Source organism: Brachycentrus maculatus, unplaced genomic scaffold (assembly GCF_059751285.1).
Source record: "Brachycentrus maculatus isolate JH-2025_06_01 unplaced genomic scaffold, ASM5975128v1 h1tg000029l, whole genome shotgun sequence".
Taxonomy (NCBI): domain Eukaryota; kingdom Metazoa; phylum Arthropoda; class Insecta; order Trichoptera; family Brachycentridae; genus Brachycentrus; species Brachycentrus maculatus.
This window is the reverse complement of record NW_028280783.1, coordinates 1540667-1684845: the sequence shown is the minus strand read 5'-3', so window position 1 is coordinate 1684845 and position 144179 is coordinate 1540667. Positions and strand designations below refer to the sequence as shown.

At 31.3% G+C, this 144179-nt stretch overlaps 8 protein-coding genes across 10 annotated transcripts in view; 3 read left to right on the top strand and 5 right to left on the bottom strand.

Moving 5' to 3' along the window:
* LOC148312930 (sodium-coupled monocarboxylate transporter 2-like) overlaps positions 1–5277 on the bottom strand; it is a 46767-nt gene extending 41490 nt beyond the window's left edge. Inside the window, exon 1 of the mRNA XM_088271731.1 lies at positions 4803–5277. Coding sequence (XP_088127857.1) covers positions 4803–5002 — 200 coding nt within the window. The 5' untranslated portion in view covers positions 5003–5277. The remainder of the gene's footprint in view (positions 1–4802) is intronic.
* A 22801-nt stretch (positions 5278–28078) lies between these two features.
* Positions 28079–71565, bottom strand: Hk (potassium voltage-gated channel subfamily A regulatory beta subunit hyperkinetic). Of its 2 annotated transcripts, none has more exons than XM_088271950.1 (20): positions 71421–71565; positions 70695–70892; positions 69036–69133; positions 66097–66201; positions 59410–59541; positions 58676–58799; positions 55746–55839; positions 39447–39514; positions 38152–38382; positions 31670–31766; positions 31453–31580; positions 31291–31370; positions 31057–31189; positions 30836–30978; positions 30660–30759; positions 30463–30578; positions 30239–30378; positions 30004–30157; positions 29545–29641; positions 28079–29455 (listed from the first exon to the last, which is right to left on the bottom strand). In XM_088271950.1, exons 3-18 carry the CDS (start codon positions 69060–69062, stop codon positions 30064–30066), a joined length of 1812 nt encoding a protein of 603 aa, XP_088128076.1. In that variant the 5' UTR covers positions 69063–69133; positions 70695–70892; positions 71421–71565; the 3' UTR covers positions 28079–29455; positions 29545–29641; positions 30004–30063. The 2 variants fall into 2 exon arrangements, with proteins under 2 accessions (XP_088128076.1, XP_088128084.1); XM_088271958.1 differs by having other exon boundaries at positions 30845–30978.
* Positions 71566–74415: 2850 nt separating this feature from the next.
* LOC148312928 (prostamide/prostaglandin F synthase-like) lies at positions 74416–81344 on the top strand. Its single transcript, XM_088271937.1, has 7 exons — positions 74416–74530; positions 74616–74690; positions 77558–77653; positions 77800–77908; positions 78061–78189; positions 79563–79696; positions 81086–81344. The coding sequence occupies exons 2-7, from the start codon at positions 74637–74639 to the stop codon at positions 81173–81175; spliced, it is 612 nt and encodes a 203-aa protein (XP_088128063.1). The 5' UTR covers positions 74416–74530; positions 74616–74636; the 3' UTR covers positions 81176–81344.
* A 4286-nt stretch (positions 81345–85630) lies between these two features.
* On the bottom strand, positions 85631–96180 carry LOC148312927 (transmembrane protein 26). Its single transcript, XM_088271790.1, has 6 exons — positions 95987–96180; positions 90873–90990; positions 90173–90329; positions 88249–88432; positions 86335–86494; positions 85631–85876 (listed from the first exon to the last, which is right to left on the bottom strand). The coding sequence occupies exons 1-6, from the start codon at positions 96178–96180 to the stop codon at positions 85631–85633; spliced, it is 1059 nt and encodes a 352-aa protein (XP_088127916.1).
* A 1339-nt stretch (positions 96181–97519) lies between these two features.
* Positions 97520–99692, top strand: Sdhaf3 (Succinate dehydrogenase assembly factor 3). Its single transcript, XM_088271924.1, has 2 exons — positions 97520–97917; positions 99024–99692. Exons 1-2 carry the CDS (start codon positions 97750–97752, stop codon positions 99198–99200), a joined length of 345 nt encoding a protein of 114 aa, XP_088128050.1. The 5' UTR covers positions 97520–97749; the 3' UTR covers positions 99201–99692.
* Positions 99693–102076: 2384 nt separating this feature from the next.
* Positions 102077–114268, bottom strand: LOC148312925 (protein GPR107). Its single transcript, XM_088271720.1, has 13 exons — positions 114168–114268; positions 113943–114055; positions 113746–113856; positions 113254–113408; positions 111602–111729; positions 111317–111438; positions 110095–110187; positions 108695–108978; positions 105996–106113; positions 105365–105495; positions 104532–104673; positions 103129–103280; positions 102077–102525 (listed from the first exon to the last, which is right to left on the bottom strand). The coding sequence occupies exons 2-13, from the start codon at positions 114024–114026 to the stop codon at positions 102414–102416; spliced, it is 1632 nt and encodes a 543-aa protein (XP_088127846.1). The 5' UTR covers positions 114027–114055; positions 114168–114268; the 3' UTR covers positions 102077–102413.
* A 1101-nt stretch (positions 114269–115369) lies between these two features.
* LOC148312924 (putative sodium-dependent multivitamin transporter) lies at positions 115370–136929 on the top strand. Of its 2 annotated transcripts, XR_015838648.1 has the most exons (13): positions 115370–115643; positions 117668–117797; positions 118661–118882; positions 121272–121428; positions 122196–122379; positions 122997–123093; positions 123918–124018; positions 124913–125132; positions 129199–129423; positions 130272–130453; positions 132428–132725; positions 134021–134204; positions 135544–136929. XR_015838648.1 is itself a non-coding variant. In XM_088271703.1 (12 exons), the coding sequence occupies exons 2-12, from the start codon at positions 117678–117680 to the stop codon at positions 135574–135576; spliced, it is 1839 nt and encodes a 612-aa protein (XP_088127829.1). In that variant the 5' UTR covers positions 115452–115643; positions 117668–117677; the 3' UTR covers positions 135577–135711. The 2 variants fall into 2 exon arrangements, 1 of the variants encoding a protein (XP_088127829.1); XM_088271703.1 differs by lacking the exon at positions 134021–134204 and having other exon boundaries at positions 115452–115643; positions 135544–135711.
* A 4059-nt stretch (positions 136930–140988) lies between these two features.
* The window catches only part of LOC148312923 (fibroblast growth factor 1-like), a 7009-nt gene continuing 3818 nt past the window's right edge, over positions 140989–144179 (bottom strand). Inside the window, exon 4 of the mRNA XM_088271911.1 lies at positions 140989–143351. Within this exon, the coding sequence (XP_088128037.1) occupies positions 143166–143351 (186 nt within the window). The 3' untranslated portion in view covers positions 140989–143165. The remainder of the gene's footprint in view (positions 143352–144179) is intronic.

The window sequence follows — 144179 nt, the reverse complement described above, 5'->3', positions numbered from 1 at the left end:
TTTTTAAAGGGTTTCTTTTAAAGGTTTTTTAAAGCCTAAAGGATAGGGATGACGAACCTTTTTTAGCATGAGTGCCAATTTTTTTTTTTAATTTAAACAATAATTATTTTTTGATAACTCATCAAAGATGAAGAAGAATATGGGAGTCTGGGCATTTACGGGGCTGACGACCGTCATGGGCTGGTTTAAGTGATCACTTTACCAATTCTACCCATTATTGACAACCACACTACTTAAATTCTTGGAAGTTCTATATATGTGAACCAACTTTGAAACATTATTCTTGAATCACTAGAACTTCACTAGAGACATCTATTGGTGAGATGAAAAGAAGCTTTTTATTGAGCGGAAACTCTTTTATTAGTATGTGAGGTTCGAATCCTGGATTATAATCACACACATGAGAAACGCCAGAAAATGCCATTTTCATTTTTATAATTTAGCTTACAATTTGACCAGATTATTATTATTAACAACATTTTGAGTGTGTCCAAATACTTTTGATAAAGTAACTCCTGTAATTGGAGATAATCTAGATTTTGTGAACAAGTATTTGGACACATTCAAAATGTTGTTAATATACAATAATATTTCGCGTGCCTCATGCCATGGAAATAAAAATGCATGAAATGTTTGTGTAACTTCAGACTTATGCATTTTTTCGATGCATTAATGCATCAAAAAAAATAAAAAAAGTATTCATAATGGCAAAATAAAATAAAATTAAAAATAATCAAAAAAATAAAACCTTTTAAATTTCATTATTAGCAAGATTTTCGTTGTTGGATGGTATATGACATTTTTTCTATCGGGTTCGTAGCTGGTAGCTATTAATATAATACAAGAAGTAGTATTTTCGTCTGCCAGTCTACTTCTTATTCCTGATTTAATATCGAAATTGAAATATCAATTTTATGTAATAAAAATGGTTTTGATTTTTTTTTTTAAATCACTTTTAGTGTTTCGCTTTATTCAGTTTCAGAATAATCATTAAATCATCAGGTCATTAAAATAAAATAATTACGGTTTAACAATGGCATAACAAAAAAAAAAGTGTTTTTAAAAGTCGTATTACGCAAGTGAACGATGAATGATAAGGAGAGATACGACGCTATGAATTATATATAAAAATTATAATTCATACCGTCGTCGTAAGAGAAAGTGATCAACTGACAAAACGTAAAATGTTCAGGAGGGCCATTTAAGTCACTTTTGCTTGGCAAGAAAATAAACATCAATGCAGTTAGTCATTTTTAACAAGTCAATATATTATACTTCCAAGTATAAAATCGCTTTGGGATTTTTTCAGGGCAATATTAAGCGACATAACGCTATTATCGTAAAATATTACCTCAAGCGCGCTTACACAGATGTGGATTATGATATGAAAATGATAATGATACACACACACACACATATATATATATATATATATATATATATATATATATATATATATATATATATATATATATATATATATATATATATATATATATATATATATATATATATGTGTGTGTGTGTGTGTATGCACATTGGCCATTCTCTAGCCCAAGAAGAGCGAGAAGAAAGAAAGAAGAAAGAAGAAAGATTGACGTACCACGCCATTTGCAAAAAAAATATATAGCATCTTTAGATAAGGTGAATTATTTTGTACCACCCTGTATAAAGTTACATACATACATATGTACATGCGCATTGCAACCCGAGATTACAACACGGCCGTCGTTAAACACAATGCTTTATTTGGCCACTCTACAGATGACCGGAACACATCCATTAGCTAAAGATCGTGTCAGTTATTATCTATTTTGCAATAGCTTATTATTCTATTCACACATGGTACTCTCAACCGCCCGGGACCTGGTTTTAATGCATCGTTAGTGCTATGCTTTCTTTAGCAGAATATGACATTATTTCAAAGACTTACTTATTTATCTATTTTTTGACATCTCGACATAAATGAAGAAGAACATGGAAGCTGAGCATTTACGGGGCTTACGACCGTCATACGTTGGTTTTAGTGATTACTTTCAAACCCTTATCCGCACCCGATTGTGCATAGGGCACTGCATCATATAAAAGCAGTGTTATCTTGGTCATTAACACATGAAGGAAAGGTGATAAGCCATCCGTCCAGGGTAATATTGTTGAGTGAAAAAATTACTTATATTTATTTGATCCCCCTAGGAATCGAACCAGGGACTTCTAGTACGATAGCCATGCGTGCTGACTATAACACCACAGAGGCGGACAAATCACGTTATTACGTGATCAACCGATCATTTTATACACGTGTTACATTCGCCAATTCTACCTATCTATATTATCTATGATTGACAACCACACAACTCAAATTCTAGGATGTTCTATATGTATGATATTTTAGAACATTGTACAAGAATAACTAGAATTTTCACTGCTGACATCTATTGGTGAGACGAGTAATCTTTTTTTACTAAGCAGAAACTCTTATATTTATATGTGGGGTCCGAATCCTGGATTGTAATCACATACATGATAAACGCCAGAAAATATTATTTTCATTATTATTAATTTAGTTTATAATTCGATAATTTTCTTAAATAACTACCTTCAATTTTAAATATTAAAATAAAACACTTGTGTACGACAATTTTAGAGATTATCCATGGAATAACGTCCAAATTTGATCAGGTTTATTTTAAGAAACAATGGAATAAATGATTTCTGTTTAATCTGTGTAAAAGTTTTTTCAAGATGGAAAAAATTAATGGCGTATAAAAGCTGCTTATTTTCAAGAATATAATTTTTATTTCAGGAATTATTTGGCTTTCTTCATTTTTTGCAATTCATTGTGTAACGGTTTTCATTATAATATTTTGTACATAACTTCGTGTTACACATGTACAAAAAGCAAAACTGTAAAAACTTACCGAGACAATTTATTTTATCTTGGCAAATGTCATTTAAAAGTCTCCGGAGTTTGTACTCGTAGGGTTTCAAATTTAATTGTAATTTTACGATTTTTGTATTATTTATGAATAAATGAAAAATCTGTACATCAAAAAGCAAACTTCAGAATAATTGGAAGTTGTGTAAAATCCTTTACAAAATAAATTATTCAGTTTTCGCAATATGCTCGTGACAAACTACCATTTTATCAACAATATACGAGTATGTTAATTTATAATTACAGACAAACCATATATGTATGTGTGCTTTGGAAATTGTCAAAGAAGTTTTTTTTATATATATTAACATCCAAAAAATACGCACTTATCTCTAACTCCTTTCAACAACTTCATAATTCAAAAATCGTAATTTTTTAGTTGTGCATGTTTTCTGAATGCCCAGAAAATGTACTATAATATATTCTGGCAAAAGCGGCATATTTGAAACTTAATATTTACCCGCTACAGGGCAGAAAGTGTTGTTTTTACATTTTGAAGAAAGGGTATTATTAAATAACTTTTTATAATATGCTAAATATTTTTCAAATGTAGAAAAAACATTCAGGTTTTACCTAAAAAGATCTGTTGCACAATCAATCAAATCAAGTTTTTTTTTTTTTATATATGACGTTGTTGAAAGGAATGAGCAATATATTTTATGTATATAAACATGATCAATAACACACTTCAGTTATTGAATTGTACATTTTCCAAGATGTATAAAATATGAATAAATATTACAATTCATATGAATAAAAATGTGTAACAAATATTAAAACATTGGTTAAATATTATATTCTTCTTTTTCTAACCCTTATCTGCACCCTATGGTGCATAGGTGCATCGTATTGAAGATTTGATATCTTGATTGTTTCTTACATTTTCATGTAAGAAACGATCAAGAGATCGAGAAACGTCTGCCTTCGCAAGGTGATCAATCCTACGCTCCAGGTATCAATATTAGGTAATCAAAAACATTGATTCAAAGGGGGGGCGGGGGGTTGGGAATCGATCCCGGGGCTCCGAACACGGTAGCTAAATGCTCTAATCATCACACTGAGGGGTCAGATTAGATTATTGCATTTGAAAAACCTCATGGCTAAGAGAAACAAAGATTTATTAATAATGATTGCCAGTGCCCTTTACTATGACCTAAACATAAAACACACAGGCCAAGCCTTTGTGGGTTTTTTTGTATTTATATTTTATTATTATTAATATTTTTTTGTATTTGAATTTATGTCATGTTTGTTTAATGAAAAATAATTTTAAAAATAGAAAAAAAGTCCTTTAGTCATTCCGATAGCATAATATTGATTTTCACAAGTTTTTTTTAAACATTTAAAGCTTTTCCTTTTTTTTAATTGCCTAACGTCCAAGTGAATCTGAAATCTAGCTACGGCTTATGATACACCACTTATCATGACCTTACTCGGGCTTCAACTTTTTAAGTTTTATAGCCTATGCGTACTCGTGAGTGGATTTCCTCTTTATGTTTAAAGTTAAAATAATTTCATGTAAATCATGAGTGAAAATTTTTAACAAAAACACTCGCTAGAGACATGAGTACAGTAAACATAATAGCAGTAAAGCTATAAGCATTCGCTAAACCCCGGAATAAAACTAATATATGAATTGTAGTACATACATCTAAGAACGCTAAACATACACAAATGTATAAAGGACGATAGAAAATTAGATTTGATTTATTCAAATATGTACACATGCTGCAAAAAATCAAAACGAAGTCCGTAATAAAAACGACTTGATTTATCAAATGAACAGTAGGGCTGAGAAGAAAAAAACAACATGCAATACGTTTACAATGAAAAAGGTTTTAAGTTTTTTGTGTTTTGGTTGACTTACCTCGCGATTAAGGACATAGATATTGGAAATATTCCCATCTTCTTTCCACCCATGAGATACTCCTGAGTAGTATTTTGTTTTTCTTTGGCAAAAAAAGCGAAATAGACACCGATCATAGCGGAAAGAAACAGCATCACACCGAATACTAAATAGTCCAGTAAATCAAAATATTTTTGCTCCACAATCGTTTCCGGATCCATGTTGAATGGATGCTTTAAAAAACTTAATGAGGGGAAATATGACTTATGTAGTTTGAGAACAATTATATCATTTAAGCAAATTCCATTTTTTCATCTGCCTTTTTTCTTTTTTAGGTAGAATAATGCTTTTGACGTAACGATACAAATTAACAAGGTTGATTTTCATATTAATTTACTTTGGGACTATTTGAGAATGTATTATGAGCTACTTTAAGTGTAGACGTTTTCTCTCGAGAACAGTTTAGAGTTATCTATTCCATGGTTGAGATGGTACTGAATCTGAACGCTTTTTGTCATCTGCAATAAGAATAACGTAAGTGGACAAAACGTGAATAATTGGCAATTACGAATACGGTTCTGATTCGATCTGCGTAACTCTTTGTCGCAGATTTACCACGAGATGATTCAATTTAACAGTGTGCACTCGCACATCTCTTGAATGACATGAAACATATGTATTCATGTAAGTAATATCTCTTACTTTGCTTTATTCAACGAGTAGATTAGTTAATTAGTAAATCTAAATTTATAAAAATGTCTCGTCTGTTGTTTGTTTGTAGGGGAGGGTGGGGCGTGTTGTGACGGGGGCAGGTTGTGACAATCCATTTAAAATTTGCGCTACATGATTTAGTGTCACCTGCATAGTTTTATTTTGTGTGAATCCCTTACCGTCGGTTGGTTTTTCAGTCGTTTTGTTAGGGACAAATATATAAAACCAAAGTATTGTTGGTAAAGAATCATTTATTTTATTTTAAAAACTAATACTTTGATTATATTAAAGGATTTACAACAATATTTTTTTGTAATTAACTCACAACGCGCCCCACCCTTCCCTACTTGATGCATTGCTAAACTAAGCTTAGGAAATGTTTGAAACTTTCAAAATATCTTTATTACATCCTCGCGGAGGTAACTGTATTAAAACAATCACATGACAATACGTGAAAAGTATTTAAACCATAAAAAAAACTCCGTACGAAACTGTAAGCATGTGGGAGTTTAAAATGTCATATTTAATAAATGAATGCTTTTCCATTGTCAACTTTAGGTGAGAGATCCATGCTTTTCACATGGACAACTGTATGTAGTCTGCTCACGCGTTGGAAAACCTTCTGATTTATTTGTGTACGCACCAGATAGAAAAACAAACAAAAAAACATAGGGTATCCAAAAGCACTACAATAAATAAAAACACATACGGCCGATTGTCACCGTCAAATTTAGGTAAGAAAAACTTACCTAAGCTCATCGCTTCTGATTGGCTTCGGCCTCTCCTCAAGTCCAACTTATTCAATTTGAAGGCGAGAGGCTCCCGACGAGGGGCTTCCATAAACTAAAAAGTTTTTTTTAGTGGCATTGCAGCGCATGCCGGGTACACGCTAGTTTATAAATATTTTTTCACAAATATATATTTGCGCTCTTAATTCGGCGCCTACCATTGTATGAAAAATTTCCTTTCAAGAAATATACAACATTACTCAATTATTAACTATTTGTTAATCTTCCTTTGTTTTTTTTTTTAGTTTATTCTGTAATACTATTTAAAACCATGTAAAATTTTACTTGGAATTTAATTTTTCAATTTTTTTCATTTGCTTTTTTTCATTGAACTTGAATGCAAAAAGTGGTGCGTGAGGCATAACAAAAATCGGATTGATGCTGCCTTAACGCGATGATCAAATAAAGACAATTTATTATATTACCCAATCCCTTATTTATGCCTTAATTAACCAGCTGCTTGACATATCGCTCACTCCTTTCAAGAACGTCATAAATCAAAATTTGTCAATTTTCAGTTGTGCATATTTTCGGAATGCCCAGAAAATGTACTATATCCCAGCAAAAGCGGCATATTTTTAACTTAATATTTACCCGCTACAGGGCAGAAAGCGTTGTTTTTGCATTTCGAAGAAAAGGTACCTAATGTTTAATTTTTTTGAAATATAATATATATTTTTCAAATGGAGAAAAAAACTTCAGGCTCTACCTAAAAAGATCTGTTGCATAGTAAAAAGTTCAATAAGTGGCTTGATATTTATTTTTAATACATTTTTTTATATTTTTAAACTTTAAAACGTTCTTTGAAAAATCAAGTATTTTGATTTATGACGTTCTTGAAAGGAGTGAGCGACATTTAACATTTTATCCAGTCAGTCAATGAACGAAAAAAATACTTAATGGAAAGATATTTGTGTTAAATTATATTTACTCTTTAATAGATTTATATTATCCACTGACACTTCGTGATGGAATTGCATTTTTAATTTATTATTAGATTAAAACCAATATTTTTAGCTTTTCCACTTTTTTATTTGACCAGCGACCGGGTTTCGTCGTTACCGACATCATCAGACTGGTCTGATTGTTTAATTTGAATGTTTAATTTTTTTGAAATATAATATATATTTTTCAAATGGAGAAAAAAACTTCAGGCTCTACCTAAAAAGATCTGTTGCATAGTAAAAAGTTCAATAAGTGGCTTGATATTTATTTTTAATACATTTTTTTATATTTTTAAACTTTAAAACGTTCTTTGAAAAATCAAGTATTTTGATTTATGACGTTCTTGAAAGGAGTGAGCGACATTTAACATTTTATCCAGTCAGTCAATGAACGAAAAAAATACTTAATGGAAAGATATTTGTGTTAAATTATATTTACTCTTTAATAGATTTATATTATCCACTGACACTTCGTGATGGAATTGCATTTTTAATTTATTATTAGATTAAAACCAATATTTTTAGCTTTTCCACTTTTTTATTTGACCAGCGACCGGGTTTCGTCGTTACCGACATCATCAGACTGGTCTGATGATGTCGGTAACGACGAAACCCGGTCGCTGGTCAAATAAAAAAGTGGAAAAGCTAAAAATATTGGTTTTAATCTAATAATAAATTTACTCTTTATTTCTTTAAACGTGATTCTTACCTTATATTTTTTTTAATATGTCTATTTACTGTACCTTTTATTGCTCATTTATTTTGTATTATATTATATTTTATTTTATTGCTTTTCATTCCATTTTGCCCTGTGTTTTCGTATTGGTTACTATTTTATCTGTTTTTCATTATTGTTAATCTTAATCTCATGTCCCAAAATGAGTAATGGAAATTACTCATCAGGAATTAATACATATGTTATTTGTGTATGTAATATGTTTAAATAAATAAATAAATATCAGTCCTGACCTTTAAATTGTATGCTCTATAATGGGTTACAGATATCGTGTGTAAGTAAACGAGGTCGACATGTAGAAAATTATTGTTAAATGGAATATACGTACAGTCAATGATAGGCCGTTTATACATTATATATTTTCTTACCCTTTCCGCACCTAATGGTGCATAGGGCACTGCATCGTATTGCCGGAGTGTTATACTTAGCAGTTAGCTATACTTACGTGGGTGCAACCTTGAGTACCTACCCTAAATATTTCAGATATTGTATTTTTCGTACTTACCATTTCCATGTAGTACAGCAGTTAACCGTCATCGTGTTTCTAAGAATAGGTAAGTTACACTTAGTACGTGTATGCAACCTCGAGTACCCAAAATATTTCAGATTTCCTATTTTTTCTACTTACCATTTATTTACCTTCCATTTCCATGCACTACAACAGTTATCCGTCATCGTGTTTCCAAGAATAGTTGAGTTGTTACACTTAGTGCGTGTATGCAACCTCGAGTACCCGAGTTATTGCTTTTTTTTCTACTTACCATTTACTTCCATTTTCTTTGTCATAGCCTGGTTTGAGTGATCACTTTACACATGTATAACATTTACCATTTCTACCCATGATTGACAACCACACTACTCAAATTATTAGAATTTTTATTCGAAGCAGTGCTTGAATCACTAGAATTTCACTAGAGACATCTATGTTGAGATGAAAGAAACTTTCGATTGAGCAATCTATACAATATGCTCCATAAAAATTATCTGCTCAATAAATAGCTTCTTACATCTAACCATAGATGTCTCTAGTGATTCAAGCACTATGTTTCGAATATGAACCATTTAAAAAATATATAAGATCCAAAAATTTAAGTAGTTTGGTTTTCAATCATAATTAGAATTGGTGAATGTTACACGTGTGTAAAGTGATCACTCAAAACAGACAGTGATGATCGTAAGCCCCGTAAATATCCCTACTCCCATATTCTTCATAATGTATGTTGAGATGTTAAAAAAATATAGAAAATTACTGCTTAAGTAAACAATCTCTTGGATTAGGGGGGAGGTAAAGGAAAAAAATACCAGCGTGTTTTATTTTTTCTGTTTATTTTATGCATAGGTAAAAGTGTTGTTACATGTGATAATAGTAAATGTAAGAAGTTGATACAATTAGTTTTAGAAAAATGTGTTATCTATTGTAAACTATCTCAAAGCAATTTATATATATATATATATATATATATATATATATATATATATATATATATATATATATATATATATATATATATATATATATATATATATATATATATATATATATATATTTATATACTTATAAACAAATACGAAAGTATCCAATTGAAGCTCAGAATGAGGAGAAAGTTTTAACACTCTAAAGCAGCGGTCAGGTTTCCTTTTCAGTTTTTGGAGAAATATAATTACTTAAAAATTTGGACTTTTTGATGTAACAGCAATTTAAATAGTCTTCAGCGTTTAATCGATTTCTAAATTGTTTAAATTGGTAAAAATACTAACACGTTTATAAAATAGCAAACTAGATTTTTTTATCCTTTTACCCCAAAAAATCAGTTTTACCCCATTTGGGGTAATTTACCCCGGTTCCCCGACCGCTGGTCTAAAGTGACTGTTGAAGCGAGAAATTCGTTAGGCGAATATTTTAGTATTAAATTAATATTTTTGATTTAGCATTTCATAAATAAGTTGTACTCGTACATGAATAAATACTTTGAGGCCAACTAATTAAAGCAAATGGACACTTTCTATTTGTTATCAAATGCCAAACATATGATCAGAAAAACTCATTAATCGGTAAAGTAAGTTAGCTTTGAGGGTCTACAATCTAATTCTAATAAGTTAGTAATCCCTGATGTGTGTATAGGGAATATATGTGTGCGAGTATGTTATTTACCAACTGACTATTTGGTGAAAACCAATTCATTCGATTCGATATATCGAATTTGTTATTTTGGGGGACTGGAAAACGACACGTCTAGAATTAATCAAGGTTATCCAATGACACCCTCAAAATGTCGTTACTTCCGATTTCGGTCACGTAAAATAACAAAACAGCCATTGAAATCATTCACTTTATATTAAACTCCTGACTCACATAGAAAATATACGGGTTGTATTTTAACCGAATTCGTTAGTTCGATAGATTGGTGAACATTCTGTTTATTAATATGCCGTATAGAAAGTACTTTTTATGGTGCGTCTTTTTAATTCAAATGCTATTCAATTGGAGAAAAGTTCAAATTTGCAACTAAATTTTAGCGCAGACGACTAAAATTCAAGCTAGAAAATATGGATGATCAAGTCATAACTTTGAACTTACTCAAACACAGCACACCCAATGTATATAAACGTTTGTACGAAAAAAGGAGAATCAACCCCATTATCAAACGAGTTTTATTAACAATGTAAAAATAAGGTTCTTTGAAATCGATTAAACCTAAATTTACACGGTAATATTACACTGGCTAAATTTTTAATGAAATAAATAATGTTTATTATTGATGATACAAATATTTTTCATCATGATTTAAATTATGTACTTTAGTTGTTTAACGCAGTGCAATACAAGAGTTTATATAAGTAATAAGAAGTAATTTTTGTAATTGTAACTCAAATTTTATTTCTATAAATATAATTGATTTCGATTTCATTGCGACTGTCAAAAAACATTAAGTGAAAACAGACTATTTTACTGACCAAAACTAGAAAATGGTACAGACTGTTAAGTTACTTATAGTAACGAAATTTTTTTAAATTGTGTATCATCCAATAAATAATCTTGATTTTAGTTTATGTTCTCTGTCAGCAATGGAACGATGTCGTACATCACGAATTAAATAATTGCACAAATAAAAGCATATTTTAAATGTACACACATTTATGTCACATAACATTAAATAAATAAATAAAAAACGCAATATATATAGGTGTAGCATACTGCAAATAACTCGACACTGGCTTACACTCTAAAAGGGTGAAAGCCCATTAAAAAATAACATACTGCAAAAAAATGTATTCTAGCTATTAAGCAAAATCCTTAACTAAAGTTTTTTTGTCATCCAAATAACTTTTTCTTAAATCTTTCCAAATTAACATTTTATTTTACATATACAAATAAATTTTCTTTTTGAAAAAAATATATGTAGGTACTTATTTATAAAATAAAATTCCTTTTTTAAAAAAAAAAACATAAAATACAAAGTAGTCCAGTTGTATACGTTTTAAGCATGTATTACATTAGGTATTTATTACCACATTAAAATTAGGTACGTAATATTACACAATATAATTCCTGGTAATTTTATTTTGTTAATAACACATAAGAATAATGTAACACCTTAATAAATATATAAATACCAAAATATAGAACATTAGCATTAGTTTATAAATTAATAATAACATCTTATTTTTTTTTATTATTTTTTGACATCTCATCAAAGATGAAGAAGAATATGGAAGTCTGGGCATTTACGGGGCTTACGACCGTCATAGGCTGGTTTGAGTGATCACTTTACACACGTGTAACATTCACCAATTCTACCCATTATTGACAACCACACTACTCAAATTCTTGGAAGTTCTATATATATGTACCAATTTAGAAACCTTGTTCATGAATCACTAAAACTTCACTAGAGACATCTATTGGTGAGATGTAAAGAAACTTTTTATTAAGCAGAAACTCTTATATTAGTATGTGAGATCCGAATCCCGGATTATAAAAATTAATAAAATTAATTAATAAAAAGCTTCTTTACATCTCACCAATAGATGTCTCTAGTGAAGTTTTAGTGATTTATGAACAAGGTTTCTAAATTGGTACATATATATAGAACTTCCAAGAATTTGAGTAGTGTGGTTGTCAATAATGGGTAGAATTGGTGAATGTTACACGTGTGTAAAGTGATCACTCAAACCAGCCTATGACGGTCGTAAGCCCCGTAAATGCCCAGACTTCCATATTCTTCTTCATCTTTGATGAGATGTCAAAAAATAATATGAACATAACTCCTGTAATTGGAGATAATCCAGATTTTGTGAACAAGTATTTGGACACACTCAAAATGTTGTAAATAATAACATCCATTAAAAACACATACTTAGTACTTGGACATACAACGGATTTACTTAAATACATTAAGAACAGACCTCAGTAAAATTACCACTGCTACAAAATAATTATAATAAATAATTCTGTGAACATTTGCAGATAATGAAATTTATGAACGCAACAACCTTCTTATACAGGTTGAAGTTTTTACTAAAATAAAATATTTTCATAAAAAATGTAAGAAATCGTATTTTGGAAATTAATACATATTAAAACTATATTATTTCGAGAAATAACATTTATTACTGTAACCCTGAAGAGGGCAACAGGTTGTTGCCGAAACTAGTTGGTTAAATAAAAATGTGAGTGGATCAGAACACAAAGTATTTTTATTTCTTGAAATAATATATCAATATGATCCACAAAGTTAATGCTTTCAATATTCAAAACATAAAAAAACTATTCATTAAAAAATATCAAAAATATTCTTGAACATTTTACTTCGTGGCATGAATGAATCTCTATTGTAGACAAAGTCTTAAGCATAATTGATTAATTTTACGAAATTATTAAAACATAATGATGGCTGTGGTATAGATTAATTGATTTATGTAAGTACGTATGTATGTATGTTTTCAGTAGGCGACCGTTTGTATATTTGGGAGGATAAAATAATGTACATATATAATAATAAAAAAACCCTTATCCGCACCCAAGGGTGCATAGGGCACTGCAACAAATAAACGCAGTGTTATCTTGATCGTTTACACATGAAGGAAAGGTGATCAGCCCTCCGCTTCAGGTACCAGTCCAGGGTAATAAAGAATAAATATTACAGTGAAAAAAATCACTTGTATTTATTTTACCCCCCTTGGGAATCGAACCCGGGACCTCCAGAACTGTAGCCGAGCGTGCTGACCATTACACTACGGAGGCGGACTAGAATGTACATATAGGCTTAACTTATATAATATTAAAAAATTTCGAATTTCGAACAAAATTTGCACCCCTACGCAATGTTCCATACCATGAGGAAAAAGTTGCTACAAATAAACGGTGTAATTATATGAAGAAAAAAAATATGTTTAATGTGCTCGTTCCATTTAGCCCTTACAGTGTCAAACCGCTTTTTACTAAAATGGATTGTTTTGTGCAAACGATAATACGCATATACTATGTAATAATAATATGTTTCTTTAAAGAGTCTTTACGCTGAACCAGCCACTGATTTCAGTCATTCAAGCCTCCAAGTTTACGGAAATATAATCGATAAAGTTTTGCAGCATATTAAATTTGATTACAATAATAATAAACATGGTGAATGACAGTTCCAAAATCTCTTAAAATCTCTTAAAACATTTTGTAATGCCATTCAATGCACTTATGACAAAAACAACAATGTTAAAAAATACAGTCAATTCGTTATGTAACATTGTTTTCGTTATAGAAATCCAGAAGTCGTAACAAGATACATTGTCCAAATTATATAACGTGCGATGTGCAAAACCGCGTATGCAATATTTTACAACATTTTGAGTGTGTCCAAATACTTGTTCACAAAATCTGGATTATCTCCAATTACAGGAGTTATTTTCATATTATTTTTTGACATCTTATCAAAGATGAAGAAGAATATAAAAATAATATGAAAATAACTCCTGTAATTGGAGATAATCCAGATTTTGTGAACAAGTATTTGGACACACTCAAAATGTTGTAAATAAATTATCTGGTCAAATTATAAGCTTAATAATAAAAATGAAAATGGTATTTTCTGGCGTTTCTCATGTGTGTGATTATAATCCGGGATTCGGATCTCACATACTAATATAAGAGTTTCTGCTTAGTAAAAAGCTTCTTTACATCTCACCAATAGATGTCTCTAGTGAAGTTTTAGTGATTCATGAACAAGGTTTCTAAATTGGTTCATATAAATAGAACTTCCAAGAATTTGAGTAGTGTGGTTGTCAATAATGGGTAGAATTGGTGAATGTTACACATGTGTAAAGTGATCACTTAAACCAGCCTATGACGGTCGTAAGCCCCGTAAATGCCCAGACTTCCATATTCTTCTTCATCTTTGATGAGATGTCAAAAAATAATATGCAATATTTTAGTGAATTAAAACCGCAACGCGCAACTGCAATGAAACGATCTGCTACAACTGCGAGCATACGAGGTTTGCATCCATATTGTTCCTTTGGTATCTGGGCATAAATCTGATGCGGAGCGCAAAGTGTTGCACGCTCGCGGGCGTACCTACTGCGAACGCAGAGCGCGACTTGTTCGCGAGGGAAGTGGGTAAGCGGCTTAAGGCCCAGTATTCGATAAGTCGCAACTTAATTTTCTCTAAATTCAGCTAATATTTTACGTAAATGTTATTTTTCTTTATTTTTGTATGGAAAAAATTAATTTTTTCTTCGAAATAATAATATGGTTTTGAAAGGAAAAGAGTCATTAAAAGGTTAGGAGGACGAGGAAGATATCCTAAAAAAAAAAATAAAAACAAATATTCAATACACAAAAAATCGGGTATAGAAAGATGTTATCTTAAATTCATGACATTAGAATTCCTTAAATGAATTTTACTAAAAAATTATATACACTAAATACGACATTACAATTTGGTACGATGTATTATAGTATAGCAACCCTACTCTAATACATTTTTTCATAATCAAACTGAAGACGAATATTTGCAAAGAAAATCACAACTAGCCCTTATAATGTGGGTAATGAGAACATAATTCGGACGGAGAAGGATAAGGGTAAGGGTATGTTTTCAGCTGTTGTGTTACGATTGTCACATTTTGTGGGACACATAATATAGATTAGTGGAAGACGGTGGACACAAATGAAAGATTAGCGAATGAATTCGCTTAGAAAACTATTTAGCGAATTCATTCGCTAAATAGTTTTCGAGCACAATGATGCGTTCTAGCGTTATTTGTTTGGAAATTAAAAAAATATGTTTACCTACAAAAGTTTTAGTGTGTCAAAATACTTGTTCACAAATTTGGATTATTCCCAATTAGGAGTTAATATTTACATATTTCCCTAATTAAGAGGTATTTTTTTTTACATATTTCCCTTATTATGAGTTTATTTTAAACACATTTCCCCAATTAGGAGTTTTTTTACATATTTCCCCAATTCAAAGATTTTTACATATTTCCCCAATTATGAGTTATTTTTTACATATTTCCCCAATTAGAAGTTTTTTTTACATATTTCCCCAATTAGGAGTTATTTTTTACATTTGTACAAAATAACTCCTAATAAAAGTATTTGGAAACACTCAAAATGTTGTAAATAAATTAACCGGTCAAATTATAACCTAAAATAAAAAAAATGTTTTCAAGCGTTTCTCAAGTATGTGAACATAATCCAGTATTAGGACCTCACATAAAAATGAAAGAGTCTCTGCTTAATAAATGCTTTCCTCATCCCACCATTGATGTCTTAAGTGAACTCACGCATACCGTGTTACGAGTTGGATTGATATATCTAGAAGTTTCATGAGTTTGAGTTGTGGAGAATGTGGTTGTTGATTTGAACATATTTTTAAAAAATCCTTCAAATTAAGATTGAATAACTCGACACTGGCTATAACACCCAAGATGGGTGAAAAGCCATTAAAAAGAAGAAGAAGAAATTAATATTGTATTTAAGTAAAAAAAAATGTTTTAGTATGTAACACATACTAAATTCTTACTTAATCTGAGCAATTTGATCATAGCATAAATTGTTTACAATTCAATATATAAAAACGGTCGGAGTAGGGAGCAAACTAATGCATTGCCGATATTAAACAGTAATAAAAAAACGTGATGTGAAAAATATGTAGTTAACATATATATATATATATATATATATATATATATATATATATATATATATATATATATATATATATATATATATATATATATATATATATATATATATATATATATATATATATATATATATATATATATATATATATATATATATATATATATATATATATATATATATATATATATATATATATATATATATATATATATATATATATATATATATATATATATATATATATATATATATATATATATATATATATATATATATATATATATATATATATATATATATATATATATATATATATATATATATATATATTACTACTTGTAGGTAATTGAAAACGGCTTACATATCATTATTTACACATCATAAATATATGTCACTATACAAATCCAATTACTTCCAATTATATTAACGTCTGTAAATACATTCGAAGACAAATATGTACATATCAGTGATAAGTTTACATACAAATGGTGATTATTCGTAATTCCGAATAAAAATCATATTACCATTATAGGTTTCCTCAGAACGTTTGACGATTTGCATTTTTACCTCACACCTACTGATATTCTGCACACATCAACTGTGGAGGTCCTCAACAAAAAATTACATTTCCAATATAGCACAAAAAAACCTTGAAATGCAAATCTGTTCTGTTTACTGTATTCTATCGAAATCATAATTAAAGTTGCGACCAAACGTGACCAATCCTGTGTTAAACCAATATGAAATCATTAAATCGCACCAAATCGTAAAAATTTTAAAAGATAGAATTCCTAATTACTCAAATAAATCATTTATACTGGACATATAACGCTTTGGTATATAACCTGTTATTTTGTATTCTTCACACTCTTTACTTTATTATAAAGACGCACGATTTCAAAGTATTAAACGTACTATCTACAATGTATACTTTTACTTTCATTTCTTTACTCTATCAAAGGATTAAACGTACTATTTACATAATATCTTTACTCTACTCCATACCGTCTACTGCCTAGGGCTACTGTCTACATCACTATTTTCTCTGGTGAACACTTTCATTTGAATGTTTACCTTACACCTACTCATATTATCTACACTTCAACTATCACTTTGAATTCTTGTCTCTATTTTATATGATAAAGCTATGATTAAAATTTACATATTTTATACTCGCCCAGGCGCGTGCCGCTCATACATACTGCGTGTGCTCCGCTTCCTACGATTTTTTTTTGTAAACAACGTATACCTATTTCTGGTATCAACCATTAGATAGCTAATCAACTTCAAAGGATGAAGAAATGTTTGTTTATAGTCATACGGTTAATAGTATTTATTTAGACAGTCTTAACACCGCGGTTGAGTTTCGACTATGTGCTTTACTCTCTACTCTCTACCCACTACCATCTACCCTTTACTCTCTACCCTCTACTCTCTACTCTCTACCCTCTTCCCTCTACCATCTACCTTCTACTCTCTACTCTCTTTCCTCTACTTTCTACTCTCTACCCTCTATCCTCTACCATCTACCCTCTACTCTATACCCTCTACTCTCTACCCTCTACCCTCTCCCCTTTCCCCTCTGCCCTCTACTCTCTACCCTCTACCCTATACCATTTACCCTCTACTCTCTACCCTCTACTCTCTACTCTCTACCCTCTACCCTCTACCATCTACCCTCTACTCTTCACCCTCTACTCTCTACTTTCTACCCTCTACCCTCTACCCTCTCCCCTCTCCCCTCTACCCTCTACTCTCTACCCTCTACCATCTACCCTCTACTCTCTACCCTCTACTCTCTACCCTCTACTCTCTACTCTCTACCCTCTACCCTCTCCCCTCTCCCCTCTACCCTCTACTCTCTACCCTCTACCCTCTACCATTTACCATTTACCCTCTACTCTCTACTCTCTACCCCTACTCTCTACTCTCTACCGTCTACTCTCTCTTTTCTACCCTCTACCATCTACCCTCTACTCTATACCCTCTACTCTCTACTCTCTATCCTCTACCCTCTACCCTCTACCCTCTACTCTCTACCCTCTACTCTCTACTCTCTACCCTCTACCCACTCCCCTCTCCCCTCTACCCTCTACTCTCTACCCTCTACCCTCTACCATTTACCCTCTACTCTCTACTCTCTACCCTCTACTCTCTACTCTCTACCCTCTACCCTCTACCATCTACCCTCTACCCCCTTCTCTCTACCCTCTACTCTCTACCCTCTACCCTCTATTCTCTACCCTCTACTCTCTACTCTCTACCCTCTACCCTCTACCATTTACCCTATACTCTCTACTCTCTACCATCTACCCTCTACTCTCTACCCTCTACCATCTACCCTTTACTCTTTACCCTCTACTCTACTTCTACCCTCTACTCTCTACCCTCTACTCTCTACCCTCTACCATCTACCCTCTACTCTCTCCTCTCTACCCTCTACTCTCTAATCTCTACCCTCTACCCTCTTCTTTCTACCCTCTACCATCTACCCTCTACTCTCTACTCTCTACCCTCTACCCTCTACTCTCTACTCTCTACCCTCTACTCTCTTCTTTCTACCCTCTACCATCTACCCTCTACTCTCTACTCTCTACTCTCTACTCTCTACTCTCTACTCTCTACCCTCTACCCTCTATTCTCTACCCTCTACTCTCTACTTTCTAACCTCTACCATCTACCATCTACTCTCTATTCTCTACCCTCTCCCCTCTACCATCTACCCTCTACTCTCTACTCTTTACCATCTACCCTCTACTTCCAACTCTATAGCATCTACCATCTACTATTGACTCTCTGCTCTCTTTTCTCTTTTCTATACTATCTATTCTCTACTCTCTACTCCCTACTCTGGACTTTGTACTCTCTTCTCTCTACTCTTTCTCTTTACTCTTTCTCTCTACTATATATTGTCCACTCTCTTGTCTCTACTCTCTACTCTCTACTCTATACTCTCTACCCTCTACCCTAGACCCGTTATCCTCCACCTTCTACCCTCTACCCTCTACTCGTTACGCTCCACGCTCTATCATCTATCCTGTACTCTGGACTTTCTACTTTCTACTCTCTATTCTCTACTCTCTATTCCCTTCTCTCTAATATATATATATATGCTTGTTATACGCGTCATGTTGTAAAGGATTGCACCGCCTACTTTCGTCATACTCTCTACCACCCATACCATGCATGGGCGGTAGGTACGCACCTAGCCAGGTATGATTTGCACCCCTTGAATTTTTTTTTTAAATAACGTATACCTATTTCTGGTATCAGCCAGTCAATAGGCAATCCCCTGCAAAGAACGTTGAAATGTTTGCTTATAGTCACATGGTTCAAAGTATTTATTATGACGCTTTTAACACTGCTGTTGAAATCTGAATGTGTGCTTTATTTCCTATCATTTATACCTCTGAAGCGAAATAAGTATATGTTGTTGTTTTTTATTACTTTTTATCTGCACACTCGCAGCACGCCCCTTCTCTCGACATTTTTCTATGCTGCACGAATGCTTTCTTTATTTTCACTTCTCTCTACTCCACTACACTTTGCTCTCCACTCTCCACTCTCTACTTCGTATACCTAATTTTATAGACGTATATATAGATATATACACAGATATTTGCATTTAACATGCAACTGTTTTCATTGGAAAAACCTGTTGAATGTTTATTACAGATATAAATTATTTAAACATTGAATGAAAATTAAATTATTAAAAATACAAATTGATCTAACGTAGTAAATTCATATAATCGATGTAAGAATAACGAATGCCAAATATTCAATCGGATAAATAAAACGCCTTAGTTATTCACGCGCTACTGAGAATCTACTTATTTTGGTTTTGAGTGGTTATTTATCATTTAAATTTTTAGTGGTTAAATAAAAGTAAAATCAAGTATATGGAAAAAATAACCGCTTAAAAAATTGTGAGACGTAAGATTATTTTAGTAATACAAAGATATTTACATTATTTTTCAAATATTTGTAGACACATATATTTACATACTGTAGGGGTCACGATTCAAGACACTTTTATTTTTTACAATCATTTACGTTCCGAAACAAATTGCATTATCCTTACAAATTATGTACATTTTGGTAGGCAATTTGTTAGTTCATTTTTAAATTTAATTAAGCATATGAATAAGACAAATTGAAGATTAGAGTACTTCCTGCCAATAACCCAACTGGATTTGAACGTCCGTTGTATTGAGAAACTTATTATGTTCTCGATATCTATTGTAACATTTCTTTATTAATTTTACTTTTTTTTTTGTGGAAGAACAGATTTATTTGAAAGTGAATTGACAGAGAATACGGTTTTATTATGTTTTTAAAATCATTTATTATTATAAAATGAATAACATGGTTCATCCAGACTGTTTATTTTCTAGTGAATACAAACGTATGGCATAAAGACGTGAAAGCTTACGATTTGAAAAAATTGAAGAATAATTATAATCCAAGGCATCAAATCACTAGTGAGAACGTTTTTGTGAAGAAAGTACTTGGAAGTGTTTTGAATTTGAATAGGATCCAAAACATCACATCACTGCGAAAGAAGAAAATTGAAAATGAGTCGATTCATTCAATGCAGAAGCACCTTTAGAAATAATATCGAATGACTCCTGGATATCAGGGAAACCAACATAAGTGCGATGACGATTCACCGAAAACTCTTTGAAAAATACGTGAACAACAAACCTGAGAAAAATATCTAAGGATTATACTATAGTCGTCCTATTACAATTTTTTTTGCAAAAATATGGATGATGCAGAAAAATCTAAATAAAATAAAACTCAATGAAGTAATATCACATGTTAGATGCTTAAAATAATGAAATTGAGAAATTTTGTCAAGTTAGATGAATAATGCTGAAGTTGAACACAAAATTATTTGTGTATAAATTACTTTGAATTTATTTTCAAGTTTTATAACCTTCACTTTCTTTATTTCTATGATTGATTACTAATAAATTTCACTAAAAATATGTATTGAAATTGAAATACGGATATAAATACGAAATTAAATTTGAATATTTTTTTATAATTAAAATGTAATATAAAGTACTTAATTATGCATTTTAAATGGGCGATTTTCCTACTGTTTCCGATTTTCACGTAATAATATAAAAAGCATCTAGAATTGTGACCACCACTGTATATATGTACAACACAATTTACGACAAGTTTTATTAATATCATATATACTGTATGGAATTACTAGTCCGTAGTATCGATTACCAAGTTATGATTCTATTGCAAATCATGGACATGGATTATCGTGTGAAATTATTTGCTATTAAGGCAAAGGGAATGCGCAAAACAACCTTTCGTAACGAGAACTGATCTCATCTCGTGTGGTTGCTTATAAAATGTAACCAAATAATTAACTAACACCAATGAACCTATTATTGTTTATATATTTTAACGCTAATTGTAAGAAAAATAAGAGTACGTGGAAATAATTAACGATTGGAGATGTTGTACAACCCACGGTATCGCAGAAATCCGGTGAATTGCCGAGATTACATTTGTCCAAGAAGGTCGTTTGTAACCACAAACATGATTACATTTTGAAATTGAATTTTTGGTGAAATACAACGTTAGTGATTCGAATAGTTAGGAGGATACCGGGATCGATCATCGTATTAGGCTCGAGGGTGGCTCTTTATGTAATAATATGACACCAATTTACGACACAAATTATGGATACTATACATTTGGGCTATAAAAATATCTTCTTAAGTTAAACACTCAGTATATATAGACAAACTATTTTAAATTGAACTCCTGAGTCAGGTGCCTGTCAGAATTTTGAACGATTTGTTTACTAACGCGACGACGCTCTTATTGGAAATAAAAGCGCACCTGTTAGTAACCTCCCCGTCAATATATTCTGGATAAAATCCGCTAATTAAAGCTTAAAAATATCTATAAAAACCAAATACGTATATTATTATTATAATTGCTATCAAAGTTTATCTTAGCACATACCACATAATTTGTGAACTGTATTAACAAATCCCCTCGATTACCTAACTTCTTGAAAACTCTCATTTAAATACAATGCGTTTTACTTATAACTTATTCCATCTTTATCCAAAACGAGTGTAAAATGGAAATATTAGAAAACGAAAAACAAAAAAACAACAACAAAAACACCACCCGAATCATCAACATGGAGCAAGGAGCTGAGTCGAGCGGGATAGTGCTTTTGTGTTGTTTATCGTTTGAAAGGCAAAAGCTAAATTATTGTTTTATAATTTTGTTTTAGAAACACAAAATTATATTATTGCGTGCCAAATATCGCAGATAATATATAAAGATACGTAACTCGAGATCTGTATCTTTATAGACAAATATGTTATGAATATAAACAAATCTTTTCATTGTGAAAATAAAGATTTATGTTCGTAACAAGTGTGTCGATATATAAAAAGATCGTTAGAAGTGGAATGAGTTACTTGTTAATATTGGTGTCTTTATACGGAAAAGAGTATTATTGTTCTAACGGAAAGTACATTAATGCAAAAATTTTATTTAAATATGAATTTGTAATCGAATCAAACATTTCAATACCTTCAACATAAAATAAACAAAAAAATTAATTTAAATTACCGAAATGAAATTCGTATTATTATTAATTATATCTACCTAGATCTAAAAACTATCTACTTAAATGTCTGAAAGCGAGACTATATGTACATCTTATATCTTTTGATATATACATCTTATGATAAACGCGTAAGCGAGATTATATTTAATGTTTTTGTTTTTGTTTTAAGCGTATGAATTTTTCGCATTTCCACGGAACTCTTTATTTGGCCATTAAAATATTTTACTGGAGCTTTTTTCGATGATCGTGATTAATTTTAGATTGTTTTAAATCATCCGTGCCCGAGTATATTGTATATCTACAGTGTGATTTTTATATATAATGTAATGAGTAATGAACCCAAAAATATCACCTACGATACCCCATGTTTTATTGCATGTACATACATACGTCACGTTTGTCAGTACTTTGTTTTCATTGTCTCTTGATGATGTGTTATCCTTCACAAAGTTTATAAATTTGCTGATTTTTACGTTATTTGGTTCCTTGTTCATTTTAACCAACATTTTTAACCGTCTATTTCTTTTATATCATTTTTGTTTAACATTTTAATGGATTTGTCCATAAATGATTTTGATTTCCTTCCTACGATAGATGTGTAGACGCTTATGTGTATTTACATATTGTTTCGAGTAGTTTTCATGCGAGTTTTGAATTTATTCCGTTGAGAGCGAGAATTATAACTGTCAAAAGGTTAGATTATAAATGGCATAAAGATGCTAACATTCACTGGGTGCAACGATAAAGAAAAAAATCATGTGCTTCAAGGACATAATTTCTAAAGCAGTGCATTTTTACTATTTCTACCACCATCACGCCGTTTCCACGTAAGGGCAGACGGAGAAAATGAAATGACATACACAGATGTATACCTGACACACAGTCCTTGCTTTCTAGCTTCTATGCATCTAATCATACAAACATTCCTAGGTCACATCAAGACATTCTTAGCCGTCTTTTCGTTTTCAAACTTAGTGATTTTAACCATTATGTCGAATATGATATGTAGCGACATATCATATTCATATCATAAAGCGTTATATGATTAAGCATCCTGATGTTTACATTATTACGGTATTTTTAAATTCTTATTTTTTAACCCCGATCGATTTTTCATACGTTCATCTAATTTAAAATCATTCATTCTGCTCTCATCCTTCTCCTTCCGACCATATTTTACTTATCTTCCATAAGTATTACTCGTCGATTACTGATGGTTTACCTTTAATTACATACAAACTTCTTAAAACAATCACTTTTTTCAATATATAATTGACGATTTTCTACATTCAGTACTCTTCCAATCCATTTTTTCATCTCTTGTATAAATTCTTTCACTCGTTCCAGACACTCGTTCACTCACTTTCTTATCAGTGTTCAAATACTTACGAAGTATTTTAAATTATTACTAAAGGCTCTTTATATTTTTTTCACACTGATTCCCATGTTTTATACCTCCAGCGTCTATTTTCTATATATGTGCAATTAAATTATTAGAATATCACAGTTCTTTTGAATGAACTAGTTATTGGTTTGTATGTCAGCAGTGTATTACTACCTCTTGTGGGATAATATGTTAAAACTAATATGTCTATGCTGGTTTTCAAAGCTTCAAATCATTGGCTATCTAGACATTTACATGAGTCCATAAATTTATGAGTTACTAAATACCATATTGGGGATCCAGGATTATGCGAGTAATTAATATATGTTTTTTAAATACCCAATAAAACGTTTTTAATTTCGTCGGTGTTAGCATTTCTTGGGCTTTTATTTTACAATACTTTAAATATTTCAATGTACTATGTAATGTAATGTAATGTACTAATGAATGTATTTGTTTCGTTCGATAATTTGGAATATTTCAAAGATTTCGGATCCCCTCTATAAAATATCCGGATGCATCACTGCCTCGAAAATACAACTTAGCTATATTGCAGCTTGAATTTTAAATTCACTTCCGATTTCATAGTGGTGACATTAGTTACCATGTTATTAAATCAAAAAAGATTTCCTTCGTTCTTGAAATAAATATTTTTATGCGTATTTTTATCTTACGTATAATATCCAAATGGATCAGATAGGATAAATTTGAAGTAAAATTAAGTATTTATTTTATTACTTTGGTGAAAGGTGTCGTATGCAAAAAGGATGCAATTTTGTTGTTATTTTGAAGAAAAAAAAACTGAAATTATGAAACTTATGTATTATATTTACAATTTTAGTTATTCTTAACTAGGACCCGTTAAACCGATGAGAATATATACATAGTTAAGATTAGATACAAGTTTAAAAAAAATTAAGACATGAGTAAAAATATGTACAGTAATTACATACGCACGCCATCAATGTTCTTCTTCTAACCCTTATCCGCACCCAAGGCACATGGGGACTTATCTTGATCGTTACTTACATGAAGGCAAGGTGATCACACCTGCGCTTCAGGTACCAGTCCAGGGTAATATTAAATAAATATTAAAGTGTAAAATCACTTATATTTATTTTCACCCCTCCCCCCTTGGAGATCGTTAATCAATCTACGCGCCAGGTTTACCATCAATCTACTCGTCAGGATTCATGAGCCAATCGAATATTAAACACAATTAATATCCACCCTAATCACAACTTTTAAATCCACTTAGAGTACATATGATTTTCTAAAATGATTTCACAGTATAAGATAACGATCGTTTGCACAAAATAAACCCGTAATATGTGAAAAATAAGAACAACCTATTTTGTTTAAAATGAATTATTGTTTTCTTTTTTTCTTCTTCATCCGAATGAGTCGGTAATTTTGTAATGTTACCAAACCGTAAATTAGCAAGTACATTTGAAATATTGTTTGTATTGTATAATTAACTGATACAATTCAAACATGTCAATAAGCGCTGAATGTACATACATACATACATAATATTAAAACATTGTAAATCTTTGTTAAAAATATCCCACGAACTTTCAGTTTTTCAGGAGTACAGAAAAATGTGAATATTGTGTATTCATTTAATTATTTTGATATTCTCGTTTTAAGGTTATCTATTGAGAAAATATTAGGTTTGCTGCTGTTTCTACTTGAATCTTATCTTATTACTTTTTTTAAATACAGTTTTTACAGCGAACTCTCTCCCTGAACTCGAGTCGTACTATTGGGGAGGTAATTCATTGCCAAATATATTATGTTGATACGCTACGAGAAAATTATTTCACAGCAAAAAAGATGCAGTTAAAATAATTTTTTTGCACGCCTTAAAATTTGGATTTTCTTGAACTAACTCGTTTTGTTATATTAACAACAATCTGTCTGTTATTCCTTTAATACGAGTAAAAATAATTTAATTTCAAATAAAACTTGGTATCAAAATGAACCGTCTGTGATATTACATTTATACATTTTGTTAATATTTATGAGTAATAAATTTATAATTGAAACACTCAAATATTTTGCAGGAAGAAACCTAAATAATTTGAGATAACAACTGAAAAACAAATTGCATGCCATGAAAATAATTCTGCAATAATATGTGCCCAATATTTTCAACTGATTTCCATAAGTACCATACATAACATATCAAATAATTAAAGTAATACACATATTAGTACAATTAGAATTTGAGAGAAACTTTTATTATATGTATCTCTCTTCAAAATTAAACTTTTATTTCTTCTTAAGTAAACAATCGTACGTAAAAAAAACTCGGTAACATGAAGTTTCCCCTTAAAAGAAACACATTCGAAATATATTTGAAATAAAATACGTATTTTACAGTGTACTTTATACATATGTGTATTTTGAAATTATGTTCGATAAATAATTCAAAATATACATACACGTGACTAAGAATCTTAAACTATTTAATATAAATAAAATTTTATACATTACGAATTATACAATATTTTTATTAACATTATTGGTAATCATTTTAATATTATATATTAGTAATATTAATTATGTTCTCGTGTTGCTGAGAAAAGCGTACAAAAACCTGAATAAAAACTGTAAATTGAAAAAAACCTACACAATAATTTAATAATTAATGTTAAGTTATTTTCGATGGTGCTTTGGAAAATATTTACATATTTTTAAATGTTTATAAATTCTAAAATACAGTTTGCTTTTAGTTTTAAAATCATGTAAAAATAAAAATAAACTGTAAAAAAAAAAGTTTCTTGAATTGTGTGTTATCAAAATCAAGAAAAAACATTAATGTCTGAATTATCTAGGACGATTAAAAAATATATCCTTTCATATTTGATACATTTATAAATCATGATTTTACACGACTGTGCTTTTTTAGCAAGTATTATGATAAAATTTATTAAAAGATTTTAATTTTAATATATAACCTTATTATTTTACAATTTCAGATCTTAAAAAATGTTTATTTACTTCTTACTATCTTATACTCATAAACCTTCCTAATGTAGCTAAATTTGGATAAATAGAATAGCAATTTCATTTAAATGTGTATAGAGAGAATACCTATTGCATCTAAACATGGATAAAGAGAATACCTTTTGCCTCTAAATGTGGATAAAGAGAATATCTATTGCCTCTAAACGTGGAAGAGAATATCTATTGCCTCTAAACTTGGATAAAGAGAATACCTATTGCATCTTAATGTGGATAAAGAGAATACCTTTTGCCTCTAAATGTGGATAAATAGAATACCTAATGCATCTAAATGTGGATAAAGAGAATACCTATTGCATAATTACCAGTAACTAGATACAGTGGAACCTCGCAATTTTTCTGTCTCTGATTTTCATTCATCCAACTTTATAATTTCGGCTATAATTCATGGGATTTTAATCAAGTTTGTGGGAACATGGTGCCAAGTCAGTGAAAAATTTTAGGTTTTTTTAGATAAAAAAAATGTTTAGAATCTGGCACATTTTTTAAATTTAAAATTGGCTAACGTCAACCAACTTATAACACCTCCCTTCTTCTCCATCCCTTCACTTACATCATCAGCTCTCCTCAGATACTTATGTATTTGTAAATTTATTACTGTTAAAAAACAAACAATGGGTATTATTTTATGATTTTTTTATTGGAAATTTGTTACTCGTAACTCGGCCAATCTCAGCGGACCAATTTTATACGTTACATATAGCTGGATTCCACTGTATATCGTAATAAAAGCATTGATATAATTCGTTCTGTTTTTTACACAAAAATGTTTTGATAAAACTACATAATTGTTTTATACATCAGAGGTATATACATCAAAGTCCCAATCATCCTAACTTTGTGCTTTTATTAAATAACTGTCCCCTGCAAAAAAGCTTACACGAGAGAAAAAATTTACATGAGAGCTTTTCAAAAATGTCGATGCTATAAATATTTTTTTTTGTGGTAATGATATAAAAATAAGTTTTTTTTAAACGTAGTTAAGCTTTTTTACTGTAAGAAATATTAAATAACTGGTATACTGATAACCTGAAATTCAAATTTATCAGGAATATATTTTATTCTAGAAATTTCCCTTTTATCTAACAATAGAGAATTATAAATTCTAAAAGCTTCTATAAGCTATAACTCTACAAGCTTAATCTGATTTTGGAACTAATGAAAATAATTTATGTTTTGAATTAAGTCTTTTTTGCAAGAGACATGAAACTTACTTATTTCTAAAACAAATCTAAGACATGAAAAATTGGACCTCGTACAAAATAGGCCCTTTAGTGTTAAGTAGACCATTTACAGTATTGAAGTTGACAATTTGTAGTTTATCGAACTAGTTGGGACTCAAAGACAAATGCTATAATTGTCTGTATAATAATTTTACATAATTTAGACGATAAATAAAGTAGTAAATTTAAATATATAAAAGACAAACCTCTAATTCCATTCTCGTTCCGTTCACGCGTTAGAAGTTGCATCGCCAACTGTAGGACAGCTGCAGTAGCATGCGCCGTGTGCCGTGAAGCTTTGGCGTAGGGGACGAATTCAATCACAACTTAACACTATCAACCAGTTCATGAAGCACTATCGTAACTCACTTTACGAGTCCCAAGCGTGAGGGAAACCCAACTCACTAAGCGTTCAGTTGTCGCGGGTACTTGAATAGCGCGGCAGTGGAGATGAAAAATCCTCATTTAAATAAAAAACTGTATGAATCAACGGTGCAGTTTATCGCGGGTGGAATACAAATCTCGCACAGAGTCCGGAGAGATTTAAACCCTTCACTGCATGACTTTTTTGCATGACTGAATGACTGCATTGAGAGTTCGTCTTCGAGAGACGAGTGAAGTTATTATTTTGGCGCTCATAGCGCGTCTTTTGGCTAAATTATGAACTTTATACGTGAATTATGAATGAATCTAATCAGTAACGACAAAGAATGGTTGCTTATATTTTTAAAGACCATTTTAACACTAACTTTTGGGTATGTAACAAATTTAATACACTATGCAGTGAAGGGTTAATGAAGCGATTTCGTGTCGCGGTGAAGTTATCGATTTCCAGCTATGCGGGCAAGCCGGAGGGTTGCAGCACCCGTAGGCAGGGTCGGGGGCGCTCACACGTCGCAAGGGCTGGCTAGGTCGGGGCGCGAGATGCGGCGGTCCTTGAGGATCTGGCCGGAGAGGGAGCGCTGCAAGGAGCCGGAGCGCACGTTGGTGGCGGTCTCGGACTTGGACTTCTTCACCTTGCTGCCGCCCGCGACGGGCGTCTTCCCCTTCCCGGACGGCTGCGTTCCCTCGGCCGGTGACACTTTCCCTGTGGAAACGAACCCACGATTTAGCCAATCACTTTCAAACGTGCAAATAACTAACTATCTTATACTACTGTTGATATTTCTAATGTACCTTTCTCGATATCTGTATTTGACGAAGCTTTGCGACAAACGACAACTCCTGCGTTGTTGAGAAAATACTGAGTTTTTTCTTTGTTGGCTGCTGATTCCTGAAAACAAAAATTATTTTAGGCTAACAGTTTTAACAGCTAAAAGTTTTGTTACTTTTTTATCGTACCGCACAACTTATTTATTTTAAAAACATATTACATACATAAGTCATATATACATTTAATATTCCCGATGAGTAATTTCTATTTCTCATTTTGGGACACGGGATTAAGGTTAACAAGACAGGAACACAAATAATAAAGTGTTTTTTTAAATAACCAAAACTAATACTAATACATGGAAAAATATGAAAACAATAAACAGGTATAATAAATAGGCACAATAAGCATATTTAAAAGAAAAATGAGAAAATATAACAAATGAGGAAATATGACAAATGAGAAAATATAAAGAAACTTACTTTTGCTTTTTTTTCTGAGGATTTTTGCGAGGCGGTATCTCCACTGCCGCGCCACCACAGTCACTGGATCTCACAAAAGGCATTGGTCTTCTGCTCCTTGGGGGTCTCGGCGTTCAGCTCGGCGGTGCTGTCTTCGGCCAATCCATCCTTCGGGCTAGAAAAACATGTTGGTAAAATATATGCGCTAACAAAATAGTGATTTTTATAAATATCGTTTAAGATTTTTCTCGCTTACCTGTCACCTCTAGTTAAGGCGGGGCTTCCTCCGGCTTGTCCTCTCAGAGCCAGGGTTGATACCATCGGAGGCCTCTGTGGCTTGTTATCAATGATCCGTTCGATTTCCGCCATTATAGCCGGCGAGAGTTGGGGAAGAATCTGAAATAAAGAATACAAAATGAGAGTTAAAACTATTCATGTTCCTCGCTGGTTGTAATGCTGATGGAATAAATCAATTCTTACTTGTAGCGAGTGTATATTTTCGTAGAGTTGCTCTACAGTAACGGCTCCTAGAAGTAAGCAATGAACGGACTCGTTTTTCAGACACCATGCGATCGCTAATTGTGATACCGTGCAATCTGAAAAAAATGTAATTTGAGTTAATAAGTACTATAGATGCACAAAAATACGAGAATCCCATTTGAAGTCAATCAACTCACTGAGTCCAGCAGCCAATTCTGAAATATCTCGAAGTTTCTCAGCATGGCGTCTGGTCTCATCATTATTTGTTCCTCTTTCTCGGTTAGCGGCAGCGCATGTCTGTAAAGGTGATTAGTTTTATTTTTGGGCATATGATGAAATAAATTAATATTATTTTTAAATAAAATTATTTTACTTCATCTACCTCTCCAGCTGTTTCATCTTCCGCCCAACTGAATGAACTATATTTTCGATTGAATCGAGATTTAGCGAATATACTTGGAACATCTTCGCGGCATAGTCCTTTTCCGGTTGTTATAGCAGACCATACCATCAATCCTAAAAACACATTAAGTTGTTAATGAAATACATAAATATATAAACGATACAATAATACGAAGTATGTATGTAACTTACCAACTCCGATTTTGTTGTAAAGTTCCGGCATATACAGTTCTGACTTTTCCCTACAAAACATATGATATTCCGTTTGTTCTACGATGGGCGTTATACAGTTGAACTGACGGCAGTTCGTATAAGCTTCCATTACCTGAAAAGATCAATAATCGCTTCTGTACTTGCTCGCTGTAATATGTATGAAAGAACTACTATTTCAAATGACGTTTTGTCGGAATATCTTAATAATCGTACCTCAGCGGGAGACCACCTCGCTGTTCCCCAGTACATTGCCCAACCTTTATTGATTATGTGATTCATTGCTCTGACAACCTCTGGAAAGTAAATAAAAGTATGTTGATATCACGCCCAAAGAATTGCAGCAAAGTGAAGATTTTTTTTAGTACGCTACTTTACCTTCCATTGGGCACATGTGATCAACTTTGTGCAGAATCACAATATCGATATAATCAACTTGAAGTCTTTCCAGAGAAGCACGAACGCTTTCTATGATGTGCTTGCGAGATAGACCCCTCTCATCAGACCTTAAGGGGAAAGATATAAATGAAAAACTACGTATTATGATTGCACCATCTCTATTATATGTTCATTTAAAATATTCATCATCTCTTACTTGGTGCTCCAATAGATTTTAGTTGTAATTATAATGCTGGCTCTTTTGTAGTTCCGTCTCTGGAGAATTTTTCCTAATTCAGTTTCCGCTCGAGTGCCTAGAAGGTTAACAAGATTCGAGACCGAAGTTCGTAAGAATTGCGATAAGCAAGTGCTCCCTCATATATACATATATATATATATATATATATATATATATATATATATATATATATATATATATATATATATATATATATATATATATATATATATATATAACAAAGAAATAGCGATAAAATATACTAAAGAAACAGAAACACGGACATTAGTAGTTAGTTCATAACCCATTAATGTGATGCTAATTATAGCCTTATAGAACGCTCGACAGGGGAAAGGCGGACAGATCTATGATATTGGAGAATCGTGGCGAGGCACAGAGGGATGGCGTTGGTTATTGAGTAAGGGTTTGGTTGGATAGGCATCGTGGGACTTTCAGTAAAACCTCGATATGACGGACTAATTGAGGGGAGGGGGTGTCCATAAAAGCCGAAAGTTAGTTTTATGTAAATAGGTTTAAAATAATTTTTTTTTTATAAACTATGAACACTAAATACAATGTTCATATAAATAAACAATACAAAACAGAAACAAAATTCTATTTATTGTCTTCGGAACTCGTTGTGAAGTGACGTTGCTGTTTAATATCGACGCGCTTGCTTTCGGTTATTACTTGCGTGCCTTGAAAAAGGAATCAAGTTTTGGTTACGCTTCAAGTTTGCATTTTTTATACGCAACTGTCTAAAATTACGAAAATGCGTACATTGTTTATTGACGGGATTTTTGTCTTTTATACACAAAGTTCGTTAAATAGAGGTCCGTTTTATCGAAGTTTTACTGGACTATTAGCTAGATTATTTCCAATTTGATTAAAACTTTCGCAAACATAAAGATCAATTCTTAAAACATATTTAAATGTTGATTTTTACATTTTCATTTCAACGCATCCGCGTCTTGTGCTCCTTGATGATCGACTAATATCAGTTGTTTAAAAGAATCTTAAAAAATAAAATGAAATTGAGAGATTTAATGTGTTAGAGAAAGATAAAGAGAGAGAGAGACAGAGAGTATCTCAAAAGAAATGCAACAATGTACAAAAAAGTTATTTTTATTGCACAAAAAAATCAGTGTATTAAATATTTGCAAACACAGATTTTGTCATTGATTGGTGCTTAAATTCGGAATTCTGATATTAATAGATTGTGATATCTAAAATATGGGATGTATGGATTGTGATGTTATTCGAAATTTTCGAGATAACGAGAAAAAAAATTGCACATTTAGTAGTTTCGGATTGGGTTTTTGATTCCTTGGGTTTGTAATTTATGTACAGACCAAAATTTTCACGAAGATACTTATGTTCTTCAACCCTACCAAGAGCATCGACGATGAAACACTCAATGGAACTGATCATGGGGTACTCGCGGAAATGCACCACAGAAGCTCTAAAGCTTAGCAAAAAACAAATTAGGATCCTAACCAGGACCTTGACAGGACACTGCAGACTGAGGAAACACTTGACGAAAATTGGACTACATGACTCCCCAGTATGCAGATTTTGTATGGAGGATAACGAAACGCCAATCCACACTCTCTATAATTGTTACGCACTCGCTCGCGAACGAAGTCACATCCTTGGAGGACCTCTACTGGACGCTCCAAGGTGAAGCTCCTACCACCAAGACAGGTCGTGAGTTACATGACACACGTAGGTCTTAGCAGTAACCTGTGATACAGAGGGAGGTCACAATAGACCTAATATAGTCGCAGTGACATAAGGGATGCAAGATCCCTTGACCTAAAAAAAAGGGCATCGATAATGTAACGAAATGCGTCCAACAAACGTGACGCGATCTTGAAATTTCACTATCTATATTGTCCAATTATCGATTATCGAATTGTCGCCTAAGAAGTTTCACATCAAAAAGGTTTGGTCATGCGAAAAGTGATATTCTTGAATCGATCAATAGAAAACTAAATATCATCACATGATAATGAGATAATTCATGAAATATCACGTGTGCGGTTATAAATTATCATTGAATAACGAATAACGAGATAAGAGGCAAGGCAAAGTAAAAGGCAAGATACAGGGGGTAGAACTCATCCTGATCCCTATTTGTGAATTCCAATGTTTTGTGAATGCAGGTAATAGAAAACTTTCGTTTTATTCAAAGCGTTAAAATCGATATTGGCATCGCTGTGAGTACTAATAAAAATTCATCACTATGACCATCTTTACGCGATGAAATCGAAGTGCATTTTAAATGGAACGTAGTGCATTTTAAATTAGTAAACTCTCGTCGTAGTTTATTCATTTAAAATGCACTTCACCTGCTTAACTTGCTAGACAGGTGCGATGCATTTAAAAATGTATATACTATGTTACGTGTAACATTTTTGAATCTCGGCAGCAATATTAGCCTATGTATTGTGATACTCTTCATAAATAATAATGGACAATAAAGGCAGCTTTACATTGAGTCGATAACTTAACAGAAGAATTTTGTCATAATTACGTCTTTTTGACTTTTCTGGTATTAAAGAGAAAGTAGTTTATTCAATTATGTAAAAACATACCGATTTCTGGATACATAAATTAAACTAGTTTTTATATATTTTGTTTTAAATCTGCAGACGACATTTTTCATTATTGACATTTAATAATTTTATTTTTCTTAGATCTGTTTCTTCCCCCTCCCTCCTCTTTATTGTGGTTATTACTTGACACATTTTAGTTTAATGGTAAAAAGTACACGGTGTTTCAAAATCACTCCTTTCAAGAACGCCATGAATCATAAATCGTCAATTTTCAGTAGTGCATGTTTTCGGAATACCCAGAAAATGTACTATATTCCAGCAAAAGCAGCATATTTTAAACTTAATATTTACCCGCTACAGGGCAGATAGTGTTGTTTTTGCATTTTTAAGAATAGGTATTGTTTTTTTTAATATACTTACTTAATATTTTCAAATGGAGAAAAAACCTCCAGGTTTTACCTAAAAAGATGTGTTGCAGTAAAAAGTTCAATAAGTGGCTTGATATTTATTTTTAATGTATTGTGTTACATTTTTCAACTTTAAAAACGTTCTCTTGAAAATCAAGTTTTTTTATTTAGGACGTTCTTGAAAGGAGTGAGCGATATATACGTTGGTAACGCCTAGATTATCTGTTGCTTTTATTTATTATTCATCACGTGCACCTGCGAGTTTTCCACCCTTAGAGTAATGGCGACACGAATGTTTCCATTTTGATCACGCTTATTGGACTCGAGAGGGAATATCGAACTCAAATTATAATGCGTGTCTCGTAACTTAAGGCTTGGCATTCGTTGAGTCGCAACTTATTTTTTTCCGAATCCAGGTAACATTTTACGCAATTGATTTTTTTCTTAAAACACCGTTTTTGCATTGACAAAAATAAGTTTTTCTTCGAAATAACTATATGGTATTGAAAAAAAAACAGTTGTTGAAAGGTAGTGTAAGTTTTTATAAAAAGAAAAAAAGGAAAAAAATAAAAAAATATTTTTTTCTATAAACATTTTAAAATAACAAAATATCCAAAATACATTCTTTAAATAATCGGGCGTGAACAGACGTGAATTCTCTGGTGGTCTCGATGGAATGATTTTTGTGTTGGCGAATATCTCCTTAAAGGCTTGACAGATGACCGGCCTGCATCCCGTAATCAAATAACCCATTGAAATAGGAAGCTACTCTTTAAACTAGACATATAAGGTAAAAGTAACGTCGTACCAAAGTACGACAAATCGTCACACAGCAAATTACGAAGTCACACTTTTTTCAGGAAGTCCTCGTTTTTTGTTTTCTTAAATTAGGCAGCGTCAAATCCGTTATATCTCCCTTATTTCTCTACATATTTGAATAACAATTATACCAAGTGTCTTGTGATTTTCCATATAAATTTCTTAGCTAATAAAAACGACTGTTGAATTATTTCCACTATTTTTTTAACGAATTAAAGCTATGCATATTATAATTTAGATTTATTATGGTATCACTTTATAGTTCACCTGTAAAAATCAAAACACAAACTAATTTACAATTTTGAATAAATAAGTGTTCATCAGTAATAAAATAAAATTTTGGTTTCGACACAGATATTGTATTTTGAAAATTCGCAATTTTTATATTTCTGGCTGGACGCAGAATCATAGAATAATAAAATTTCGCATTTGCATTTATACCTCACATTCGCATAAACATGTAATGTTTTTTTGCTCTACAAGTGGTGTATTGTGCTATGTTATAATAATGCTAAATACTCGCCATTAGAATAACGTTACACGCAAATATGTAAAACGTATATCATACTTTAAATTCATATTGTGACCGTAAAACGGCAATAAATCAATATCAATAGTCTAACCCTTTGGTTACAAGGACTTTTGGGAAAACTACGATTTCAACAAAAATATTTCATAAACCAAATGTGTTCGATAATTTATGAACACTCTATGCCATTGTTTTACGTAAAGCGCGGTGAAAATATCTCTCGGATTTTATTGAACTAAATGTATACAACATCATAAAAAATCACTAACTAAATGGGTGTCGGGTTGTGGTCCCGTAGTTAGTGTCGCGGACTCTTGAGTCAGAGTTTCTCGGTTCGAACCCACTCTACCACAATTTGATACCTATTTTTAATAATGAGCCGCTTAGGCTCACAGAAATAGTATGAAATTATAATATTTTTGTAAATAATGAAAACAAATATTTCTCATAAAAAAAAAGATTAACAGGTAAATGCTGCTCGCTTAATGTCCACCTCCTTTTTACGTCGTACGCATATCTCTGGAGATCAAACGTCTCAACGACACAGTTGGCGACATCCGGTGTTGAAAGAAATAGTGTTGGGGTGAATGTTATTAACATTTTTATTTTTTTATTTTTTTAGGTATGCAGTATTTGTATTATATTTGTATCAATTTATTGCATATATTTTTTTAACCTTGACAAGTAAAAATGTATCCTCTTGAATTATATCACATAACTTACTTTTCACGGAAAAAATTGGTTTAATGTGCTTTGATTTTTCTCGTTTCTCTTAAAGTATTTTTGTAATATTACAACTAATTGTTAAACATAACTGATCAATAATTTTCATTTTAGATGTAAAACTTATTGATCAAAAAAAAAAGCGAATCGAAAAATTTTGAACAACCCTGAAGGAATCCCTAACACACCATCTAAAATGTACCTGATACTTTTATAAATCATGACGTTAGATCCGACAGATTATTGTTTTTATCCCTAGAGTACCGAATGCCGGTATGATTTTGGTAACCAAAGGGTTAACATATTTTGTTGTACGCAATAATATTTAAATTAAGATTTTTCATTGGTAATTTTTTAGTATTGTTCATATTGTTATTTATATACCGAATATTTATAATTTGATACCGATAGTAATGTTTAAAATTAAATACTATTAAGTAAATAATTTATTTTTACATACAAAAAAGTGTCGCAATCATCAAATTCGCTTTTATAAAATAAACTGAATTATTAATATCATATAAAATTATTGGATTTTCTAGCTAAGAGCATGTTTTACTTTATCTGTGTTGTAATCAGGAAGGATAAACTAGTGTGGGCCAATCAAGGACATCTTATCATATTTGCTCATTGAGAGAAAACTACGTAAAAGTCCTCGAGAAAAGAGAAAGTAAAAGTCCTCTAGAAACTGTTGACTATCGACAATAGGCCTTCCGTTCTACCAGAAGAAGGTTCGGTATTTTGTGCCCTAGCTTAGTTTATAGTACCCCTTCTTGTGAGAGTTCCTTATGTAAGAAAACCGTATTGTCGAAATTGTGTTGTCGTCCAGTTTCATCATTACCAGCATGCATTATACATAGAGCCAATGGTGGATAACTTCTTGTTATTCTAATTGAATTGGTATGGAAAAATTATGAAGCCTTTTTTAAGTGGATCTACCCCCAAATACCTTAACTCAGCCTTGTGAAAAGCATAAAAAATGCTTTTAGAAATTTGAACGAGTAATGCGATCGTAGCTTTGTATGTTATTATTCTGTTATATTCATATCGTAGTCGTACAGGAGAAAGTGACCAACTAACAAGATATAAATAGTTCAGGAGGGCCATTTAAGTAATTTTTGTTTGGCAAGAAAATAAACATCAATGCAGTTTGTCATATTTAACAAGTCAATATATTATACTTCCAAGTTTAAAATCCTTTGGGATTTTTTCAGGGCAATATTAAGCTAGTAAGATATCAAATAGTCAATGATCACGTTTTTGTAAACATATGCACTTGGTCACTTTCCCCTGTACGACTACGATATATAAGTCATTTATAAGTCGTCATCGACTTCTTCAAATTCAAACTCCGCATGACCCTCTATCTATTGAATTAAATTCTCTCGGAGGCTCCCAACAAAAAATATAAGGCGGAATAATTACCTGAATGAGCCTCAGACAGGTCGATAACGTTGATGCCGATATCCAAAGCCTTGGTCACAATGTCTATGGAGGTTTGCTCTGGAACGCCCGCTCCGAACATGGCCCATGTTGCCAGACCAACATTGGTCACGCGAAGACCACACTTGCCTAGGTTCTTGAATCGAAGCCCCGGAGTTCCTGCCGAGTGCATTGTGAGGTGGTTTTCGATGTAAGTCGATCCGAGGCGATTAGCTAAGAAGGAATTTTAAATTATTCGCGAGATATCGAAAAGTAAGTTAAATTATTTATTTCGTACTGTTTTTGAATAATTTTTTTACTTTAATATTTTAACGGTTTTAACCCATCGGCCTATCAGCCGCCAACCGTTGGCGGTAGGTATGTTTTTTTGCAAATCAGCGCCGTTTAAGCCACGCTCCATTCGTGGTAGTTCATATTATAAAGATACTTTCGTGTGATATCTACAAATCAGTAAAGAAAGCTTTTTGTAATGCATTATTTCTTATAATTTTAATACAAATTTACTGACGACACTTGACCAAAGATATCCCTGTAAAGATAGAATTATCCTTTTGATGGAAATATCAACTCAAATCGGTGAGAAATCAAAACTTTACTAATCTAATTAAACTAAACTAATCCCAGGAGTAATATTTTATTGAGTTATTTTTTCAAGTTTTCATGTTAATTTTTCACATTTCTGATATAGACACACGATAAAATACGTGCATACTAGTTATATGTACCATATTTATTGGTAAAACAGTGAAAGTTATAATTTTATGAGATAGTTTATTTTTATAACTCGGTTGAATTCGCCGTTGACGCCGCAGCCACGCGCGCGGTGTCATTGGTCGGCTGTTGGACCACGCACTAAACATTTGATGTTACCTTTTTCTGCATTAAAGATTATTTCTATGTTTGTTCTCGTTTTATCAGGTGCAAAATATTAGCGCCTCCTTGTTTGACAACCCATATCACCTCCCCTCCGGGCGGGGCAACTTTCTTACTTGCGGGGATACATTCAATTAGTGTTTTTATATACATGTTTTGTAAAAAAACTGATATGCGGATGGGTTAATAAATTCTAATAATATTACATTACATTTCTTTGCTGGTTTTTACTAGTTTCGATTTGTTTACTACTCGGATTCTTTTTATCAATAAATAATTGTGTTATACTACACTCGGGAAAGATTCCTTTCGGATTCTTTAAAACACGATACGATGGTTTGTTGTAATTATTAGTGACCGTAGGCATCGAGATACCGAGAACGTTAAGAGAAGGGTCGACTTACCTTGATCTAGCATCTGTTGGGAAGTGGCGCTGAAGTCATCCATGCAGTCGAGCGATGCGATAGGCGCCCTGCAACTTGAAAATGTAAACCAATGAGGCGAATGCAGTGCTACCAATTAGTGGTGCTTTTCTCCATAGTAGGCCATGTGCTTCTGTGCTCATTGCGAATATTCAATGTGTTTTCAGAGAAATTGTTAAACTTTCTCTTGGTGAGTTACAAAATAACGTCAAATATACTCAATATGGCCAAAATATATCATTGATTTTAAAAGCATACATTTGCCGTTTTACTGTGAGAATTTCAAAGAGAAGCGTAATTTCAACGAGAATAATATTTTGTTTAAAAACATCTAACGGTAACGTTGTGCGAAGCAAGCATCTTTGTTCCAGTTACTTAGTGTTTAGTATATCGATCGATGTTCAATAGTACAACACATGTACCGATTGGTGTTTGGCGCAATAAATAAAATATTAAAAAGTACTTAACACTATTTTAGAGATATAAATATTTATTCAATAAATACCATTTTGTTGATGTTTATACACAATAATTACTAAAAACGAAAACTTCACCAAACTTGACCGAGGCGCGATGAAACGTCGTGTTTCGGTATCGGTTCCGAACTAACTCTGACAATGTCAACCCTAGGACCTCCTAAACACTGAGTGTCGAACAATCGATTCCCTTTAATCATTTCTAGCCCAACATGAAAACAACTACATCCAGGGGTGGACTGCCAATTTTATAACAAGGGGCTCGTGGGTAGAGGGGGGAGGTGTATTAGTGTAACTATCCAAAATACATAATAATTAAAAATAATAAAAAATACTTAATATGCATATCAAACGACAAAATATAGATATAACTTATTTTTAACGGTAGAAAATTCTGATAGCTGTAATTTAATCTAGAGAATTTAATCTGTAGAATATTTCTGATGGCTTTAATTTAGAGAATATATTTCCTCTCAATTTAACAAGGGGCTAGCCGGCCCAAGTCAATTTAACAAGGGGCTCGCGTGAGCCCCTCTGATCCACTTGCAGCCCACCACTGACTACATCAATAGTACATCTATGTTCTAGATCTAGCATCGAGAACCGTTTTAATGAGGATTTAAATGTTACACAACAAAATATATCGAGATATTTAAAACTTTTATAATACACAATTTTTTAACATACAACTTTTTAAATGATTTACAAGTTACTATTTTACACGAGATAACGGATCCTTAGAAGATGTGTCGCAATGTATTATTTTTATAAATATTTATTTTACCAGAAACCCATTTTATAAATAAAATTAATTTTCAAAATTAAATCCAAAATGTAAAAAAAAAGATTACCGTTATTCGATTTTTGTTAACGTAACACTATCTAGAACCCATTAAATAAAAATAAAATGGTTGTTTTATTTTTTCCTTCATGTTTATATAAATGTATATATATATATATATATATATATATATATATATATATATATATATATATATATATATATATATATATATATATATATATATATATATATATATATATATATATATATATATATATGTATATTTGTATGTATGTACAAATAATTATGAGAAGAGTTTGTAGTATAATAAAAATGTATTAAATTTGCGAATAATGCTAAGTCGCGATCCCGTTTGAACATCAAATACCATCATATTCACATGTTGAGAAATGCTTTATTTTATGTTTTAATTATGTATCCAATAGTACCTTAGCTGAATACCATAAAACGTTTTTAAAACTATTTGTGAAAATTAACAAAACGTAAATTTTCTTGTTGCTTTAGTGAAAAAATAATTTTTATTTTTATTTCTTATTCGTACTTATCGGTAGGTATTCAATTGATTACCATGCAAAAGATATAAATTTTTATATAGACACTGATGTGATGGATTCGAAAAGTTATTTTTTTCTTATTTATATGTATTTTAGGTATTTAGGTGTAGTTGCGGAATATAAACCAATAAATACTTAGAAACCATTTTAAATATTCACTGTGTAATACAATTAGACTAAGAAGAATGTACATATGTATTATGTGAGTACATCTTTAAATGAAACGGTAGAAAAAAGAAAAAAGTGATTTTGTGCAAAATGAATACCTGCTAGAAATAATTTATGAATGCTAAGCCATCTATCTACTCTACGAATGAGATGAATATTATGTAATAATATGTAAGTTGCGGCACTATACAAATTGAAATAATTCGCTATGAAACAGAATTTACATATGTATGCATCAGTCATGCACTATACTTAGGATCTACACATACATATGTAATGGTATCTACATTTGGTTATACATGAGCTCGAGGTATAATAAGTAACGAGAGAAGACAAATAATGGATTAGAAATAATCGTACATGGTTCTGAAATCATAATATATTCACAAAACAGTGTTACATGACTGGGGTTACTATCGTTAGCTCTGGGACTGAATAACGGACAATCGAAATAACAATAGCAGTACAGAAACACTGTTTATTGAATCACAATACATCATAATACTGAGACATCGAAGATAAGAAGGCGGATGATAACATAACGTAGAATTCTTCATGTCTTCAAAATAATGTGATTTTCGTCCGCGTCATGTCCGATCGGCTTATCCCGTTCCGAGATGAGAACAAAATATAGACAAGAGAGGTTCCGTCCAGAGGTAGAGGTGAACCGAAAATGGTGAAAAGCTAAACCGTGGTGCAATATTGAGGTAGGTATGCAGTTACCGATAGATGGTAGGCACGGGGTTGGAGTCTTCGCTCGTGTTGTCGGCGTTGTCGGCGGCCTGCGGGCCCAGGCAGGCGGCGGCGGCGGGCGGCGCGGGCGCGGCGGCCGCCACGTGGTTGCACACTACTACTTGCGACATCTTGCGGTGCACGCCCTGGCTGTGGAGGCCCGAAGTGGTCGGAGAAGTGTTCAGACAGACGTTTAGCATACCCGCGCCCGGATCTTCTGTCTTCTCGCGGTGCTCCTCCTCAGTGCGAGGAAACGCGGTACGAGCGACTCGCCGAACGACACGTGATCGCTGCCATTACCGTAGGATTCGAATAAGTCGGGTTTCAAATTGGTCGGATTTCGTCAAAAGTTATATAGGAAAATAAAATCAAATAATAATTACGATGAACAGCCTCCAGTCTGAAATGAAACAAAACAAAAAAGAAAAGAATATATATGTACATTTTATAGATCTGTCAAATCATAACTGCTTTCGGTAATGCTGACTTCTAGAACGAGGAAAGCGTAATAATCGTTTCTGTAATTGTTTCGTTCTTAATCTTCTTAAGTACACAGATAAGAGTTTTCTAGGAAGTGTGAATGAACATGATGTCTATGTTTATCTAAATCAAACAAGTGCATATATATATAAAGAATGAGCAGTGTGAGGAAAAAAATCTAAAATGAAAGATCTCAAGAATCTTAGTTTCTATACTACGTTGATTAATGTATGAGGAACTAAACTGGGCTGATTAAAAAAATATAATAATCATTTTAGATAAGGTCTGCAGAAGAGTACGCAAAAATACATCTGGTAATAGTTTTGATTATATATGGTATAAATTTTACTGACGACGTTTCTATCAAAAAGCTCAGAAACCAAACTCCATGTGAGTTGGTCCAAATATACAGTACAGAGACGCAACGCTTGTACGTATACGCATAAGACATTAAATATTCGTGATTCCCCATCTCTCACACATAGCACAATACCAATACCCAAACATACGTTTGTAAGGGGTTGATAGGGTTGGTCTCAACGCTGATGGAGTTGGGAAAAACAGCGTTTATTTCATTAAAACCTTACTTTCTTAAACAGACCTACAAACTAAATATCGATTGCCTATCGATCACTACATACATTCATGCATCTCCTCTTACGTATCCGCCGATTATCCCATTTAAAGTCTTTTTACTCACAAACTAAAATTAATTTCTCAAATCACTATATATTACAGACAATTAGTTATTTATTTTCTTCCTTTGATTACTAGTTTCACACAATGAACAAATTAAAGAAATAAATGAAAAACCAAATAGATTTAATGTCTTCTGTCGTGTTTAATAGACTGACCACGGTTCAATGAAGAAAAATTGTCAGATTTCTATCCGGCACAGGAAGGAAAAGGGGCCAAATGATGATTTTACCACACATACGAAATTTGATTAACATCGCCAATCATGTTTTGCCTCCAGATCAAAATTAAAATGTTTTTTTTTGTTTGTTTTTTTTTTAATTGAGTAATTAATCATGCTTTAAACAGTTAAAAAAAAATTAGAAGTAAGTGAAATAAAACAGAGTAATACTTTTTTATAACAACAAAGAATTTGCAAAAATGACACGTATTTTCTAGTAATTTGTGTGAAGAATTATAATACATCGCTCACTCCTTTCAAGAACGTCATTAATAAATAAACAAATGATTTTTCAGGAGAACGTTTTTATGTTTAAAAATATAATACAATGTATTGAACATTTTACTGTTTAGGTAAAACCTAAAGGTTTTTTCTCCATTTGAAAAATTTAGTATATTAAAAAAAAAATTAAACAATACTTTTCTTCAAAATGCAAAAACAACACTTTCTACCCTGTAGTGGGTAAACATTAAATAAAAAATATATTTCGAAAACATGCACAACTGAAAATTGACGATTTTTGATTTATGTCGTTCTCGAAAGGAGTGAGCGATATATAAAAAATTGTCGTGGCAATAAATCTGGATTCAAATTTCTTATTTTTTTGTGAAGGCGTCTTTTTCCGATTTTCAACATAATATGACTGAAGCCTCCGTAACAGTTTTCCAGCCCTTTCAACTGGTTGAGTGTGACGTGGGAGGTGCAAAATTGACCATTTTCCTACTGCTTTCATTTGACAAATTGTTGGATACCTTCGTCAAATATCAATTTCAATGTTGGTAGTTCTGTTATATTCTCCTACCATTAATAAAATCAATGTAAGATGATGCTTAAACGTAATTGGATCGTGTTATGCAGAAACCACCCAATCCACAATTTGCAAAATTTGCTTTGGTGAATGCTACTTCATCAATAATATTTTTTTAATTTTTTCAAAGGCCAACTTAGATTATGCATTATTTTTAAAGATTTTTTTTCTAACCCACAACCAGTAAATCCATGAAAAAAAATGCTTAAATATGAAGCTTTCAGCATTTTTCACATTAAAATTATATTTACATACATTAAAATATTGCCGAAAAAATCGATGTTATTTGATTTTTTTATTTTGCTGAATCCATCCAACCAATAAAATACCAAACTTTTACGTTATTGACAAAATAATCAAAATGTTCAAAATAACACACAGTAAACAATACTTATGTATGGTAATATGGACACAAACCTAACTTCTACCATTTAACATAGAGATCTTATATTTTATATAATTTTTTTGACATCTCATCAAATATGAAGAAGAGTAAGGAATTCTGGGTATTTACGGGGTTGACGACCATTATAGGCTGGTTTAAGTGATCACTTTACACACGTGTAACATTCACCAATTCTACCCATTATTGACAACCACACTACTCAAATTCTTGGAAGTTCTATATATATATGAACCAATTTAAAAACCTTGTTCTTGAATTACTAGAACTTCACTAGAGACATCTATTGGTGAGATGAAAAGAAGCTTTTTATTGAGCAGAAACTCTTTTATTAGTATGTGAGTTTTAAAGATGCAGAAGAATATGAATTTATTATAGTTATCATAAGTCTTCACACAAATTACTAGAAAATACGTGGCATTTTTGTAAATTTTTCATTATTATAAATAAATATAACTCTTTTTATTTCAATTACTTCTAATTTTTTAAACTGTTTTAAGCCTCACTTATTACTCAATTAAAAAAAAAAACATTAAAAAACATTTTATTATTCTAAAAACATTCAAATGCAATTTCCCAGCTTGCCAATTTGTGGGTTGGATGGTTTCTGCATAACATGGTCCAATTAATGTTGTAGACTTTCGAAACGCGACGAGCTGCTGGTTCACTAATTCAGACCAATACATTTTCAGGGTGTAAGAAGTAACTCCTTTGTCCAAAGTCCTTTGAATTACCGAACCTACATATTTTGGTTATCAGTTCTTTTGATAAATAAGTTTAAATAGATGTTGATCTCCGTCTTTATGAGAAGAAAAGTACAGCTTCGTTGAGGGGAAAACCTCAACGACATTCTAAGCAAGAAGTATTGATTATTCAGAAGCAGATTCCATTGTGATATTCAAAGGTAGAAATTGATTGGCACGAGTCAGACGGGTGTGAGATGCTTGTGATTTGTTTCACAAATCCTTTAGAAATGTTTATATAGAAACCGCCACAGTTATTCTTTATTAATAATTTTGGTATGTATCGATCTTGAGCGCAACACATAGGTTACCGTAGAACAGGGCTACTTGAACTTGGATGTGTTACTTCTTGTTGTTGCCCAGTACAAAAAGTATTTAGATCGTGGTATCGATCGAAGTATCGTGACAATAAGTGTCACCTGTCAGGGAAACGATGAATCATGTCGATACGTTCATTATTGTAGACCAAACACAGATTAATTTTTTTTTTGTACTGGGCTCATGTAACATATCAAAATTCAAGTAGCCCCGTTCTACGGTACACTGTTAATATTAATTTAAACGGAGCAACGGGTTTATTATTGATTTATTTAACAGATTATTTTATTTTATATTATATGCTCTTTTACTCGTTTATACGGGACAGCTGAAATGGAAACTTTTGATTACATTTCTTTAATTTTAGAAATGACGATGTCCTCTATTTCGTTAAATGTTGGTTCATTGTAAATTTTATTAACACGTTTTACTTTATACCGGTTTCACACAAGTATTTTCATTGAATCTTCGGAGTTTGGTAATATGGTGTATTTAATATTACTCAAATTACCAAACTATCGGTATTTTCACTTTGTGCGAGTACAATCCATGCCAAAAATGATAAAAAAGAGCACAACATAATTTTCAGTTTTACTAGCCCGAACTACACGTATACTGGAAACGTGTGCTTTAAGTTCTTTCACATATGGCTCACTCCTTTCAAGAACGTCATAAATCAAAATACTTGATTTTTCAGGAGAACGATTTTAAAGTTTAAAAATATAACACAATGTATTAAAAATAAATATCAAGCCACTTATTGAACTTTTTACTGTGCAACAGATCTTTTTAGGTAAAACCTGAAGGTTTTTTCTACATTTGAAAAATATTTAATTTATTTATAAAAATAATTAAACAACACATTTTCTTCAAAATGCAAAAACAATAATTTCTGCCCTGTAGCGGGTAAATATTAAGTTAAAAATATGCCTCTTTTGCTGGGATATAGTACATTTTCTGGGCATTCCGAAAACATGCACAACTGAAAATTGACGATTTTTGATTTATGACGTTCTTGAAAGGAGTGAGCGATATGGCTCACTCCTTTCAACAACGTCATATATCAAACCCGTCAATTTTCAGTTGTGCATGTCTTCAGAATGCCCAGAAAATGTACTGTATCCCAGCAAAAGCGGGATATTTTTAACTTAATATTTATCCGCTACAGGACAGAAAGTGTTGTTTTTGCATTTGGAAGAAAAGGTATTGTTTAATTATTTTTTTTAATATACTAAATATTAATTTATTATTAGATTAAAACCAATATTTTTAGCTTATCCACTTTTTTATTTGACCAGCGACCGGGTTTCGTCGCTGGTCAAATAAAAAAGTGGATAAGCTAAAAATATTGGTTTTAATCTAATAATAAATTAAAAATGCAATTCCATCACGAAGTGTCAGTGGGTAATATAAATCTATTAAAAAATACTAAATACTTTTCGAATGGAGAAAAACATTCAGGTTTTACCTAAAAAGATCTGTTGCACAGTAAAAAGTTCAATAAGTGGCTTGATATTTATTTTTAATACATTGTGTTATATTTTTAAACTTAAAAAACGTTCTCCTGAAAAATCAAGTTTTTTGATTTATGATGTTCTTGAAAGGAGTGAGCGATATACTAGCGTTCCTCGACTTGATCCACCCACCCATTAAATACCCTTACCTAAACTAAAAATCATGGCATATGCATGAAAAGTCACGTTTAATAATTAGAATCAAAACTGGAACTTACCTTGAAAACCACATAAAATGAAACATCGACATCAATCCGGAAACAGATAAACGGAATGATTTTATAAATGTATAATCTGCATATGTTATTTAAGAACCGTTTGGCATCTTTTTATTGCTGTGTCCATTAATAAATCTAATAAAAATGAAACCACCAAAATATCATAAAATATTTCATCGATAAAATTAAGAAAGGTGTGTTGAGATGGTTTGGACATGTAGAGCGAATGAGTGAGGAAAGAACGGTAAAACACATTTATGGGGAGAATGTAATTGGAAAAAAGGAGCAATGGAAGACCGAGAAAAACATGACACGATCAGGTATGCCAAATACTTGAAAGTGGTCAAGTTAGGAGTCGTAACAATCGGCGGGTACGTATGAGGTGCGTGAACGTGGAAGAGGCGAAGAATGTTTGCAAAGACAGAGTGGTGTAGCGTTCTATTCTCTCTGCCTACCCCTGCGGGGAAGCGGCGTGATGGTTAGTTAGTTAAAATGAAAACGGCCTACCCCAGATTTAACCCATCACTGAAAGATCGAAGTAAATGTCACTGAACATCAACCTTTTTAAAAAATGTATCGTTATAAATTAGAAAACACATGTCCCTTTGTTCAAAATTTGAAATCTCTTAAAGTAATTCACCGAATGCTTTTTTTAAGTACCGCAACTGGTAAAAATAAACGTGATAGTTAAAAACATAATATTTGAAAAGCAGATTTTTTTACAGTAATGGCAGCCCCATCTGTTGACCTTAACAGTAATACACGCAATACTAAACATCGCTCATGGCGAACAGGTTTGCTTTTTAACATCTGCTGAAGTGTTGTTTTTTATATTATAGTTCATTAGTGTTATATAATTTTTAAAGTTTTCCATTGCTTCACCAAGCATTATGAATTTAATCATATTATAAATGAGCGTTTCTTAATAATAAATATTTTTTCATTTAACCTAACTGAGCCATAGCAACGCTTGGTATCATAAATGGTATGGTAGTTATAAAGAAATCCCTCTCTCCTTATTTAAATATTACTCATAAAAATTTAAATTTTTGTTACGAAAGACACATTGATTTTTCAATTCACTATTTTAAAATCAGCAAAGTATTCATAGAAATGAAACCGCTGAATATTTTAAGTGAGATCTCGCGCAACTGCGCGAGTCAGTTAAAGCATCACCGCTCGACGAAAGAGTAAATGCATACATTAGAAAATAAGAAATAAATTTAAATTTTATTTCTCACTTTACTTTAAATATACAGTAAAATATCAAATTTATTCTAAGGGGTACATTACAACCGGTAGGTACTTTATATTAGGTAGGTACATTAAGAACAGTGCTTTAATTATTCAATTTTCTTCAATGAATTTTATGACATGTTTTGAATATTGAAATTCAAAATTAAAACAAATTCAAAATTAATTTGAAAGTCATAAATTAAACCCTGAAGAGGGCAACAGGTTGTTGTCGAAACTAGTTGGTTGATAAAAATGTGAGTGGATCAAAAAACAAAGTCTTTTTATTTCTCAAAATAATTTTATGACAGTTCAAATCAAAATGGCGAATGCCATACATTAAGAAATACCTATGAAAATTTTTAATCGAGGATTGGGAATTAGAAAAGATTTTTTTTAAATTTCATGAACACAGTTATCTTCTTTTTTTAAGGTCAAGCTCGCAAATTTTTACTTAAATCGGGTGAGAGGTATAGAATCCTTTAAAAGATATATCATACATATAAACAAACATTGATTTTTATGGATATAGAATATTAATAATATATATTTTTTTTACACATATTTAAGCTTTGTCGTTACCTAACAGACTGGTGTTCATATTAATTGGAAATTTTATTATGTTTAACAACGGCTGTGACGTTCGCTTTGGAATATTTGACAGATGGGTATTGAAAATATGACTGTTTGACGGTAGGATACAGTGGGGTGGTGTTTTAGTACCTATGGATAGACTTTTTGTATCAAACTAAAAAGTCAATGTAAATAAGCCCAACGGAGTCCCTTCTTGTAATAAAATCGAGATTTATTTGCAGTGCGTCGTAACGTAACGTAACGTCGTAACGTTGCTCGCTGAATATACGAATGCTCGCATCGTAACGTGTTACGTTACGACGAAACGGCCCCACCTTTAGAGTATATCGAACATTAAAGACGAATCGATTACGGAAGACCATTTGTGACGCCTACATTCAAAATCCATCAGATCTATGTGAGTCGATTTTACAAAAAATGCTAAATTCTCCGTGTAACATTTATGTTTCAAAGGCCAAAGATCTTAATTTTTGACCACTCTCTGATTAGCCGATATGGATCAGGGCAAGTTTCATGAATATAGTGGAATTTGAAATACAACGCTATTGTTGAGTATTTTTTAACAGGGTTTTCAAGTACATAAATATTTTAAACAATAAAACCCACAGTTGGCATTCCGATAAAAAAATTCTTTTAAAATCTTATAAAATTGAATCTGATGGATTTTGAAAGTAGGCGACACATTTGGCGTTGCCGGTTTAACGCTTTTGGTTTTGGCAGAAAACAAGTCCTTTTTTTAAATACCGTTTATGTAGTTTATGTATAAATATAATATATGTGTCAATAAGGTTTCTTGTAGGTTTGACATATGTTATAATCAACGCATACCTAAATTGACATAAAAAACATACAGCGAAGCAGTTTTTTCTGTGGTATTTTTGACAAATTTCGTGTCGAAATAAGGTCATGTTCAGGAATTTATGCTTTGCCATGCCGAGAAATCTGCTGCCGAATTGAATAGAATTCGCGTGGCGACCTACGCCGACAATGCCCCATCGGAAATGACTTGACGATATCGGTTCAAGGCAATTTTGACTTGAACCATCCGAAACGGAAAATCAGCCAAAAAAGTTAGAGGACATCGAATTACAAGCTCTTTTGGACGAGCACAACATCTAATAGGAAAAAAGGCTCACTATGCAACTAGATTCGCTCGGATATTTCCGAGTGCCTGCTTTATCAAAAGATTCAGAGGAACGGAAAATGGGTGCCTCACGAATTGCACGAACGGCAGCATGAACGACATCGCAACCAAAAGGAAAGCGTTTTTTGTATTGAATTGTTAATGGCAACGGTAGGCGGATATTTTTGAAGAATCCTAAAGGGCATGAAGTCGTGGGTTGACATCGTCCACCAGACCGAGTCGTTTCGAAAAAAAACATTGCTTTGAGTTTGGTGGGATCATAAGGACTAATCATATCGACTTTCCTTCGCAACTACTTAGAGACACTCAACTGGGAGGTCCTACCCCACCAACTTGGCCTTTTCCGACTACCGATTAGCACAGCAGCACTTAGATTCGTAAGAAGACATCCGAAAATGCCTTTTGCCTCAAAAATCGAGGTCTTTTTTTTGGCAAGGTATCCGTAACTTGTCAAAAAGATTATGCAAATGTGTAGCTAGCGAGGGCCAATAAATTTAATAAACCATTTACATGCATGATAATGCTTGTATTTTCTTCTACCGTAATCACTCCATAAAAGTCGAGCATTAGCTTTACAACACTTCCACCTGTATCGTTCGCTACATTGATCAACTATTCGCTATTTTTGGCTTCAGAAAATAAGTCATAAAAGTTTTAATGCGGCTGTTTTGGCGTTATGTCGCTTTGGCGCCAAACGTTTTAGCGCAGGCAATGTAAGATAAAATAAATTATTTTTCAATAGAGATTTTGCTATTTAATCCTTATTTTTTTAAATAAAGTTTTAGCTCCACGAATCTAAAGCATTTAACGACTATCGTCGTCGTATGTGTTTTTTTTATTTTAGATCATCAATGACAAAATGAACAGTGTACAAGATGGGAAATATTAAAATTATGATATGGGGCATCTCTCGCTCATTCCCTTCAATAACGTCATAAATAAAAAATCATTAATTTTCAGTTGTGCATGTTTTCGGAATGTCCAGAAAATGTACTATATCCTAGCAAATGAAACATATTTTTAACTTAATATTTACCAGCTACAGAATAGAAAGTGTTGTTTTTGCATTTTGAAGAAAATGGATTGTTTAATTATTTTTTTAAATATACTAAATATTTTTCAAATGGAGAAAAAAACCTTCAGGTTTTACTTAAAAAGATCTGTTGCACAGTAAAACGTTCAATAAGTGGCTTGATATTTATTTTTAATAAATTGTATTATATTTTTAAACTTTAAAAACGTTCTCCTGAAAAATCATGTTTTTTGATTTATGACGTTCTTGAAACGAGTGAGCGATATGTCAAAATTTTCAAAAAAGCTTTACTATTCACCGCTAGATATTATTTTTGTGTTATGCTTATAATCTGTTAAAACATACATTAAACAGTTAATAATCCGTTAATCTTGTCAGTTGCTAGTAATTGACACCGCAAATGAATACTTTACCTACTCTGTACAGTATAAGGAATAACCACTTATCAACTATGCTGTTTCTTAATATTGCCCCTCCCTACGCATTAAATTATTTATGGAAGGTACTGTAGTGAGTGTTTACTTGTCTATCATAGCTGTAACAACTACACTTGTGTATTTCTAAATTAGAAAATGGCGTCAATCGTGAATATAAAATAGTACAGAATTGAATAAATTACGCCGGGCATCATATTCAAATTAGAATAGGCAGTATTATAAATTCACACATATTAAAGTTATTTCTCTTATCAGAATTTTCGTAAGTGTATAAATTTATACATAATGTGATATTAAAGGAAATAAGCATAATGTACATTTTTACACAGTTAGATCCAGGTACAACTCTTCAGAAATATCAGTGTAATTTTGTCTCTCATATAATACTATTCGAATTAACATTGTGATTCATTATATAAATCGGTATACATCCATCACTAAGTTACGTTTCTGCATAGTTGGTATTGAGAAGTGTTAGAATTCAATCCACAACTTTATCGACCAACAGTTTAAGAAACCATATGTTTCCATCTCGCTAAACTTACCGAATATGTTCTTCCTTCAGAGATTAGTATATAACATGCGGTGAAAGGTTGACCAGAACAGTGTTCAATAAATACTGACTGCATTTATCCTAACCAGATCATTTGTAAACATCAATATGACTGTAGAGAGACTGGACAAAAAAGATAAGATTTTTTAAATATTCATATCGGTTTGAGGAGATGGTGGTAAAAATTCATTTACAGATAATTTGAATGACATGGTATACAAATATATATATATATATATATATATATATATATATATATATATATATATATATATATATATATATATATATATATATATATATATATATATATATATATATATATATATATATATATATATATATATATATATATATATATATATATATATATATATATATATATATATATATATATATAATAAAAAGAGTAATATTTTTTAAAAAATATATATGGCTGAATAAAGTATTCTTTACGTGTTTTTTTAATCTGTTTACGACTCTTGTTGATTTATCCTTATTCCTGTTACATGTCCACTTTTGTTTATTTTTCTATGTACATTTATTGCGGCAAAATGTGAAATATATTTTTTTTTTACATAATATGTAATTTTATCCGGAAAGTAATTTTCTTTGCTATATATGCATACTTATAAGGACTCTGATTATTGATCTTTTATTGCGAGCTTAAAAATATCTTAACATTTATATGAAAATTAATTTTGTTATTTTATTTTTCATGTGTAAAAAACGTTATTGAAAAATGGAAAGTAAAACAACATTTTACAATGATTTTTTTTAAAATATGAGTAAAATTGAATGAAAAAGCAAAGTACTTTGTAATGTAAAAATAAAAATAATTTGTTATATTGCTCAGACGCATTCTAATAAAATACGGAAGAAGCAAAATATTATTCGCTTGAAATGAGTTTATTCCCCAGCATATGTAATCGTGACGGTTTATAGTTAAATGTACGTACAATATATTTCGTAATTTCATGATTTTTTGTTTTCAGGGGTGCTAGAGTATTATAGGGTGTATTAATTGCCACAAATTTAGTTTTGGAATATTCACCGTATGGTTGAGAAAGAAATATAGTTGGATTATTACATCTTTCCTCGTTTCGCACATGCGGCCTCTGAGCAATATTATATAGGGCATGGAACAGCATTAACCTAGAAATCAAACACAAACTGTTACGACTGCAAAAAAAAAGAAAAAATAAATGCTCCTACCTTTCCAGATGGTCCCAGCGCCTCGAGCAGCAAACGTTTTCACTCAAAAAAATATTTTTTCAAGGGATGAAAAACCAAGAATGGGATTATGACAAAATAATTGGGGTAAATTTACGCGGTTGCGCAGATTTCGACGGTGCGCGTAGTGTCTTGTCGCAGTGAGAAAGAAAAATGTTTATGGATACCGGGATGTCAGGATTAATAAGGATGATAAAGGGAATCTGGTGGTGGAAAATTGGAAGGTACCAGTTGGGGGAACCCTGCAAGCGTCTGCCTCAATGGTCGACACCGGAGACTGTTACCGCCGGAGCGAGTCGCAGCGCCTTTTCTACGCTCGGCAGTCGCGCCAATACTAGCGCCGACGTGTACGGACATGGGGATTCTCGAAGGGAGGCTTGCAACCCTAGCGAAGGGGTGAAATATAATAGTCACCCCAGATCCTTTTCTTCTTGATTGTTGATCAATATTTAATAATTTCTTACAAATACAGATGTATAATAATCATGTAATATATCATTTAAAATAAAGACCGAAAGAACAATAAAAAGCTCTCATAAAAGTAAATAATTTCAAACCCCAATTCGACTGACACACAATATAATAACTTAAACGTACCTAACAATAAAGCATTTTGAGATAACATTTTTGTTAATTGTTTTAAAATGAAAACCCCGCAAATAACGACTGAAATTTTACTGCTAAATGAAAGTCAACGGTCATTCCCAGGTTTTGGACAAAGGTAACAGGAATACAGTCAACAAAATACACTAACACAGAGAATCGCCCACGCAGCAGGAAGAGCGTCTGCGCAAGGCGCACTGGCGCAAAAGGGTCCAAGTAAAATGTCAAAACATTTTCATAGGGGGGGGAGTTTTCCGCAGACGATCGATTCAAACCGTTGAGTTTAAAAATGTTTAATAACAAAGCACTTTTTGTGTAATATCCCATATCGTTCGGACACAAACCGTACATAAGACGTAGTAGAGTGAAGGCATTATTGGAATTGAAGATGTTTAATACAAGTATATAATTCCTTATCTACGGAGCTCTTGCGTCTAATGATAGCTTGAGAAACACAAGTTTTTAAATTCCTAATTGAATACATAATACCGGATAAAATATAATTATTCACCGAAATCGAAAAATGTGTAATTTTATGCAAAAATTTGGTTAATATAACAAGATACATTGCCCATAAAGCGCTATATTTTAAACCATACTCAATTTCTGCGGATGCGTGGTGTAATGATAAGCACATTTTACTACCGTGCTGGAGGTTCCAGGTTCGATTCCCAGGGGGAGAGTGAAAATAAATGTAAGCGATGTTATTTTTCATATTTTAAATTTTTCAGCGACAAACATCCTTCTACGTTTTTTCATGATATCGGGACAATTTTAGCATAAAGCGACTTGGGATTATTCCAGCGACATGCAAGATTATTATAGAAAGACCCATTTGCCTCATAGCTGGACCAAAACCCCCCCAAAGACCGGTGCTGGATCTGAGATGCCTTAATTATTCAAATAATTTTCACAATGCGATAATGAATAGGTCATACATTAAACCATAGAAAATAAAAAAATATGGATAAAATTTTAATCGAACAACGTTTTAAAGGTTTTTTTTCATTAACAAAAAGTTTTTTCTACCTACATATGTACAATATATATATATATGTATATATATATATATATATATATATATATATATATATATATATATATATATATATATATATATATATATATATATATATATATAAATAAATATATATATATATATATATATATACATATATATATATATATATATATATATATATATATATATATATATATATATATATATATATATATATATATATATATATATATATATATATATATATATATATATATATATATATATATATATGTAGGTACAAACTTGCTCTCACCCTGGATACGTTGGAACTCGTCTCATATCCCGTGGACGATCACCAACTAAGATTTCAGGATAAATTGGCTGAATGCATTCTGTAGGAGAATCTCCTGTAATGAAAATAATACAAAATTCTGAGCAAATAATGTTTCCAAGCATTATATACTATTGTACATAACATACAAAAAGAGACACGTTTCCAGATTTCACTGCATGAATCAAGCATTGTAAAAAAAACTTATCAGTGGTAAAAACTCAGTTCTGTGAAGTATTTGGACACACTCAAAATTTTGTAAAAATAACAAGTCAAATTATAAGCTGCATAAAATTGAAAATCATGTTTTTAGGCGTTTGCCAGTATCTGAAAATAATCCTGGGTTGAGATCTTGCGTATTTCAAAAAGTTTCTTTGCTAATTAAAAGCTTTCTCAATCCAACATAGATGGCTCTTGCGAACTTATTTGAGATTAATATGAAGGATTTCCAAAAATTTGAGTAGTGTGGTTGTCAATGAGAAGAATAATGTATTTTTTCACCAATTCTCAATCCAACATAGATGGCTCTTGTGAACTCATTTGAGATTAATATGTAGGAGTTTAGTAGTGTGGTTGTCAATCATGAGTAGAATAATGAATTTTGCACTTGTGTAAAGTTCATCACTTAACCAGACTTTTACAGGTCAAACTTTCATTTTATCTTTCATCTTTGTTGAGATGTCTTAAAAATGTTTTAAAAATTCCTTCGCGGAGAAAACCCAGATTTGTGAAAAAGTACTCGTATTTGATACAAGCACCCTTAGCTTTCGTTACGGTTGTGTTTTCAACGTACACATTCAAATTATCGAAAAAGTTCGTTAATTCAGATAACAACTACAGAAAAGGTAATTTGTACGCAATTCAAACTGTCCGAAACACATTGTACCCTTTTTAAGGAAAATGTCGGCCCCATACTGAGACGTAATGATAGTCTATAATTATAAAATTGTAAGATAATCTCTCCAAATCTATTAGCTTTCCTTAAAAAAATCAATATGCCCGCGCTTTAAAACGTAACAGTCCACTGGACATATTAAACATATAATATGTCTCAACAGGAACGCAGCATCTTTTTTTTCGATGGGAATACGGAAGTCTGAGATTTCAGAGGGCTTACTACTTGGCATTGAGTGACTTTAGCTACTACTTTATACACTGTGTACTGTTTATCATTCGCCATGGAAAAAAATAAAGCCTGCACTCGTTTACGAGTGATTTGGGCTCTAACAAACCAAATACATTGTAATAACAATAAATAAAGGATGTAAGAGGAGATAGAGAGAAGAGGAAAAAATAACAATAAAGAACTGTCAAGGAAAATATAAAAAAAAAACTAACGATCTACATTAATTAAATAATATTAAAATGAGCACAGTAAAAAATATTGTTACTTCAATTATAACTTTGAAATGAGGATCGTATATAAATATACACACACACGCACATATGTGTATATATATATATATATATATATATATATAGGGTCCGCCATCTAAAGTTTTTTTTTTCAACTAGTGCTTATTTCGTGAATGGTAACACTTAGCTCATGTCTGATTTGACAGATAATTAGTTTTATCTTTCCGCTGAGCGAATATGGTTGTGTATACGCTTGAACAACGCTGGGAAATATTGCGACATTACTTTGAAAATCATGGTAATGTTGCAGAATGTGTGCGAAAATTGCGTACGGTTTTTGGAAGAAGAGAAGCACCGTCAGCTCCGTATGTTCGTTATCTTGTGAAAAAAGTGAAAGAAACTGGCATCCTCATCGATAAACCAAAGCGTGAAAAGCCAAAAACAGTGCGTACACCCGAGAATATCGATGTTGTGGCAGAAAGTGTGCGTGAAGCGCCATCAACATCAATTCACCGTCGTTCTCAACAATTGAACATTTCGGAGACATCATTGAGACGAATTTTGCATAAAGACCTTGGTATGACGCCATACAAAGTCCAATTGGTTCAGGAGTTGAAGCCAACTGACCATCCAATGCGTTTTCGCTTCGCTGAGTGGGCCTGCGATCGACTTACAGAAGATGCCGATTTTGCCAAAAAAATCATCTTTTCGGATGAAGCTCATTTTGATCTTGGCGGGTATGTAAACAAGCAAAATTGTCGTATTTGGGGCACAGAAAACCCGCACGCATACATTGAAAAGCCGGTACACCCAAAACGAGTCACTGTTTGGTGCGGATTTTGGTCCAGAGGCATAATTGGGCCATTTTTCTTTGAAAATGAGCAAGGAGTGGCCGTTACAGTCAATGGCGATCGTTATCGGGCCATGTTGAACGGATTTTTGTTCACAAAAATTGAAGAGGAGGATATTGGCAACATTTGGTTTCAACAGGACGGCGCTACGTGCCACACAGCCGAAGTTTTTTAGTTTTTTTTTTATACCATTTTCAAAAAAAAAAAGTTATTTGGCGGACCCTTTATATATATATATATATATATATATATATATATATATATATATATATATATATATATATATATATATATATATATATATATATATATATATATATATATATAAATATACATACACACACATACACATATAAACACATATATTTCATAAACTTTAAACAAAGTTTTTCTGTCGGCTGCCAGCTCCCTTGCATCCTCCAAAGTGATATCCGCGTCCCGAAGTTCTGACGAGAACTGCCGACGAATTGTCAGCAGTAGTCGTCCTGGGCGGCGCGAGCCTGACGCCTTGTAAAAGAGGCAAGCTTGATGGCGGCTCTCGGGAGGCATGCGGAGTACATTTCCGAGCCAACTGAATCGCATTTTCTTGACGACAGTTGTGATTGCTTATCTCTTCATTCCTCACATAGTCAAACCACCGCACGCCTAAAATTCTTCGTGGAGAACTGACATTTGAAAAGTTGTTATTTAATTAATTAATGTTACCTGGTATTGAATCACAACACATCGTTGGCTCTCCCCCATCGGGTGTGTAATCACTGTTACCAACCCCAATGGACCAGTTTGAGAAGGTTTTTGAATCAGCCGTACTGCTATTGACGAGAGGCATCTGTAAAATACATTTTTTCTTTAAATTAAGTTTTAGCGTAATTTACGATAGAATGCAACCCGACGTGTGGACACTGCTATGGGTCACAGTCATGTTTAAATTTATATTACGTTGGTGATGGTGATGCTGGTGAAAAATGTTTTCTTAGAAAATTATTTGATTGGCAAATGTTTATTTACATTGTGGTCCATACTGAGAGATGGGGACTTTTAGGGGGATCTTCACTTCTAGGCTCCTATGAAGTACTTATACCAAAAATCTGTTTTCAATTCAAGTAAACGTTTATGATAATTTGAGACGTTTATTAACTTAACACTCAATAAAACAAGAATTCATACTTTATGAGAATTTAATCTTTTGATAAAAAAAAAAATTGTATGCATTAAAGTATCCTTAAGACCACTACTTTTTATGCGAATAATAATGCTTTTAAAGGTTCATCCACTCGTTAGTTTTATTATTCACCTATCGATGAAAACAACTGTAGTTTTCGAAACTAGTCGTCTGTAATGAAATACAATTTAATAAGTGATAGTATGCAAACGTTTAATTTTGAAAATATTTAAAAAAAATTAAATGGTAGGAAAACAATATTTTTTAAATTGGTTACCTCTTCGTGCTGTTCGCGTTCGCAGGCCTGACTATCTCTTCTACCTCCCTGATTCAGAGAACCACTGGAAGACCAGCTCCGCCTGTGTAACTGTTGTGCAGAGCCAGAAGTATGCATGCCAGACGTCCCCACCTGCATACATTTTTGCACATGATGATCATCTGTATACTTTAATTTTTCTTCTTAAATCAAACACTTGTGTTATACCACTTTTTGAGTTTTATTTTATGACACACGACTAGTTTCGAAAACTACAGCTGTTTTCATCGACAGGTGAATAGTGAAACTAACGAGCACAAAAAATATTCAGGTATATATAGACGTTGGTAGGGTAATAAATAAATGGTTAAGGAATGGAAATTTTCGTAAAAGGAAACAGATAATATTTTAAATAGCATCAATTAACGTTTTACAAGAATTGACTTTTGATGTATTTCTATGATCCTAAAAAAAATTAATACATAAAAATGTTAGTTCTGATGAAACGTTAATTAATAAAGTGGTTTTTCAAAATATGTCACCATTATTATCGATATTTATTTTTACAAAAAGTCCCGTTGTTTAACACCCCCCCCCCTCTATTTATTACCCTACCAATCTCTTTATTTACCTGAATTTTTATATCGTTAGTTTTACTATTCACCTGTCGATAAAAATAACTGAAGTTTTCGAAACTAGTCGTGTGTAATGAAACTAGTCGTGTGATATTTATTTTTACAAAAAGTCTCGTTGTTTAACACCCCCCCCCTCTATTTATTACCGTACCAATCTCTTTATTTACCTGAATTTTTATATCGTTAGTTTTACTATTCACCTGTCGATAAAAATAACTGAAGTTTTCGAAACTAGTCGTGTGTAATGAAATAAAACTCGATAAGTGGTATTATACAAGTGTTTAATTTTTTTTAAACAACGTCACACCAAAAAGTTAATCCCGAATCAATCAATAATACTTTATTTATAAATGCAATGTGTTTTACATCCTTAATTTAGAGAAAAATCATAATTGATCCAGAAAAATTCACAATATAAATAGTATAATTACAGTTTTTGGGTTCAGAAACTTTTATAATTTAAAAATCAGTTAAGTAAGGTGAAGTTGAGTTATGTAAAGTTAGGTTAAATTTTTTTATGTATGGTTAACTTTTGTTAGGTTAGGTTAGGTAATGTAAGGTTAGGTTAGGGTAAGTTTTGTAAGGTTAAGTTGATGAAAATTCGGTTTATGTTAAGAAGAAGTTTATCTAGATAACATTATAGAATTCATGGTGTATTTATTTAAATACATTCACAGTCATCCGGAGTGGACGTATTCGCTGCGCAATGCTCAATAAAAGTAACATTTAGGAGTTTTTCCCGTTTTTTTTAAATCACATTTTCAAATGGTGTACGGAGTGCGTGGAAGTTTTTGGTATCCTAAGGGAAGGATAATTAACTATAACCTACCTATGAGTATTTCAATGCTTTAGAATTAGTACATAAACCCTGAGGATGACAAGGTTCTTGTGGAAACCGGTTGGAAAAAGTGGTTAAAACAAAGTTGTTTTATTTTGTAGTGAGTAAAATGTGCCAGTAAGTATCTGCGAAAAAGATTTCAAAAAATTATTTATAAATGGTCATTTTCGTAAAATACTGCTTTATATTTTGTTGCTTAACACAATAATATTGAAATTTGTATCGTTGTAGGCTTAAAAATTCTTTCATTAATTGATTCGGCAGTCACTTTGTGGTAATCTTTCCATTTTAAATTTAATTTTCAGCGGGGTTTTTACATAATATAATTTTAATTAAATTAATTACAAAAACGTTACAATAAAAAAGAGCCAATGTATCAGACGCATAATTTTAATGTAAACATTTTAAACATAAATTTAAATAAAAATGGTTGAATGATCGATTTTAGTACAATAAAGAAAAACAGGTAAAGTATCCAACGGTGAAATGTTAGGCTGAACAAGGGACAATTGAAAAAATTAGGAAGAGTTCTTTAAGGTGGTATGGACATGTGGAGCGAATGGATAACGAGAGAAAGACTAAGAAAATATATGTGGCTTATGTGAGCGGGAAAACAGAACGATGACGACCGAAAAATACTTGGAACGATCAGATCAATCTGAACCTAAAATGTGGTGTCAAAAGTATGCGTAATTGGAGGGCATATGACTAGATGTCGCTCACTCCTTTCAAGGACGTCGTAAATCAAAAATCGTCAATTTTCAATTGTGCATGTTTTCGGAATGCCCAAAAAATGTACTATATCCCCGTAAAAGAGGCATATTTTTAATTTAATCTTTACCCGCTACAGGGCAGAAAGTGTTGTTTTTGCATTTTGAAGAAAACGTATTGTTTAATTTTTTTAAAAATATACTAAATATTTTTTAAATGGAGAAAAAACCTTAAGGTTTTATATTAAAAGATCTGTTACATAGTAAAAAGATAATTTTTTTAATACAGTGTATTATATTTTTTAACTTTCGTTCTCCTGAAAAATTCAACTTTTTTGATTTATGACGTTCTTGAAAGGAGTGAGCGATGTATGTATGGACGTGAAGGAGGCGAGGTGGCCTTATATCATACTTTTATAGAGATAAACAATATGCTTACGATAATGTACTAACGAAAACTGATATTCATACCATAAGAGTATGGTATTTGAATTTACACACGTCTCCATTTTCGATCTTCGATCCAATGGGAAGAAACCGACGTAAAATAGACTCGTTTTACTGCTGAAAAAGCTAGGCAGAGAAAATTGATCGCCACACCAATCTGTCTTTCCACACAATCTTTGCCTCTTCCACATTCATGCATCTCCGATTCGCTATAAATAAGATAATACATAAATACACATACTGTTTAAGTGATTAGACAATTCTTTTTCAATTATTCCGATAGAATTGGTAAAACCTTGAATGTGAAATGTTGTTTAATATACTGTCAATAACAGAGATTATTCTCTGAATGTCTTGTAATTGAAAATATTTCCCTTGATAAATACAATCGTTATGTCCTATGGAATGAATTTTCTCATAAACAAGTTTATAGGCTTTCAATATTTGGGTCGTCTGAAAATAAATATAAATAATGGCTGGTACACACAGATAAATGTCCTCCCGAATGAATGCATGTGGTAAATGATCGTTTATTTTCAGAATTGCATCCTGGCAGTACAAGAAATCAGTAAAATATCATACATTTAAGAATTCGTTAATATGTTAGGATTCCCACGTATATTATGATTCACATGCAAGGCTGCTAATATTTACATTCAATGCAAGGCTGAGATAAGCATTATCGATAAAACACTCTCCTTACCACACATTGTTTACTTTGTGTAATACCACTTTTTTTAAAACTTATTCGTGACTACCAGTTTCGAAATAATTTTATTTTAATGACCTGATGATGGAATGATTTTCCAAAACCAGTAGTAAGGAATAAGTGTTTATAAAAGTGGTATTACACAAACTAAACAACGGATGATAAAGAGACTGTTTTATTACCATACAACAAAGTTATCAATGCTTTTTATATACAAAATACATTATCGATTAAATTAAGAAAGGTGTATTTGAAAAGATGGTTTGAACATGTGGAATGTATGAGTGAGGAAAAAATGGTTAAACAAATTTATGTGGCCTATTTAGTTAGAAAAAGAAGCAGAGGAAGACCGAGGAGAACTTGGCACAATCAGGTATGTCAAATACTTGAAAGCGGCTGGGTCAGGAGTAAAAATGATTGGTGGGTATGTATGAGGAGATGCATGAATATGGAAGAAGCGAAGAATGTTTGCAAAGACGGGGAGGTATGGCGTTCTTTTCTTTCTGCCTACCCCTGCGGGGAAGCGGCGTTGAAGTTGGTTGGTTGGTTATTATTATTATTTACTGTCTGTTTACATAATAAACGAATCGCTGACTGCTGTCTGAACTTCTAGATTTGAGACTTTGCAAGTCGCTCACTCCTTACAATTTCATAAATCAAAAAACTTGATTTTTCAGGAGAACGTTTTTAAAGTTTAAAAATATAATACAATGTATTAAAAATAAATATCAAGTCACTTACTGAACTTTTTACTGTGCAACAGATCTTTTCGGTAAAACCTGAAGGTTTTTTCTCCATTTGAAAAATATTCAGTATATTTAAAAAAAATAATTAAAAATTCCCTTTCTTTAAAATACAAAAACAACACTTTCTGCCCTGTAGCGTGTAAATATTAAGTTAAAAATATGCCTCTTTTTCTGGGATATAGTACATTTTCTGGGACATTCCGAAAACATGCATAACTGAAAATTGACGATTTTTGATTTATGACGTTCTTGAAAGGAGTAAGTGAAGTGGGCTCGACATTCGTCTGTGTGTACCAGCCATAAGAAATGGAAATTTAGCCTTATTTATCCTACCAAAGTGTATCGGTCTCTCAGAAATATTTATTAACTGCCTTTTCGGATACAACCCCTCTAGACTTCTCTCTCAAATATTGTTATTCAACCTCAAGGAGTAGGAATAATTGAAATAATTGGCTTACTATATACAAGGTGTCCCATAATCCAATGTATTTCTTTCAAGGAATGTTAGGCCAGCTTATGACTCACCAAAAAATAAAAATATGACCTCAGTAAAAGTGCGTTAGTTTTCTAGATATTTCCACTTTTATGAATTTCCCGAACATCCACGCCTTAGATCAGTTTTATGAGTGCCACTTTTTAAAAATTTCATATTTTAAGATTCTAATTTATGTTTCACAATACTGAATAACTATTCTGTTGATCACAGTCCAAAAAATTACCAATACTGGCTTGCCTTGGTGGAAAAAAAATAATGCCCGGGCAATGATTTTATAATAAATCCTTAGATAACTTTGACACTTCACCCTAAAAAAATATATGACGCTAACCTGGCAATTTATTTTTAAAAAATTGTTTAATGTTATTTTATACAGTATGGCATTTACTTTGTTTTACTTTAGAAAAAAATATTACTTTTTTAATGCAAAATGAGCTAATTTTATAATTATTTAATTTATTAGGAATTCCGATGTAAACAATTGCTTTGGTTTAATAAAGTGAAAAGTGTTTATTTTAAATTAAATAATTTTTTTGTTTTATTGTGAAACATAATTTAGAATGCCAAAATATGAAATTATGAAGAAGTGGCACTCAAAAAACTGATCTAAGGCGAATAAATTTTCGCGAAATTCATAAAAGTAGAAATATCTCAAAAACTTAGGCACGTTTACTGATGTCATATTTTCATTTTTGGGTGAGTCATAAGCTGGCCTAACTCCCCTTAAAAGGAATACGTTAGATTATGGGACAACCTGTATAAACATAACTTCTAAGAACACGCTATGTCCTCAGGGTAACATTCCTTTCATTCTTGCTAGGAATTGTAATGTACGTTATTATTAAAACACCCGAGGGACTTTTAATGACAAATGTGATTTCTCAATACAAAATTATTTGTCTTTTATTTACTTATTACTGATTTATCTTGTAATCATTATTTACGTAATGAGAAAAGTTATAAGTTAAACTACATTTTGAAGAAAATTGTCAATTCAAAATTGTTCTCTAAAAAACTCTTAAAATATATCTGTGGAAATTTTGTTCTTGTATTTGAAATTATTATTATGAGGAATACCAGGAAGAAAAAATAATAGTTGCATATCTGTACTCGTAATAATTTTTTTATTTAAAATCTGCCAAGTTGTAGTCTCTTATGGAAAAATAAAGGATACCACAAACTTTTATAAAATGCTGTCCATAAAACGTCACTAAAAACACACTTTTTTAATAGTGCTATGTGTAATTTATTAATACAAGACGATTTGGTGAATTAGGGCTCAGATATCATTTCATTAATTGATTTGGCAGTCACTTTGCGTTAAAATCAATCTATTTTTAATTAAAGTTTTACTTATTATTTTTTGACATCTCATCAAAGATGAAGAAGAATATGGAAGTCTGGGCATTTACGGGGCTGACGACCACCGTCATAGGCTGGTTTAAGTGATCACTTTAAACATGTGTAACATTCACCAATTCTATCCATTATTGAGAAACACACTACTCAAATTCTTGGAAGTTCTATTTACATGAACCAATTTTAAAACATTGTTCTTGAATCACTAGAACTTCACTATAGACATCTATTGGTGAGATGAAAACAAGCTTATTATTAAGCAAAAACTCTTTTATTAGTATCTATGTGAATTCCGAATCCTGGATTATAATCACATACATGAGAAACGCCAGAAAATATCATTTTCATTTTTATCATCAAAGCTTATAATTTGACCAGATAATTTATTTACAACATTTTGAGTGTGTCAAAATACTTGTTCACAAATCTAGATTTTCTCCAATTATAGGAGTATTTTTCACATTATTTTTTGACAACTCATCATTTTGATGAGATGTCAAAAATCAATATGAAAAATACTCCTATAATTGGAGATATCTTGATTTGTGAACAAGTATTCGGCACACTCAAAATGTTGTAAAGTTTAACTAAGTAAATACCTTCGATGCTTTCTGCATCATTTTCAAACACCGCCACCGTATGTATGGAATGCATCGAAACACGTGTCACTGTAGAAATAGTGGTATTTACTTAATAAAACTTAAATTAAAAACAAAGATATCATAAGGTAAGGTTTTTAGTAGGTATGTAAGCCTGAAGGCAACTTACCTCCCTTTCGAATTCTTCCTGTTCCTTTTCGATTTGCCTCTGGTATAGCAACTCCCTGTCGAGTTCTTGGTCCTGGAGGTTTTCTTGCGCCAGTCTAACTTTTTCCTTGATAGTAACAAAAAAATATATAAACCTCAATATCTCGATCGTCTGTGATTTCACAAACGCAGTTGACATACTGGTATGAAACTAATCATTTTCACATTTGTATGGATTCTCAGCAGGGGTATACAACAATGACAACACGGACTTTGTTCTTCACATTATTTAGCAGGTAAAAACATGTAATTTCTTTGCGAACAGAATACTTCATTTCCTACATTTTGAGTGTGTCCAAATACTTGTTCACAAATCTGGATTATCTCCAATCATAGGAGTTATTTATCATATTAATTTTTGACATCTCAACAAAGATGAAGAAGAATATGGAAGTCTCGGCAATGTTGGCTCAATAAAAAAAGAATAAATCAATTCCAACATTTTGAGTGTGTCCGAATACTTGCTCACAAATCTACATTATCTCCAATTACAGGAGCTATTTATCAAATTAATTTTTGACATCTCAACAAAGATGAAGAAGAATATGGAAGTCTGGGCAATGTTGACTCAGTAAAAAGCTTCTTTCATCTCACCAATAGGTGTCTCTAGTGAAATTCTATTGATTCAATTACAATGTTTCGAAATGGTATCATATGTATAGAACTTCCAAGAATTTGAGTAGTGTGGTTGTCAATCTTGGGTAGAATTGGTGAATGTTGCACGTGTGTAAAGTCATCACTTAAACCAGCATATGACGTCGTAAGCCCCGTAAATGCCCAGTCTTCCATATTCTTCTTCAACTTTGTTGAGATTCAAAAAAATAATATGAGAATAATTCATATTTCTTCGTCTTACCCTTATCTCTAGTCAATGGTCATAGGGCACTGCATCGTACTGACGTAGTGCTATCGATCATAAATTATATGAAGGCATGGTGATCAATCGCTTAAGTTGCCAGTCCAGGGTAGCATCAAATAAATATTAGAGTGAAAACACTTACATTTAATTTGACCCCCTGGGAACGAACCGGGAACTTACTAGAATGGTAGCCAGATGAGCTAACCGTCGCACTACAGAGACGGATAAAATAATAATTAGCGTCTTATATCCTTAACCTTATCAGGATTTTTTTCAAACATTAAATAAATTAAATAAATCCCTCGCATTGAATTCCAAATATCATACTCGTACTTACGTCAAGTAATGTCAGAGGGTCTATGGTAATATTCACTTTTGTTTTAAATTTTACGTGTTACATTTATTCATTCACATATAGAAGCTTATAGCGCCTTTTATAACAATATGGCGTGATAAAATATTTGATATAATTTATACATGAATCAGGATTCTCACCGACACGATACACGTGGCTCGAGTCGAGACTACAAAATCACACGTTAGGAAGGAGAAGCCATACATATATATTAGAATGACTTGCAAGTAGTGCCAAACGTATGTGCCTTGTTTTATTTTACACTTTGTAATATACAGTGGAACCTCTCATAACTTATACTTACTTAACTGAATCTTACTCGTTAAGCGAAACATTTTTTTGGTCAGCACTCTCGGCTACCATTCTGGAGGTCCCGGGTTCGATTCCCAAGGGGGGGGCAAATAAATATACCTGATTGTTTCACTCTAATATTTATTCAATATTATTCTGGACTGGAACCTGAAGCTGAGGGCTTATCACCTTTCCTTCATGTGTTAACAATCGCGTTTATATGATGCAGTACCCTATGCACCATTAGGTTTGAAGATGAAGAATAAATAAAGACATTTTTGTACAATTCAAACGGCAAAAAAAATATTTTTTAGATATTCAATCACTTGTGAAGCTAGCTTAGTATTTTCAAAGATTAAGGTACCAATTCTAAACTTAACTTCTCAATATCTAAATGATATGTTTTTGCATATTCGCGACATTGTCTCAACGATATATATATATATATATATATATATATATATATATATATATATATATATATATATAAATATATATATATATATATATATATATATATATATATATATATATATATATATATATATATATATATATATATATATATATATATATATATATATATATATATATATATATATATATATATATATATATATATATATATATATATATATATATATATATATATATATATATATATATATGTATATATATTTATATATATATATATATATATATATATATATATATATATATATATATATATATATATATATATATATATATATATATATATATATATATAATATATATATATATATATATATATATATATATATATATATATATATATATATATATATATATATATATATATATATATATTTATATATATATATATATATACATATATATTTATATATATATATATATATATATATATATATATATATATATATATATATATATATATATATATATATATATATATATATATATATATATATATATATATATATTTATATATATATATATATATATATATATATATATATATATATATATATATATATATATATATATATATATATATTTATATATATATTTATATATATATACATATATATTTATATATATATATATATATATTTATATATATATATATATATATATATATATATATATATATATATATATATATATATATGTATATATATATAAAAATTCTAAATACACATTAAGTGAGAAAAGTTTTCAAAATATAAAGCGAAATTTACGTTTTACAAAATGTAGCAAATTAAGAAAACAACTGGGACTTCGTGACGCATTTTTAAAACCAAGACGTATTAATTGGCTTATGCAGTGATTTAACAGCGAATTAAATATAAAAGTTTTAGAAATTTCAATGATGTTTCGTTATTTTTCAACAAACCTTTTTAACTTGGACCTCATGTTCCATTTGCTGTTGCTCGATTTCTTCTTCTGTGAGTGGAGCATCGCCCTCCTCCGTCCCAGAACTTGGCTTACACGCTTGAACAAAATGAATGACACAATGTCATATAATGTTTTTTTTCTTCTTTATTTTAAATTCTTTTGCATTTCACAATATATAAAAAAAAACTAACTAACTAACCATCAGGCCGCTTCCCGCAGGGGTAGGCAGAGAGAATTGAGCGCCACACCACTCCGTCCTTGCAAACATTCTTCGCCTCTTCCACGTTCATGCATCTCTTCATACATACCCGCCGATTGTTACGACTCCTAACCTGACCACTTTCAAGTATTTGGCATACCTGATCGTGCCATGTTTTTCTCGGTCTTCCTCTGCTTCTTTTCCCGCTAACATTCGCCTCATAAATTTGTTTTACCGTTCTTTCTTCACTCATTCGTTCTACATGTCCAAACCATCTCAACACACCTTTCTTAATTTTATCGATAATGCTTATCTCAGCTTTGCATTCCTTCCTTATTTCACTTATATAAAAAGTATCTTTGTTGTCTTATGGCGATTCATTCTCGTCTGAACTTCGGTACGCGGACCTGACTTGGAAGGTTGCAAAGGTGCTGGTAGACGACAGAACAGCCTGGATGCAGCTTGTGGACTCCATATACTTCACGCTGGGAGCAGATATGGATTTGTGGTTAATGATTTACTTGTTTTAATTTAAAATGAATTATTATCTTCTTAAACTATATAACATAAAACCAGTTTTTTATTTGTATTTTTTTTCTCCAACCGGTTTCGAAAAGAACCTTGTCCTCATCAGGGCGAAACATGTAATGTTTAACCCTGATGATGACAAGGTTCTTGTCAAAACCAGTTGGAGAAAAAATGTAGCAATAAAAAAGTGGTAAAAAACAAAGTTGTTTTATTTTATAAAGTTTACAAAATGTGCCACAAAGTATGTGCGAAAAACATTCAAGGTACCTATTATTATTACTATTTTTCTTTTGAACTTGTATGTATATATTTGTGCGAGTATATATACATTTACTGTCTAATTTTATTATTTTTCGAGGAAAAGCTGATTTTTATTTTCTTATATATTATATTATGCCATCATATATGTGGGAACCTTTATTTATTATGTGATAGAGATTTACACTCAGAAAAAATAGCGGACTGATTCTATAATAGATCAACCTATCATATCCAATAAAATCAGATCCTAGAAAGGCACATAGTTCGAATCTCTTTTATTTATAATAATCCGAAAAATAAATAATGTCACGCATTATTTTTATTTCCCAAATTCGCATGCCAAAAAACATCAGTTCAGTTGGCAGCATATTGAATCATCCTTGCGCATAGCTTTTTCTTGATATATTTCCAACGATAATATATTAATTTTTGTTCCAGAGTTGTACGCCAGCTAATCATAATATATAAGTGCAAGGTTCAAAATGGGACTCGGAAAATGATTATTTTTGAGCACGTAATAATGACTCTTGGAAACGTCACGATTTATCTGTATTTCCAATATATTAAATAAATTGGAAAAACCTTTCGCCCTTCCGAAATGAAGCCTTTGAGAGTATTAAGCAAACCGGATTATTTTGGATTTAAAAACAATGAAAAAATATATATTACCTGCTGACGGAGGTGGGTACGATATCCAAAACTGGTGAGCCAGTTTTATTGTTTAATTTTCACTTTGAATGAACTTTTTTAAATTGTCACTCATGTCACACAACGATAATTCAACAACTACAATATATTTTTAATTTATAAAATAAATTATTTCTTGTCATGCAGTGAGGAAGGAAAATTGATTATTACGCCTTGATCCTGTGAAATAATAATCTACATTTATACAACAATAACGCAATTTATATAGAGAAAACCTGATGGAAAGCGCCCGCTCAAGGGAAATTTCTCAGCGCGCCCGCTGGAAATTGATTACACATAACTAGCTACCGTTTTATTATATGATTGTCATTATTATTTTGTTCTTTTTGTGTCTGTTACTAATATATAAAACGTAATTTTCAAGATTTGTTATGTATTAAAGTGTCTACAAATAGAAAATTAAAAAATGGACTCGTAAATTTGTTGGAATGTTATCCATGTACCATATGTATGTACTAATGTACCAGAATGGTACGAATTTGTATGAATTATCACTAGTGTATGTTTGACGCTAAAATACAATCAGAAACTTCAAAACGGAGAGAGAAAAAAACGAAATATATATATATATAATAAAACGCTAAACACTCTTCACTTCATTATATACAAGTATAAATGTAGAATATAACACAGTAATAAAATAAAATATATAACATAAATTAGACTGTATTATTATGACGTATTTACTTTATTATTATTATGATGTGTTCATATTAACGAAACATCGCACTGTTCGCGGTATACTGATATATAATTCAGTGTCAAAATTAGATTATTCTAAATCTGTGAGTGCTTTTTCGTCACTAGTTTAATCTGAAGATATTTCACTACTATCCCACGAGTACGTGGAATGTCAGTAGAAGCCCGAGGTGGTTATTATTAGATTTTAGAATGCTTTCTCGATCCATTATTCCCATTATACTACAATCTCAACGTTCAAACAGCGCGTTTTTCGAAATACACGCATCTATTTATTATATTTTCATCATTCGCATAGTAAAAATTTTTAATTTGCAGTAATGTGTCCTCACCGGGTTTTTCCATACCGAGTTAGTTTCTTGTATTAGTTAATTGTATATCATGAGTCATGGATGTCATATCATGCAATCATGGATGACATGGCCGAATGACACGACCTGTTTCGTTTCTACCCCTTTCATGTCTGGTAAAAACCGATATTTCATGCCTTTTGGATAATGAGAGTAGATTGTAGAACTTGTCATATGGCCAAACGCAGTATATGTTTTATTTGCTTCTAGGTTTTAGATTTTGTGGTTATATTAATGTTTTCATTCATTCATCGCGTTTCTATTATTTTTCTGTCGTTTAATTAAAAGTGTATTTTTTTAATTAAAACGTAAGGCTTGTTTTACTGAATAGTATTGTAGTTTGATTGTTTGAGTTGTAATTCATTAAATATTTCCTCTTTGGAATTGTATTTTAAGATTTTGAGAATCGCATACTTTCATAGTGGGTTTTATAAAACATTAACACTACCACCTTGGACTGACATTTTTAAAGTTATGTTATGTTTAAATAATAACATAAATCACCTTACAATAATAATTCACGATCTAACTTTTCAGTAACCAGTTACCTCTTTTATAGAGTGTGACTTTTCATTTTTCGATAAGGAATATCCAGAATAAGATTTAATTAAAATAATTTGTTAAAATTCACGTCAGGCTAACTACTCTATTCACGATGATTTTAGTTCAGTTCCAAAAAAAACAGCAATTATTTTTTTCGCATTTTTATTACTTAATTTGATAACGTTATAATGGATTTTAGTGAGCATAACAAGCTTCAATTTTCATTCGTTAATCGTTTATTTTTCAATATTTTATATATAGATATACAAAACAGGGAATTTTCTAATAAGTTTTCCTAGCAGAATTACTAAAAAAATCGATGTATTAAAAAAAACATTTTATATTTTTTTTTTATTAATATAATAATATTAGTAATATTAAGAAAATTAAAGTTATGCATATCTATATAAATAAAAAAAAACACATTCTTTTGTTCGAAATCTTAAATCTCCTTTAAGGTATTGGCTGATTGCTTTTCAATTTGAATAAAATGCTGCATTCGAATACGTGCTATGCTACAATATATAAATAAAAGTGGAATAATTTTTTTTTTTTTAATTTGTAATAATATTTTTATCGTAATGTCAGTAGCACCTGTTGAAAGTTACAACAACACACGCAATATTTAATATTGATAATAGCAGACAGCGAAGTTAGTGACAAATGCTGTCACTTATACCATTTTCACTGTTTTCGATTGCATTTTCGTTTAATACATTATATTTCACATACATACAAGTATAGTGAAATTATTATAAGTGCTTTCTATTTTATTTTTTCCATTCAACCAGACTGAGCCACAACAACGCGTGACCAGGCACAACTAATTTATATTAAATTATACATATGTATTTACTTTCTTAACAATGCTGCCTTCAATCTGTAACGTGCTGAAATATGGATACAGAACTGTATGTAAGTAACTTCGACTGCGTTGTTTTTACTGTACTAATATTAACAACTTCAAAAGATATGTATTGAATGCCTGGTGTGTTTTATTTTTTATGTTTTCTAATTTTACTTTTCGGACTTGTCCATTGACGACCAAAAATCTATAAAAATATCGGTACCTGACTTCTAATAATCTCAAATATTTTAGAAATGTCACCGGTGTCTAATAAAAATAATATTTTGTAAATGAGTAACAAATTTTCTTCTATAGGCATGTAAGTAAGTACCGACAAGGTTTTAGTTCCTAAATTATATGTGGAGCCTGGCAACACTACATTACCATAGAAAATATAGGATGACCATAGACTAAATACAGTGCACATGGTCTGCTCTTTCATAAGACGAGAATGAGCTCGTTCTCCCACTGATGACGTAACGTTTCACCCTTTCAAATCGACAAAAAGAGAGCCTTTAGAGCTTTATGTTTGTTGTTTTTTTATGGGGAATTCAGGTAGCATGTTTTCGATTTTTATTTAGTTTGTTTTAAGTAAAACACACTTATTTTATTTTAATGCCAAATCATGCCATTTTAACAATAAAAATTCTGTAATATTAATAATATATATTTGTTTTAGTAAGCAGCAACTGGTAATTTGACACAAGCGCAGAAATGTGCATTGCATTAGTTTTATTTCCACACGATTTGAGGCTTTAACCCTCCCTTCACGGTGTTGTGTACCTTGTACACATTGCTTCTAATAACCATAATATCTCAATAATTATAGTAAATACAAGGCTAAGATTTCAAAGCATATTGTTTTATCATAATAGATATGTTAAAATCTATTAGACCATTATCATGTTTAACATATTCATAGAAAAATTAATTGGGAAAAAATTATGAGAAGGTATTTTTTTGCCTTCCGAACTTCTAATATTTTAAAAGATTTTAACGCACTCATCGTTACTATGTATTTACTTAATAAAATTTTAACACTTCGAAAAAAAATACTTTTCAATGTATTTTTCAATGTATTTTCGTAAAAATCACTAAATAGCCGGTTTTACAACATTGTTGTGTAATTGCGGATCGTCGTACCTACTGTTATTTGGAACTCCGCTTTCTACCATAAAGCTTTTCTATCATTATTATTATTTATTATCTTTGCATTATAAAACGTCAAACTCGGTGCAGCAGCGTTCTCAGTCCTCGAGTCTTTTTCTAGTGTATCGTGTTTAAGCGTCCTTCTTTGCATCTTTAAATTCCTTCGATATTTCGTGTTACTGATCATCGCTATTTAAGAAACTAAACAGGTTACTTGTTTTATAATATATTTATCATAATAAATAAAACAGTTTTATTTTCCAGACGTTTTTAATTGTTTGTTTTATATTTCAGCTATTCTGTAGAGATTTTAAAATGGACATCACCAAAATTGCCGCAAATCAACTCAAACCGATCATTGCAGGGAAGGTAAATAAAAAAAATTATCTTAATAAATATATTATTCGTAACCTAGACTATAATTTCAGGTTATTTGTGGTTAGTCATTCCTGCCAGTCATGAATTTTCGTGTATTTACATAACATTATTGAGCTATTTGTAGTTTTTCTGTAACATGACAACAACATAAATGACCGTTTAAATTTTTTGCTTTTATTTCATTTCGGTTAAGTTTATGTTTTGAATTATAGAAATTAAATTTTAATAATTTTTTTTTTAATATTTTTCTACGCGTTCTGCCGCCATCGTATACGATGGCGGCAGAACACGTGCCCCTATAGGGCAAGATGATAATTAAAATATTCTATATTTTACTCTTTATTTGACAAATGAAAATATATAAATCGATGATATCAAGGGGGAAAAACTTCTCTGCACCAGAATTCAAAGCTACTATTATTTATTTATCTGGGATTACAAAAATGCTTTACTCATCTAAACTGCTCGTATATGAAATGAGAAATTTACAAATCCCTGTTATGAAATTACAACTTCTCCTTTGCCCTTACTTCTCGGCAGTATGGTGTGTAATAGAACTGTATAAATCTTACAAAACGCTGTGTCAAGTGGAAATTAAGATTACCGCAACAAATATAAACAAGCGCAGTGTTCTTCCGTATAATTCTAGAATAAAACAAGTAGAATATCTGCAAACAGAAAAAGGATAGTATTTTTGTACTTTGAACAGCCATCGTATCTTCATAGCAATCATTCTCCCTTTGTTCGTCCAAAATAAATTATATACGACTGAAGATGTCTTTCAGTATGATAACTTATTAACTTTTAATATAAACATAATGCATTTGATTTATTTTGTTTCACTACACATATATATTTTTACTTTTCCCTGTCACATGTATAGTTTGCTGTTGGCAGTTATGTATTCTAAGCTAGCCATATGTATAATTTCAGTCTTCATTTGCCACTAATAAACAAACTTATTAATATCAAGTATTAATTTTCTTTATGATGACACTATTCAATGTTGAAGATATGTATTATTTTGTTATCTTTTATTACATAATTATACGACTATGTATTCAGCTTATCTTCTCATTCTTTGTTTATCATAACCAACTCTCAAATAAATTAATAAAATGGTACATATACATAGTATTTAGATATTTTTGTTTTATGATTAATAATTATTAATAATATACTATTTTATTTTGATTACATAAAATTTAACAGTCATTCTTTCCGCTTGTAAACGACTAAGATAATAAATATTTGGCTTACATTTAAACTGATGTAAATTATTTTATTAGGTTATTTTCACAAGCTACCAAATTGTTTGGCAAATAAATGAGTCCAATATATTTTGAAAAGTCTTCAAATATGTACTGCTTTATTTGTTTATTCTGCTTTACATTACTGTATACTCGTATCCATTGAAACACATGTTAAATAAATACGTGTCGCTCGCTCCTTTCAATAACGTCATATATCAAAAAACTTGATTTTTCAGGATATCGTTTTTAAAGTTTAAAAATATAATAAAATGTATTAAAAATAAATATTAAGCCACTTATTGAACTTTTTACTATGCAACAGATCTTTTTAGGTAAAACCTGAATGTTTTTTCTTCATTTGATAATATTTAGTATATTTAAAAAAATAATTAAACTACTGTTATAGGGTATTTAATCCCTTTTTCAAAATGCAAAAATAACACTTTCTGCCCTGTAGCGGGTAAATATTATGTTAAAAATATGCCGCTTTTGCTGAGATTTAGTACTTTTTCTGGGCATTCCGAAAACAAGCATAACTGAAAATTGACGATTTTTTATATATGATGTTGTTGAAAGGAGTTAGCGATGTATGTCTATATTTTGTAATAATATTTCATGTACAGAATTTCCACATAAATAATTGTCGGCAGCAAACATTGTACTGAAATAGTAGAGTTTATAATCTAAAGAACTCTCTATAAAGAAATTAGTTGGAAAAGTTTGAGGGAATGGTGATATATAAATTAGGCGTTAGCTGTGTGTTATCCATCCATATAATGAAAATAATCCTTAACTATAAAAGTAATTAGTTGATATTTGCTGGTTGTCAAAAAAAAATAGCATGGTTTTTCACAGATACTTTTCAATTCTATTTAACATTATTTTTCTTGGTCTTTCGTTTTTCCAAACTTACTTAATTTTTTCATTCCGGCGCTACAAACATACATATATCTAAACCCTGCCGCCATAAAGGCGGCATGCACAGTTTTCCCTACTTTTGGAGGGCCCCCGCAATGGCGCCAAGAAAATAAAGTTGCAATACTCAATATTTTGGATAACTTTTAAATAAAACTAAACCAATATCATATTAGTACAATCAAATACTAAGAAGTCTCGGAATTTGATTGAGTTGGTGGTACGCACATACCAAAAAACTTTCCAGTGCAAAAGGTCAACTTCACTCTTTGATATCAGTTATCACCCCCTCAAAACTGGAATATGAAACATTGATTGTAGGAAGTACACAAAGTTAAATTATCAATATTATAGTTCTTATCTAAATAGTTAAATATGTTATCTATTGGTTAATAATACTCTATTTAGATGAGATAATTAAATTGAACAAATATAAATAACTTAAAAATATGCCAGAGTTTACTATGAGTACTCCGAGATTTTGTTTTAGAAGATTACGTTTATCATAAAATTCATTTTCAAAAGATTACAAATGTGATCCATTATCAGAAATAATAGACTTATTTTTTCCATGCTTTTCTTGGATTTAAAAATAAACTCTATTTTTGTCACAGCTTATTATTTATTGGATATGAGTCTACTGGTTTTAGATTAAATAATTTTCAACATATTTCCCAAATTAATTTGCAGACTGCGTCCCTCGGAGAGCTGTGGAATAATGAATCATGTGTAGTGATATTCTTTCGTCGATGGGGCTGTACTTTCTGCCGCCTATGGGCTAAGGAGGTAAGTGACGCCTCTTCCCTTTTTGCTAATATTATCAATATCTAACTGCTCATTCCGCAATTTTGATTACTATGCTTTGAGTAAATTTTTATTCAATTTTAACACATAATTTTATCTTATAATTGATATTTTTGTTTATAATTTAGGTATCGGAGATCGCACCAATTCTGAAAAAACATAATGTCAAGTTGGTGGGTATCGGTTTTGAAGATCTTGGTGCTGATGAATTCAATGAAGGAAAGTTCTTTGATGGAGGTATGTATTTAATTTTTTTTTAAATTAACAAATCAAATAATTTGAATAGTAAATTCGCTTTATTATTTCATAGAAATTTATTTTTTCATACTAGGGGTACTAAAATATTGTATTGCTTATTTAAACATTAATACACGCTTACATTCTTTCAGATCTCTACATAAGCTCGGAAAAAAATACATACAATCTGTTGGGATTCAAAAGGTTTACATTCTTATCAGTCATGGCATCTTTACTCTGGAAGGAATCCAGAGATGCTATGTCAAAATCAAAAAAATTAGGTAAGCCAGTTTTATCTACACAATTTTATAACAAATTCTTTTTTGCATTTTTATTATTATTGAAGTATTTAATCATAAAGCGAATTACTAAAAAACATGTCCACCTACAGTATTGTAATTAACACATTGTTTGCGGGAAATGCTTAAAAGCGTCTTTTACACACTGTTAGTAGAACGGGAGATGCTAATAAGCGTTCTATTTGCTTACTTTTGGTGGAGCGCGGGATCGGGTTTGCGGTTCTAGTGATTAGTATATGACCAGTGATGCGATTCAAAATTTTCAAGAACCTGTTCGCTCTTTAGGTACTACCCCTACCCTCCTATAAAAAAATCGTTTTTACATTTATTCATTTATTTGTTTTTTATTCTTCACATAAACAGAACATTCATATAGCAACTGAGAATGCTCAATCCTCATACATACCCGCCAATTCTTCCAACTCATCATCTAACCACTTTTAAGAAATGTGTTATTAAAATCAAAATAGTTTTTTTCACCTCCTGATTAACCTATTAACAGCGTTAACTTTGTTCCTGAGAGACAGACGCACATGCGCGGCGGTTTTTCGCCGTTTTTTAAATGATTACTTTTATCACGTATTTAGTTAATAAATGATTTATTTTCCTAAACAAAAACGCTCAATGGGATTCATTGTGCCTTTTTGGTACTCTATAATACACTTGTGTCACATTATTCTTGAAATATATCGTAATATAAACAAATAAAATCGTAACATAAATAAGTCAAAGCACGCATCGTGTGTCACTCTTACCCACTGGCGATGCGCAGCGTCGAGAGTGAGACAGATATAGGGCATGATTATGGAGCGGACTAATTATCGACCTCAAGAAAAATCAGGGATCTGTTCTTTTAATTATCCTTGTGATGTTACAAATTATTAGTCAGATATTTCAACAGATGTCATAAGGCCAAGAATTGACGTATTATTTTATCCAAAGTTCCACACCATGAAAATATCCCTCCAAGTTGAACTGAGGTTCGAAACTTGGAGCAAAGTAAAAACACATACGCTTATGTCAGCCGCGTATGGGGCATGTTTTGTGAAAATACATACGGTTATGCGAGCCGCGTGGATCCGGTTAAAATCAGTTGTTTCTAAATACATCTTAATATTGCAGATTTAATAGTAATTTAGTGACACAACTTCTATCACCTCGACAGTTCTTTGATTTTTCAACAAATTTTTAATGCCCATTGTCCATTTAGAAAAAAATTACTTTGTGACATCAGGACATTAAATGACTTCATAAATTATATTTTTAGGCGAGCCCGCAAGCATTCATACACCCCAGGTCACTACTCCGTTCTTTTAAATCAGCACTAAGTAATTTTATTATTTATTTATTTTCAGGGCTTGGCGGAAACGTAAAGGGAGATGGCTTACAAAATGGCGGAGCATTGATAGTTGGAAAAGGTGGAAACCTTTTAACCCACTTTGTCCAAAATGGACCTGCAGAGCATTTGTCTAATACGGCCATATTAAAGGTATTATAATAAGGTTTTTGATCAATGAGAAATTAATGTTTTACTTAGTAAATACCACTATTTCTTAAAATCTACTGTGACACGTGTTTCGATGCATTCCGCATCATTTTCAAACATGTGACACGTGTTTCGATGCATTCCGCATCATTTTCAAACACGTGACACGTGTTTTGATGCATTCCGCATCATTTTCAAACACGTGACACGTGTTTCGATGCATTCCGCATCATACAGTGTTTGAAAATGATGCGGAATGCATCGAAACACGTGTCACAGTAGAGTTTAAGAAATAGCGGTATTTACTAAGTAAAACATTAATTAAAAATGGATAGATTTTACCACAAAGTGACTGCCGAATCAATTAATGAAATTAATGAGAAGTTTACTTTCGCACCAATAGCTAAGTAATGTGACAATATTACTTTATTTGATTCCTAGTTACTACATAATATATAAAATAGGTTCACAACGGTGTGCTGGTACCGACACTAATGTATGGAAGTGAAACATGGAACTGGCAAAGGAAGGATGAAAGCAGAGTGAACGCTGTTGAAATGCGCTCCCTTAGACGAATGTGTGGAAAATCATTGCATGACAGAATTAAAAACAAAGATATGAGAAAGGAATGTAAGGCTGAATAATGAATAATTGACAAGATTAGGAAGAGTTCTTTACGGTGGTATGGACATGTGGAGCGAATGGATAACGAGAGAATGACTAAGAAAATATATGTGGCGAATGTGAGAGGGTAAACAGAACGAGGCCGACCGAAAAAGACTTGGCACGATCAGATCAATCAGAACCTAAAATCTGGCGGTGTCAAAAGTCTGCGTAATCGGAGGGCATGTATGACTAGATGCATGGATGTGAATGAGGCGAGGAGTCTATGTCAGGACAGGAGAGTGTGGCGTTCCATCCTTTATGCTAACTATATGTATAATTTTGTTTTTAACTATATGTATAACTTCCGCCTTCGCCTCCGTAGTGTAATGGTCAGCACGCTCGGCTATCGTTCTGGAGGACCCGGGTTCGATTCCCATGGGGGGTAAGAATAAATATGAGTGATTTTTTCACTGTAATATTTATTCAATATTACCCTGGACTGGTACTTGAAGCGGATGGCTGATCACCTTTCCTTCATGTGTAAACGATCAAGATAACACTGCGTTTATATGCCGCAGTGCCCTATGCACCATTAAGGTGCGGATAAGGGTTTTATTATTATTATTATTATATGTATAATTATCAAATCCCGTCGCCAGCAGTCCGCATGCGTCAAAAACACTGGTATAAAATATGTTAATAACTGTAGAAAGCAGACATTGAGGATTTATGGTTATTACCTACCAATAGGCATATTGAATTAAATTTTGTCAAATTTATTTGCAGGCCTTAAACTTAGAGAGTGAGCTGATCAATATTGCTAAAAATGAAGAAGCAGACGTAGTGAATTCGGAAGGAGAATGTAAAAGGACTTAAGCACACATCTTTATTGTATAATTATACTTCTAAATTTTTTTTTAATATCTTAAAGAACAAATTTTAATATTTATTTTGTATTCATATCTTTGTTGAAGTTAATAGAATTTATGCCATATATTGTGTAATTAAATATTAAAATCGTTAAATATAAAAAACAATGAAAAAATTGTGTTTTATTTTATATTACATTTTTTACACCTTTACATTGAAAGCATTCACCAATACACAGTCCCAGATTTCTGTCACAAGTTATATAGATTATCAAATTTCCTTTCAACAGCTAGGAATTATCCGGTTGAAATACACAGTCTGTGTGTTTTTTTCTTGTGGATTGTGGTATTGGAAATGCATTTTTTCCTCAAGTCTTTGCTCGCTATCACTTGTGGATTCTTATCCTGGTTTATTAGTAACCTGAAAAACGTCAACTAAACTCATCAATGATTCTTTTATGCTCTATTACTCTTCCTTCGTCAGATGCACACTCTATATAAAGGATCCTGTAATAATGGATGTTTTCCGAAAACATCCTTCATCAAAGATGAAGAAGATATGGAAGTCTGGGCATTTACGGGGCTGATGACCGTCATAGGCTGGTTTAAGTGATCACTTTACACACGTGTAACATTCACCAATTCTACCCATTATTGACAACCACACTACTCAAATTCTTGGAAGTTCTATATATATGAACCAATTTAGAAACATTGTTCTTGAATCACTAAAACTTCACTAGAGACATCTATTGGTGAGATGAAAAGAAGCCTTTTATTGAGCAGAAACTCTTTTATTGGTGTGTGATTTTTATCTTGCATTCTGATTCGCAATGTCAATTTGTGTTAGAATTACTTTAACAATAGTAAATATTGATTATAATTTTGGTTTTGCTTAAAGTTGATGTGTGAGCATACAGCAAGTGTGACTCTTGAAGATAGAACTCAGAAACCAAGCGAACCAGTCCCAAAAACAACCCTTTTGGTTTCCTTCCAGGTTCGAGAGAAAAAAAAAGATCTTACATTTTAATTCGATAATATTAACAATGAAAAAAATGGGGAATGATATTCATCATGGAGTTCATAAGGAATGAATCAATGTCAAATAAGATACTGCATGGGGACCGGTAAGGGTTGTGTGTCCTTCGTGTATACAGTAGAGTCTTCATTATTCTGACATCGTTTATCTGAATTGCAATCATATGGTCCAAGGAATATGGAAAAATTCTACTTTTATCAAATTTTACATGAAAAATGCTTTTTATAAATAAAGATAGTAATAATAACAAATAATTTTACTTTGTATTTATGTTTATTATAGTTAGATGAACAGTAATAATAAATTATCTAATTTTTTCTACAAGAAACATTACAAATACATTGTACTTAAAATACTGGGTTTACTGTAGTAATATTTATCCGGGTATATATTTTTAGCATTTTCGATAAATAGAATGATGAGTTTATCAGAAAATATATTTTATTAATGATCACTCTTTTCCTTACGTAGAAAAACTGAAACAAACGTGTCAAATATGCAAAATAAAATGATTTACATAAAGCAAGTATGAATACAATGGAATAAACTGTTGTTGCTCCAATAATTTCTGTTAAATAATATTTTTGACCTTATTTATGAAATAAATCAAATAAAATATATTTTTTTAATGATCTTAATGTACATTTTTTTTATTAGCAGATTTTTTTACAATTTAATCCACCATACACAATGTTTTGAAAAAGGTCGCATTGGACAATTTCACGTATTGGAAAATTTCACACATAAGATGTACTGGCCCAACGACGATCATTAATATATTAACAAATTTAGCCATGTAATGTGGAGGAGCCTTCACCACTGCTTATGTTTATAGTTCGATGCATCTTTTGAATTCTCCGACTGGATAATTTTACACTATAGATAGAAAGCTTCATACTTTGGAATATGTGCTATAGTGCCTTTATTCAAGTCGTACAAATCGATGGAGTGCTGAAAAATATAAAGACATTTTTTTTTGCTATCAAACTCATATCTATTTACTTGCAATGTTAAGTCAAGTATTTTATAAATGGATATTGCTGTCAACTTAAAATAATAAATTATAAAAGTTTAATAAACCATCATTCGAATTCCCAAGAAAATAAAAATTTATTTTCAAAATATGTAACTACTAGGCATCCACTTATAGTCATCTTCTGACCCCTGGTCTAGTCAAACATAATGATGTCCAAAAGTATTTTCAATCCGAAAGGATTGCAACCATATACTTCATACACACTTACTAGATATACTTTTATCAGTGAATATTTCATATTATTTCTTCAATTGGTCAAAAACGTCTGACGTGAATAGAAAAAATATGCACACGCATTCCAGCAAAAATGTGAACCAATACAGTAACATCTTACACCAAAACCGTCATTCGCTTGCATCACTTGTGTCATTTTCACTGCTTGACTTCTTATTTCTTCTTCTCTGCTCGTGTTTACTTTCGTCAGACTCATTCTGGCTGATGGTTTCGATGTCGCTTTTATCTGAGTATACATCTTCTCTTTGAGATTTTGATGATTTTGTATTTTTGGATGATTTCTTATTTGAAGATGACTTTTCGTTTCGACTTTTGGAGTTTTTTTGCGGGCTTGCGTCAATTCTCTCTTTATCGGAACTTTTATTTTTAGTACTTTGGTCCTTTGACTTATTTTTTGGCTTGGAAACTGATGCTTGGGAACTGGCAGTGGAGTATCCTGTATCTTTTCTGTTATTTCGGGAACCCTTTTTTCTGGAAAAAAGAGTACATTAAGTGGTATTAATTTATTTATTGAATATAATATACCAATTCATATCAATGTTATAATTATCAAAAAAAAAAATTTTTTTTAAACATAACCAGTAATACTTTGTATGTTAAACTTTAAATGCAAACATTTATCTCTTTTTGTGTTTTTTTTTTATTCTATCCAATACATTGAGATTCGGCCAATCAATTGCATCAAAGCCTGATGTGCAATGAACGGTGTTGCCAACATATACTTCCCTTCATTGTATTTTATTTCATAATATATGTATTTATAGTATAAATAATTAACTACATTATACCTACTCTTTTCTTTAGAAATCCCACATTAAAATCATAATTTAGCTTATCAATAAATAAAAGCATTAATCGGTTAGTGAAATGAATTATAACCAAAATTATATTTGTTGCCTACGGTATTACTATATACAGTGGCTTACATTGCTTATAGGGTTCGACACATAACCAGTATCTAACCCTGCCTTACTCGTATAAAAGTATAAATAACATTTAAATTAATATTTTTACGATATAAAAAATATAAAATTATTGTAACTTAATTTTCTCTAAACCTAGGTACTTTTGACGAATGGTTTGTTTTCTTCTTAAAACACCGCTTGTCCATATAATTGATAAAATTAGTTTTTCAATAAAATAAATATATGGTTTGAAAACAAAAGAGTTATTAAAGTTAAGCGGTTAAAAAATATATATGAACAAATTTTTCAATACATTTTCTAAAAAAAAAAAGTCAAATTTTTATATATATTTTATAAACAAAAGATATTTTGCACTTTAAAAATAGTGAAAATGTATTGTGGGCATGTGAAAAAAAATATTCATGGACATAATAAAAAAAAATTATAATAATTATTACCTGCCACTTCCATCATTACCTGACCTCTTTTCATTTTCTCGCCATGTCTTGTTTAGCATAGTGAGGTCACGTATATCATCTTTATTAGTCATGATAAATGCCCTAAAATGATCCAAAGAAATTTGAATTTCAAATATTAATTTATGAAAAAAAAGTATTTATATTTTATTTTATTTTACACATGTTCATGTTAAATTAAGATTTATAAAAATTAAGGTTTACAAAACTTGTGTCCGACCCATCATGACGCATGGAATCGAAAGTAGAGCGGACACTGTTGCCACGAAAAACGCGCTTAGAGTGTCAGAAATGAAGACTCTGAGAAGCATATCAGGCAAGAGTCTTCGAGATGCCAGGATCAGGGAAATATGCGAGATCGAAGATGTCATTAGGTGAGGAAGGCAACGAAGGAGACAATGGTATGCGCATGTGAGGAGAATGGAACCATCCAGACTCCCCCACATCCCACTGTACGGCCAACCCCACGGCAGACGACTCCAGGGCAGACCACCAAAGAGATGGGTCGATAGCTGGGAATCGACATCGCAGGAGGCTAATCTCTCTTAAAAACAGACCACAAGGCCTACAACAAGATGAAGAAGAAGAAGAAGAAGACATGTTCATGATCAACCAATAATGCATAGAACACCGGATTGGATTGATACACTGTTATATTAATAGTATTTTTGTCTTCAACCGGAAGCAACAATGCAAGCCTAGCTTTGATAATTTGATAATGTTTTCTGTTACGCAAATCAACCAATTTGATATAAGATTTTAATCTCTAATGTTACCTCAGTTTAATATTCTTTTTTTTGTTCAGTTTGTGTATGTCGTCTGGGTTTGAAATAATTGCGATGTTGCCAATTTCCAAGTCAGAATCTGCCATCTTCACTTTCTGTCTGTGCTTAGGGCACCTGCTATGTCCTGCTTTGCCTTCAATGTTTCTTTTACCCTCAACTCTCTTGGTTGCCATTCCGCTTTTCTCAGTTTCTGAGTGCACTACGTACAATCGGTATATTTGCAGAAGAATTACCTAAAAAAATTTTTTTTTAATTTTTATCTCAAACCTATTATTAAGTATCATTTCTATCAATTTACAATCTCAATTGAGTCAGTTAAACTTTAAAACATCCTGTACAGTCAACCCGTATGACAAGTTTTTGTATTCTGCAATCGCATAAGTTTTTATCATGAAGTTATTATCAAATACTTATACATGTTGGGGCTTATTTTATAACGTTTTGAGTGTGTCCAAATACTTGTTCACAAAATCTGGATTATCTCCAATTACAGGAGTTATTTTCATATTATTTTTTGACATCTCATCACAGATTAAGAAGAACATGGAAGTCTGGGCATTTACCGGGCTGACGACCCACTCAATATGTTGTAAATAAATTATCTGGTCAAATTATAAGCTTAAATAATACTTATTTTATATATTTTTTCATCAAATACAATTATTTGTTTTTATTTCATTTATGTTCTTACCAATGTGTTTTTGCAAGTGAAGAAGACATTCATATAGCTGACGATGCGGTAATGGACAATGATGAGAAGCCGGAATGCGAGGAACGGAGCATCCTGGAGAGCTATATTCATCATGATAGCACAGACGTCGATGGAACAACAGCATGTTTCAGTTGTACCACTAAAACAAAATTTCCATACCAAGAATTGTAACATATGTATTGGAACCAAATTTGGTAATCTCAAATCTGTCATATCCTACATATTGACATGGAATATATGAAAATCCATCGCTTTTAAAATTATTCCATCTTGTGAGCCATAGTCAACAACAAAAAGATCTCACAATTTTTCTATTTCTTTATATTTGTGAGTCCTGTTGGATTTTTTTCAGCTGTGATTTATTATGGAGCGATATATATGTAACACCAACAAAAAAGCAGACTAAAATACATTAAAAAAACTCAGCTATTTTGCAATCAAGGTTTCATAGATGTGTGAATCATTTTAAAATTTGTCAATATCATGTAGTCTCTTGGCCACCACCAGACTAAACTGATTTCATTTGGAGATTTATTTTTATTTTATTTACCCTTTTATATGCATTATTTTTAGGAATAAAAATAGTAGAAAATGATAATAAAAGTTTAGAAAACTATGAATAGATTTATAAAGACATGTAAAAAGTATTTAAAAAATACATTTCCCGTGATTAAGAAAATACTTTTGTATTTTTTTTATTGAAGAGAATTAGTAACTATGTTTTTAATACGAAAATGCAATGTGTATCTTTTTTCGAATAGTAAATTTGATTTTATGCTAGTTATTTTTTTTTCGTTAAAAATGCATGGGTATACAAATAAAAACAATTTTTAATGCCACGGTAGATGGGTGCAAAATATTTATTTATATATATATATATATATATATATATATATATATATATATATATATATATATATATATATATATATATATATATATATATATATATATATATATATATATATATATATATATATATATATATATATATATATATATATATATATATATATATATATATATATATATATATATATATATATATATATATTTATATATATATATTTTATGTGATAATTTAATAAATTAAATGTTTTATAATATTCGCCTAAATGAGATACAAAATCGCTCAAATTATTCCACTTTAAATCTGTCGCACAAGTCGCTACTGAAATATTTCTTTTACTTTTCATTATTAACATTATTGTCCAACATATGGGTTTCTTTTTACCTTTTTGTTACAAGTCATAATTAATTAAAAATCGCTGATTTATATATGGAGTAAGTGTACTGTTTAAAAAATAGTACTTTTTTTAAGAGAATGAGCTATGAGGAAAGGACGTTACATTTATATGGGAAAGTAAATAGAAGAGGAACATTTCTTGAATGTTTTCCGCAGGTACTTTATGGGACTTTTTATGAACTTTATAAAATTAATTAACTTTGTTTTTACCACTTTTTTTATTAATACAATTTAACCTACCGATTTCGACATGAACCTTGTCATCTTCAGGGTTTCTTTAATTCAAAAACATTAAAATACTCTCACAAAAAACTTCGACACACTCCGTTAAAATCCTAAATGTTATTTTTTAACTTTTTATTATTCAAATTGTATTAATAAAAAAGTGGTGAAAACAAAGTTAATTAATTTTATAAAGAAGAGGAACAGTTTGTACCATGAGGAAAATGAGAATAGCATCAGCAGACTGGTTGTGTAAGTTGTACACTTTTGATGTGCGTGGTACCATGTAATTATGGAATATTTCTTGGACAAATAAACAATATTGGAAAATACATGATACACCACAACTGTAAATAACAAATCCCCAAATATTGTAATTTATTATGTAAATACTTATAAGTTGGATTAATATAAAGATAACATACGTTTTCCCTATGCTGCCATTGGCACTGACCCTGGATTTCCTCGACTTTGTAGCAGTTAGGACCACGGTGAACTGTAACAAACTCCATGACCAAATCGCTAATGTTAACAAAACTAACAGAGGTTCTGACACGATTTTGTCATCTTTAAAAGAATCAAAGAACTCGATGATGTCAGCTGCTGTGCCTGAAAAAAATATTTACCATTATAACCATTCTTCTTGTTGAATATTATTTCATTCATATGTTTGATAGTTTGTTTTTTTGTCCTGTAATCTAGTACTACTACTACTACCATCACGACGTTTCCCTACAGGGGTAGGCAGAAAGGATGGAACGCCACACTCTTCTGTCCTGACATACACTCCTCGCCTCCTTCACATCCATACATATAGTCATACATGCCCTCCGATTACTCAGACTTTTGACACCGCCAGATTTTAGGTTCTGATTGATCTGATCGTGCCAAGTCTTTTTCGGTCATTCTCGTTCTGTTTTCCCTCTCACATTCGCCACATTTATTTTCTTAGTCATTCTCTTGTTATCCATTCGCTCCACATGTCCATACCACCGTAAAGAACTCTTCCTAATCTTCTCAATTATTCCTTGTTCAGCCTTACAATCCTTTCTTATATCTTCGTTTTTAATTCTGTAATCTAGTAATATTCTTTATTCATTTTGCATATTACAAAATATTCAGAACAGGTTCATTATATCCTAACATATATTTAAGGGGTTTTGGTGTCCCAATTTTCAGATTACTTTCTACAAAGAAAATTCATTAGTACTGCAGAAGGAGTGTTGAAATAGAAATCACTTCAGCAGTTGTACACTAAAATACAATCCTTCCTCATTTCGCATTCCGTCGTTTCATACATCAATTATAACTATTTAATTCACCCAAAGATCCCCAGAAATCAATAATTATCATTCTGATTAGATTCTCAGATAAGTACAGTAAGATCTGCTGAACGCTATTTCAGTGTTACGCAGTAGAATTAGGGTTCCCCGAAAACGACCGCGATTTATTTCTTTGATTGCTCCTATACAAGCGATGTTTTCACGAATGCACAACATGCGTTTTATCCCTAACTAAAACTAAAATTAGAGAAAGCGATTATACGATATTCTTCTTCGTATAACTAAGGCATAGGTAAACTATACCTACAAAGTTTTAAAATCATTTTAAAAACAAACTCTAGTTTTTTTTTAATGAAAAACCCCAAAATGCAACTGAAATTTACTTTCTACGGCTGCAATGTTTTGGTAGTAGAGGGGTCAATAGAATGGACAAAAATCACGATGTGTGATTATCGGCTAATAAATAAATATGAAAAATCACAAGACTATCGGTGACTTTCTTATTGAAATTTGTAGAGAACTAAGGGAGATATAAAGGTTTAAACTTTAGATATTTGAATAAAACGAAAAACGTGCGTTCGCATACGTCATCAAATTTCCGTCATCGAACGTTTTATGACATATGGTTTGTTGTCTATGGTTTATAAAGCTGTAATAGTAGTAGTATGGATTGTTTGTTTACCACCACACTACCATTTGTGTTATACAAATATGAGGTGAGGGTGGACCGTAGACATCAACAAATAGAGCCGCCAATAATTTAGCAATGACACCAACATTAAAATAACTCCATCGTTTCTTTGACGTCATTCATTGCCAACATACAAAAATAACGTTTTTTCGAAGGCGAATTTTCCAAAAGAAAATGATGAATGAAAATATTAATTAAAAACAGGCCACAAGGCCTACAACAAGATGAAGAAGAAGAATTAAGAATTATATCAGCTGTTATAAATACGAAACGAGTCTAATACAATCCTTTACAGGTTAAGTGTGTTAAATTAGATATTCCTCCCGTCTGACAAAGATCTATTATCAGAGCGTGTATAAGTACAAAATATTTTACCAATATACACGAGAAGCAATTGGCTGAGTTGGTCTCTCGTCAAGTCACCTTTGGGGAGTAACCATCGTCCCACTATCAGTGTAAGCATCAGAAATTGTTCAATGAGAGTAACCCACGTTTCAGTGCTAAATGGTATATCCGGAAGATGAATTTTACCCTGAAAATAAAATTACAATATCAACACCTAAAACTTAATGTGAAGCTCATATTATATGTTTATAAACGCTATAAAGGTACATCATTTTCTGAGTAAAAATGGCTTTGGTTTTTATTTTTTAAATAAGTGGTAGTGTATTAATTTTGATATGTTACAGCGATTGGATGTTTTGCGTTAAGACCCGAATTTCGCCAAGATCGTCCGACAATTTGGACACGCCCTTTAAAGTTTGTATTATAAAGCTCAGTATTTCAAAAAATGAAAAAGAAATGCTGTTCACTTTCTTGCCTTCAAAAACTCTTTTAAAAATATTAATACAAACAATTTAACGATTTTTTTTAGAATCTCTCATCTTCTACGCATAATGAGATTAAAAATAAAACATATCTTCACTAAAGAAGATCCAGTTAAAATCTTGAACAATCCAACGAACTGGAGTGAACCGGAACTCCTCATGTTCCACTGCGAGGGGTGAAATTTCCTTACTACGATAATTCTTACCCCCAGCATCTTACTCAGATCCTTGAGGTCGACTCCCGCCGCTGCCGTGATGTTGAAGTGTTCCTCTCTCGCTTGGAGACGCTTCTCCACTTTGTGCAGTTCCAGGAGCCATATCGCCGGCACCACACTTCCCAAGTAAATGAACACAGATGGACAGAACCTGAAATGCGAACCCAGAATGTGAAAAACAGATCCCCAGTCAGATAAAGGGTACAGTCTCAACACATGGAAAAGTTGTTCTTTCAGCACAAGGTAGACAATAATTCGGATTTTTTAAGACAATACTTTATTCACGATGAAATTGAAAATCATAGAAATAAAGGCAAAAGCAAGGTTTGAAATGATCTGAAGCTAGCAGATGGAAAAGCGGCGCGGTTTATGATTTTATTCCATTATTTTTTGACATCTCGTCAAAGATGGAGAAGAATGTGGAAGTCTGGGCATTTACGGGGCTGACGACCGTCAAAGGCTCGTTTAAGTGATCACTTTACACACTTGTAACATTCACCAATTCTACCCAAATTTTATTCCATCATTGAATGCTCCGGTTTGTGAAATTCTCATAAATATACCTCCAGGATAAAAAACTATTTATTTAAAATATTGTTCACTTCGGTTCGTATTTTTTTCGTTTCGAGATAATTTTTTCATGTTTCAATTTGCTTCAATCGTTATTATTATCCTTTTTAAATTGGGGAACAAATTAAGACAAAAAACCTTAGCGGGGAAATGGCGTAACTGTTGTAGTAGTAGTAGAAAAAATGCTGGTTACCAAGCTAGAATAGGTTTTATGGTTTTAACGTTTAAAAATAAAAGTTGGAAAATAGGTCGTTCAAATCTGAAAATCACTGCACAAGGTCGTGACAAGTCCAAGAGAATATCAGAAAAATTACACAGAAAAATGGAACATCCCAAGGCCCGCCTGTTACACCAAATAGCCCTAATGGTTGCAATTTCCTCAGGAAACGAATGTCGTTCACCGACAAATGATTGGTATTCTAAACGACTCGATAAAAGGTTTAGCGATCATCCCTCTAGCAGTGTTGTGGAGCTGAAATTTGTTTACTCACTGGAAAATATGATCGGTCTACTCTATACAATAACATCGAAGAGAAAGGCCGGTGTTTGTTCAAAAGTGACATCATCCAAAAGCAAAGGGTGTTTTTGATTCAGGAATATATATGTAACATCGCTAATATAATTTTTTGCCAAAAAAATATATTTTATCGACCAAGTAACTCTAAAATCTAGGGGTAGGTTGAGAGAATAGAACGCTATACTAATCCTTATTTGCGCACAATATTCGCCGCTTTCACAATCATGCATCTTGTCATACACATATGTCGATTATTCCAACTCCTGATCTGACCACTTTCAAATTGTGAAATACTTAATCATGTCTAGTTTTCCTTGGTCTTTCTGTGTTTCTATTACCATCCACATTTGCCGCATAAATTTATTTTACTATCCTTTCTTCAGTCATTCGAGTCACATGTCCAAACCATCTCAACACAACTTTCTTAACTTTATCCATAATGCTTATCTCAGCCATGCATTATTTTCTTATTTCAATTCGAATATCTAGCATACAACGTTTTGCCGAACACTCGCCTGAGAAAACACATTTCGACTGCATTCAGTCTACTTTCATCCTTTTATTGCCAACTCCATGCCTCTTTTCCATATAATAGGGTTTGAACTAGGACATCATTGTGTACTGCCAGTTTAGATTTCGCTGATAGGGTTTTACTTTTGCTTTAAGTGAATTCAATGCTCCATTCGCTTTTTTCCAGCATTCACTCTCCTTTCTATATCATTATCAATCTTTACATCTCTAGAAGACATACTTCCCAAATATACAAAATCATCTACTACTACAGTACTACCTCTCATAACGAGCACCTCTCATAAAGAGTAATTCGCATAACGAGCAAAAATAAAAGTGAAAAAGTTGCTCCCCTAACAAGCGAGATTTCGCATAAAGAGTTACAGAGACAGGGCAAGTTCCCTTTTCTCGTCATTCACTTGTGAGCTTGGTCAAAACAAAAATGTTTCGTTTAACGAGTGTTTCGCCTAACGAGAATCTTACGATTCTGCAATGAATTGTGCTCGTTATGAGAGGTTTCACTGTATTTTACATCCAAATATTGAAGCACTATAAATTTCCATGTTTTACTACTTACTACCATATTTCTTACTATCATAAATATTTTTTTAAATCTTATTTCTAACTGACTCTTTTTATTTAACATAAATTATATACCTTTTAAGATATTCCAGGTTAGTTATTCTAAAAAATATTCTTAAGGATAGATTATTTGTGTCGCCTATTTTCAAAATGCGCCAGATCCATGTAAGTCGATTTTACAAAAAATGAAAAATTCACAGGGTAACATTTATGTTTCAAAAATGTGTCTATCTTTAGAAAAAATATTATGTAACAGAGAATTTTCCCATTTGTTGGAATTTTTTTCAGTATTTAAAAAAAAACACGAGACACAAACCGATAACGACGTCATCTTAATTTTTGACCTACCTATGAGAGCGGGGGCTCTCTGATTGGCCGATATGAGTCAGAAGGCAAGTTTCATGAATATAGCGGAATTTGAAATACAAAGCTGTTTTTAAGTATTTTTTAGAAGGGTTTTCATGTATATAAATAATTCAAACAATAAAACCCACAATTGGCATTCCGATAGAGTATTTATTTTAAAATCTTATAAAATTGGATCTGGCGGATTTTGAAAGTAGGCGACACATTTATTCCATATCACAATTTTATTTGGGCGAGTATAGTATTGCAAGGCCGAATGAATATAAAGAAAGGCCGAATGACATTACGGCGGCTTGTTAAAATATCGACAAATGGCGTGAAAATTTCTCTCTCGTTTGGACGATTCCAAGGGATATCATGGTATAAGGCGAAAATAATTTATTCTCCTACTAATATAAAAAAGTTTTAAAATTAAATGTGAAATGGCTTCATTTAAATATTGTAGCGCGATATAGAGATTTAATAGTTTCATTCAACGATTTTATTAAAATAAATTTACAATGGAACCTCGAGTTATGAACTTATTCCGTTCAGTAAAACCACCCGTAAACCGGAAATTTTCTAACATTTTGAGTGTGTACACAAATCTGGATTATCTCCAATTACAGGAGTTATTTTTATCATATTATTTTTTTACATCTCAACATAGATGAAGAAGAATATGGAAGTCTAAGTCTTCGTCTCACCAATAGATGTCACTAGTGAAAATTCTAGTGATTCTTGTACAATGTTTCAAAATTGGATCATACATATAGAACTTCCAAGAATTTGAGTGGTGTGGTTATCAATCATGGGTAGAATTGGTGAATGTTACAGTGTGTGAACACTAGCCTATGACGATTTTAAGACCCGTAAATGCCCAGAATATAATTTCAATTTCAATTTCAATTGATTTATTTTTAATTAACATATACATAACAAACTATAAAATTTAAAGCGTATACATCAAATACATACAAAAATCGAAAATATGCAAGAACTATTGCTAAAGGTATAGAAGAATCCCTCTTCGGAAAACTCCTTCAGACACATGGAACAGATCAATATCCAATGAGATATTGTTCAACATAGCGGTAGGTCTTCCTACAGGCATAACCATCGGCAGGTTGGTCCTGTGTATAGGAATGTGAAACAATCTATGCCGACGCTGTCTTAGGTAACTATCGGGAACATACAGACCAATGTTCCTGATAAATTCAGGATTATCGATCATATCGCGCACCAATCGATAAAAATGCGTAATCAAATACACATTCCTTCTGGTCTCTAAACTATTGTAGCCAAGCATACCCTGGAGAAACTCGGTCGGGTAGAGCCAAGGATAATAGCCGTACTCTCTCATGTAGAGATACCTCAGAAACTTCTTTTGGACTTTCTCTAACATAAGAGAGTACTTAAGCTCGTGTGGCACCCAAATCATCGAGCCACTCTCGAGTCTACTTCGATTATATTCTTCTTCATCTATTTTACGATGTCCAAAAATAGTACGGAAATTTCCTTATAAGAAACAATTTAAAATGGAATAATCCGTTTCGCCCCTCATGAAAATGACCACATAAATCCGAATGGTTTTTTTTTTCGTCTAATAACAAAAAAGCTATAAAGATGATTGTGTGGAATGGAACTCCTCTTAATGAATGATTACTTGAAGCTGATCAACCTTCTGCATCACTTAAATCGTCTCCATTGAGGTTTGATTAATTCCTGGATTTTATAATGAATTGTGCATTGGACAAAGTATTATTATTGAAATTTGTGACGCGAAGAAAAATTTCTTCAGATTCTATTTTTTAATCTTATTCCATTTTTTGTCACCCAGTGAGAGGATGTTTCTGCCAGTGTCACGTCTTATTTTTATTTACAAACGAAATAATAATAACAATCAATACAATTTTCATAGTTAGGTGTGTTTAGCTTACGATTTTAGAAATTATTACCGAATTAGGTTCAGAAAGAAGGGTGGATACTTGGGTGGGGAGTTGGGTTTTTTTAAATAAAAAATTAATAGCAATTTCCAACTTAAACAAGATAGTACGCGCAGTGGTATGTAACCCACGTGGTATGATGTTTATGTACAAACAGTTTTCTGTCATTAATTTTTTTATTAATATTGTAAAATAAGCACGAGAATTTTATGCATATATATAAATATATATATATATATATATATATATATATATATATATATATATATATATATATATATATATATATATATATATATATATATATATATATATATATATATATATATATATATATATATTTATGTATATATATATATATATATATATATATATATATATATATATATATATATATATATATATATATATATATATATATATATATATATATATATATATATATATATATATATATATATATATATATATATATATATATATATATATATATATATATATATATATATATATATATATATATATACATATTAATTAATAAAGACAGTAAACATGTGAAAATAAAAACTGGTATGTGGCGTATTCAATTTCGGGAAGAGATTTTCGGGTTTTGAAAAACTTTTTTAACCTCATAAAATCAACATAAATATATTAATAATTCCCTCCAAATTACTCACCATTTCCACTCTTGATTTTCCTTTATCGTGAGAGTAAAAACTCCTTCCATGAACAACAGGAAAGTAGGCAATGCTAAATACCAGTAATTCTTATTCGCTTTAAATATTGTTACCTGCCAAATCGCAACTACACCGTGGCAAGCGAAAACCAACCGAGTTATTATGGCTTTCACGGTTGCCATAAACTTTGCCATTTTTCAAAATGAATTTTGATTTTCGCGAGAACGAAGCAGCGCCTCGCTCAAACAAACTAACGACACTGAGCTCCACTGGGCTGCTTCGCTGCCGTGGACAGCTTACCCCGTAAAAATAGAGATCTAGACATCTATAGTCGTTTACCATTCCCCTTACTAAATCTACCAACACCCCATCCACCCCGTATTCCAGTATTGTGATGCCAACTCTTGGCAAAATCAGAAAAGTGTACACATTCCCCCTACAGAGACTTCTCTCAAGAAACTACGGATATGTAAACTATACGTATTTCTAGTCTTGACTCTGCAATCTTCGGCATATTAAGTTGTTCTCGTTTTCGTTTCGACATTTCTTTGACATGAGAAATTTCACGTTTTGAATTTTATGTTTTTTCTCCACAGTGTGATAAAATTCCATTTGATCGTGACACTAATTTGCTCACATCTTCCCATGATTTATACGAGTTTGTGATGTTTACGTTAACGCAAGTAAAACAAGACTAATATGATATTTTAAACTTTAAACATTGTAGAAAAAATAAAAATAATTTATAAAATCCTCAGGGTTTCTCAGAAGAGGAGTTCAATAAAGTCAAAGTTGCGGTAACAGATAATAAAATGGTTTTCGCGTCTACCGGTGTATACATGTACATACACTCAGTGGCAGATTTCTTCAGTGCAATTGGAAGGGGTGATTGATATTAGCGATATTTTCATTATAATACCTTGGTATCTGAAGCTTAGGTACTCACCTTGCCTTTATGAGATCAATATTGTATCCAATACGCCATTTATTGAGGATAAGATGCAGGAGATAAATAAGAAATATAACAACAATGTAATTATTTTTCTTAATATAATATTTATTCGAAAAAATCTTAGTTTTTGGTATCGGTGTGATGATTACTTGCCACTAAAAGTCGTATTTTAGGTGTCGGCAGTAATGCCGTATTTTTTTATTGTAATAACCATTCCCGCCTTTGCAGTGTTTTGTTTAGAAATATGTAAATGTATTATATATGTACATGTATGTGTAAAATATATGTTTTAGGTATATGGTAAGATAATAAACATTTACTGTAATATTTATCACCCTGAACTGGTACCTAAAGCGTGGTATTGATCACCTTGCCCCCATTTTATTCACGATCAATATATTAATGCGTCTCAGTACGATGCAGTACCTTATGCACACTGGCATATATGTACAGATAAGGATAAGATGAAGAAAAAAAAACATGTAGGTAGGTACGTTTCAAAAGAACGTACCTACGGTGAATTTTTAAGAGTACCTACGTAGTTAGTAATTTTGTATTGTGACCGATCTATATTTACTACTATGGTACAATACTGTACTAATCAACATAACCTCAAAATATTTGACAATTGGTGTTTACCACTCATTACCGCTCTTCTCAGTGTTTTCGATCAGTGAATGGTCCGTAGCATGCAATTAGTTTGTCAGTTTGTCTGTGAGCATAGCAATTAACAGCGCATAACATTTACATTAATTCTTTATACTTATCCAAAGGAAATAATTTACAATTTGATATACCAACCGAATAAGTCATGGAGCGAGTTCAACATGTAAGAAAATTATATAAAACTATCTTACGATTACACAGAAGTCTTCCAGAAGAATTGAGAGCGCTTGGAAATGAATATGCCAGAGAAGAGTTTAAAAGACATAAGAAATGCACGGAGCCAGAAGCAGTCATGTTTCTAAATGAATGGACGGTAAGTGAAATTCGCGCCTTTACGATTAGCTGAAATGTTAAAATTACACATGGTAGGGCTAGGAATTGATGACTTTGAATGCTCTTCCAATTTGTGAGATTATCAATAATATTGCGACAGAAAAAAATTTAAGCAGTTTTTTTCTTATGTGTTAAATGAATTGTAAAAAGCAGCACTGGTCTAAATGAATTGGATCTAAAAATAGACGCTCCTTTTGATGCTCCCAACAAGTTTTATGTGAAATGAAACACATGAGTTACATCATATCGACGTGCCCTACGTAAAGTGCTCTAACTACATTTTTTGTAAATTTTGAGATATTTGGTGTACGTTATCAACAGACCGTTATCTAAAAAAAAAATTACGCCTAGTCTTCAGGCGTATAAGACGCTATCAACATCGAATTTTCGAAATGAACTGAACTCTTAAAACGCCAACTACTTAATTTTGACAAAGCATGAAGTTTTAAAACGATTTAATACATTATTTTATCGTGTTTTTGAATCTATAATACTAGTTTAGAATTTCAGATAAAACCGTTAATTATTAAAAAAAATCTTCTAAGGATAGAGTACTTTACGTAGGGGCCGTCGATATTATTTGTCTTTTTTTTATAGTGAATATTATTTCTAAGTTATATGAAACTTTTTAAATATTTAAATTCATTTTTATTCTACCTTAAGTCCTGAAGAAAGCGTAAATAACCAAACAGATAATTTTTTTGGGAAAAAGTATTGCAAACTGAAATTTATTCCCTGGTCCCTTTTGACTGTGACTGCCAATCAACAAAAAATAAAGCCATTTGTTATCTACCCAAGCTCCTTTGCATAACCGTCAAAATATTTTGAATTTTGTTAAGTGGATAGTGTTTTAGTATTAATTGAAACCGGTAGACATTATAATAAAGTTATATAATAATAAAATAAGTATAGTGATTTTCAAACAAAGCTACATTTTAATTATATTTTAATTATGAAATTTATTGCGTGGTTCCCATTGAAGTCTGAAAACGATAATACCTTAAAGATTCATATATTATAGTATTGTTATATTTCTGAGGTTATTATATGGTTGTTATTTGTATGTAATCTATTGATTTTTTCCAGGACTATGCCATCGATTTGCGAAGTCAGTTTTCCATCAAGAAAATGAACCCTCAAATTGCTAATTCAAATCAATTTGGAAAAGACTTGGATCCACAGTTACTTGAATACATGAGAGATGAACAAATAGCTCAGTTATATGAATTGATGAAGGCAACCAAAGAAAAATCTCATACTTGATACGTGGAACATTTTTACGTTATAAATTAAACAAACATAAATCATTTGAATCTTTCAAAACCATATTTTAAGTAGTTGGATAAAAACTTGATTTGTTTAGATATACCTGGACAAATTTATCAGTATAATTATTAAGTAAACCTTGACATTTTTTTCATACAAAACTGATTTTCCTTATGCAAAAATTTACAAAACGATTTTCTTTTAGTTCCAACGTAAAACATATTACAAATAAGTTTAACAAAGTATATTAGTTGTGCTTTCTTGTGCGATTTCTCAAAAATTGTTTTTGATTATTTTTATTATTGACCTCAAGAAATATCACTAATTTTGTTGTATTATTTTTTTTTCAATCTATGATTGTTTTTATAGTATTAACATTTAAGACTGCTAGTTTTTTCCAAAACGCAAAAACTTATTTAGTTGTAGTAGAATTGGGTATTAACAGATTTTTCAGTATTATTTATTAAGAATAAAACAAAAAATAAAATATAAGTGTTTTTATTTTCATTCATGTCTAAAGGTGGAGACTGACCGAAGCATTTCGTCCTAACATAACGTCGTAATATCGCTCGCGGCGAGCATCACCGAGCATCCGAAACTATGGATGGAGCGCTCGGCTCAGTGTACTGACTGCCTGAATGCTCGCATCGTAACGTGTTACGTTACGACGAAATACTCCGGTCAGTCTCCACCTTAAAATTAATCTATGTGGAGCATATTGTAGTTATACATATACATATTTATAACAAGGTATGGTAAATGAAAATTTACTTAACTTTTATATTTTTCAAAATTCATTTGAAAAAAATCCCTGCTACTGGCACTAATTAGCACACATATCCAACTGGCAAATTGTGTTTTTAAAAAAGGTATTATTGAAAAATATATGAAAATATGTTGACACTAAATCCTATTACTTTTAACAATTTCAGTTCGAGTTAAATCTCATATAAAAATAAGAGGGGATAAATGGATAATGGAAGTGGGTAGACCTTAAATAGATTGCATCATTCGACCATGACGTATTTGATTGAATGTCATAAACAATTTTTTTCATATAATTTTGTAAAATATGCCCTCGGCGTGGGAAAGTTCTTTTTTATTTATTATTTATTTCATCATACACATAATTAGCAAGGGTGATTCTTCTCTCGGTGATCCAGAGACTGACAATGTGTCAGGGCCAGCTTACGGGATCCCAGGGGCAAGCAAAGTGAAGTAGAGGAAAATTCAAGCTCAGCTGACACCAACAGTCTACAAAGACGATAAGTTAGGATGGAGCCAGGAAGAAGATACACATTTACTACAAGTTTATACATATTTTGTATTTGACGTAATAATATTTATTATGTGTGATGAAATAAAAATAAAAATAAAACAATCATCCGAGATACATTGAGTTCCAATATTCAAATCAATTTATTAATCCATACAACATTTTGAGTGTGTCCAAATACTTGTTCACAAAATCTGGATTATCTCCAATTAGATGAGTTATTTTCCAAGAATTTGAGTAGTGTGGTTGTCAATAATGGGTAGAATTGGTGAATGTTACACATGTGTAAAGTTATCACTTAAACCAGCCTATGACAGTCGTCAGCCCCGTAAATGCCCAGACTTCCATATTCTTCTTCATCTTTGATGAGATGTCAAAAAATAATATTAATCCATATATTGAATAAAGATTACTCGTTAATTCATCTTTTTATTTGTTACCAAATATGACTTAATTGTAACCGTTTGATATAAATTGCAAAGGATTTTTATTTCATTTCTCTAAATGATATAGCTACATTTGAATATTATCTGCAATCAAAATTGATTATGTGGGAAGATGAGTATTGGAAACATATTAATTATTATTAAACCATATCCGCTCCTTACAACTATCAAACCATATCCGCTCCCGAACATATGGAGTTCACAAACTGTCTCCAGGCTTTTCCGTCGTCTGCCAGCTCCCTTGCATCCTCCCAAGTCAGATCTGCGTCCCGAAGTTCTGACGAGAACAGCCGACGAATTGTCAGCAGTGGTCGTCCTGGGTGGCGCGAACCTGATGCCTTGTAAAAGAGGCAAGCTTGATTAAGGCTCTCAGGAGGCATGCGGAGTACATGGCTAAGCCAACTGAATCGCCTTTTCTTGACGACAGTTGTGACTAAGATTTGCTGCATCCTACACCTTATCTCTTCATCCCTCACTAAGTCAAACCACCGCACGCCTAAAATTCTCTGCAGACACCTATTCTCTAAGCTTAGTATGTACACGGCTGCACTGGGCCCTTGTAAGGTGCCATGTTTCACAGTCGTATAAGAGAACAGGAGCAATGCAAGCATTGTAAAGGCGGCATTTGGTCTTCACTGAGTATAAATCCGATCTCCAGACAGCCTTCATACTGTTAAATGCGGACTCTGCGAGTCCTAATCGCACTCAGTTCTTTTTTAAGTCTGCTATTTTCAATCACATATACTCCCAAGTACTTGAAACTCTCGACCCTTTCGATGAGCTGGTTACTCAACGTCAAGGTCAGGGGAATTGGAAACAGTCATAAATGGGATAGGGTAATGTAATATGAATATTTTGGTATATTATTAGATTAAAACCAATATTTTTAGCTTTTCCACTTTATTTTTATTTGACCAGCGACCGGGTTTCGTCGTTACCGACATCATCAGACTGGTCTGTCCGACATCATCAGACCAGTCTGATGATGTCGGTAACGACGAAACCCGGTCGCTGGTCAAATAAAAATAAAGTGGAAAAGCTAAAATTATTTGTTTTAATCTAATAATATATCAAAAATGCAATTCCATCACGAAGTGTCAGTGGATAATATAAAAGAATATTTTGGGGTTTTAATAATTAAAAGTAAAATATATTAATAATAATTTTATTATAGCTAATATTTAGTAAGCTTATTGAAATATTATGCATAGTGAAAAGATTCCAGATTCCAGTAATAAATTACAGGTTATTAAAAAATGTAATTGTTTAAATAAAAATTTGAAATTGACATAAAACAGTCTTTTAAAATATTAAGACTAAATTTTATTAAGCAATATATTCATATAATATGAGCATAAGAAAGTTTTATTATATTCATATTTACAAGTACATAGTAAGAAATCCTCTTTCCTTCCTGTTCGAACATCACAGATTTATTAAATTAAGACATCTGGAAATGACGACTTGCGAATATGTAAATTCATAATATCAATCGTAATCGTGACTACTTTCTTGTATGAGAGGTTGTTGATCTTCCTTCATAGATTCATTCCTTTTTGATAACTTTGATACTCCTTCGTATAATGCACACTCAGTCAATCTGTAGAAAAAAATAAAGTGAATGTTATTACGAAATAAAATAAGTATTTTTTAAAGCCAAACAAACAGCTAGCACCGAGAGATACATTATTTACCAATTAACGTAAACATATTTTTGAAATCCTGGATTATTCGTTGATATTTATTGCACCACTTTGTATGTAAAAAAATAACAACATAATGTCGAACAATTTTGTCAATTAGAAATTTAAAATGTTTAAAATTTTGGTCCCTTTATGTTCAAATTAACAATTCTTGAAGTGAATTTCCTTAGGCGATGATTCGATAATCGATAACTGTATGAGAATTGAGAGTGAACTTTCAAGGATACGTCACAATTATTAGGCACATTTTGTTACATGAGAGAGAAGAAATATATAACGCAGTATTGAATGAACAATATTTTAAAGCAAATTTTGTATTCTTGTATTTCGATTGAGATGCTCTGTCTCTCATTCTTTTTTTAAAGTTTCACTTCCTATCACATCTATGGTGCTACACGCGCAACTTTTCATACTACATAATTAAGCATCATTTATTTTTTACACATAATATATAAATATTAAGAGTTAAAAAGTAAAATGTGAATCAAAATAAAACTTACACTTGTGGTTCAATATCATCCGTATCCTTGGCTGTAAAATATGGATTTTCTGAAGCTGGTCTGAATTTATATCCAGTCAAAACAAAGAAAACAAATGTAGCCATTTCCCTAAACATTTCATCCAGCCACGAGTATTGGAATGCCACAGTTTTCTGAAAACAAAAAAGATAAATAGTAAAATATAAAAATTCACAATTAGAGATATCATACTAGATAATTCACACGTTTCATGTTTGAGCAGAGACTCTTATTTAAATTCATACAAGACCTTTCCCAAATTATTTCACATACTGGGAGAGGCTACAAAACATGTTTTTTTTAAAGCTTATAATTTGACCAATTACTTTATTCACAACGTTTTGACTGTGTCTAATCCTTGTCGAATTAAAGCATTTGGACACATCCAAAATTTTTAAATAAAGGATTGTGTTCTCCTTCAGTTTTAAAATTTTATATGAGTCCCGAATTTGACTACAATTGTTTAATGATTTTGGATGAATAAGGGTAGGATACAAGGGATGAGAATCCGCTCAATTTATTTTGCTACATGAGTTTTTCATTCACGGTCAAACTTTGTAGTAATGATCTGGTTTGTAAGAAAAAAAAATTAAATTCAAACTTCACAAAGAATTAACACATTCATTGCAAAAAAATGCATCTCAAAGGTCCAGACAAAAAACTACTAATTTATATTGGTTTATTTTATTTATAACCAAATTTGCATGAAATAATCATGAAAGTCATAATACTTAATTTATTAGTACTATGCTTTAATTATTAGTGAATTTATTCAATATTAGTAATGTCATAACACTTATTTCATTAAAGATAACTTTATTTATTTATTTTTGTGAACTTAATTTGTAATGCAAATTATTATTTTCAATTTAAACAAATTACATGTATCATAATTGAACAACAAAAAAACGCGACCTATACAGTACCAACTGTATTTTTTAAAGATATTTTATTTAAATCAAAAACGCAAATTAAGTTGAAATAGATTTTTTTTAAGGTACACACTATTAACGTGTTGACTGCCGCGACAATTTTCAGAATTAAGGTCTAAAAAGCCAATTTTATTTAATCATAATGTATTATTAAAAACTTTAATTAAAGTACATTTATATATTTTATATTCATGCATTGATTTTTGTTCTCTTCCGATGCGCCATCTATCCATATTAGCACTGATATACTAAGAATTTGAACATAGCTGCACGAATATGGCAAGTAAACACAGTACGAGATAACTTGTAGACGGTGTCCTAGCAAAGAACGCATTCTACGAGTTATCTCGTAGTTGGCAGCCAACGTGTTAACAGCTAATTTCATTGTGTTCCTTGTCTTTTCAATTTACAAGTCAATATTACTAATGTTTTAAATAAAGAGATATTATTCACCTTAAGCAAATATGCAATGATTCGCGTAGAGTAAATATAACATACGACCATTATGTAGAAATGGCGGAAGAGCTTAAGTTTTCTCAGGCTTATTAGGGCTTTTCCATCTGTTGTGGAAGCATCTTGCAGGTGGCGGATAGACCTGAAAACATTTATTAATGAAAAAAAAATCAAAAGGGAGTACACTACAAATCCGAAACATCTTGTCAAGTATGTATAATCATACATACATCATCCATACAGAAGAGTTATTTCTAAAAACTAAAGTAACACATAAATGCAATATTGATTAATTTTCAAACTATGGCTACAGTTGAATCTCGTAAATTCAAATAGATAAATATTCTGTCAGCAAAAAGTACAAATTTCTTTAGAAACATCATAGGGCATAAATTTGTTTATAAATAATGAATAAAAGTTTTTTTTTCAAATATGTATGCTAATTCTAATTCCTTTTTTAATTTTGGTCCCTATCGCGCCATCATGTATATGCAACTTTACTTGCAAAAAAAACATAATAATATTTACGCTTTGAAATTTCACTACTCGATGGCAGAATATACCTATGAAATATCAATTAATGATAGAATATTTTTTTTAAAATACATGTTTTTTGACAAATCTCAGTCATTTTAATAAAAATGTCAGCTATTTCGTAAGTATATCTTGTCATCGAGTAGTGAAATTTTGAAGAGTAAATATTAGCCAGAACGATAAAGTGGCGTGCATGGTGGTTAAAGCGTAAAAGAGAGTTCCAAATACGGGTTATTTTAGTGAATAGAGTAAACCTTGTTTGATGATGCAACATGCAATAACTGAGGGAAAAAGATTACCATACAACTGGGAATAATATGGCGCCACAACACAAAAGGTCAACCAAAATAAAGACATATCTCCAGGCATTGTGTTCCGCCGCTCCTTCTTCACTTTCTTCTAATATTATTTCCGCCACGTTTGCAACCACCTAAAAAAATAAACAATGTAGCGAGACAACACAAAGAAAATAGTGATTGCGTAATTTCTAACTTATTAACTCTTGAAAATCAGGTTTTTGTTAATTAATTCAAGTTGCGTAATGAAATATGCACTTTTACAAATTCCATATAATTCACTTTTTTTATTAACCAGCCGTAGCTCAGTTAAATAGGAAAGAGGAAAATAAGCATCTAAAAATTGTGTTTATTCAAATCCAACGTTGTGACAAAATTTCAAAACCATTAGTGAATCACTTTAGGAGATTTAAGACTATGAACATTTACATTTTTAATTCATATGGAAGATATGAATCTATTTCTTCAGAACAAAACTTGTTATATTTTAAATTCCACTAATTTGTGTAACTGTAACAGAATGAGTTTAAAAACAATTTATTTAAAAAAAATGGCATAATGTTTCATGACACTACAGGTTCCATGGTATAGTTGGGTAGACGTTAAGTGAAGCATTCCTGTATTATTTTCATACCTGAAGAGGAATGACAATCATGAATAGTTTCTTATCTCTGTCAGCCAGAACATATTTGATGAAATTCCATCCTGTTCCCACGAGTACAATAGTAACAAACAACACTGCTCCTTTCAACCTGTAAAGAAATATTTTAAATTTTAACATAAAAAAAAATTGTTATCTGATTCAGAAAACTAATTGGCTTTAATATTTTCCAAGTACAGGCATCGCTCGTATAAACTATATATATAAACGTATAAACTGCGTTATAACATATAAAACATTGAAATAATATAAATCAAGGCAATGAATGTGTTATATCGAAATGAAGTCATAAGGTGTAAAATTTTATGATAGCTGAAATTTTGTTTGAAACATACAAATGAAAAAGTAAGTTAACTTCAAGAGCGGCCCACCGCTATCGCGTTGGTTATGTAAATTTCTAGGCAGTGCTATGGCGCTTTAATTTTCAGTGAGTGTTTGTCGGTTCCCAGGAGCGCATGTGTTCAATTTGAGTGTAGCATATTGCGGTTGGCGCATGTCTTGATAACTGTATTTAATGTTTATCATATTAAAATAAATACACCCTAAAGATAAAGAATATTTTTCATTGTGTTGGAAGTTCTATTGTGGCGGATTGCGATGTATAAAATGATAGGGATACTAGGGTCAACGAGGCTTTTGTTCCGATAAATGGAGACAGTGACATTAATGTTCATTGCAATAAAAGATTGCCAATAGAAAGTGCGTTTTCCAATTCATCTTATGTAAAAAGGGACCACATTTGCGTGGGAAAACACAATTGTGAAGTGACATTATCCTGTATTTTTTTATTTTTGTTCTTGTAAATGTGAATTTTTTTTAGAATTTATAGGTATCATTTTTATCATTTTTAACATTAAAAAAAAACCACTTGGGAATTCCCCTTATTGAATGAATTTTTTTTCAAATTGGTCATACCAAAACCATGTGATATTAAGTTTAAGTTTTGTACCATGTAATATTGAATTAGTGTTATAATATTCGCATTTTGTACTGTGTTATACGAGGGACACCTGTATATGATATGTAATTAGAATTTTGCAAAACATAAAATAAAATAGAACTTAACCAAAGCTTTTAATTTAAACTTATATTCTTATTCCAATGAGCAATTGTGTGATTAAAGTTAAGCAACTAAAAAAAAATCCTTTAAAATTCAAATGCCTCCCGCCAATTGCAAAATTAATTCAAGAAATATTCATTTTCAATTGGTCTGGATGTTTAATATGTATTTTTCACATCTACCTTCTTTTTCCTTACTATCATACAGGCAAGAAGCTTCTTAAATATAGCCTTTCCGGGTTTACCGTTTAAAAATCACAATATGTATTACCACCATGGCTCTTTTACTTTGATCAGAAAATGTTAGGTTATGAGGAATAAGTGCTCTATGTAAATCTTGGTTTATCCCGCAGATATTAAAAAGGTACTAGGGAATTAATTCACTAAGATTTTAACTATGCAGTGCCAAAGACATAACTTTACTTCTGGACTTTTATTTCAAATGACTGGCATTTTTAAACTAGTTGGCTGTCAATCCGTACTGTCAGAAGGTACTGACAATAATAAATAGAGACAAAAAGAAAAAAAAACAACATTGAAATACATTGTGCAATGTTTAGAAAATACAGTGAACGTTTAAAATATCTCCTCTTCCAAATAAAATTATACTATAACGCATAATACAGTTAAATAAGAAAATAACGCATTGAAAAAAGCAATAACGCAACCAAAAACCACAAATTAAATGCTGTATGTTGAAGAAATTATTTTAAAATTATGAAATAATAAAAATATATAACTCTGGATAAGATTTTAAATCGCATGTATTTTAAAGCCGCGCCGAAGATGAAACAATGGCACAGAGTGTTTATGATTTATCAAACACATTTTACTTTTGAATTATTTATGTTTAAATCGCAATATTTCTGGCACTGTAACCCCTAAAGTCCTGGTAGCCAATGATTTAAACTGTATTTAGAGCAAACAGTACATAGAAATTGAGGTAAATGGTAAACAGATATGAACTGAAATTAAATAAAAAATTGTCACTTTGCCAAAGATTGTGTAATTTTAAAATAAGCATTTCTTGATGATTTAGGTTTTCAGAAATGCCGTGAAAATTGGATTGAAAATATAGCAAAGTAGAAACAAGAGGTCGTTTGATATTCGGCAGAGATGATTGTTGATAAAAATATAAACTGAGCCTGCCAGCACATCAGTGAATCGGTTCTGTAAATACCCAATGACTTCCATATTCCCTCTTCATAAAATTGCTTCATGTCTTCGAAATAAAGAACTTAGAATAAGATTGTCTCAGTAAAACATCTTTAATAATCAATATAAGTGAATCTTGGAAAATTTCTGGATATCACCACCGAGTATTTCAGCCAACATTTGCCAATCTAACATTATAAAGCAATTCTGTACCTAGCCCCACATCCCATTATACAAATTCAAACCCAATTAATGAGTGACAATTTTATGATGCAGAGAGTGATTGTAATTTTGTTCACTGGTGTGTGTGTTACAAATGTATATACTTTTCTTAATTTTTTATTCAGAACATATGTTTTCCTCTCAAAATACAGCATTCAATTCTAAAACAGGATTCAACGCTTACATTACTCAAACATTGTATAAAATCTAGATTATGGTATTTAGAAAATACGTACAGATGTGTAATGTAGTATAGTATGGCCCAAGCTGGTACATGTTCGCCTCTTGTTTGTATGAAGTGATAATTGACCCCGTGGAGAGCCAGCGACAGAGATTTTAGGAATACTAAAACACACATTATGATGTGTATTTTGTAAACGGGATGTCGACTGTTCTTGAGTAAGAAACACCAGAATCCGGCACTCAGAACAAATAACAGGGACATCATTGTGTACAGAGCAGGTAGTGGTAAATCTCCAGCAGATAAAAAGTTACCACCGTTGCTTTCAAATATTTCCACCTGAAAATTTAAAGTCACAGTGTTGGAAGCAAACACAGTAATCTCCAAATAAAGTATTGATCATCTGAGAGTATTATGAAGGCCACACATAAACATGTATTGTTAGGATATGCGATAATAATGTCAAACTTCATAAGGATATAATGACATGAATATAGAGATACTGACAAACTCCAAGCACCATCTGTTAACACATTGTTGTCGGGCAAATCTGCATGCTAATTAGTACCAGTAGTGGGCGTTTTTTTATACATATTTTGTAATAAGTATCGGTATTTCCAATAATACTTCACCATCATATAAATTATAAATATCATCAGATAAATTGTCTGCAAACATTTCATTGTCAATATTATTATTTTATGAAGACATTTTTAAAGAGAAAATGTCTTATTTTATAATATATTACGCTACGAGTAAAAAAAAGACAAATAGTACCAATATAAAAAAAATAATTTAACACGCAAGATGACTGACATCAGACTAAAATAACCCAGAAAGCAATTTAGTTTCAAATGCTTATGAAATTTGCAGTTTGACTACTCCTATTAAGCTTCATCATTTATGATACTGTTGACAGTCTGATTACGTGGCATACCTGACCCTGCATAGTGTAGAGTGTTTCCATTGGAAGTAATCATTTGAATCATTAGTTGCGATGTGGTATTTTGCGCCTACAGTCAAACCCGTATAAAAATGGTAATATTTATACGGGTTTGACTAAATATTATTATTATTTGATAATAAAGATTCAGAAAAAAACCTATTTATACATATACATTTGTCCCGCTTCCTATATAAAACTACAAAAAACATTTTTATATGTGTACCGATAACAATGTGTTGACCAAAATAAGCAAGTGGCTAATACCATAATATAATTCAATATATTATAATATCATTTTTAATACATCTCATAAGAGTTTTTAAACTCTATTTTATTTTTCATTTATTTGTATCTTATATCTCATAAATATAGGAATACTTTTATTAAATGTAAAAGAAAATAAATGTTGCTGAAAATGAACAGCAAAAAATTAAATAAATAACCCACACTATATAATTTTAAACAAGTGTAAAGTACCTATATTGTGAACACTAAAAATACAAACTCACCATAAAATCCAGGGGATTAGGTAACGATGGGCAGTTGTGGAAATACAGATTATAGAATCCTTCCTCCTCAACAGATGCAACGTACATGGCAAACTGAAATCAGTTTATATCGGTATATGCAGTGCAAATAGAAAGTTCAACACTAATTAACACTATTTTTTTAAAATGTATAACACGTCACTGTCAAAAAAAGTCCCTCTCCAAGCACAAGAGCTGTCTCTTTTTTGGAGAGGCTCGGCGCAACTAAAATTATAAGATTGTTTTAAGTAGAAATTGTATTAAATTGTATAAAAAATTTAACTTTATTAATAAAATAAAATACAAAAAAAAAACGCTTATACAAATTGAAAGAATTTTTTTTTCAAACCATCGATATCAATACAATGTTTTTTTTTCCCGACATATACCTTCTAGGCCAGTGGTTCTTAACCATGTTGGAGGTACCGAACACCACTTGTTTCATATGCGCGGTCACCGAACCCTTAATTGGGAAAATTTATTTCTAGATTGATTTATTCCTTTCAAATAATATGCTAGATCTATTGGATAAATGAATATACCGAACGTCGTATCATTTTTCATAATAATAAAAGGTGTGTGTTTTGACCTCCACCGAACCCGTGAGGCTGACTCACCGAACCTCTGGGGTTCGACCGAACCCAGGTTAAACCACTGTTCTAGGCTCTATATACTTTCCAAGGGGCAACTCCTTTGTGTTCCATTCTTTCAAGTCCCTCTTTGACAACTACAGGTGAGGCTTGTGCTCACCGTCAACAGTAACCGAACTGATACTTGGTAAAAATTAGATATCACGCGCTGTAGGATAAGAGTGGTGTCAGCGTAACCTAAACCGAAAAGCTCCAAGCATAAACTTGTAATTGGAATTGAAACTTGTAACTCGTATTTTGGCAATCAACTCAAATAAAAAATTGACATACCTTGAAAACCTCATAAGTTAGAGCACTTGTAAGGAAATGTATAATTGTATATGGATACATAATAATGAAAAAAATATTGTGAATAGGAATTTAAAATGTTTTTCTAAAACTTATACTAGTTAAACAGCCCAAAGGCAAATCCTCTCATCTAATTTTCCAATGAAACTAACCTTTTGACCAGCACAAATATTCATGTACATTGCGAAGTTACCTCTCTGTAGTTCTTTAAAAAAATTTATTATGATTAGAAGGGATAAGATATTGGAATATAAGTGTATACTTACACTTGTATTGAAATAAGTGATTTCATTTTTTGTTTCTTTTGTGATTGGTAAAATTGTATTAGAGCACGGTATCTCCATTTCTTGATTTGTCTTCTCTGGTGAGTTCAATTTTTGACCGGCATCTGTTTTATTTTAGAAATAAAAAGTTAATAGCCAATTAAAAATGAATATTTGAAAAGTAATTATAATTATAAAGATAAAAAAATAACAATGTAAAAAATAATTATTAAATGCAATGAGAACAAATTGGAATAAAAATTGGAAATTAAAAAAGGTAAAACAAACCTATAGATGCCCGTTTTCTGCGGTGAAGAAGTAAAAATGATTGTCTTTTAGATCTTTCCCCAGGAATTTGCGATCTGTTTGTATATAGATGTAAAGGTCCAAAGTTTTTACCACAGGATACTTCGATTCTAAAAGTAAAGTAAACATTTTTATAATATTTTAATCAATATCAATTTGTACTTATAAATTTATACAATAACAAATCACAGTTTTGCAGAAACTTGTTTTTTTGGAGAGAGATGATGCAAAAAGGCAGGATGATTTTATTTCATTCTAACATATACACCAATTTTTGCTTGACAAAATTCTGTATCCTCGCAATTGCCGTTTGCTCACAGGTAACATTACATGTCAATTGGAGTCATTCTCAAAGAAAATATCGTACATATATTTTTTGGAGGTTTTGTTTTTTGGTTTTGTATCTGTCAATCAGTGAATGTTAACATAAAGAAAAGTAGTTTTTTAGTTTTGTAGAAATGTAGAATTTTGTGCCAATAAAAAGCCATAGGGTAAGTTATGCTTAACCACTTCAACTAAAAGAAATCTCCTGCCAAATCGCATAAAATGCCACAACGCAACACAAGGCCACATCGCATAGAACGAAGATCATCACAAACTTCGCCAATGACACCCCATCGGAAAAGACTTGCTGATATTAGTTCAGTAGGTTTAGTGAGGGCAATTTCAACTTCGGCAACCAGAAACGGGAAAATCAGCCAAATATGTTTGAGGACACCGAATTATAAGCTCTTTTAGACGAGGACAGTACCCAATCGCAAGAAATGCGAGCTGTGCAACTGGGTGTTTCTCGCACGGCCATTTTTAAGCGCCTGGATACCATAAGCAAGATACAGAAGATTGGGAAATGAGTGCCTCACGAATTGGATGTAAGGCAGCAGGAATGATGTCGCAACATTTGTGAAATGCTGCTCGCAACAAAGGAAAGTGTTTCTTGCATCCAACTGTTACTGGTGATGAAAAGTGGTTATTTTTCAAGAATCCCAGTGCGTGAAATTGTGATATAATTCAAACAATTTCACTTTATGATGAGGGGCTCTAGAATCAAGAATTTTGAGTAACGACATCATACATGCTGTCTCATGTGAGAATTTCCAGAAGGAATCTAATGTCGTTGAAGAGCTGATGCCAGTTCCAAAAATTCCATCTTCTGAAGCCATGAAATCTTTTTTGATTTTTTTCACAAACCGAAATTGCCTTTTTTCCCTTATTTTTCTCAAAATACTCCGTAATTTGAACGACTCCCTAATCCAAACTACATACTGCATGGCTAACATTCGGATTAGCGAGCTGGCACTGTATCCAAAATTAAGATTAAAGAAATCTATTACTATTTTGAAATGTCAAAAAACCGTTTCTATAATACAGCAACTAAAATTGCATGTGATCAACATTTTATGTAGTTATAAGTGTGTGAATAATGCTATGGTAGTGACGTGTTGTATTGTTTCATGCTGTTGTAGTGATTGTCCTGAAGAAGAGACGGGTACATCTCGAAACCGGTAGACAAAAAAATCTCAGTGAATGGTTATATACTAATATAACTAGCATTTTTGTGCTAAAAATATAAAAGTATAATGTTGCTTTTTTGGGTTGCAAGCATTTAAAATTATGGGAAAAATATTTTTACTTGCCTGAGTTTTTTTAAATTCATTTTCAAATAAACAATCGCCGGGTGCTGAGGAACTGAACCAACATTCAAAGAATTCTCCAGGGGACAGGTATCAGTATGAGAATCTAAATATGGACTTAGAGCATCACTTATAGTCCGATCCAGTGTAAATCCATACTGAAAAATATAAATTTAATATTTACAAATTAAAGTACTCTCATTAATGCCCACGGCAAGTCAATCTTCAACTTTACTTTTGGACTGTTATTTCTAAGGGCTTTAAGATTTTGAAACCGATTGTCAGTCTGTATTGTCAAGAAATTCAAGTTTTGTTTTGCCAAAATAAGAAAAGTTTTTTTTTACAATATATAATTAAAATTTAACGCTATTTTCTTTGGCATTCCAACTTATTGGAACTTATTCCCCGTTTCAAGCGAGATCTTACTGTATATGAAGTTCCTAAAGGATACTGAATGGTATATAAATGTTAGTTACAATAGTATTTTATACGAACTATCCCATTTTCTCCATTTGCTGGTAGCCGGAAATTTTCCAGTTTAATATCAAGTATTCCTCCTTGATAGAAACCAAACTTACTCAAAGCTATGTATCGCCTTTCATCGTTCTGTAAAAAATATTAAACATCAAAATCGAAACAACATGACTTAGGTTATGATAATACAAAACCAAGTAAATGAATAACGAACTTACAGAGATATACAATCTATGTTTCCTGGATGAAGAAGCATGTATCAGGTACATAAAGAATATAATAAATAACTTGTTTCCCATCATTATCGTACGTTCTGCTGTTTAAATATTTACTGTCAAAAAAAAGAGAGTATTATTTGATGTGGCGATTTTTAATACCGTGACAAATATATATTCACGCTCGCAAAAAAATACATAATTTTCTTAAGAAAAATCAAAGATTACCTGCTAAACTTTTAATTTTTTTTTGAAAGTCAAGCGAAAACAAAAAAACAAGGACACAATGACTACAAACATCAGTCAAAGATGACACGAGCACCGCTGGCAAAGATTATACATTTATAAAGATTGATATCTGTCATATTTGTATGAGGATCGGTATTCGTGTAGAAAAAAATCAAGAAAAATAAATATTCTCACTATTTACACCTACGCAGAAAAAACAGCCGATAATTATACTCAATAGCTTTATAAACACAAACAGGAAGATGAAACTAAAATTTTAAAATCACAATTTCTTATAATGCCTTGCAGTGTCTGGAATTTTTCAAGTTAACCACAATAAGTGAGGTAAAAAAACCATTAATGCTTTGCCCAATAAACAATGTTTATTGGACCTACTACCAACATAGTTTAGTGCCAACTTTTGAAAAAATGTGTCAATGAAATTGCTCTGTTTATAAGAAATCTTATCAACATATCTCAGGAGAAAGCATTATTCCAAAGGCCATAAAAAAGCTAATGTTACACCTCTTGAAAAATTCTCAGCTGGACTCCTAGGACCTTTCAAGCTACCGCCCGATTTCCTACATTCTTGTCATACCAAAAATATTAGAAAAAATAGTTGCCCATAGACTGACAACGTAACACAGGCGTATTATGCCTGCTGTGGATGCTGGTGACCTTGTTTTAATTTCTTTGAATATGAGTGCTGCTTTCGACACAGTTGATCACAATATTCTGCTGGAACGCTCGAGGAAGATTTACAGCATCCGTCATAAAGCACATGCGTGGTTTTGCTCATACCTTTCAACACATGAATATTCAGTCATATTTCAACATTTAAAATCCCCCAATTATTCCATCTCTACTGGTGTACCGCAAGGATCAGTCCTAGGTCCTCTTCTATACGAAATATGTCTTAACGAAATATGTAGGAAAAATAAATTAAAATTAGGATTGTGGTCTCACTGCTACTCAGATGACACTCAAATTTATTTTTATTGCAAAACAGAAGAAAAAGATGAACTTGTTGACTCTGCCAATAAGTGCATTGCGAGAATAGGAGAATGGGTGGCTGAAAACACCCGTCCAAAATTACAGCCGCCATATGCATTCCGGCTCCGTCTATACCAAGAAAAAAAAGGAAACTCGGGTAGCCGTCATTACTCGGGCACTAGTCGTTTAATATTCTAGTTACTCTGCTTACATTTGACATTTCAAACGATAGATGTAGATGTTTTTTATCTTTGCTAAACTTTAAACCTTTCAAAAAACCGAGTTAACCTCAATCCGATTCGAAATCAGTCTGATTTGATACGTCTTTAAATCTGATTGTGCATAGTCGTGTTGTATATCGCTATGTGGAGTGATGTGAGGTATTATATAGCAATAATAAGGTGATGCAGTTGCCCTTTGAAAATTGCTGAACGAAGGAATAATAATTGTTATTATTTGACTAATACTTGTTCCTCTAGTAAGGTACGTTAAAAAATTGCAGTAATGTTGACTGATAAAATGCAGCCCAGCCATTTTTGCGTGCTGCGAAACTGTGTTTATATTTTTCAAGTACACTGAATTAACATGTATAAAATGGTTTATTTTAACCACTTTTAACATTTTGTTAGCATTGGTAATGTCTACAAATATTTTATTAATTAGACAGTATTTTACAATAGTTAAAATTAGATACGAAAGTCTTAATGAGAATTCCTCAAAAATTTGTTTTTCATTGTCTTCTCATAATTCACTGCTTTTTTATTTAAATTTATTTTACTAAGTATTCAATTTTATAACAATAAAATAAATAAGGCTCATTATAATATTGCGTATTTAATGTTGATATCTGGTTAATTTGCAGTGTATATATGATAATTTTCAAGTACATGTATCTTGTCTAAATTACATGAGTTTTGACAAGTACGGGTATGTAATGACAAATCCTGTAGCTATTCCTGCTATTCTCCTTTTCTGGTCTATTATTTTTTTATTATTTACACAAATATTTCAATTTCATACTATTTCTGTGAGCCTAAGCGGCTCATTATTAGAAATAGGTATCAAATTGTGGTAGAGTGGGTTCGAACTGAGAAACTTTGACTGAGTCCGCGACACTAACCACGGGACCACAACCCGTCCGACTTAATTTTTCCTCCTATATAGCGGTAATTTCTTTTACCCTGAGTTCCTTATATTATAAAGCAAGAAAAATTGCATTCTCATATTTATTTATTTTTTCTTAAAATTTATGCACTGGCTTCTTTCTGCGTAATGCCAGCCAATATCAACTCCCTCATGTTCGTGTGCTCGAAAATTCCCTTTTGTAAATAATTTGAAATATCCATATATTGAACGTTTTTTTAAATGTACACATTAAAATAAATGTACACCCTCTTCATCATAATTTATTGCATACTAAGTAAAATAAATACCTTTTACTTAACATTTTACAAAAAAATAGAAAAATATCCTTTTGTTGTGTGAGGGCACTTCGGCTGTCCAAACTTAAAACACAGTAAGGGACATTTTTTTTTGCATTTTTGGATTAAGTAGAATGCAAAAATGCAAAAAAAACCTACTACAAAAAAATGTCCCTTACTGTGTTTTGAGTTTGGACAGCCGACAGTCTAGATATTGTGTTATTGTACAGTGATGCCCGAAACTGCTGACAATGCATGACATCCAAAAGCATGTAACAAAAGCACTGACTGGCCTGACTTCACCCAAAAATACAACACAACTTGTATTCCATAAATATAAAAGTAAATAAGTAGTTCAAACCTCTATATAATATTATCTCATACCTCCAACAAACGTACGTGTATCTCCCCAATGCTCCAGTTCAGGGGTTCCCAATCTTTCTCAGCCCGCGGTGCACTTACAAGTTGAGTATTTTGTGATGGCGCCCTACTTTAGTAAGCTATTTGGAATAGATAATATGACTTTATATGTATGTACATATATTATAGTCGAAAGAAATAGGTACTTACCTACAATAATAGTTGGGTAGAAAGATGCTAGCTCTCAATAAAGAAATTGTCGCTTTATATAAATATCCGAGAATATTTTTGGTTTCGGATAAGGATCGACTTACGGCGCCCCTCTTTACTTTCTGCGGCGCACCAGGGCGCCGCAGCGCACACTTTGGGAACACTGCTCCAGGTCATTAGTCATAAGTAATTTGCTGTCACTAATCCAAACTGTTACAAGTACTTTCATGCCAGTCTTTTGCCAGTAACATGTGTATCATCTCCAAAACCCCTTAAATTTTGAATTTTAACCCATGCATTTGAAGAACACCCTTTTGAAATCAGAAAATATTTTATGGAGATTTCATTTCGAGGTAGCCATATAGGTGGGTGTATTTAATTATATTGTAAATGATTGCAGCTTGTATCATCAAAGCTTGTAACTGGGGATATGCCTTTTATTATTAATTCATCTTTTTGCTTATAACCTTCTATATTTTTACTATGAAAATGTAATTCCTTTTTACTATTTCGTAGAACCTTGAAAATGGGAGTCGAACTGAACTTTGACATATGGGATTATACCATTTTGGTATTGATGATAATCATTTCAATTGGTATTGGTGTTTACTTCCGCTTCACTGGAGGGAAGCAAAAAACAACCCAGGTATTTATATCTTTATCATTGTACAGTTAAAGATGTTCAGCACACGGGATGGATTAGGTTATGGTTCTGTGCTCGGTACATTAATATGCAACTTCTAGCTTGTGAAGGCAGAAGGTGTAACATTTCAGGGTAGACGCTTGACTGTTAAACTGGTGTTGGAGATTCAATTCCCGCCAACAGGAAAACAAATTTATTTTCAGTTGATATTCTAGGTTTTATTTTACTTTTCCATAGTTTCTTCATAACTGCTTCATAAGTCTCTTGTGCATCTATATTAATTTACTCTTGTATCTTAGAAATTTTCAAATGTTTTCCCAATTCCACCCAACAAACTCTATAAAATAAAACTATAATTTCGATTTTTACCACTTTTATTTTTGTTACATTTTTCCATGTACATATATATCTATCCCTGAAGATGATTGTCGAAACCGGTTGGAGAAAAGTACCAAAAATAAAAGTAGTTAAAACAATGTTTCAGTTTTTTTTATAAAGTTTTATTAAATGTGCCACAAAGTATCTCCATAAAGCATTAAAGAAATTATTTTTCTAGAGAGATTGTTTAAGGTACTCTATATAACTTTATTCCGATCACTCATTGCCGACCTTATGAGATAAATAGATTGATGAAACAAATATAATTACTTACAGGTTTTATGTTTTTTTTGTACTAAAAAGGTAGATTAAGTGAATTTTATAAACGGTCGATATGTAAATGTGTGCAAACGCCCAAAGCAAAAAGAGACAAAATGAATATTGGTATGTTATTACTACTCTGGACTCAATGAACTGACCATAACTTATTTCTTACCATGTGCATTGTACACCATTTGTTACCAACATAATGTTTGCTCTTTTCGCAGGAGTATTTGCTGGCTGATAAGAACATGTCGTTTCTTCCTGTGAGTTTCTCATTGATGGCTTCATTTATGTCCGCCATTACACTTCTTGGTGTATCAACAGAAAATTACAGCTATGGGACTCAATTTGTTGTCATTAATGTATCTTATGGCCTTGCGACACCAATTGCAGCATATTTATATTTACCAGTATTTTTCAAATTACAAAAAATTAGTGCATACGAGGTAAATATTTTTTTTTATAATTACATATTTATAAACTTCTTAGCACATATAGTTCTGAGCTCAGGTTTAACCCTTTGCAACTCGAAAGTTTTTTGGATGTGCATACTGCCAACTCTATGCATTTTATAATAATATAAATGGAAATATAGATAATTATTATTATTTTTTTAAAGTTTGTTTTGGTAAAATAGGTTGTAATATGTAAAATTAGAGATATCAATTGAAATTAAATTAGAAATTTTATTACTTAATACTATTTTTTTTACTGTACAAATATGATTCTAGTTAAATTATATTGCAACAGTAACCAAACAACAAAAAAGAGAAACAATAATCAAATTTCTCGCCACCGTAACGGCGGCACTCAAGTAATTCCAAACCGTGCATGGTGCCCCTGTGGCGGGCACTCCAGTGCTAAGGGTTAAATACAACATTCAGTGATGAATTTTGATAGTTTCTGTCTTATAAATTCTGCAAATTTCAGACCTCTATATAATTTGGGCAACCAGAGTGGTGTTTATTTTATTTTTAATTAATTAAGTTTTTTACTTAGTAAATTTCACTATTATATGATGCTTATTTACCTTGGAAAATGGAGTAGGTTGTAAAATGGAGTAGGATGAATATTTAAAATGTGATAGTGATTTAGAAGAAAGGTTGATGTAATAATTAATTAGGTTTATGAATATATTTGAGAAAGGTCATTTTTATTGATTTGTGGTTTTGTTATTTTTCAATTTTACTTCAGTCAATCAACCCTATGTTGACTGATTGTCGAATGCAGGGATATTATTACTAACCACAATATCAATTCATGTGTGTGGTTAAAAATATTTATGTTTAAAATTGAATTCTGTTTTAATATAAATAATAATAATAAAAATCCTTATCCACACCAAATGGTGCATAGGGCACTGCTTTATATGAACGCAGTGTTATCTTGATCGTTTACACATGAAGGAAAGGTGATCAGCCCTCCGCTTCAGGTACCAGTCCAGGGTAATATTAAATAAATATAACAGTGAAAAAATCACTTATATTTATTTTACCCCCCCTGGGAATCGAACCTAGGACCTCCAGAACGGTAGCCGAGCGTGCTGACCATTACACTACGGAGGCGGCACTGTAATATATGACATATTAAATGTATTTTGCTATGCCATTATTATTTCATTGAGAAAATCATACATTTATTTAACAGTTAATTTGTTTATTTAAATGCGAAGTATACTATTAATATACCAAGGATATAAACACACTAGTATTGTGTGCTGCATCTTTGTAAAAAGTTATAATATACCTTTATATTTTCTAAATATTAAATAGTTTTTTTATAAGTAGAATAAATGTTACATCTTTTTCCAGCAAATTACATTATATTTCATTTTACTTTATTATTGTAAATAGTAAATTATCATTTTTATTTAGATTTAGATGATAAAATTATTTTCATTGTCTTGCTGACTCTCTTTAAAGTAATCTTTAAAAAATTATTTTATTAATGTTATTTTAATTGTATGTATGTTGTTTTGGAAATAATTTAAAAATCTGCCGTAATGTAAGAACAATGATGATTACTAACTCTGTAACCTCTAAATTGTCATTTTTTTGGCTAAGAAAGACATAAAAATACTTAATAAAAATGAATAAAATAGTTTATTCAATGTACTGGCTCTCGCTAGCTACAGCTTAGCTTGGCTTTCTTGGAGTTGAAATGGTAAAGCATAACTTCCCGCACATGACCTTTTTCGGCATAATTAGGTTATTAACTGCCATTTATAAAAATGCTCATTTTGCATGTAATGCCACCTTTAAGCAAACAACAATTCTGAAGAACTGGTATATTTTAAAAAACTTTATAAAATTAATTAACTTTGTTTTCACCACTTTTAAAAAAATACAATTTAACCTACCGGTTTCGACAATACCTTGTCATCATCAGGGTTTATTTTAAATCAAAAACATCAAAATACTCTCACTAAAAACTTCCACACACTCCATAAAAATCCTAAATTTAGTATTATTTTAATGTTTCTGATTTAAAATAAACCCTGATGATGACAAGGTATTGTCGAAACCGGTAGCTTAAATTATATTTATTAAAAAAAAGTTGTGAAAACAACGTTAATTAATTTTATAAAGTTTAAAAAATGTGCTACAAAGTATCTGCGGAAAGCATTCAAGAAACCTGGTATATTGTTTAAAATTTTAAGAAGTCTATTGGTTGAATAACACTCACGCTACAAATGTTGTGATAATAACTATACAATGCATTATCATTATTTACTAGTCTTAATGGATAGAGTTGATGTATGTTTAATTGGTTTGAATTGTCATCTTTATTTATTTTCTTCAGTTGAGTCCTAATTGCCTTCAATTATTTTTCTAGTACTTAGGTCTAAGATATGGACCATCTTTACGATTGCTAGCATCTATTGCATATACCCTGCAAATGGTTTTGTATATGGGAATTGTTCTGTATGCTCCAGCAATTACACTGGAAGCTGTAACTGGTTTATCAAAAACATTTTCTATACTGTTAATTGGTAAGACTTTACACAATTACAATTTACATATCGCTTTCTCCTTTCAACAACGTCAAATATAAAAAAACTAGATTTTTCAGGAGATCGTTTTTAAAGTTTAAGAATATAGTAAAATATATTGAAAATAAATATCAATAGGTACTTAACTTTTTACTGTGCAACAGATCTTTTTAGGTTTAACCTGAAGGTTTTTTCTCCATTTGAAAAATATATATTTATGAAAATAATTAAACAATACCTTTTCTTCAAAATGCAAAAAAAAACACTTTCTTTCCTGTAGCGGGTAAATATTAAGTTGAAAATATGCCGCTTTTGCTGGGATATAGTACATTTTCTGGGCATTCCGAAAACATGCACAACTGAAAATTGTTGATTTTTTATAAATGACGTTGTTGAAAGGAGTGAGTGGTACATATATATATATATATATGTATATATATATACATATATGTATATATATATATATATATACATATATATATATATATATATATATATATATACATATATATATATATATATATATATATATATATATATATATATATATATATATATATATATATATATATATATATATATATATATATATATATATATATATATATATATATATATATATATATATATATATATATATATATATATATATATTTATTATTTTACTTAAAACATGGGGAAATCCATTAAGAAACCTTTTAGAACTAAGAGATTCAATTACCGAATGTTCATTCAATTACAATGTTTAATGTTCAATTTGCTTTTAGGACTCGTTTGCACATTTTACTCGACAATTGGAGGAATGAAGGCGGTCTTAATGACCGATGTATTTCAATCATTACTTATGTTTGCTGCTGTGTATAGTATCATAATATATGCAGCTATAGCCGCTGGAGGCTTGGATATGATTTGGAAAATCGCTCAAGACGGCGGGCGAATAGAGTTCTTCAAGTAAGTCTGTTTTATTTTGTCAAGGTTAGATATATCAGCACTCTCGTTAGCAGTGGCTAGCCATTTTGCAGAGTTTAAATATTTTATCAATCTTAATTTTACAGTTGCTTCATTCATCAATAAATCACTGAGCCAGCAACAGACTAGCATGTGAAAAACCTAGTATAAATGTGTTTGAATATTAATATTTTGAAAGAATGATTGTTTTTTTTTGTTTCAGGAAATTACACTGATATTTAATTTTCTTATTTTTAAAAATTTGAGTATGATATAGTGATGGATGTATATATAATTTTACTGTATTTGGCTAAATGATTTTTTTTTTTTTAACAATATTTACAAGATATCTCAATCCTTTATGAAGTGTAATACTATCGCCCCCTAGATCTCTCCAGTGTCTGTAGGGGGTTGTATCGCCTACATTAGAAGTTAAAAGCCAATTTACTTTCTATAAGTTTATTTACCCTCCTTAAAAATCTACCCTGTTCAAGTTTTATTTTATCTTTTTCCTAGATAGACACTCTTTTGATTGTGGTTATGATTGTTGTATTTTCTTTGCAGGTAGCTTTCAAAGCTATGTATTTTTTCAGAGGTTCAATTTTCAAACTCGTTTTTAGTTTCAGCTTAGACCCGACTGTACGTCACACTTGGTGGTCCCTTGTAATCGGAGGAATGGTTACATATCTGTCACTTTATGCTGTTAATCAAACGCAGGTTAGTGTTGTGTGATCAGTCAAAATTTATTATGGTTTTGAAATGCCTAACTACTTACAAGTAGAATTAGCACTATGCTTAGCAATGCAATACTCATTGGTATAATAGTATGAAACATCTATCGTTTTTATTTGAAAGACATCTACCGCAATATAAGCAGGCTACCGGCCAGGCAGTTATGGTGAATGTTACACAAGTTTATAAAGTGATCACTTATGTCAGCCAAAGTCTTAAGCCCCTGGATGCTTTCCATCTATCGTTTAAAAACAATAGATGCTTTGTATTATGTTAAGACATCTATAATACACATATTTTTATATCATCCAGAGGTATTGGGATAAATAATAATAAAAGCTTTTATTTAGTTTGGCTACGGAAATCAATCTATTGTCCATAAATGGTTGATTTATCCACTCCCCACTTGTTGAATCGATCTAAAACTTTGTATTTTCTTTATTATAGAAACTCGATTCGTGATAATCTTTATATGTTTAGAAAAGATTTTATTATAAAATAAGAATGCGTGAAAATACTATGCTCTTTCAAGATAATATTGTACAATGCTACACTAATTCTTTTTAAATATTTGAAAGGATAATGTAACAGTCTACTATCTACCACTTAATCTATTAATGATTATGAATACAGTGTAAATATTGTGATTTATGAATGAAGATAAGATCTTCATTGTAATTTTAATTAAATATTTCTGTCTGTCATTATGTATCATGTTACATATCTGAATACAAGATCTTAGTTAATCTTTGTAAATAATTTGTAATCTATGTTCCTACATTAAGTTTTATCTCTTCCACTTTTTTCAGGTCCAAAGATTATTGACCGTTAAAGACTTGAAAACTTCCCAGAAATGCCTTTGGTGGAATTGGCCAATTTTATCATTACTCAGTTTTAGTACATCTTTCAGGTGTTGTATACTATTTATTATTACTAGAATAATAATAATTTAAGATAATTTATTTAACTCTCTTTTCGTAAAATACTACCTCAAGGGTTCTTCACTGTGATTTAATTGGGGAAATGGAGATTGTGGAAATAATTTAGCAAAGAAATGCATTTTTTGTTTTTTTTAAAAGATCATCTCACTCTCACTGTTTCTAACCACTGATGGAAGAGTATTCATGCCATCAGTCCCGCAATAGCGCAGGCGCTCTCGCCAAATTTAGTATGCTGGTAGGATAACTTTACCCATAGTGGTTGTAACCGACCAAAGCTTAAGACGTCTATCAACCAATTTGTCTGGAACGCGCAGTTCTTTTAGATACTCTGGAGGAATATTATTTAATTAATTGATACATGAGTAGACAGAGTTTATACTCTACCCTTTTGGGAAAGCGTTACCAGTGCAGCTGAAGTATTATTGTATTGTATATTTATATGAATTATTTCCACTTAAAAAAAAATACTTATTATATATTTTAGATTATTATATATTTATATATTTTAATACTCATTATATATTTATATATCTATGCTTTATCTCCTGCTTAATGATGACTAAAAGTAATTAAAAATCTACTTTTCAAAACTGTTTTAAATGATAAGTAATACTAAAAGCTATTTATTTTAAGTAGGTTCATTTAAAATTGTAAGTTTAATTCAGTGTTTACAATAATGCTCCATTCTCAAAAATTTTTTTGGTTAATAATACTTACAACAACAAAAAATGTTTAATGACATTCGACATGGTACCATGAGGAAGAAATCGATGTTGAATGAGATTCCACATGGGACCGATAAGGGTTAAACATCATTGACTTTTATAATTCATAGTCATAAATATTTATTTCTAAATTTATAGCGGCCTTGCCATTTACTCTAAATACTATGACTGCGATCCGGTAAAGGATGGTAAGATATCATCCAACGACCAGCTGATGCCCTACTATGTCGTGGACACTATGGGTGGCACTCCGGGGTTGGCTGGACTCTTCATAGCCGGTATATTCAGCGCTTCGCTGTCCACTGTGTCGGCAGCTTGCAACAGTCTTGCGGCTGTCACCTTGCAGGATTACGTCAAGGTTATAACAGTACATTTGTGGAGGTCCTCACCAAAAAGTTACATTTCCAATATTGCACGAAAAATCAATTTAATGCAAATCTTTTCTGTTTACTATATTCTATAGAAATCTTAATTAAAGTTGCGATAAAACGTGACCAATCCTGTGTTAAACCAATATGAAATCATTAAATCCTAGCAAAACGTAACAATTTACAAGCTTGAATTCCTGATTACTTAAGTCATTTATAATGAAATGTAACTTTTTGGTGAGGACCTCCAAATTTGTTAGTTTGGTATTCTTAATGTTCTAATGTGTGCGCAAATACAATTATTCTATTGGCACCTTTTACTATGCATTTGAATGTCTCCATCTCATTTAACCAGAAAAAAAGATAAATACGATTTAGTTACTATTGAATGTTACATGAAGCATATCGCTCACTCCTTTCGAGAACATCATAAATAAAAAAACTTGATTTTTCAGGAGGATGATTTTAAAGTTTAAAAATACAATACAATGTATTAAAAATAAATATCAAGCCACTTACTAATCTTTTTAGTAAAACCTGAAGATTTTTTTCCATTTGAAAAATATTTAGTATATTTAAAAAAATAATTAAACAATACCTTTTCTTCAAAATGCAAAAACAACACTTTCTGCCCTGTAGCGGGTAAATATTAAGTTATAAATATGACTTATTTGCTGGGATATATGTAGTACATTCTCTAGGCACTCCGAAAAGATGCACAACTGAAAATTGACAATTTTTGATTTATGACGTTCTTGAAAGGAGTGCGCGATATGTGAAATTTTTTTATTTTATAAAATATACAAACAAATACTATTCCAGCACATTTTTTATGATACTTTACACCTCTAAAACTTCTAAAAACATGTAGAAATTGAGGTGACACAGTGACAGAGTGACCCAGCGGCTTTTTTAAATATTCGTAAAATGTTATTTGTATTAATAGTGCCATCGGTCGATGAAGTTATATTGTAAATTTGCGGCAAGATAATTTTAAAAAAAATGCGGAGAGATTTCATTTTTTCATACGGTTGAACTTGGTTATTACAATCACGGATATGCAAGATCTCGGATATAACGAGAAAACATTCATTGACATTTAAGTTTGTGATTTTTTTCATACATTTATTCACGGTCATAATGAGCTACTTCTCGCCTATACCGGCTAAAATAATGTCAAAAAAATTATGAAAAATGCTAATGTGTCTTTTTTTTAAAAACACGTTTTTCAACCCTAAGCAATAAAATCTGACCAGGCGGTTGGCTACACCGATGCCACCGGATTGGATTATAAGACAATATTATTAATATTATTGACAATAGTTAAGATACTAAGTACTTAAATGGTGTTTTTCCCGACAACATTGAAAAAGTATCCTTGGATATATTAGTTTGATGCATAAGTAACATTGTATTTTTTAAGAATTTTTTTTTTTTTTTCGCATATATGTACTTTATTAATTTGATTAATTACATAATTTCAATAATTTAAAATGACTTTTTTCCATCTTTCTGTCAACTTTTTGATTTCATTAGAATAGAAACTTTCGGGTTTCGATGCAAAGAACGTGTCTATTGCTGTTCTCACATCCTCCGTTGTTTTAAATTTTTTCCTATTTAAATCATTTTGTATAGATAAAAAAATATGGAAATCAGAAGGAGCTTAATCAGGAGAATAAAGTGGATCCTTTAAAATATCTTAATTTAGCTCTTTTAATTTATGTTGTGTTATCATCGCAGAATGTGACCTCGCGTTATCACGGTGAAAGACGACACCCTTGCGATTGATAAGTTGGGGTCGTTTTATTACGAGTGCCGACTTTAATTTTTTAATCTGTTCACAGTATCTCTCAGCATTTATTGTTTGGTTAGGTCGCAACAATTGATAATAAATAATGGTTTTCATATTCCACCAAACACAAAGCTTTTTTTTTAAGAAGTGCTGCTTTGGGAGTTGTTAATGGGACTTGCCCTGGCTTGGTCCAGTGTCGCTTCCTTGTTTTATTACTATACACAACCTATTCTTCATCTTCCATCACTAGCCAATGCAAAAAGGGCTCATGATTTTGTCTCGCATACAAGGAAACACATGTTGTAACTTGGTCTAACAGATTTGCGGGTGACCATTCGTGCGAGACCAATACGCCGTACTTAAAACCCGTTCCAATGCGATGCAGATGCCTCACCACCGTAGATTGATCAATACCCATCGTCAATGCAATGTCCCTGGTATTTTGACGGGGATCAGCTTCAAGTATGGCTTTCAGTACATCATCATCGGTGGTTGAAGGGCGTTCCGATCTTTCTTCATCAGCTGTTGATAATTTCCAGGTCTGAATTAAACAAACCTTTATCGAATTCAAAAAGTAAAAGTGTCAAATATGCAATCTATTCTCTGAGAAATAAAAAATTCACAAGACCTCTGTAAACCTCTACCTCTAACGGTAAAACTGAAAAAAAAGTTATAAAAAACACTACTTTATATGACACATAGACACCATTAAGAATATCTGTTAACACGGTTGGTGAAAAAAATATGCTACAGTCTACGTAAACATACGACGTTACTTATGCATCAACCTAATAGTTAAAATTGCATGTAATGCTTTGTGAAGTTACTAGTTATTTATTAACGCCAGCAGCTCAGCACCTCATTAAAATAAACACAATTTTTTTTTTAGTGATGGATGTCATACGTGTTACAAAGATTTTACCGATACTTACTTTGGACAATGTATAATAAACATTATATGGTGGGCAATGTCTGATCAATTCTACATAAAGCAGATCAGTTAGAAACAAACCCTCGAATTGTAAACATGTTATAACGAGATCGGTCCCGTCTTGCTCGTTGTAACCGAGTTCAACCGTATTTATAAATATATATGTATGTATATATAAATATAAATAAATATATATATATATATATATATATATATATATATATATATATATATATATATATATATATATATATATATATATATATATATAAATATATATAAATATTATTATACTCAAAACATGATAAAAAAGAAAAATACTTTTTATTTTCATTATTTCCATGCGGACTTAATTTTTTTTTATAACTGTAAATATGTATATGTGACCTCAATCATTTATTTGTAATAACTAGCAACTAGGTATTGATCATTTCATTTTGTTTTGGTATTTTATAAGGGTATGCTGCTTTACACAAATGATGTGTGCGAGGGTATGCTTATGAACAATTATGCGATTAAATCAGGTGTATGCATAAGTCTTTTCCGGTTGTTGAGTCTGTCAAACAATAGCATCTGTATTGTATCGTTCAGTGATCATGCACGACATTTGTGCCTGAAACAGAACATTTGCTTTTCTCATTTAATCAAAAGAAAAAGGCAGTGAAAAGTCATTGTTAGCTCGTTGAAACATGGTGAACATGCTTCATCAATTAAAACATGTCAGACATGGTTTACAAAATTTTAAATGTGGCGATTTCAATGTGAAAGGCAGTGCTTGCTCTGGTAGACCACAACAGTTTGAAGATGAGCAATTGCAGACGTTACTGGATGATGATCCATGTGAAACATATCATGAATTGGCAAAAGCATTAAATGTGTCACAAGAAAGACACCTTGAAATTGCTTGGATGGGACATCTTTCCGCACTCGCCTTACTCCCCCGACCTGGCGCCATCTGATCATCGCATCAATGGGGCACGCGGCGCAGAGCAGCACTTCAACAATTTTGAGGAAGTTGAAAAATGGCTCAACTAATGGTTTCCCTCAAAAGACAAACCGTTTTTCTGGCATAGTATTCATAACTTGAAAGATGGGCGAAGTATGTAGAAGCCGTTTGCCAGTACTAAGCAACTAAATAATTTCCCTTGAAAATTACATGTTTTCTTTACCACAAAAACCGGCAAAAACTTATGCATACACCTAGTAAATGTACATCATAGGGCAAACAACATTTTCATTTATTTAAGTTTTCCATGGAAGTATATGTATTACCGTGCGGTTTTAAATAAGTTACTTTACCAGTTTGGTAAACCTTAATTATTTTTTTCTACAGCCCCTGTACCAGCACATCAAAAACGCTCCTCTTCCAGAAGATAAAATGGCCCTTCAATCGAAAGTGATGGCTTGTATCTATGGACTCGTCTGTTTAGCCATAGCTTTCATCGCACAATACTTAGGAGGAGTTCTTCAAGCGGCATTAACTATTTTCGGTGTTGTTGGCGGCCCTCTCTTTGGAGTTTTTACTCTGGGAATGTTTACATTACGAGCGAATGAAAAGGTATATTCCAGCGTTTACATTTTTGGAATTGATCCGTTGTAGCCATATTAGAAAATCAATATTTTGACATCCATCAAGCACAACATTTCTGTTTACTTTTGTTTGAATCCATTAATATTATACATACAATGTTTTATGATTGCACGTGTTGGGAATGGTGAGATGGGGCGCTTTGTAACATTTTGTTGATTTTAGTTGAGAAATTATAACAGAGCAACACATATTTAATATACAGAGAGACACATACAAGTATTAAACCCTTACTGGTCCAATGTCGAATTTCATTCGACATCGATTTTTTGCTCTTAGGTCCCATGTCGGATGTTATTCAACATTAGTATTCATTTAAATTCCAAGCTTACATTTTTGTCACTCGTATCTATTACAACAGTATGTGGAGCAGAGTACAAAAGTTTTTTCCAATTGAATGTAAGTGGCTACCTAGATTTTTTTTTAATTTTGGGGTACAGGAAAGGGTTAATGTACATATTTAATGTACATATAATATACAAATTATATGTAATGGATATCTGAAAACTGGCTTTGATTTAGAATTATTTTTACTGTGTCAATTGTGGAATTCCGACTTGTCACAGTCGTCATCAACAAGGATTCCAGTTTATAATGAAGTATTTAACAATAAGTGCATTGTTTAGAAATTATGAAAATTCACTACCGAATATTGAAGAATTTGGCACCCTTTGGACGACTGTTCACGATGTACGTGAACGAAAATAAGACCCCCATTTGCCACTTGTTTCAGTACATACCATTGTTAATGGTGGCATTTCGACATTCGAATGATTTAGAATTGTATGTTTTAAATTGCCGCACATGTTAATTTGTAGGGTTCAATGATTGGATTTCTTTGTGGATTAGCAATATCACTCTGGATAGGATTCGGTGGACCCAAACCACCTCCGCCGTATTTACCCACTAGTATAGCTGGCTGCAATAATTCCACAATATTTTCAAATAGTACTGAGAACACTGTCACCTCATACCTAATGAGAGACTCTACCGATGACAGGTACATATTTTTTTATATCTCTCCCCTACTTTTAGATTATTACAGCTCAAAAAAATTGCACACGGCAACGCATTGAAAAAAAATTCAATATATCGTTTCTCGATTCTGGTAGCTTCAAACTTCTATGTACCATTTGAGAGTGAATATGAAAAGGAATGTTTCACATGCAAGCATTAAAACATTTACAACATTTTGAGTGTGTCCAAATACTTGTTCACAAATTTGGATTATCTCCAATTATAGGAGTTATTTTTCATATTATTTTTTTGACATTCCAACATAGATGAAGACGATATGAAGAATATTTCGAAATTGGATCACATATATAGAACTTCCAAGAATTTGAGTAGTGTGGTTGTCAATCACAGGTAGAATTGGTGAATGTTACACGTGTGTAAAGTGATCACTTACATCAGCCTATGAGAGTCGTAAGCCCCGTAAATGCCCAGACTTCCATATTCTTCTTTATCTATGTTGAGATGTAAAAAAATAATATCAAAACGTTTATTTACGTATACCAGTTAATTTTATTTCATTTATTGGGTTGATGCAAAAGTTTTGACCGTTTTTTACATATATTTTTTTTTAATTTTTTTTTCTTGTGTATTATTTATTTAATAAATTATAAAATTTCCATCAGTTCTTTTAACCTTCTTCCATCTTTCTATCAACTTATTAATACCAGTAGTATAAAATTCCGCGGATTTTAATGCGAAAAATGAAGTAAGGGATGTTTTTACCTGCTCTATTGAATAATTTTTTTCATCAATAAAATTTTTTCGCAGTGATCGGAATAAATAAAAATCAGAAAGAACAAGATCTGAAAAATACAGTGGATGCTTGATAACATCCCAAGTTAACTCATTTAGCTTGTGTTGGGTCATCATAGCCACATGTGGTCGCGCCTTGTCGTAATGAAACACTGCCCCTTTTCTGTTTACCAATTCTGGTCTATCCTTTTGAAGGACAATGTTCAATTTGGATAATTGCTGACAATATCGTTCTGTTGTACTTGTCTTATCGTGTTCCAAGAGTTCAAAACACACAATACCCTTATTATTCCACCAAACACAAATTATAACTTTTTTTATGGATTTCGGCCTTCGAAGTTGTTAATGGGGCTTGTCCAGGTATAGTCCAATGTCTTTTTCTTGTTACGTTGTTGTCCACAACTCATTTCTCATCTCCCGTCACCAAACGATGCAAAAAGGTTCATGTTTTTGTCTCGCACTTAAAGCAACGCGCGTTGAAACACGATCCAATAAATTGGCAGCCGACAATTGATGAGGTATCCAAACGTCGTACCGCGAAACCATTTCCATACGCTTCAAATGTCTTAATGCGATTGTTTGGTTGACTCCCATCATTGACACAATCTCCCTGATGGTTAGACGTGGATTGGTGTCAATTATGACTTTTAATTCGTCGTCATCAGACTTCAATGGCCGCCCGGTACGTGGTTTATCAATGAGTGAAAAATCTCCAGATCGGAATTTTGCAAACCATCTTCGTACCTGTCGAACTTTGATGACATCTGCACCATACACTTCACAAATGTTTTTGGTTGCCACACTCGCGGTATTGTCTTTACGGAATTCATAAAGTAAACAATACGTAAATGCACTTTATCAAACGACATTATGAAAAAATACAAGGGGTTATTACTGTACTCTGGCCAGGCCAAAACTGAATAGAAAGTAGAGGGAAAGCATCCTTTATACAATAGAAGCATAAAAAAAGAAGATACTATTCATAATTTATGAAAAAAAAATTTTTACCAGGGATCATAAAAAACGGTCATTACTTTTGCATCAACCCAATATTTCACATATGTACTAGGAAAATTACCAGAATTCCATATTTCCTCCACAAAACACTTGTTTGTCTCCGTTGAGACATTTATAAAAATCTTGCTAACAATCCCTCCGGGGTTTCAATCAATTGATGTTAATTATTCTTTTTCTCTTTTTGCAGTGAATACTTTTATCTCTATCGCTTATCCTACATGTGGTCAGGCGTTCTTGGTTTTCTCGTGACAATGATATTAGGCTACATCATGTCATATGTATTATTTAAAATATCTCCCAAGATATTTGGTAATAGTTGGGAAAAACCTGTAAATGATGACTCAGACCTACCCAAACCTGACGAGAACAATACGACTGATAGTTACTCGACTACCACATTACCGAATCCGGACTTATTTACACCTTTATTGTGTGCTTGGATCAGAAAATCCAATCAAATTAAAAGTTCCAATTCCAATATCATGGTAAGTTTTTCATTTTAATATAATTTTTTTTTCTACTACCACTGTTTTATTTTTCTTTTTGTTTTTATTCATCGTCTCACTAGTTTTTTTATGTTTTATAAATTTTATTACGCCATGAACCAACACATTTACCTTATATACTTTTTTTCAAAAGCATTTTTTTCTATTTTTATTCTCATGTGTTTGTTCCCTTAAGAACAAACGCATGACAATAGAAAGTAAAATGAAAATATCCAAAACATATGTTCGACCAATAGCCACTTATGGGATTGAGGCAAGAGCAGATACTTCTAGAACAAAATCTCGACCCCGAACCTCCGAGATGAAGACCCTCTGATCCAGAACCGGAAACACATTGCGAGACCGAGTAAGAAATACCGATATCCGGAGCATGTGTAAGACGGAGGATATCGTGAGGTGGGGACGACAACGAAGGCGATACTGGAATGAACATATAAACAGAATGTCAGAAGGCAGACTTCCACGTATCGCCCTTCAAGGTAACCCTGAAGGACACAGACCCCCAGGCAGACCTCCGAAAAGATGGAAAGACAGCTGGGAGTCAACATCCCAAGAGCAACATCCGGAGGCACTAACAGATCCCTAGGATCTACAAAAAAAGAGGAAGAAGGAAATTTTTTCTCTCAATGTACTAAAGAGTAAAAATTCATCCACAAATATAAAATATTATAATTTTACTTAAAAACTGCTTTACACGGTCCTCGATTTACTGATGGTGTTTTGTGATGTATTAACAATTTTGATTCACAAGATTTGAAGTTGGGGCACCATGTGCTTTGTAGTTTTCAGCTTATTTTTTCAATGATAACATACAGTTGAATTAGTGTTTTGGATCTCAACTATGTATGTACATATATGCAATACAAAATCTTTTTCTAAGCTTCTTTGTCTTATTTAAATGGTAGTAGTTTATGAGTTTGATTGAGGATTGGATTTGGTTTGAAATATGTATAGAAATCGTCACCCACAGGTAAAGGGTTTAAGTGTTTGCATGCTCTCTGTGTTGAATTGCAAATTCTAAATTTTAAACTGCTTGTAGTCAGGTATGGTGTGAGTAAAAAGAATATGTATTTTAAATGTTATGATTGATAAATATGTCTATATATTTCATTTCATTTTATAGACAGTTGGATAACTCCACATACTTATTTGCACCCCTTAAATAGTTTTTTAGTTTTTCAAATAGTTTTCTCCTATTACAAAATGGTCTATCTAATTTTAGCATTATATTTGAAATTCTTGCACTTTTTTATGTAAAATATCCTTTTTTATAGATGGCACCTGGTAACAAAGCACATTGAAATTGAATAAAAACTATCTGCACAAACTGTTAATATATTGGCCGAACCTTTATTTTCTTCTTACTTGACATTATTAAAATCTATGTGGGATTGTTTTTTTTCTTCTCCATTTTAAATATGCCTAAATTTAATATAACGTTGGATTCTATCTTTTATGGTGAGTAACTACTATGTTTAATAAGTATGCCTCTAATAATGATTTCTTTCGTTTTCATCTCAAATTATCTGCGAGTACATGAGTGAGCCAATGATACCTTGTTCGCAACATTTATGAGTGGCTAGTACTCTAGATTCTGATCATAATGACTTCTCCTTAAAATGTACAACTGTTCTTAAAACCATCAGCTTCTCTCGGAGTAATCTGGATAGCAATATTCTTTTGTATAGTTAAATTAGGCTGGAGTTATCTCTGTGGTCGCCTTAAACTGATAAAATATCTCTTCTTCTCATAAGAAAGAAACACACAGAAAAAGTTTGTTCATACATGTTATTTTATATCGCCATCTCATTCAAAACTCAAGTGTATAGTTTATTGTGTAAAAGGTTTGTAACGTACTTCTCTATTAACAGATGATTTCATGCCGTGAAACATTGATCCTATCACAGATTTGAGAAGCGGATATTGGGTTAACATAGTTTCTAAATTGTAGAGACTGGCCTTCTTAAATGCATTCTAGTTTATAAGTATACACAGTGGTATTAGATTTTATTTCATCAGGGTGGGTAGTAGGAAAGACAACCTATTAACTTTTTTTAAATTATAGATTTTTACAATAATTTATAGTCAATTATTGGATTGTTAGTATATTTATGGTATATGAGTAAGGTAGGGTAAATATTGCTTTTGTGTTTATTTGTATTGCATGTCTGTGAGTATCGATTGTCATGTTGTAATCTAATGAAAGATTTACTGGTTATGGGTAATATTTTTTATACCTATATTTTTTCTGTCTCTTCGCTATTCTAGTGCAAAAGGTCTTTGTTATAATGCATGAATGAACGTCATAGGAACAAGTCTGTTTATTGAATATGCTACTTTCATATCGCTTTTATCAGCTAAAATTAATCTCAAATATCTATTTCAATAAAATTAGATTTTGCTGTAAAAACTAAAATCTCTAAAATTTAGTGTTATTATTTCTCGGGTATACCACTAACTCGGTTTTACAATTTTCATTTTTAATTTGGTATTTATTGAGTTTGTTTACTGCAGTTATTTGTCTGGGAATTGGTGGAAACCATATAATGATAATTTTTAATGTACATAAATTGGTTATTGTAAGGAAATATTAACTCCTGCTACTTTCTAGACTCTATATTTTTGCTCCTTCAAACACTTGGTTTTCAAGTAACCTTTTTTCTCCCGGTTGATACCTCCTCTAGCATTCAGACCAAAGTTTTGTAATGTCAAAAATTACCGTGATATTTTTGTGAAATTATTTGAGGAAAGGTTTTAATTTATAATGTTGACTCTTAAATTCTTTTTTTATTTTTAGATGGAGTCCAAACCATTTATGGAAGAATTATAATGTTAAATCTTATACTTACATAGGATGTTAAAATTGTTAGTTATTGTTTATTATAAACAGCTTAAAAAAATAAGGTAACGATATTTTTCTCAAATCATTAATTTTAACTATACTGCACAGAAGTTATGAATGTACATATGAAAAACATTCGGACCTTTATTTTAACTAATATTTTTTTATGGTCAATAGGTCTGAAACATTAAGAACTGGTAATTTAGAATATAAACAAGATACCTACGTATTGTTAGTCTGATATGCAAATAAAAGGCCTTTTTTAACAAAAAAGTCAACTATCAAGAAATAATATTAATTTATTAATCAATTCAGTTGCTATTTTTACTCATGCTCAATTTTATTTTAAATTTGAAATATACAATTCTCATACAAAATAAAATAAAAACTACAGAAAACCTAATCGAACCATTAATAAAGTTATTATTATTTAATATATTTAAATAGCTTGGTATCAAAACCTTTTTTACCGCAAATAAAAAAATTAAACTATATTAACCTCGAGCCTGCAGGACCCTTGATAGGGGTCGGTTCATTTCGATATTAAAAACTAAATTTATATGAAAACACTTAAGTGAAAAGGTTAAGCTGATAAAACAAAGTCTTCTTTACAATTATGATGAAAGAATTACATTTTTTACTTAGAGTTTTCATTTGTGAGATTTACCATTTCCAAATATAATATGTCACATGAAATATAAATGTCATAAAAATCAGTTAACTTTTTTTTTAAATACATTGAATTTTATTTATGTACATAACTTCGTTTCACTGTGAAATATTTAACTTCCCTTTTTTATTAAGATCAGTACTATGAATAAAGGGTGGCGAGTGACTAAAAGTTATTAACTTTATAAAATACAACTACAATTTATTCTCAGCAACAAATCATATCTCAATGTAGTTTTTACCTCATTTTTTAAGGTTTAATTGATCAATCGTATTGATTGTTGCGTATACTATGGGCAATTGTGAATATGTTTTTATACCCAACTTTACATTCAAAAGATACCTCAGAATAGTCATAATAAAGGATGGCTTTTTGATAAGGCATTGCTAAGTTACCTCTTCTGCTGGTGTTGTATTGTGTTTGCTGTTTGAGCACTGTTATAGCTATTTTTGTTTGAATGAAACCTGCTTAACTTAATCATAAACTTTATGATAAATGTACTCCTAGAAAATAATAACACTATTTAATTTCCAAAATGTTAAATGTTTTGATATTTAATTACTTCTATTCGTATTTAAAAATTAAGGTACAAACCTTCGGAATATAAATCCAAAAGACTAACCTGTCCGGTGGTATGACCATACATGGTCGTCCAAATAAAACCTTCCTCATAAGAATATAATATATAATTTTATATAATATAAATACATGAACGGCTGCGCTTATAACTAAAGTCTGGTGACATTTATTTCTAAAATGTCACTTGAATGATCTGTGGTTTTACCTATGACATTTTACTTTAAACAAAGTTTGTGTGGAGCTATCATAATGATGCTGTCGAAGAAAACCCATTAAATAAAACATTGATAATTTTGATAAGAGAAAGAGGATATGTTGCTTATAGCATTGATATGATATAAAATTATAAAAAAAAGTTTTACAAAAACTCGCTCCCCCGATACAGTTTTGTCTGCAGAAACTCATTCCCGAACAGGTTAATTAGTATGTATAAATTTAGAAGAATTTTATTGTAAGTTTGGAGATTCTGGTGGAAAGCAAGGGTCTCAAGACTTAACTTTTATTAATCGTTATAAGTTACATGTATATTGTAGTCATACAGGAGAAAGTGACCAAGTGCATTTTTTACAAATACGTTATAGTTGACTATTTCATGTCTTACTAGCTCATATTGCCCTTAAAAAATCCCAAAGCGATTTTAAACTTGGAAGTATAAAATATTGACTTGTTAAAAATTACTAACTGCATTGATGTTTATTTTCTTGCCAAGCAAAAGTGACTTAAATGGCCCTCCTGAACATTTTACGTTTTGATAGTTGGTCACTTTCTCCTGTACGACTACGATATGTATTTTTTCTTTGAGTAATAAAAAAACTATTGTTTCATATGTTTACTATAAAATGTTATAATTAATTAAATATAACTATGCGATCAAACTGATAATTTAGCAGAATAACTTAGCTATGGCATATATATATATATATATATATATATATATATATATATATATATATATATATATATATATATATATATATATATGTATATATATGTATATATAAAAACAAATATATTGTAGGTAACTTAAAAAAAATTGTGATAAATTGTGTGCTTAACAATGGGCTTCCAAATCTCTTTTTTTAAACTACCTGTAACACTATTACATAAATGTATTTCTTAAAAAAAAAGTTCAAATCTTATGTAATATAACATTACATGTATGCAGGGTAATCCAGGGTGTTATTGCCCCTCTCCTCCCAGTCTTGACTATCTCAATTCCATCAAAACACAAGTTATATTATATTCCCTAAATAATAACCTAACAAAACATAAGTTAGGGAATATTTAATAAAGGGGCCAAGTTATAATATATCAAAATAAATTATATGTGCCAAGATGTAAAAATATAATTTATAAAAATATCAGTAAATACCTGTGAGTGAAATCAGCAATAACTGATTGTCCAACCCAATACATTCATATGACAAATGGTTTCTTTGCAAATCAATATTGACTGCACCAATCTAATTAACCCCCTTACCACTCGCTATATTTATTTTCGTATTTATCACCCCAACCCCAATGTTGACTTTGACTTTTAAATGTTTCAAATGTAGACTAAAATGTCCCCTTTTAAGCGCATGTTCATTTAAAACAATCGGGTGAGTGTTGCCTGATATATGAGCATTAACATCATCTACTGGCAAAAAACTGCAGACTTTTTATATGACCTATTATAAACTCTGCAATGTTCCAACAAGAAGCTTAGTTGAGACCAGTGTTGCCATATATACAGATTAATCTCTACGTATTAATACAGATTTTAGGCTGCCGTTACAGATGACAGATTTTACTCTTAGGTAGTACTTTTAGTTTAATACAGATTTTTGGAATTGGACATAGTAGAACATATCGCTCACTCCTTTCAAGAACGTCATAAATCAAAAATCGACAATTTTCAGTTGTGCATGTTTTTAGAATGCCCAGAAAATGTACTATATCCCAGCAAAAGCGGCATATTTTTTACTTAATATTTACCCGCTACAGGGCAGAAAGTGTTGTTTTTGCATTTTGAAGAAAAGGTATTGTTTAATTCTTTTTTTTTTAATATACTAAATATTTTTCAAATGGAGAAACAACCTTCAGGTTTTACCTAAAAAGATCTATTGCACAGTAAAAAGTTCAATAAGTGGCTTGATATTAATTTTTAATACATTGTATTATATTTTTAAACTTTAAAAACGTTCTCCTGAAAAATCAAGTTTTTTGATTTATGACGTTCTTGAAAGGAGTGAGCGATATGATAAAACAGAAGAATGAAAATATGTGGATTCGAGCATGATTAACATTTGATAATAAGTACTGAAGCGTTGGAAGGATTATTACTATCAAAACAACTAGAATGATCCATGCTACAAACTAAAAATAGAAAAGGGTTTGATTTCTAATATTAATAAATATGTGTATAAAAATAAAATTTATATTTTGGGTTATTGATTCCATACAGATTTCTAGACTGTTTGATTCAGATTTTTGGTTTGGCATATGGCAATGGCAACACTGGTTGAGACCCCTTTTTGTATATTTTGTAAATCTATTAATAAATTGGTCATAAGTAAATATAAAAAAAACAATATTAAGGAGTACTAAGGGTTGAAGGGCTACAACTGGGATTCTTACCCCACATACTTTTTTTTAAAACAAAAAATGTTATCTAGGTTTAGGTATGATTGAATGATTATGTACTTGATTGTTTTTTTTTCATGCAATATTTATGAATTTTATACGAATAATAATTTTATATGATTCTTATGTGTATTTATTATTACATTAAAAAAATTAACATTGTTAAAGTAAGCAAATAAAAAATTAAATGATTTCTCTTTTTTAATTTATTTTCAGACACTTTAATTGAATTTTTTAGTAATTTTTCATATTTACAAAGTAATTTTTTGTTTTAAATGAAATATTTTTGTTTTTATTATTTATACAAATATTTCAATTTATTACTGTTTTGTGAGCCTAAGCGGCTCATTATTAGAAATAGGTATCAAATTGTGGTAGAGTGGGTCCGAACCTAGAAACTCTGACTTAAGAGTCAGCGTCACTAACCACAGGACCACAACCCGACACCAATTGAGTACCAATATGCAGTAAACCTTTAAATTTTGGTATCCTGCATTGCATTTGTTTATGCATTTCAGAAGCCAATATTCAAGTTCTTTAGCTAGCAACACTGGTTTACTAATTTTATGAGAGTCTTTGATATTACGTACTTGGTAGTGATAGCTATAATAATGTTATTTCGTCTGTATTTTTAAAGACATGCATATTAATAGCATAATAATGGACATTCCATAATTGAATTTAATATCCTTTTTTTACTATTCAGCTGTTTCTTTACTACAAATATTACTTTTAAAACAAACTGTTTTGATGATCGTTAAAATTTTATTTCCTTTTTTGTTATTGCGTGTTTTGTTGAATTTCATCAATATCTCATTTTTCGATTTTGGTGGATGATTCTATGTTCGCTTTAATACCCCAATTGTTTTTAAAGGTTTTTTAAAGGATTTTATGTATTCTAATTTATGATACCTTGAATTTTGGAAGATGTGTTGTTTTCACTAAGTATTTTCCAGTATAATATGTCGCAAAAAATTGCAATTGTTATTTGGGCAATATGACCCATGTTACATTCCGTAGACTGTCGTAAAAATGTAAACTGAAAATAACGTAGTGTAAACTTGCTTGTATATTTATAATATTATGCATAATAAAGTGTTGGTTATCAATATATGTGTTTTATTTTACCACTGTCAGACTGGTTTTATTTATATAATTAAAATGGAACTTTGTTTGGAAAATTTTAAAATCACAAAGTTAGTGCTTCAATAAAAATTATGGTTTTATTCAAATTAAATTCATTGTCAATCGGTGTGACAAGTGTTGTTGTCAAGCCTTGTTTATTTCTACACTCGTCTTCCAACACCATTACAATGGAACAGGCTCTGCTTACAATTAAAATATAAAATATGTTTTGTTGAATTCTGATTTTAAAGGTTTCATCAGTGGCTGCTGAAAAATAACAACCTAAACGTTGCTCATTGTCCTTTCTACAATAATTCATTTCATTTTAATATCTGGTCCAAAAGTGCTTTATGCACTATTTGGCGCGGTTAAGTCACAAATAGGTATGAAATAAAGGATAGTTGCAATAATTCATCATGTATATTTGGTTCTTGTTTGGTATTGTTCACAAAAAACTATTCATATTAATTATTATACTATGTTAACACATTTGGAAATGTTAGATCACAATGTGAAATGGTCACTTGTAAGGCTCCGGGTAGCTTACTTTTTACTCCAAGCTCACAGATAACACCATTTACAATTTTGTCCTGTTGACTTGAGTGTCTGTTTCCCTGAAACTTTTGTGTTATGTTACAAGGGTAAAAACTAGATTCGTGTATCTTCTTCCATTCATAAAACCACTTTCACACAATCTCTTTTGTTTTGGTTTTAACCCTTTCATTCAATATCCTTCTACACCTTTTGCCAGCAGCGCTCGGCAGACTAATTGCTCTGTAATTCCCAAAGAGTTTAGTGATCTATCCCCTAAATGCTTGGTTGTTAGTTAATTAGTTAACTTGCTATGTAAGAAAATATTAAATAAACACATTGATAGAATATGTAATAAAAATGCAAATAATATCGTTTTAAATAATGGAATATATAAGTATATACCTATTCGATTAAATACTAAATAATACTGCTTGTAGAAAATGATAAAAATGTATCAATACTTTTATTAAAAAATAATATTAAGTAACTGCTTGTACCCAACAATGGGTTTTACCAAAGGTACTTATAAAGAAAGGTAGTGAAGGAAAATAGCATTATAGAGTATAACGTTTAAATATGATATAAAAATGCTTTTGGTTATATTTTGTTCCATTATACCAGTATATGGAAAAAAAACCTCCATGATTAAATTGATAAAGTTGCGTTATTATACATTCGAGATCACATTGGCCAGTAGAATATTTTTATTTCGAAACACATCCGGTGATATTATTTTTTCAAGTATTTAAATTGAAATACTTAAAAAACAAACCAAACCTAAATTGTGTCATTGAAATTAAAAAAAAGTCAGTGTATAGTTTAAATAGCATGACAGGACATCTTAGTTGCAAATCTCATATTGTCTATAAAATAGTTGGCCTTTTGCTTTGTGTACATTCATTATTTATTATACTCAGATTGTACCAATTGAGAAAATAATGGTCATAGCTAAAACATTTTTATTTCATCATTTAAAAAAGTGTTATCTAAATTTAGATCCACCCATTTTGGTTAGTACACACATTCACACATTTTTAAAATATAAAAAAAATACTGATTGTTATAGAGAATTAAAGAATAAATATATATATTTTTTAAATTCTTAACAATAATTAAATTTAAATGCAATTGAATGTAAGCTTTATTTTAAAATACTCGACCCACAAGGTTCTCCCATGAATTGCATTTTATATATTGATTGATACCACCCAATAGGGCAAATGACAAAAGTGAGTGACAAATTGCTTCTTTGCATTTGAAGACTATTTTATAATTCGATTGAAAGAAATCTTGGTAATATGTTAATCTACATGACTACCTAACAAAATTGTAGAACTTCACATGCATTTTCCTATCATGGGGTTTTGGCTGGCAACAGTTGATATGTATCTCTGTTTATGACCAGTATAAAATGTCTGCAACTTCGAAGAAACGAACAAAATAATTACATTTATTTTCAAGTTTATCAGGTGTTAAACTGATCAGTTGACACAGACGGCTTGATAAGGTAAATAATATTAGCAATATTAAGATTTTTGTAAGACTTAAGAAAAAAATACATACTTCAATAGAAAATTAACTATGACTAAGAAAATATATGTGGTGAATGTGAGAGGGAAAACAGAACGAGGACGACGGAAAAAGACTTGGCACGATCAGATCTATCAGAACCTAAAATCTGGCGGTGACAAAAGTCTGCGTAATCGGAGGGCATGTATGACTAGATGTATGGATGTGAAGGAGGCGAGGAGTGTATGTCAGGATAGAAGAGTGTGGCGTTCCATCCTCTCTGCCTACCCCTGCGGAGAAATGGCGTGATAGTAGTAGTAGTAGTACAATAGAAAATTCTCCTTTAAATGTCAGAACTAAAAATCATGAAAAAAAAGCTTTTTTAATCGCTCCTGCTGGACTGATCAATTGGTAATATTTGGAAGCATCCACAAAGTGTTGTTTTGAAATACCACTTCCTGTTTGAGTGAAAGATTATTTTTGCTTTGTGTTTGTGAATGTTTTGAATAATGTCTTCTGTTGTGTTTGTGTGTTGCTAGAAGCGCCGTGGCAAAAATTGCGTTGCCTTCTGTCCCCAGCCAGTTTTTATTCCTTGCTTTGGTTTACCCGACTTCTTAATAGCCAGAAACCAACCCAGATGAGCGTAACTTCGTGACATGTATGTGTTGTAAGATCCTATCAGTTCCTCGAGCCACACTGTTTCTTCCCGGTTCTTGTCAACCTAAGATTAAAAAATATTCGTCTTTAGACCATTATTTATATCAAATGCAAGTACACACGCTAGGAAATATAAAAAGAGAAAAGTATAGTGTGCAAAGATATACAAATTTTATTGAATCGGTCTGTGGCATATAAAAATTAAACAGGTTATATAATTGATATGCCAATCGCTTTATAATAATATTTTATCAGCGGAAAAGTAAGCCACAAATAAATTATATGTTTGTACTTTTGGATATTTTCAATGCGATTGTGGATAAGAGTAAAATTATAACAGTTATTCTAAATATGATTGAAAAGTAGCAGAATTGACCATTAACATTAATGTTTTAGTCTTTTTCTGACCCAAAAACTTGACTTCTAATATTTTAAAGTTCTTTGTTATGTAAACAAAAAGTACTGAATGCCATCAATACTAGGGCATAGAAAAGTGGAAAATAAAATTATAAGGGACTAGCGGTATACAGAAAAGACACAACTCTTAGTTGAAGAATTCGATAATACTGTTTTCAGGATTGAATCATTATTCATAAAGCAGCTCTGTTTGTAAACTCTAGGTAAGTAGATAAGGACTGCCAACCTTTATAAAATGAGAATGCTCTAATTCCTCCAAAATGTGTTTGACTGATAATCGCAAATGCATACTTTCTAAGGCAGGAATAAGAGATAACTATACATCAATTACAATGCAAAAATAAAATTACTGTTATATATATATATATATATATATATATATATATATATATATATATATATATATATATATATATATATATATATATATATATATATATATATATATATATATATATATATATATATATATATA

Bases quoted from the DNA above. Each gene is read 5' to 3' on its own strand.
- Sdhaf3 (XM_088271924.1), top strand. From the start codon at position 97,750: ATGGAGCGAGTTCAACATGTAAGAAAATTATATAAAACTATCTTACGA. The intron at 97,918-99,023 runs GTAAGTGAAATT...GATTTTTTCCAG, and splicing joins TGTTTCTAAATGAATGGACG to GACTATGCCATCGATTTGCG.
- Hk (XM_088271950.1), bottom strand. From the start codon at position 69,062: ATGGAACATGAGGTCCAAGTTAAAAAG. The intron at 55,840-58,675 runs GTAACATTAATT...TTTTCATTACAG, and splicing joins GTGTTGTGATTCAATACCAG to GAGATTCTCCTACAGAATGC. The intron at 30,760-30,835 runs GTAAAATAATTT...TCACCTTTACAG, and splicing joins CAGCTGGAGAGGTAGATGAA to ACATGCGCTGCCGCTAACCG.
- LOC148312925 (XM_088271720.1), bottom strand. From the start codon at position 114,026: ATGATGGGAAACAAGTTATTTATTATATTCTTTATGTACCTGATACAT. The intron at 113,409-113,745 runs GTTCGTATAAAA...TATATTTTTCAG, and splicing joins CAAATGGAGAAAATGGGATA to TATGGATTTACACTGGATCG. The intron at 111,730-113,253 runs GCAAGTAAAAAT...CTTTACTTTTAG, and splicing joins ATGAATTTAAAAAAACTCAG to AATCGAAGTATCCTGTGGTA.
- LOC148312928 (XM_088271937.1), top strand. From the start codon at position 74,637: ATGGACATCACCAAAATTGCCGCAAATCAACTCAAACCGATCATTGCA. The intron at 77,654-77,799 runs GTAAGTGACGCC...TTTATAATTTAG, and splicing joins GCCGCCTATGGGCTAAGGAG to GTATCGGAGATCGCACCAAT. The intron at 79,697-81,085 runs GTATTATAATAA...ATTTATTTGCAG, and splicing joins CTAATACGGCCATATTAAAG to GCCTTAAACTTAGAGAGTGA.
- LOC148312924 (XM_088271703.1), top strand. From the start codon at position 117,678: ATGGGAGTCGAACTGAACTTTGACATATGGGATTATACCATTTTGGTA. The intron at 122,380-122,996 runs GTAAGTCTGTTT...ACTCGTTTTTAG, and splicing joins GGGCGAATAGAGTTCTTCAA to TTTCAGCTTAGACCCGACTG. The intron at 132,726-135,543 runs GTAAGTTTTTCA...TTTTATTTTTAG, and splicing joins GTTCCAATTCCAATATCATG to ATGGAGTCCAAACCATTTAT.
- LOC148312927 (XM_088271790.1), bottom strand. From the start codon at position 96,180: ATGGCAAAGTTTATGGCAACCGTGAAAGCCATAATAACTCGGTTGGTT. The intron at 90,330-90,872 runs GCGGCGGGAGTC...TTTTATTTTCAG, and splicing joins AACACTTCAACATCACGGCA to GGTAAAATTCATCTTCCGGA. The intron at 86,495-88,248 runs GTATGTTATCTT...ATTTTGTTTTAG, and splicing joins AATGGCAGCATAGGGAAAAC to TGGTACAACTGAAACATGCT.